General features: G+C 44.0%; 2 protein-coding genes and 1 long non-coding RNA gene across 4 annotated transcripts; all 3 read left to right on the plus strand.

Moving 5' to 3' along the window:
• The first annotated feature begins 20,966 nt into the window (after positions 1-20,966).
• LOC125904641 (uncharacterized) lies at positions 20,967-32,064 on the plus strand. Its single transcript, XR_007451514.1, has 5 exons — positions 20,967-21,137; positions 24,105-24,243; positions 24,564-24,660; positions 26,631-26,705; positions 30,629-32,064. It is a non-coding gene; the product is annotated as an uncharacterized LOC125904641 (long non-coding RNA).
• Positions 32,065-35,474: 3,410 nt separating this feature from the next.
• On the plus strand, positions 35,475-54,796 carry topaz1 (testis and ovary specific TOPAZ 1). 2 transcript variants are annotated; one of them, XM_049602001.1, is made up of 20 exons: positions 35,475-35,992; positions 38,770-40,783; positions 40,887-40,936; positions 42,076-42,176; positions 42,576-42,622; positions 42,714-42,784; positions 44,145-44,203; positions 45,821-45,907; positions 46,172-46,229; positions 46,417-46,568; positions 46,744-46,836; positions 46,933-47,048; positions 48,013-48,076; positions 49,232-49,403; positions 49,519-49,616; positions 49,810-49,975; positions 50,898-51,050; positions 52,098-52,301; positions 52,581-52,767; positions 53,819-54,796. In XM_049602001.1, exons 1-20 carry the CDS (start codon positions 35,635-35,637, stop codon positions 54,015-54,017), a joined length of 4,449 nt encoding a protein of 1,482 aa, XP_049457958.1. In that variant the 5' UTR covers positions 35,475-35,634; the 3' UTR covers positions 54,018-54,796. The 2 variants fall into 2 exon arrangements, with proteins under 2 accessions (XP_049457958.1, XP_049457959.1); XM_049602002.1 differs by lacking the exon at positions 35,475-35,992 and having other exon boundaries at positions 38,779-38,901; positions 39,027-40,783.
• A 7,559-nt stretch (positions 54,797-62,355) lies between these two features.
• Positions 62,356-104,109, plus strand: trim71 (tripartite motif containing 71, E3 ubiquitin protein ligase). The gene is made up of 7 exons (XM_049602017.1): positions 62,356-63,101; positions 85,354-85,521; positions 91,664-91,798; positions 96,590-96,832; positions 97,011-97,508; positions 98,175-98,315; positions 98,538-104,109. The coding sequence occupies exons 1-7, from the start codon at positions 62,367-62,369 to the stop codon at positions 99,108-99,110; spliced, it is 2,493 nt and encodes an 830-aa protein (XP_049457974.1). The 5' UTR covers positions 62,356-62,366; the 3' UTR covers positions 99,111-104,109.
• Positions 104,110-140,240: the final 36,131 nt, after the last annotated feature.

Genomic DNA, 140,240 nt, shown 5'->3' on the forward strand with positions numbered 1-140,240 from the left:
GTCTGACCGGTACCGAGTGTGATGGAGCACAGGTGAGCTGTGTGTCGTCTGGACTCTTTAACTTGTTGTAGTTCGCTCGGAGGATTAAGCCTCACAGCCAGTTTATGCTGACTTTAACTTTAACTTTAACCTGAACTGTAATTTGTGCCTCAGGCTGCGTTAAGAGGCGTTAAGAGGCGTTCAGGCTCTGCGTCAAATCGACATCACTGCGCCAAAGTTACACGGGTGACCTCATGTGGCCTCATCCAACACAGGTAATGTTCTGCTGTATGACAAGTACATAAAAGAGGCTAGTAGAGCTCCTGAGACCTGAAAATAAAAACGATTAATTAAAGATTAAAATATGAGTGTAAACTACACAGGGTTGTGTTGGGCTCGCATGTTAGCATGTCAGCTAGCAGGGGTGTGTCTAGGATTTAAAGACAGGGTGGGGGGCCTCTGCAGGGGGGGCTGGGAGTTTTCTTTTTCTTTTTTTATGTTGGTGTTTTAATGCACTCTGGCAACGTATTTACCCTTAAAAACTGTTTTCTAATTTTATTTTTTATATTTATTTTATTTAATTTTGGATTGTGAAGTTAGAAATATGAACAGATGCTATTAATACTTTTAGGCCACTTATTTATAAAGCACATTTCAGCAACAATGCAATCCAAAGAGCTCTACATGAAACATCTAAAGCATCAACACATTATAAAAGGACATTTAAAAACAATTAAAGAACTAAAGAATAGAAAATTAAAGGTTTAAATTATATTTAAACAGCATAAGATACAAGACCAGTAAAACCATTGCTGGATCACCTGTAAATAACAACACCTCCACATCTCTCCTTTTCTTTTATTGTAAAGAAAGTTTATGAGTGGGCCGGACTGGAACCTTTGGTGGGCCGGATCTGGAGTCTCATTTAGAAACATGGCTCACACACAAAATGAGGCCTGACAGAGCTGCACACCACTGCCTATGCAAAAGTTGTGATCTATAAATACAGTCTTAATGGAGAAACTTTGACCCATGGTTAGGGACATTTTGGAAATGGAGATGGAGGACATTGTAGTCAATGTTGAGTATTTTTTGCGTTTTTAGTATGGATCCAACACATTTATAAAATCTAGCCTGTGACGAAAGAGACTTTGGCTAATCACAGGTCATGTCAGAGAGAGGGAGTGGTTTTTTTGGCTGTTGTACAAATGTGCACGTCCCCTCCGTGAAATTATGATTCAGTGGCGAAGAATCCTGCAGAGAAAATTGCAATTCCAGCATTGACAACAACTGTCTACACTGCAGAGCAACCTGGAAAAGGAAGATGGACTGATCAAAGAGAGTCTGACAATAAACAGAATAAAATGTGTCAGTATCAGCAAAGTGTTTCAGAGAGGGAGAGAAAATGGTGCTAATAGTTTAGCCTTCTGCTAACAGGAGCTAAAGGCTAACAGCTGTGGGTTCAGGTTCACAATTGTGTAGCTAACGTTAGCTAGAGCCTCGAATCACAGTGTGTCCTCTGCCTCACTCCCCGCCGCCACAGACCACCTCGCTGGGAGCAGAGCGGGCAGCAGCTCTGGAGGCAGACCCCCAGTGCAGACCCCAGCTCCAGGGGGCCGGACAGCCCTGACTCCCGACTGGATCAGCAAACATTTTGTTGCTGCCGTCACACAGGCAAGACCAGGTGCTGCTGCTGGCCTCCAGACGGCTGTGACACCCGGCACTGGGAGGTTTTTGTCGCCTGAAGTCAAGCTGCTACAGCTGCAGCCGGAAGGCCAGTCTGAGCTGATGTCCACTCTCCTCCCTGCAGAGCAGTGGCGGGGAGCTAGGCGGAGGATTGTGGGGTGGCTAGCTGCTAATTCTTGTCTCATTAAACAGAGAGAACGGTGCATGCATACGTCCGTGGTTGTCCGGTGGGCGGGGCTTAGGACAGAGAGGAGAGAGCTGCAGGAGGAGGGAGCACTTTCAAAATCTGACATTTTTTATTTTTCCGCCCACCCCAGCTTTAAGGTTTCAGTTACAGCTTCACTCAGCCAATCAGAGGCGACAAATTAAAGTGAACACAGCCTCTCGTTAATGGTAATTAAGTAATTAAGCTGTTTGTGCTGTTAAGGTCACATTCTTCCTTAATGTCTTTGGCATTTACCTGAAAATGTTTAGTTGAACGTCACATGGAGTAAATGCCAATGTTACACACGAGCTAAACATAATTTCTGCACTTAAATTAAACATTATAGCTCGTCTTTAAATATCTGGAAGCACACTGTGTTTTACTCTTTCTTATATTAGTGTTCACTAACAACGGTGACAACGGTTTAGCTTGTGCTGCTGTGAGAAAAGTTAATTAGAATTAAACTCACCATCAGACATTTTGATAACTCTGCCTGGGAGGGCTGCGAAATAAATCTGTGCATGTTGTGTGCAATGACAAACCAAAGGAGATGACTTTGTCTTCCCTCCAACTAATATCTGGGCTAATAATAGACAGGGAAACACAATTGCTGGCACAGAGATTAAACCTTTTCTTATCTGCATACATTTCGTACTATAATTTAAGATAAGGTAAGAGATTAAAGGAGAAGTTAATTTAATTCATTATCCTCAAGGATTTGAGTGGTACAGTGTGATCCTGCTGCTGTGCGAATAGCACTTTTTATATCTCACTTTTTCCCTTTTTTTAACTTTTACTCTCAGTGTGAATCTCATTAAATCTTAAAAGGAGGTTTATCTTATAGATTTACAGAGGTGGTACCCTTGAAAATGTCAGGAGCACCCTTCAAGAGATGATTCTGGCTGCGTTTTAAGACTTATTTGGGTCGTTTGAGGCAGCTGGAACTGGGAATCAGTGAACTCAGGCTTGAAATTACATTTAATAAATGTAAATGTAAACGTAGCCTATGTTTCAAATGTATGAAACATACATTTAACATATTTAATGTGCAAGTTTAACTCAGGTGTTTATTTCTCCTGTTTAATCACTTTACAAACACAGTGACGGGTTGTTAAACAGCCGCTCTCTCATAGATCATATGTGATTTTCTCTCTCACAGGTCAAGGACGATTTGAGGAGAGTCCAACCCGTCCTGGTCCACAAGGTGGCGTACTTGTGTTCTATTAGTATACACACACACACACACACACACACACACACACACACACACACACTCTGTGGCTACTTTGTCCTTCATTCCTCAAACACAATTTTCCTCTCACACCACCCACTCCTGGTGTCTCTCGGACTCTGGGCTGACTGAGTGGTTCCTGAGTGCTTCATTTCCTTGGCTCTCACACATGTACACACTCTTCCTCCCTGTGTGTTACTGTCCGCTCACTCTGCTGAGCACTCAAAATTTCATAAGCCGGTAGACAATGAGGCTGTAGTGAAGCCCATAGAGGAGCAGCGGTAGTATTAAGTCTGTAGCTGTCTGGAGACCAGTAACTGGGTGAAGCTTTTAGCGAGGAGACGGCATGAAGCTGCAGCGTGGAGCCGCCTGCTCACTGGGTCTCACCACTAAATGCTAGTCATGCTAGCTAGAGGTTACACCGTATATCCTCTTCCTCATTTCTTCCTCCTCAGAGGCTGAGAATCAGTAACCCGTGGTCTGGCAGTAAATTGGCTGAACAAAGAGTGTGTTCAGTCTCATCAGTGCGGGGACAATCAGGAGGAGATTTCACTAAACAGGCAAAGCCATCAGGATTCAGTCTAAACTGTCTGATTGTGTAATCTGATTGTTCTCGGAGGTGTGTATAGTGTCGGCTCAGGAAGCACTTTGCTGTAATGGAGGCAGGCATCCTGTGGCCGTCTCGCACCCAGAGGTCTGTAGAAATATGAGACTGAAGCTCAGGGAGTTTACGTGCTCATGATATTCTGTACTTTGCCCTCATTCTGAAAAAGACTATACTCAGCTGTTTAATCAGTTTATGTTCCTGTTTACGATGGGTGGGGGAAGAAATATTGTGATGTTTTGCGTGGCGATATTGTATTGATAAACAGACGTAGATTATCGATCTTTTATTATATACATCAGCAGAGGTCTCAGTCAGCGGCATCTGGCAGGAAGTTCATCAAAACAAAGATGGAGGCACCAGAGAAAGAAATCAGAAATGTGTCGTCGGTGTTTAAATCAAACGTCTGGACTTACTTTGGATTTTTTTTACCACAGAAGGAGGACTTGGCTATGACACGTGTGATTTACAGCTGTGTCATATGAGAATAAAATACTCTGGGAATAACGAACATGAGGGCTCACCTCACAGGCCACCATCCAGAGATAGCGTTAGCTGCTAACAGCCAAGTTAACGCTAAACCCCTTATGCTAAACTAGAACCAAACTCCAAACTAGAGCGGGACATTATCTGACAGAGGACAGGAGACGCTGTCTCATGTCCTCCAAACTAGAGCGGGACATTATCCGACAGAGGACAGGAGACACTGTCTCACGTCCTCCAAACTAGAGCTGGGCATTATCTGACAGAGGACAGGAGACGCTGTCTCACGTCCTTCAAACTAGAGAGGGACATTATCTGACAGAGGACAGGAGACGCTGTCTCACGTCCTCCAAACTAGAGCTGGGCATTATCCAACAGAGGACAGGAGACGCTGTCTCACGTCCTCCAAACTAGAGCTGGGCATTATCCAACAGAGGACAGGAGACACTGTCTCACGTACTCCAAACTAGAGCTGGGCATTATCCAACAGAGGACAGGAGACGCTGTCTCACGTCCTCCAAACTAGAGCTGGGCATTATCCGACAGAGGACAGGAGACACTGTCTCACGTACTCCAAACTAGAGCGGGACATTATCCGACAGAGGACAGGAGACGCTGTCCCACGTCCTCCAAACTAGAGCTGGACATTATCCGACAGAGGACAGGAGACGCTGTCCCACGTCCTCCAAACTAGAGCTGGACATTATTCGACAGAGGACAGGAGACACTGTCTCACGTCCTCCAAACTAGAGCGGGACATTATCCGACAGAGGACAGGAGACGCTGTCCCACGTCCTCCAAACTAGAGCTGGGCATTATCTGACAGAGGACAGGAGACACTGTCTCACGTCCTCCAAACTAGAGCGGGGCATTATTCAACAGAGGACAGGAGACGCTGTCTCACGTACTCCAAACTAGAGCGGGACATTATCCGACAGAGGACAGGAGACGCTGTCCCACGTCCTCCAAACTAGAGCTGGGCATTATCTGACAGAGGACAGGAGACACTGTCTCACGTCCTCCAAACTAGAGCTGGGCATTATTCAACAGAGGACAGGAGACGCTGTCTCACGTACTCCAAACTAGAGCGGGACATTATTCAACAGAGGACAGGAGACGCTGTCCCACGTCCTCCAAACTAGAGCTGGACATTATTCGACAGAGGACAGGAGACACTGTCTCACGTCCTCCAAACTAGAGCGGGACATTATCTGACAGAGGACAGGAGATGCTGTCCCACGTCCTCCAAACTAGAGCTGGACATTATTCGACAGAGGACAGGAGACACTGTCTCACGTCCTCCAAACTAGAGCTGGGCATTATGGACAGGAGACACTGTCTCACGTCCTCCAAACTAGAGCTGGGCATTATGGACAGGAGACGCTGTCTCACGTCCTCCAAACTAGAGCTGGGCATTATCTGACAGAGGACAGGAGACGCTGTCTCACGTCCTCCAAACTAGAGCTGGACATTATTCGACAGAGGACAGGAGACACTGTCTCACGTCCTCCAAACTAGAGCGGGGCATTATTCAACAGAGGACAGGAGACACTGTCTCACGTCCTCCAAACTAGAGCTGGGCATTATGGACAGGAGACACTGTCTCACGTCCTCCAAACTAGAGCTGGGCATTATGGACAGGAGACACTGTCTCACGTCCCTACCTTGTATACATGTCCAAAGATGGCTGTAAATAGTACAGGTGTATCCCACATGATGACACAAGGCACAAGGCCGAACGCTGAACATCCAAACAGAATAAGCTGTTCACATGACCCACATCAAATTAGGAGTGCTGTCATATTTAGAACAACAGTGGAATATCAGGGTGCATGTGAACAGACTCAGTGTCATGCTCTGCAGAAATAGGCTTTTATGCAGTCTTAAAGGGAAAGGTCTGATTTTCTGAAGTGAGGTTGTTTGGGCTACGTATCTATAGTCAGTGTATGTGTCAGGTGTTCAGTATAGAGGTGTGTGATGTGAGACACACTGTCAGTGTATAGTATGAGAGCCAGCCTGAGTTAGACCTCATTAATGTTGCGTGTGCCTGCACACACACACTCTCAGTTTGGTGCTCCAGTTACAGTGAGACAGTTTAAAGCTTCATCATTCTCATTAAGATGTGAAGTTTGGTGACCTCATGTAGTTGTGGCCTCCTGAGACCTGGTAATGGACCTTCTTTACAGCAGACATTTTGACGTGTCATCGTAGGGAAAGCACAGGCGAGATTGATAACATTAACCATGACTCAGGTCCATTAAGTGTGCCAGTAAGCCGCCCCAGTGAGCCAGCATGCACAACACCAGGACCAGTCCTAACGAACGCAGCTATCGTTAATGCTGTTAAATACACCTGTGTTTCCTGCTGTGACAAGACAAAATGTCTGCTGTGAAACAGGTCTGTTCAGATTCATCCTGTGTGAAACGTGACACTGAGGTCTTTACTCCAAACACCACACATGCAGTTGGTTTGAGTCCAGGGGTGCGTTCAGTCTGACAACAGTGTGCACCCTCTTTTGCTACGTCTTCAGGTTGAACAACACGTTTCCTCCAGTGTCGGGCTTTGAGGTCAGTTTCCTCTCGTTAGGTGGGTGTGTCAGAGATGTTACCCAATCACATGTGTATGAATCAAACTGTGGTAGGCCTTGATCTGTAGCTACTTATTGTCTGTACGATTTTGTTTTCATTTTACACTTTCTAATACGACTTTATTGAAAAACGCATACAGCACATATACATCAAGTGCCAAATTTTCAGCTGTTTTTTTAAGTAAATATATAATATAATATATATAAATAAACATCCTAGATTCACATATGGTGATTAAAGAAAAATTTTAAGACAATAAAAAAAATAAGAGAGAGAGAGAGACAGCATATAAATATACAGTAAAAAAATACATAATAAAAGGAAAGAAGCAGATGAAACAAAGGAAAACAGATGAAGGTGAAATGCTAAACCTGGTAAATAATAAATGATAATAAAATAGAAAATAAAAAGAAGAGGCAAGGTAACACTGTCGTATCAACGATAACAGGTCGTTTATGTCCACGATCATCCTCTAAGATCAAAAAGGTCCTTATGATTCATGGAAAACCATGACATGTAAAACTAGATCACTTATTTTGCTGCAATGCTGTGTTCTTAAATTAATCATCTTTTTGTTTTACTAATTTGTTATATTGTTAAGAATATTGTTATCGCAAAAACACCCTGAAATATCTTTACTATATAATGATGAAAACTCTGTGTGTGTGTGTTCCATGTTTTTCTCCTCACTGACTTGGTCAATCCATGTGAAATTTGGCACAGTGGTAGAGGGTCATGGGAGGATGCCAATGAAGCAATATTACATCAGTTGACCAAAGGGGGGCGCTATAGCAACCCATTGAAATGTCAAACCTTGAATGGGCATATCTCATGCTCCGTATGTCGTAGAGACATGAAACTTTGCACAGAGATGCCTCTCCTCATGAGGAACACATTTGCCTCAAGAACCCATAACTTCCGCTTATATAGATTTTCCACCATTTTGAATTGTTTGAAAAACACTTCAAATGGATCTCTTCCTAGGAAGTTTGAGCGATCTGCATGAAACTGGGTGAACATAATCTAGGGAGCAATATCTAAAGTTCCCTCTTGGCAAAAGTTGGAAAACTTCCTAAAACTGAGCTTCTATAAGGCAATGAATATTGCGGAGGGCGTGGCTCATCACATAAAGGTGTAGAACATCTCAAGGGTTTCACCCATCACCACGCAACTTTGTAGGCATATGACCACACATAATCTGAGGGGACCCCTCCATTATTGACCCCATCAAACAAAATGGGGGCGCTAGAGAGCTCATTTCTTATCTAGGCCTAACCGCCATATGGATTTTTACTAAACTTGGTAGATATGTAGAACAGGACGCCTCAAGGTGACTGGAGAAATTTAACTCTAATTGGCAACTGGGTGGCGCTATAACAACAGAAAAATGCTTCAAAATGGCTAAAATGCGACCGATCGCTGTGGCTCCCCCTGTGGACCAATGTTGGTGTTGTTTCTAATGTTTGGTATGACTAAGTCATGGTATGGTATGCTGTACATAATCACAGAAACTGTCAGTGTGTCATTCTGTCAGTCAGTCATTCTGTCTGTCCCACGTTTTTCTACTCACTGACGTGGTCAATCTATGTGAAACTGCACATAGGCATTGAGGACTGGCGTAGGTAGAAGGTGACACAGCTACCAGTGGCTATGGACTAGTCGTGATATTATTTGAGGGCCCACCCCTAGACTGCTCGGTATCAGCCAGTCCGCTAGAGCAGTAAAATAAAGTTAGTATTATGGTACTTATATATTATAATGGAGAGTCTCCTGACGTGTGACGTTGAGACTTTCTACTTGTGATTTCTGACTGTAGTTTGTTTTAATTTCCAGCTGCAACAGAGGCGACTTTTGGTTTTGGATTAATACGTGAGTCAGTCAGTGAGTAAGAGGAGGACAGTGAGGGATCCAGATTGAACACATCACTCTATATTTCCTATCAGTGTGTGTGTGTGTGTGTGTGTGTGTGTGTGTGTGTGTGACCTGGTCTGCAGCATGTCTATTTTCTGCTCACGGCGCACTGTCCTGGGGTCAGCTGCTATTAGGTGTGATTAGCACAAGGTTAATACGGAGCCACTGTAGATGAGTCAGTCAGCTGTGAGCACAAACTGCACTCTGTCATGAGTTTTTGGGGCATGGCCCAGTGCAGTATGGGTAATAAGAGTGACCAAGCTGTTAGCGAAAGATGGAAAGGGGGATGGAGGAGAGGCGGAGGGTCTGTCTGGTTGCTAGGATACATGGCCGGCGCCAACAGCGGATATGATTTATAATGGCCAGTCTCACTGTCTCGCTTTCGCCGCTAGTTTCCTCCTTCCTCTCCTCCCTCTCACTTTTCCACTGACTCTCTCCATCCTCTACCCTCATTTCTACCCTCAGCATCTCTATGGGTCTATTAACTGGCCCTGTCTGACGGATCTGAGTACTTACTGCTGGCATTAGTAAAGGCTATTATTTATATGGGTGTTCCTGATACTCTCTGCTGCATCCATCACCAGCGCACGCTGAGATGAATCCAAACAACTTCAGTTTATTCTGCAATAACGACTCATTTGAATCCATCTCCTCTCTGTCCTGTGGATCGTACATGCAGAGTGTAATTATATAGGTGCAGCAACTTCCGTGCGTGTACGTATGAGCACGCATGTTCACATGATCATGCATGAGCAGCACCCACATGAATGGATGATATTGATCTGCAGAGACTTGATCCACCTCAGGATGTGAAAATCCTCAGGGACAAATACAGTGTGAGGAGGAGGAGGAGGAGGAGGAGGAGGAGGAGGCCGTGTGAGGGAAGGAGATAAAAGAGGAGATAAAGGGTCATATGTAAGATGAAAGGAGGCTGTACGAGGATGTGATGATGGACAGTGTAGGTTTTGATAAAGATGGTTTTTGAAGGCTGAGTTCTGAAATTATAGATTTTTGTGCCGAAAGTGCAGGAAGTGAAAACGGTGAGGATTGGAGTGAGAATTTTCTCTTTGTGTTTGGGTGAAGATTTGTCTCAGACTGTCATGAGACCCTGAAACTTTTTATTAAAGGACAGACAAATAAAGTGGCTTTGTGTTGGTGACACAGGGCGCACTGCAGATCTTACACATGGACAGAGGAGGCTGTTGATTTTAAATCAGAGGCAGACGACATTAACTGACTAACATGTCTCTGAGATTCTGCCTCTTATGCCTCTGCACGGGCGATAGTTGTGGCCGTAGGGGTTATGTTTTCAGACTGTCCATCCATCCCGTTCTCGTGAACACCTTATCTCAAGGCCGTGAGTGAATTTCTCAGGATTTGGCACAAATTCCCTCTTGGACTCATCGATGAATTGATTAGATTTTGGTGGTCAAAGGACAAGGCCAGAGTCCTGCACCAGGTCGTGTAACCTGCAAAAAGCTGTGTAACAGGTAAAAATATGAACATGCTGTATATAAATTCACAGGTACGAGCACATGAATCACACACAGGCACTGAGTGAGAACAAAAATCTATTTTCTATTTTTCAGACTAAACCAAAGTAAAAAGCTGTGCAGTATATGTGTAATATTCTAACATCTAAATCACTATTATCAAGCTGCAGCTCCTTTTATTTTGAAAGTCAGTGACACCAGTGTGACCTTTGACTCAGGATGAAGGATGAAGATGGGTGAAGATGAGGCATCCATGTTTTCACTGCCTGGATGTAACGTGTAATTGCAACTTGACTGATTCGTGCAGGCGTACAACCAGGAAGCTATGATTTAAGTTTTTTTAATTACAAATATTTATTTGCATCGTGTTTTTCTGGAGACTGTGTCTGAGTTGATCCAGTGATCTCACTATGAACAGTTTTTAAAGGAACTACCTTCCACTGAGGAAAAAGTCCCTGAGAAAACTGTGAGATCTGTGGATTAACCAGAGACATCTCAAACCTGAGCAAAACTATTTGCATAGATTGACACCAGAAAATATGTTCTGTGTAAATTTGGGTGAACTGACCCTTTAATACGAGGCCAGTGAGTCCTCTGTATCTGCGAGCCAACATGGTTCATACTGTATGACCTAAACTAGATTTATCGTTGACACACGGAAGTCCTGCTGTCGACACCTACAGAGCAGCTTCTGATTTATAGTTCAGCGATGGATTTCACCTGCTGATGGCGCCGCTGCAGCTCCACACGCATGTATCACACATGATCAGGCTGTAATGTGCTTTAATTATTCTCCCTGCAGTAGTTTATTTCTATTCTTCCATTACCTGTGTGATATATAGAGACAGTGGGCTTCACCTGTGCTGAAGTTTCATCCTGGTGCTTTCTATTCAACATGTCTCATTACTGCTGTTCAGTGCACTTATTTACTAGACTTCATTCGCTGTGACAGGAAGCAGGGGCCACAGTGAGCGGAGTGTTTGCAGTGGGGATGGCTCGGGTAGATGTGTGTTACTGAGAGTCTTTCTCCAGCCTCTCTAAAGGATTGGTGCACATTCACAAGTCTATCTTTAAACAGCACTCACATGCCAACAGGTCACTGTAATCACTCCTCCTGTCCATACCCACTGTGAAGATCCCTACCTAAAGCAATCCCACTCTAAAGGATGGGGGATGATATCCTCAGGCCTGACAGCGTTTAATTACTCAGTCGGGAGAAAAAACACAAACAGGAAATGCTGTGCTAAGAAGTCAGCGTGGACAGAGGAGTGAGGACAGGGACCACAGTGTGGGCATGTCAGTGTTTAGAGGTCTCAGTGAAGCGGGTTACTTGAGCGGTTATGAGACGGATTTATATCAAATCCTTTGCGTTTGATTGGACGACTAAAACGTAGGCAGGCTTAGAGTTTAGCATGATTCACAGCTATCGCGAAATCCACTGCAGAGCGGGCTGTTGGCTCCACACTCACCTCCCTCAGCGTTAGATCAGGAGAGAGATGAATGACTTAAGCCTAGTTCACTTTCAGTCTTCACCAAACTTGGAGACGACACATCGTAAAGGCATGGATATTCTTTATTATCCTGGGTCCAAACACAACACACTTCCCGTGATCCTGTGGACGCCGCCATTGTTGCACTGTTGTCTGCCGGTCGGCTTGTCAGTGTTGTCAGATCTTGGGAAAGAAACAAGCAACCAGGGCTATGGAAACAAGCCCAAAAGAAGCAACTATCATCATGCATTTAAATAACCTATTAGACAGATATATATAGAGGAAGGCGACGTTTAGAAACAAGCCCAAAGTCGCAGTTAATAAGCGGACCTGGCAAACCTGCGGCTTGTCCTCCTCACATTTCTTCCGTCCTCCTGCGTGCTGACGTGGGACGTATCCCGCCTCTCATTGGCTGATGCTCTTTGTCAGTCGTGTCAGACTTCTCCAGTTTTCTAGCATGCCAGATATCCAGTCCCAGTCACAGACGAGGGGGCGACTTGCTCGTAGGCTTGTTCACACATGAGGACTCGTCGTGGCAGACTATCTGCCGACTCACCTCCGACCCAAGGTGGCTCTCAAGATCCTCTGTGACGTCAAAATCGCGGTGAAAATCGCGTTATGTGAACTAGGCTTAAGACGTTCGCCACGTCATTTTAGAAATAAAAAAAAGTTTTCCTCACTGATATTCAAACACACATCTCCATGTCTCTCTGTTAGCTACAACAGCCCACAAACAGTGAAGAGCCTGGTGTCTCAGCGCCTTTAAAAACCTATCCTTCAATATTGTCTTCACTCAACAATCCCACTGACATTATAAACCACACTCAGCCCATGTTGACCAGTTGCAGTTCTTGCTGTCTCCATGTGATATGTAGCCCTAACATATGAACTATGAAGGTGTGAGAAAGAATAGTATCAGTAACATTGTTAACACTGTGCTACATTACAGAGAAATACAAACCGTACTAATGAACCTTCATTAATATAGGCCTATATTTTATCTCCAAGTGCACGTCACACACTGAGCGAGCCGCCTGTTAATGACGCTGTGGGCTAATGGGCATGTAGCTACTTCCATGTTTCACATGATACGTCATGTTTGTAGTCGACCAATGAAGATGAGTTTACATATCACCTTGGGTTCGTCCTTCACCTTCTCAAAATGATCCCACACTTTGGATTTCCTGCCCAACATGTTATTAACTAGCCTGTGGAATAACCGCAGGTACCAGCCCTGGAAATTAGGGGCTGTACACATGCTAAGGTCGAGTGCTGGGTGCTACTCTTTACTCCTTTTTCGTGCCAGCTTTCAAAAGTCTGTCAACTTTTCCGTGTTTATCACACTGAATATTTATAGAAGAAGGGAAAGATATCTGTCGGCTGTGTGAAGCCCCTTTCACACTGCCAGATTTTCAGTGAATGTTGAGCTGTTTTGCCGGCAAGCTGCGAGCGTTTAGACACACAGAGCCGGATTGGCGAGTTGATCCGAGGTGCCCAATTTTCCGCCTCGTAGGGTAGACATATTGGTGGAACCCTTTTAGTTTAAACAGACCGAGGCGCCCTTCTGCAACAGGAGGGGCTGATGATGACTTGTGGGAGGAGCTGTTGATGACGCCGCACGTGCGAGCCACTGGCGGTGGATAAACAGGAAACAGCTGATAGCAGGAATTAGCGAGCAGCTAGTAGCAAGAGGGAAACACAAACCTGACAGACACTGTAAAGATGAGCAACTGGGGAGACAAGGAATTGCGCGCCCTCCTTGTCCTCGCAAACGAAGAGGCCATTAACCGTCAGATGACGGGGACGGTGAAGGACGGGCCGACTTATGAGAGAATCACCGAAGGACTGACCAGCCGCGGCTTCCCTCCCACGTCACTGTTTACATCACACGCTGAGCTACACGTTTTGTTACTTGCTCACGCCCCCCATTGCCCCGAAAAAGGCACATTCTGTATAAACAAAAGTAGGTAGGCGGCATTTTGCTGCACTCCCCGATTTTGTTTTATACTGCCAATGCTGAAAGAAGACTGATTGGGCTTTCCTGCAAATTTGCACAACTCCTGTTTAAAAAGGGTGTGAGTTCCACATTTGTTTTATTTTTAATTTTTTTTTTGCGACTAAGCGACCAATAACATCTTGCTATCTAATGCCCTTTCTGGTCGACTAACATTCGGTCGACTCTGAGGGTGCAGCCCTGATACGCAGTGGCCTGCGGCACAGCTACGGCGGCTACATGCTCCACAGCTATCTAACCTCTTAACACACAGCCTCAGTGTTAATGTGTCATGAGCATCCCGGATGTGTTGTGTTGTTGTACAGAGCTAAAATGTCTCCTGGTCAGCTGAGGCCCCATCAGAGCTCATGGTCTCTCAGACTTCTTAACTTACCCACACTCATTAAATTAGATTATTTGACGAAGCAAGAAGTCTGTTTGTCTCTGAGTTGTGCTTCCATAAGTGATCCAGGAAGGCATTCAAACCAGAGTGTCCATATTTCTCTTTGCCTCTCAGTCGCTCCAGTGTCTTCCAGTAAATGGAGGATAATTTTAGAGCGATAAAGAGCCCAGAGGATATGGAGGGGAGGGAACACACACAGATACACACTCTCACACACACACACACACACACACACACACACACACACACAATAAGATGGTCCCTCATTCCCTGTTGCACCTGCTGACCCCACAGGATCCACTGAGATCGGCTACTGCTGAGTGTGCGGCTTCTACACACACTCAAACACACACACACACACACACACACACACACACACACACACACAGGAATGCGTACGCACTTTGACTAATAGGCCTAATGCTTCCTGAAGAGGGCCCAGCACTGCATTAGCTACGGATGTGGGATTGATTTAGAAACTGAAAGCCTTCTAGTGTGTGTGTGTGTGTGTGTGTGTGTGAGACTATGTTGTGCACTCACTGGTGTGTGTTTTTCCACTCCCCTAACATTATCTGTTTACTCACAAATGATGCACACACACACACACACAGATACATATAAAAAGGTGCAGCCAATTTTAAAGATTAATCTTCAATATATCTTCACATCTGGACATTTTTATTCCCAAAAAGCACGATAATACAGAGCACCATCGCTGCATGTTATTCCTCTCAGGCTGGAAAAGCATTTGCATGAACATTTAGACCGTCATCAGGCACTAAAAACTCATTTTAGCGTTAGCAGTGAGGCTAATTAAGGCAGTTTGACCCATCACACCAATTAAACAGTAGTGAAAGTCTGAAAAACATCAGTCTGTCTAATGCCGGATTAATTCCTGACATCGGTATTAAAAGATTAAATGAAAGAATATAATGGACTAATGAAATAAAGGCTGTTTTGATGAGGCTGTTGTCCATCATCGCTGCTGTAGAGGACACTGACTGAGGCCTCGGCCACACCTTCACGGGTGTATTTGAAAGCGTAGCTTCTTCTCTTAATGTGCTTCGGCCTTTCATCCTCATGCAAACTGATTTTTAGGTCACTGAAAATTGACCTTTAGTAGAACTTTATCCAGGGTGAAGATTCTCACGCATAGACAGGGAAATAAGGTTTGGTATTTGTACTGGTATTAACCAAATGAACCCAGTACCAAGTGGTATCAAAACCTGCATGTGATCCTTTTTATACTGAGGTGGAAAAAAAAAGATTATTTCAGTGCTTTTCAGAATCAGCATCAGAAATACTTAATTGCTCCCAGAAGGGAAATTGTGACTGATTACAGTCGCTCCGATCTACGCAAGAATAAGAATATGAAATAGAAGTATGAAATATAAAGCAATGAAATAAAATAGAAATAAAAATGTGCATTTTGCAACAATGTTGAAAACAAGTACTTTAGATATCAAGAATAAAATATTTATCTTTACTGTACTGAGTCTGTGACTGTGTAAAAATATACACATGCAGTGTAGGGGTGTAACGATCCATCGATCTGGGTCGATATATAGATTCAATGATCAACGATCCAGTGTTCAGGATACACTTTAATTTGAAAGTCTGCGTCACCATCAAGCAGCAGCAGGCACATGGTGAGCAGCCAGGAGAAAGACGATGAGGATAACGTTATTGACTCTAGAATAAATCACACATGCTTTATGTAAACGATGCCGTTACAAGACAAAACACAGCGTAATGTTAGCTACCTGGACCGCCATCTAACTCTAACTTCTCACTACAGCAACATCAGCTGCTCCGTTTTAACAATGTTCGGTCGAAAAAACGTTCACGTAGACTGAAATTAAACCAAACTGACTCAAGCCTCTTTTACACTGCCAGGTTTTCAGTGAATGTTGGGTCGTTTTGCCGGCAAGCTGCGAGCATTTAGACACACAGAGCCGGATTGGCGAGCTGATCCGAGGTGCCCAATTTTCCGCCTCGTAGGGTAGACATATTGGTGGAACCCTTTTAGTTTAAACAGACTGAGGCGTCCTTCCGCTACAGGAGGGGCTGTTGAAGACTTGTGGGAGGAGCTGTTGATGACTTGTGGGAGGGGCTGTTGATGACTTGTGGGAGGAGCTGTTGATGACGCCGCACGTGCGACCCACTGGTGGTGGATAAACAGGAAACAGCTGATAGCAGGAATTAGCGAGCAGCTAGTAGCAAGAGGGAAACACAAACCTGACAGACACTGTAAAGATGAGCAACTGGGGAGACAAGGAATTGTGCGCCCTCCTTGTCCTCGCAAACAAAGAGGCCATTAACCGTCAGATGACGGGGACGGTGAAGAACGGGCCGACTTACGAGAGAATCGCCGAAGGACTGTCCAGCCGCGGCTTCCCTCCCACGTCACTGTTTACGTCACACGCTGAGCTACACGTTTTGTTACTTGCTCACGCCCCCCATTGCCCCGAAAAAGGCACATTCTGTATAAACAAAAGTAGGTAGGCGGCATTTTGCTGCACTCCCCGATTTTGTTTTTATACTGCCAATGCTGAAAAAAGACTGACTGGGCTTTCCTGCTAATTTGCACAGTTCCTGTTTAAAAAGGGCTTCAGAGACTTAAACTAACAGTGAGTAAGAAAAAGTATAAATAATACATGTAATTTGTTGTGTTAAAAGTGGAGAAAAGTCCACTAATCTCTTTGTAATATCGACAAATACCATATTATTGTCCAATGAATGGATATTATATCGCATCGTGATGAAACCAGTGACTTAAACCCCAGTCCACTGTTATATTACACTGTAAAAAATAGTGTTAGCTGGGCTCTCCGTTCTTGAATTGGACGTCTCTTTGACTGGATGGTGAAAACATTCAATCACTGCCAGGTCAGGAAACATGTTAGCATGCTCCTTCCACCACCATCAAACCTCCAAAGGATCCCAACTCCATGTAGGCTGCCACCTCATCCTCGGGCTGCACAGTTTCATGGCTGGAGTCCTCCACGTCGGTGACCAATGTGACCACGGGGTCAAAGGTTACACTGGTGTCACTGACTTTCAAAATAAAAGGAGCTGCAGCTTGATAATAGAGATTTAGATGTTGAGATGTTACACATATACTGCACAGCTTTTTACTTTGGTTTAGTCTGAAAAATAAAATAAATATTCCTGTTCTCAACCGCTGTTCGCCCGCATGGAGTTCATTTTTACCTGTGAATTTATATAGATACATATTTTTACCCGTCAGGTAGCAGGACTCTGTTTTGGTGTTAACTTTCCCTTAAACACATGAAATGGCCAAACTCTTTTTGCTACTGGCCATAAACTCCCTGTGGGTAACACATCACCTCTACCTTTGCTACACTGACCTCTTTACCTTCTGTGGAGAAGCCCCAGGTTGCTACAGTGGAGCCATGATCGCTGGCATTATGGAGCACAATCTTGATCTTGACTATTTCTACAACGGCCCTTTGGCAGCCTCCATAGCTCACTATTTAGCTATGCTGGAGTGACATAATGCAGATGTGCAGTTAGCAGGAAATATTTGCAGAGATGATGATACAGACGATTTGCCTGCTGGCTCTGAATATCTGTGTAAATATAGATATTAAAATAAACATGAAGATAACAAATGAATAAATAGTTGCAGATACATTTTGCAAACTTAAAAATCTTTCTCATATCTCAGCAACTTTCAGAGCTGGTGTTGAGGGTAGGTCCAATTTATTTTACTGCTTTCTTAATATAATACTCACATGCCAGAGTTTCATCACGATTCGATATTTGCTCACAAAATTATTTTTCTTACTCACCGTTGGTTTAAGTCACTGCATCTCCCGACAGAACAGCTCGGTAGAATTTCAGTCTGCATGCATGGACATTGTTGAAACTGAGCAGCTAATGATGCTGTGGTGAGAAGTTAGCGAAATGTGATGTCTGTCTCAGCAGGTACGTCTGTTTTATCTCTCTTTCTCTCGGCTGCCATGTGTCAAATGTCAAAATAAAGGCGCATTTTAAAGATGATATGGATCAATATTTTTGCGTCAATGATAGTGGATCATTGATCATTAAATTGATATATTGATCCATATCGATGGATCGTTACACCCCCGAGCCATAAGTAGTACATTAACAAAGTTCGGATGCTGTTGAACCATCTGACGAGCACTTTGGTCGGAGCATATTGATGCCACAGGAGATGGCGGAAATGCTTTCCCAACTTCAGCTGAAGCTTCTGTGAGTTATTAAATCAAGTGCTCATAATTCCACCATCTTTTGTACATAATTCCCTCTTTGTGTTTCCACAGTCAGTATTTCCCTGCAGTGCAGCGTCAGACAGATACTCCTGGCTTTTTCACGTAGGTATGAATCCTACATTATTACGTGACATTATTGTCTCACTATTAATGTGTCCCCTCTCAGCAGAGAGACAGATTAAAGCAACTCCATCAGCATACATACAACATGTGCTTCAAGGCAGACATGAAAATATCTTTAATATTTCTCTTGAAGAAGACATGATATTGTGCACGTTAAAGCGAGCCACCTCCTGCATGTTGCTGTCAAATGCACGCTGGCAAACATTGGCAAACGCAGATGTCTAACCTTAGCATGGAGCTAAATGGAGAAACAAAGAGGCCGCGGTGCGCGGGGGAGAATATCGTTGGAGAACCAGGTGACTGGCAGTCTGAGGATTGCTGGTAGAAAGAACGAGAACGAGGGCAGAAGAGGAACGGGTTAAAGCGTCGAGAGCGGAGGAGAGGGTGAGGTGGCCTGGGGGGAGGAGAAGAGAAAGAGCAGAGAAACAGAAAAGCAGACGTGGAGGAGGTGGGGAATTGATGAAGCAGAAAGCTGGGTTATTCCTGCTGTGAATCTATGTGTCTTTGGTGTGTGTGTGCATGTGTGTGTGTGTGTGCGTGTGCATGTGTGTGTGTGTGTGTGTGTGTGTGTGTGAGAGAGAGAGTATGAATGGCGGGCTTTGGCAGTAAATGAAACTGTTTATCAGATCGATATGGCCATCATGTCCCAGATGACTGTGGCCTCTACTGAAGAGCAATCATAAATCACAACCAAATATGGAGGACACCGATCCATACCAGCTGCGTGCGCGTTGCTTTATGTGTGCACGCGGGCATGCTGTGCACATGTGCCTCTACGCTTTTTGTGCATTCGTGGTAACTTGTTTGTGTCTGTATATGCAGACATCTGTGTGTGTCTGCGGGAAATCTTCTTCCTCCTGACGCGCTGAGCTGAGATTTGAGATGGAGCAGTCAGAAAATGGAGACACGAGGAGGACGGACCACACCTTAGAGCCATCAGCCTCACGGCCATGTAAAACAGGGATGTTAGACAATACACATTTACACCATCAGCCATGTTGTAAGTGTGACATATCCTCCGTCCTTCTCCACAGGGTTAACAACAGCGCTCTTGTTCTGTGTCTGACGGCCCCCGGTGCTCTCACTCTGAATAATGTAGCCTCCCGATATCAGTGACAAGAGTCTCGAAACCAAAATAGCATCTTGAGCTCCGATAAATATAGAAGGTAATTAAATCGGCAGCAGGAGAGAGACAGAGAAAAGCCAGGGAAAAGGGATGGTCTGTTTTATGTGTGAGGATAAAACTCCCCTCTGCAGCGAACTACAGCACGATGACTGGACAGGAACAGAACGCCGTGTGTCGTGTGGTCTTTTCCCCCCTCACCCCGACATTGATCATATCAGTAATGGATGTTTGTTTGTAATAGTGTTAAGTGAATCCACTGGACGTAGAGGTTGATCTGTGTGTGTTTTAGGGCCTGCCAGAGTGCAGTGAGTCAGCAGTATTTCACTGGTTAGTTCTCAGGAGACTCGGCCGTGTGCGAGCGCTCGCTGCCTCCTGCCTCTCGCCACTCTCTATCGCCCTTTTCGCTGCTCCTTTCCCACCTCGCCTCTTTCCACCTTTTTGTCAAATGTTTGCAGCCACACAGAGAAAGCCACGAAGCAGAGTTTGATCCTGCGCGTGACACCGTGCCAGAGGAGTCAGAGGAGCGGGGTGAAAGGTTGTGGGGGGGTTAGATCAGCTTGTCAGAGCAACCGGCCCCCATCTTGACATGATCTCCTCTGGGAAAGTGTGTGCGCGCATGTGTGTGTGTTTGGTGTGACATGTTGTGACAGAAACTGACTGACAAGCCCCTTTGCAGCCCAACACCAGCCACTGCAGAGAGACTAATGATGACAGCTCGCAGGCCGTACACACTGCTCTCTTTTTCTCTTTCTCACACGCACACACACACATGCACACACACATACACACACACACTCGCCATGTCTTCCCATCTCTCGCTCTCTTTGTCTTGTGTCTCTCCCCTCGGCTACCTCTTCCTCTATCACACGCCCACACAGACAATGGCATCCTGTATATATCGTCTCTCTGGCACAAAGGCGCAAACACACACATTTACATGAACACTCAGGCAAACACACACACTTGCGCACAGACATACACACACACACACATACACACACACTCTTGCCTACAGTCATACTAGTCTGCATGACAAATATTTCTCAAATACACACACAAGGTACACACATTTTTTTCCCTTGCATTGTCTGTCTTTCTCTGAGACACACACGCTCTCTCTCTTTTTCTCACACACACACACACACACACACACACACACACACACACACACACACACACATATGAACGCTGCACTACTCTCTCTGTCTTGGAATTTTACATTTTGATGAAGGAGGAAGCACGTCAACCAATCAGAGCAGCGGGAGCAGGGAGAGACCATCTGGGTGCAGACAGCAGGGTGGTTCGGAGGCGGTTTGAAGGAGTGTTATCAGGGTCGTCCCTACCAGCTCTGCCCCCCGGCGTCCCCTCGTCTGCGGACGGCTGGTGGTACGATCCGCCAGGCTCGATAAGAACCCCTCCTCTCTGTCTCCCCCTCTTCTGTCAGTGCTAGGGTGTAGCTACTGATCCTATACTACAGCAGAGAGAGGGACATCAGGTGTCACAGCTCTGCAACCCCGGCTGAGGCTGCATTACCACGGCAACCGGCTCCAGGGGTGCTGCCAGGTGAGTCTGAGGACACACACATACTCTCACACACACACACACACACACATACACACACACATGCTGTACATGTGGACAATGAGGTGAGTCCATGTTGTGTTCACAGAGATGTGTTGAATTGATGAGATGTACAAACACAGGTGTGCAGCGGCTGATGAGCTCCAGGATGTGAGGATTGTCACTTTGGCATCTTGTAGTTCAGCAGTAGGAACTGTGTAGCCGTGTGTGTGTGTGTGTGAGCGTAGTTGCTGTCAGCGAGTGTGTGTGTGTGTGTGTGTGTGTGTGTGTGTGTATGTTTGTAGCCATGCCAGAATGTACAGTATATGTGTGTGTACATACGCCGTCCCTCCCAGTGTGATGGTGGGAGACAAAGGGTCCCCTCTTGTCTGGCGCGGTAGCAGCGCTCACACCGCCGCTGATGGGTGGGAAAGTTCTCTCCGTCAGCAATCATGTCTGATCGGAAAAAGAAAAGAAGTCAAATAGGGTGCCCCCCCCCCCCCCCCCCCCACACCATTCACCCCCCCACCCCACCCCCACCTTCCCACCCACCCATCGCTGTCGAACACTCCTGACTCACGGTGATAGGAGGACACGGTCACAGCAGATGATCACCCGGTGGGTGGGGGTGGGGGTTGTGATGGGGGTGGGGGTGCGTTCTGAGGACACAGAGGCTGAGAGGAGGAGGGGGGGGGGGGGTTGAAGGCGGTCATGACACTACTGTAATGTGTGATAGACGTACCATAAAGAATGAGGTTAAAACACATGAGGAGGGGTCATCTGCCACTCACATGACTGCCGTGTGCGTGTGTGTGTGTGTGTGTGTGTGTGTGTGTCTGTGTGTGTGTGTGTGTGTGAGGACAGAAAGAATGGGAGCAGGAGCGTAATGTGTCGATGTGCCGGCCATTACTGACCGATAAACCCAGACAAAGGGCGGCGGATCATATGTGCAGTCTCGTGTCATACTCTCAGGGTGTGTGTGTGTGTGTGTGTGTGTGTGTGGGTGGGGAGGTAGGGGGAGGGCTCGTATGTTGAATGGTCACGTATACGCAGGGCGCCTCCGTAAGCATGTGCGTACAGTATGTCTAATCGTCATGTGTGAGCTGGTCCTGAGAGGCGGCAGCCGTCTCCAGAAGATCACATGTGCGCATTGCGCTGCCGTGTTCCTCGCTCCTCTCTCAGTCCCTGACGCCCTTATTCAACCTGTCCCGTCTGACAGCCGCTCGTCATCCCACCCCGGCTCTCCACCGTCATGCAGCACCGGCGGAGCCTCGTTCAGCCTCACAGGGCTGCAGACTGGTCCAGCCCTGTTCCGTGTAACACCACATCATCAATCCCTTCTTTGTGTCAACTACTGTCAGAGACGTGCTCTTATCCTTATGTGGCCTTTGTTCAATCCTGCCCATGTGATTGCAGATCTTTGTGGCGGGGGTGCAGACTAGTGGAGTTTGTAGTATGCAGATTAGCGTTTAAGGACTAGTCAAACCCTTTTTGCTTTAACAAATGCTCTGACAGATAGGTCAACTCTCATTCTGCATTCAAAGAAGACGATATTCTGCATTCAAACAGACCTATTTTCTCAGGACAAAAATATCTGTTATGTAAGACGCGCAGATTTCGTCTTTTCCAGATCATTTTTACGCCATTTATCGGTCAGTGCCGTTTGGGTGAGACAGGATAGTTAGGTTAGAGAAGGGCGGACAGCTGGACTCGAACTCCAGACGTGCAAGTGCACAGGTCGCTCGTTCACCTACAGTGACACGGGGTCGCTCAGTGTGCAATCACCTGGAAAATCAGAATTCAATATTTGACTGAGGCAGCATCCCTCAGTCTTATCATGGCGGCGTGTGACAGGTGTGGGCTGTCGTTATCCTCTATTGTCTGCGTGTTGCATACATCATGGAAGCGGAGTAATCTATATCCTTCGCCTATGGCTTCTCCCAAACTGGATTAGCAGTGACCAAACTGCACAGTCTGTGTGTAAAAACGGTGGCGACGAGAACAAGCTGTACATTTCTCTCTCAGTGCCCCCTCTCCTCCCTCTCTGTCTCCCTCCTCTTCCATTGGATTCCATTTCTCACCCTTCCCATTTCCTCTCCCTCTTCTCTGTGCTCACATGCACACACTCATCCCCTCCTCCATATGTGAGCACTGACAAGCTGTAGGGCGTGCCCCCCCCCTCCTTCCTCGCCACATACGTTACAACGAGCCGTGCAGCGTACATACATCCACGACCATGTGGCGTTCACACATGGCTGCACAGTAACTGACACGCTGGCCGTCATATACGTCCAGGTTTACACTACGGGGCCTCTGCGCTGAGAAGAGACGTGGCAGTCGGATTCTTTTTTACAATTTGGAGGCTGTGAGGTGAGTGTGGTCACACGATGACACACATGGTACTTTGTTGCGTATGTGATGTGTGAACGCTCAGAACTGATGGCGTAAGCAACAATTACCCTAATTGAACATTCCAGAGCAGCCCTGCAAAATGGCTGCCGAGCCGGCACGCTGTCTGTGATGGCCGACAAGAGTGTGTAGGTCTAAGGTGTGTGCGTGTATAGCTGTGTGTACGCCTGTTTGTCTAGGTGTGTGCCTGCGTGTTTGTGCTAACTGTATGTGAGAATAATCCTGCTTTTGCTTTTTTACCGGCTGCTTTGTGTCAGGGGAAGTCTCCGCTCACCGGAGATCTCTGCTAATCCATAATTACCAACCTCAATATACCTCCACTGTCGGAGCCGCTATGTCACACTGCCTCACGGTAACAGCTGATGATTGCGTTTTCCAGAACCTGTAAAAAGATCCAGCCTTGGAAATAAAACTGGGCGCTCCGCATGAGGCAGCGGCGGCGCTGGGAGTCGCCCTTTCAGCTCCACGTCCACCATCTTGAGAACGTCGGCACTTTCACGGACCAGCATTAAGGTGCTGAATGTGTTTTACCAAAGAGCTGACCTTGTTGTTTCTTTACAGCTCTCTGCCTCGCCAGCCCAGCACCCAGCCGGCCACCCAGCCAGCCATCCAGCCATCCAGCCATCCATCCGCCCAGCCAACCAGCCCGCCAGGCCGGCCCTACCCTGCCCAGAACTGTCAACCTGCAGGAGTCATCAGGGTTAGTGCGCCTTTGGCACGCCTCTGTGCCAAAATCATCTGCAAGCATCAGGCAGGAACTTGTAAATTTATAGATCTGCACTTAAACCAAAGGCCAGACAATCAAATAATATACTTAGATTAGAGAAAGAGAGACAAGCCGTCCATAAAACACCGCTCGTGCTCCTGATTTATAACAGTCAATAGGACAAGTCAAGAGACACGCAGGTTTTATTGGAGCACGAAAACTAATGTATCATCGTAATCTTAGAGGAGATATCGAGGGATGGTGATATTGTTTGTTTGATTTATGCTTTTATTTCTTTATGCTTTGACACAAAGAGAGCAGCGACTCCTCCCAAGTCCTCACTTCATTTTTTCCCCCACGTCAGTTCTCTTATGACACGAGTCCAATATAATATCCCAGCAGCTTTCTGAGGTGGGTACCTTCCCTAACACACACACACACACACACACACACATTACTGCACAGAGATAAGCAGCATTCTCTCATTTACATACCCACTATTTCTCCCATTCATATTAGACTACACACACACACACACACACACACACACACACACACAGATTATAAGCATCGCTGGATTAAGTTAAAGCTGTGCCGTTTTGCTAATAATTCAAATACTGCAAGTGCTAGCATTTTCCGCAGTTCATCAGGGAGACGCTGTAAAAAGACAAAGCTGAACTAAATGACTACCAGCGCTCAGGCCTTATCTCAGCTGTGTGGGTGTGCGGCTTGTGTGCTCATGTGGGAGAGAGAAAGAGCGTGTGTGAATGCCAGTCTCGAATGTGACAGCCGAGGGTCGGGCTTACACATTAAAATCTCTCGCCGCCGTTTTTCTGATGCGTTCTCCCAGCAGCAGCAGCAGCAGCAGCGCAGTCACACGGCGGAGAGGAAAGACGACGGTGAGGGAACGCACCGCTGTACGTTCACACGCCACAGACCGTAAAGGGTGTGTCTGTGGATGTGTGCCTATAGGTGTGTGTGTGAGATACCTCTGCTGCTTGCTATTGATTGGGGTGAATAATGCTGTCTTTTTCTCTTTCTCTCTCTGTCAGCCGTTCCTCTATGGATATAATGGAGCCATTTGTTCAATGTCTATAAATACAGCAGGCTCGGGCTGAAAGCGCCGCTAAAGGCAGCGTTTTTACTGTGAAAAATGTAGAAAATAACAACAGTAAAAAGCCCAAATAACCAGCTCTCAAAACATAAAGCAAAGATTGTGCAGACTGTGATCTTAAAATGACGTCCTGTTGGATTTGTGTGTCGTTCTATACACTGACGATTGTTCTGCGTAATCGTCACAAAGCACATTTAGAAGTATTCTATCAGTTGTAGGATCTGATAATTGTCCTGTGAGCTATTAGAGAGCTACAGTAAGCAGAGCAACCAGAGGCCCATTTGCTGTTATTGGGTCCCATTTAAAAGAGCTTCCGGTATTCACCGATATGCTAACGACAATTTGAAAATAAGACCATAAAAAAGATCAAGTTAGAAAGGCCAGGGTAAAGAAATAATCTTGTTTTGTTAACCTATTTAATTGGAAAGATATTGATGTCCGCCTTTGAGCAAAGGGAACATGAGGACAGCAGAGAGAGTGAGTGAGTGTGTGTGTGTGTGTGTGTGTGTGTGTACCTGTGTTTGGCAGAGGGCCTTTTAGACCCGAGCGAAGAGGAAATGGATGCTTGGCAAATGCTCGGCCAGCATCCTTATCGCTGCTGCTCTCCGAGCTGACCACCACAGCTCCTTAATAATGGACACAAAACACAGAGACATTTCTATTTATGCACTCGCTAACACCTCTCAGCCTCCCAGTGTGTTGTTGCTACAGATAATATTAATGCACAAAATAATGTCTCCTAATCCAGGAGGCTGTTCATTCCTGTTAACGCAGTCGTTTATCATCTGATTAAAAAACAGAAAAAGAGGCGATGCAGCGCATTAAAAGGGAAAACTACAGAAACGAGTCCTGTAAGTTTGCGTCTCTGTCTCAGCATGATGTGAGACAGAATGAAGGAGGATTGACACGAGCAGAGGTCTGCTGGTTAATAGCGTGGGTCTAAAACACAGAGACAGGCAGGATGTTCTCCACAGCAAAGCTTTTTGCCTCCCTGGCTTCCATCCCGAGTGCAGACAACAGGCGTCGTCATTTTCCAACTCAATTTACAGACGCATTAGGAGATGCTGAGGCGCGCCCAACTCTCTCAAATGCAATCAGCCTGCCTGTGTGTTTTAAGAGGAAATTGAGGGTGCCGTCTTTATCGACGTCTTTTTGACTTCTCGTCCGCTGCAGACTCCATCTTCTCACTGAGATCATTTCAAAACGTAAACAGCTGCATATGGATTTTTTTCATGACCACCCTTTTACTGATTTGTCTCCCTTTTAGACGACGTGAGAAAAAGACAGAGGATGTTTGTGAGGACCGTCTCAAAAAGATTTAGATAGATTCAGATTTCCTGAGGTAAGTTTCAAATCGATCTGGTGCTGCTGACTTTGTCTTTACGCCTTAAATCTGTCTGTCTGTGTCCACCTGCTTCATGGCCCTCTGCTATATTACAAAATGTTCTGTCTTTAAATGTTTTAATTGATTTAAATTTAATACCCCATATCTCATATTTTCAGCCCATAATGTATTTTTTAATGATGTTTTATTTTAAATCACAGGTCATATTTACCGATGGCGTAATTTGAAACAACTTAATGGCATAATTTGACATGAATTAAAATAATACGCCATTATTTTTAGACAGTGTAAAAAGGGATGATGTCAAATATGTTTTGAAATGATGACAGTGAGTTTAATACACCTTTTTATCAGTCAGAAATCACCTCGCCTCGACAGCTGTTTGTTCTGTATTTTTTAAATTGATCTTCAGTTCCAGGTAGCATTAAAAAGCTCTTTAAATTTTGTGAAACCTGCTGATACCCTGAAAGTGCGCCTCTCCCTCTCTCCTCCTGTAATTGATTTCACACCTTTGAGCCTCACAATAGTTTTCCTGAGTGCACTTAGGGGAGAGATTCAGGACAAAGTCAGCCTGAGAGGTGCGTCCATGTAGATCTCCTCGCGCACACACCAGCTGCCTACAAGCCTGCACCGTTAACGTCCTGTTTGACCCTCAGCTAAACATATGACTAATTGAGAGAGCTTGGGTAAAAACTGAAGAGAGAGGAGCAGGACGCGAGACAAAGGATGGGGGGCTGGGATGCAGAAATGAGAAGAGGAGATGGGAAAGAGCCGGTGGAAAAAAAAAAGAAAAGAGGAGTCAGGGAGATGAAGGAGTTATTAAGAAAAGAAAGACGTTTTTGAAAAGATGGCATTTACTATTATACTCTCCTATCTATAGCTTTCTTTCACTTCCTTCATTCCCTCAAAAATGTCACGGATCATTCATCCTCTTTTTCACCCTTCATTTCTCTCTGTATCACTCCATTTCTTGTACCAGCTGTTCACTCATCTGTTTCACTTTTGATCTCCTTTCAGATTTCTGCATCATATTCCTCCTTTACCTGCTTAACATTTTCTTCTTCCTCCCTCATATCCTTCAAACACTTGTCATTTTTTTCCCAATACATGCTCTCTTTTTTTCAGTCACCCTCTAAAAGAAGCCAGCGGATTGATCTCACACGCACACGCACACGCACGGCTCAAATATTGATTATTCCACCAGCGTGGACACGGAGACACACAAAACATTATTCATATGTGCCGTTAAGTGGCTGCATCGCCTCGACGAGTCTCTTTTTTCTGCCGAGCAGCGGCGTGGATCTATAGTGTTCAGGTGGAGGAGGTCTCTCCAAGCATGTGGACGTTATCTTGAAACGAGGGGCTGGCTGCCATGGCAACCATATGATGAGGCAGGCAGGGCTATTTAAAGGAATTCAGCTGCTGCTCGCGTTCCAGTCAGCTTCACACCGGTCCAGTGAAAGACAAAGAAGTAGATGTGAATGCAGGGAAATATGGATCCTTAAGGTTCCACCCGTTCAATCTGATGCCTGGTGTTAATGCTGGGAACAAATCCCTCAATCACACGCTGAATAAGGGTTAATTATATCACACAAACACACAATGATTGCACATTTTATCTTGTATCCTTCATCATTCGCCATATTCCAAATGTCCTACCCCTGAAATCCATGTTTGTCCGCTGCTCCTCGGTGTGTGTTCCTGTGCCAGCGTGGGTTAAATAAATGCAGCATTTCCACTTAACGACACAGCCGAACATGTGAATGCACCGTCTAACCGTTGCGGTGGGAACACGCTGCACACATTTTAAATCCATTCACATAAAATGAACATGCATTCACACCCTTTCCTGCCAAAATGGATGCACATCGACGATAAACTCTTCCCCTGCAGTGTAATCTATAGACATATAAATACATGCAAATATGAGATGTATAGTGTAGCCAGTGCTTGCTTGTAGAATAGATGATTTTTTTCAAATGGTGATGATGTGCATATGCTTGAATTCTCTGCAGAAGGGGCCTCTGTAACGTAACGTCTCAAATTATTCATAATAAAAAAAGCGTACTTTTCCTCTGGAGAGATATTTCTCAGTGGACAGCAACGCATGGGGAGACAAGTGTGAGAGGAAGAACAACTGCTGTGCACCTACAGTGCCTTGCATGCCAAACAGAGAGAGGCAGAGCAAACAAAGGAAAGCACCATTTCTCTTTCACACATCTCTTATACACATATTTCTCCATCAGACGCACACCTGCAGGAAATTGACATCTATTACCCGTCACCTACTGAGGGAAATGCCGCGTTTTAACTTAAAGTCCCGCGTGTCTCCGTCAACATTTAACTCTGTTAATGATCATTCCTTTTTATTCTGTGCACCAAAGGAAGATTTGTACACAGTGTTTAGGTTATAGAAGTGAGCTTTCCCCAGTCAGCAAATGAAGGCGCATATTAAACATTTATCTCGTGTTTTTACAAGATATTGTCGAGACATTTAGTTTGTGCTGCGAGTCTGACAGGCTTTTGGACTCAAACCACAGCAGTCAGGCTCCGCTGACAGAGAATGAATCAGCTGTTCAGTATTTTGAGCAAAAATGCCAAACAATACTGAGCTTGAGATCCTCAGATACAAAACTTTAATTTGTCTTATTTTCTCAATTTTCTGACACATTTAATTAATAATCAAGAGATCATGTAAGAACAATAGTCGTTAGTTGCAGACATTAACAGACTTCTAGCAGTCGGTCTGTCCCAGAACAAGACTTTAAACTCTTCTTCTATTTTTTCTTTTAGAAATGAGCGTCAGATAAATGTAGTGATGGAAATCGAGAACCAGTTCCACTTGAGAATCGATAGCAAATTGGAATTGAAATTATACGCCTCCGAGCTTATCAATTCCTTTTGTGAAATGCTGGCGTGTCTTTCTGAAAACTGCGCATTGCGAAACAAACCTCAAATGTCCTCGCTGCTGAAAACTTGCAACAAGGAGGAGTCACGGCGGAGAGGAGGAAATGATCCACGTCCTTGTTTTTCATCTCTGTTTATACAATGTAGACTGTGTTAAAAAAAAATCGATAAAGGATTGGACTGATTAGCAAAATCAAGAATGGCATGGGTATCAGTGAAGCCTTATTGATATCCATCCCTACGTTTGACCTTTTTATTTTACTATATTGGAATCGAAACTCAGAATTGGTGAGAATCAATAAGCAGAATCAGGATTAGATTCACAGTCGATAAAATTCATTTCACCTTAAATGAGTGCATGAATTATTATTATTCGACCTCACTGTCCTGGGCTCGCAGGGTTCAAACGTGATTCTTCTCTCCCACAAATAAATACTCCTGATCTCAATGTCCTTTTTCAGCACGCCGATATTCTACAACATTTTAATTTGAAGTGCACAGCTATTGGTGCAAACCGCCGGTGTTCTTTTATCAGTCGGTTGAGCCCAGCGTGCCGTTCCAGCGCCTGTGAGAGCAGTCAGGAAGATTTAAAGTGCTTCATAGAAGCAAAATTATGAGTGACCTCTCTGGTAACACTCCCTCTGCTCTTCACTCTGCTCTTTATCTCATTCTAATCCCAACTCATTTCATATGCTAAGTAAAAGCTTATATCCCTCTTCACTGTACGTACACACAGCCCTCATTGCTGTGGTGTGATTATAAAATTTGCATAGAGGATGTTGTCGGAGCTGTGGAGTGCAGAGACACCAGAGCTGAAGCAGGGGGTTGTGGGTGGTCTAATGCCTGTCAGGTGTGGAGAGGTGGGGCAGAGACTCCCAGAATCCCTCATGTCTGGATTTATGATGAGAACTGGAGGAGAGGAACCCAGAGAAAGTTCCCTCATGTCCTCAGTGTCTCTCTCCTCACCTCCGCCGGTTGCCTCCGAATCTAATTTGCATGTTCTCTTTTCGCAGTTGTCACAGATGTAGCGAAGATTAGGAGGGAGAGGAAGAGGGAGAGCTGACTCCGAGCCCCCCGGGGAGGACGCAATGAGGTGGAACCACTTCTCTGGTTTCCAGTGGAGATGCACAGATCCACCATCAGAGCGCCATCTGCTGGATCGGTGGGGCGGGACAGCTGGTGTTGTGAATCAGGCCGCCGCAATCCAGGGACCGGCTACTTCCCAACACCAGGGTCTCACTCTCACCCCTCACGTCTTCACTGGCGTTCACCTCTCCTGAATCCTGAAGGATACAGCCCGCATATATTTTAGATTAGCACTCTCTTATGGCTGATGTAACAGTGATTGATTACTTATAACACTCGTACTTATCTGTCCAAATCTGTGCAAAGTTGTCCTCTCAATTTATGATCAGAAAAAGCACAGAAAACACCCTAAATAAAATGCCACACCCCATAAAACAAACATAACAAACGATGTTGTCATTTATGATTAAAACAGTCTTTTTCCAAATTAAATAAATGAAATATACATTTCATAAATGTGTCTGTGGCTTAATCCGTTTATTGGCTGGGAATGAAAGCACATGGAAGTTACTGTTCACCTTTGTTTGAAAATGTTGTCATGTTTCATTTGTTGTGTTTGGTGCAAAATGACTGCATATATTTTATTATTAAAGATGGGTTTGAATCACTCCTTCCCAATAATAAATGCTGACTAATGTAATCCAGTGACAGTGGCATCCCACAGGGCTCCGTTGGTGGACCATTTTATTTGATATTGTGGGTCCCCATTATCGGCATGGTGAAATTATTCAAATTGTTCCGAAAATGCATAATAGTAAAAGATTTGGCTTTAATTTACAGTTAATTACAGGCTACTAGTTGCACCACTTTAACAGTAAGTTGCTATATTATTTCTTACAGTAAATTATAGTGGAATGTCAGTTGATCTAACCGTAGTTATGCCTGAATATTACTGTGATTTAGCAGTACGTTCCTGTAAGTTACTGTATTTAACTGTAACTTCACAGTTTATGTACACTGGATTATTGTGATTTGGCAGAAATACAGCATTTCACTGTAAATTCATAGTTAAACTCCATATATTACTGTGATTTAACAGTATAAAATTACTTGCATACATTTCACAGTAAAATTCTGAGTGTGATGAAATATCACAGTAAAAGCCTGTGAGGTGATAATAATGCAATTTATTGTGAAATATTACAGCTACATATTGTAATTTTCTTGAAATGATTTGCAGTGCACTGTCAAATATTTGGCTGTACATTTACAGTAAATTACTAGCTACTAGTTGCATCACTGTCATAGTAAATTGTTGTGAAATGACAGCTGCGTACTGTGATCTCAGCAATGTCCACATGTTACTGTGATTCAGCAGGATGTTCCTTTAAGATTACTGTATTTCACTGTACTCTCACAGGTAAACCCCATATGTTACTGTGATTTAGTACTTCTGTAAGATTACTCTAGTTACCTGCATGAATTTCACAATAAAATTCTGAATACTGTTAAATATCACAGTAATGTATTGTGAAATATTACATTTGCATATTGTGACTTTGTGGAAAGAATTTGTGTAAATTTACAATGTCTACCAAGATGTTAAAAAAAAAGCGCTCTCAAATTTCAGCACAAACTGATGAAAAAAATGTGATTGCATAATTCTGAGCTGACTGTAACACACACACAAACGTGCACATCCACACTGACACACAGCGTACACTCTGTGAGGAACATGTGGGACCGTAGTTGGTAATAATCCTAAACTTTCATTCCTTCATGTGAACACTCACCGTCCTTCCTCCCATATCCTGTGTTTCAGCTCCTGCCTCCACGTACTGGCTTTAGTGTGTGAAATTGAGACGCGCCTGCTGTGCTGATCACATTAACTGTTAGACTGATGCTGCGTCTCTGAGGACGTCTCTGCAGAAATGTTACCTCATATTGAATTTCCTTGTGCAGTGCAGTTATTGGGTCGTCCCTCTGCAGACGCTGTCTTATAGGCTGCAGCTGTACAGCTTATATAAGTTTAGTCTCTGAACACAAAGCAGAAAGCAAAATATATCTGAGTGTTTGTATGTAAAGGCAGAGGATGATCTGAATGTATCACACAGGCTACTGTAAATACTGTGCTGTTTTTAGCCTTCTGCATGAACAGCTGTGTCCTCAGTGTGGCAATGGTAGTGTATGGGACAGGGGTCAGCGACCTCACCTTCCACTACATTTATTTGTCAGTTTTAGTTACTTAACATGTTCTGGTTATTCATACAAAAAGTAATTAATAAATGATGGTGTATTAATGTTCTCCTGAGACCCTGCGTCCTCATGAGGACATCACATTTTCGGTTTACTGCACCTTAGACTTCGTTCCAACTGACTCAAATCTGTTGTCCTCGTTTGTGGACACTTTTTTGTGCCATGTAGAGCACAGTACACTGATATATGTAAAAACAAGATGGCAGCCGTCTCTGCCAAGTCAGGCTGCAGCTGATCCTGACACAAAAGCGGACAAGATCCAGAACCTGATCACATGTAATATTTAACACTTGCTTATTTATGATTAATAATGTTTGTAGTTTGATATGGCAACAAATTTGACCAATTTCAGCCACAATAACACTGACACTGTTAATTGAGATAAGATACAAACACTATAAAAACATGACACAATATAATAAGGAGGCATCAGAAAGAAGCAGAATGTAGTCAAGACAGACTGAATGACTGATTTCACATTATGGACCGATGGAAGTAAAGATAATGCTGATGACTGACTGAACATGGTTTTCATATGTGTGGTCCACTGGGAGCAGTGTTGGTTGTACAGTCTGACAGCAGCAGGAAGGAAGCAGCCAGTCACTGAAGGAGCTGCTCAGTGCTGTCAGAGTGTCCTGCATGGGCTGGACATGTTGTCCATAAGGGATGATAGCCTAACTATCATTCTGCTTTCTCCCACCACCTCCACTGGGTTGAGGGAGCATCTCAGGACAGAGCTGGCCTTCCTTGTCAGTCCATTGAGTTTCTTCCTGTCAGCTGTTGAGATGCTGCTGTACTAGAACACCATTTTGTAGAAGATGGCTGATGCCACCACAGAGTCATAGAAAGTCCTCAGGAGTGTCCCCTGTCCTCGAAAGGACCTGACCTCACCTCCTCGGCAGATTGAGTCTGCTTTGTCCTCTGTTGTACAGTGCATTAGTGTTGTCTGTCCAGTCGAGTTTATTGTTCAGGTACTTGTAAGATTTCACCGTCTCAATGTCCATTCTGTGGATGTTCACCAGTATGGTGAATCCTGTCAGCAGGAAACTGAGGCTACAATTCACACGGGTTTTCTCACCAAAACTGGACAATAGAAGATTGGAAAAACCACATTCAGATGGAAGCATGGATCCATCCTGCCTTGTATCAACGCTTCAGGCTGCTGCTGCTGCTGGTGGTGTAATGGTGTGGGGGAGATTTTCTTAGTACCAACTGAGCATGGTTTAAACACCACAGCCTACCTGAGTATTGTTGCTGAGCGTGTCCATCCCTTTATGACCACAGTGTACCCATCTTCTGATGGCTACTTCCAGCAGGATAACGCACCATGTCACAAAGCTCACATCATCTCAAACATGACAATGAGTTCACTGTACTCCAATGGCCTCCACAGTCACCAGATCTCAGTCCAATAGAGCACCTTTGGGATGTGCTGGAACGGGAGATTCTCATCATGGATCAACTGTGTGATGTCATCATGTCAATATGGACCAACATCTCTGAGGAATGTTTCCAGCTCCTTGTTGAGTCTGTGACACCAAGAATTAAAAAGGGGTCCGACCTGGTACTAGCAAGGTGTACCTAATAAAGTGGCCAGTGAGTGTGTGTGTGTGTGTGTGTGTGTGTGTGTGTGTGTGTGTGTGTGTATATATATATATATATACTTCATTGAACAATCTAGAATTACAACAAGGTCACCATTTTTTCATTGTTAATGGGCATGAAACTATGAAACTGAGTGAATAAAATACATAATACTTATACTTTCAAAACAATTTTTTGACAAAATGTTGACATATACCAGTCTGATAATCCGTCAACATATGTCACTCTAAACTTTAAATAATTCATAATCTGCTTTTTTTAAACTCAAAAATTAGGTATAAATTCATGGAAATTAGATTAATTGACCCTAAAATCCAAAGAGAAGCATAAAACCTGTGGTAATGAGTTGAATGAAGTTGACCTTAAAAAAAAGAAACACATAATTGGATAATAATAAATTAACCAAACCGAGTCAATTTGACCCTGGAGGATAACAGGTGTTATTGGTTAATTAAATTAGGTTTATTGACAATGAAATCCAAAAAGAAGTGTTAAAAAAATTAACCACATAATTGAGTAATAATTAATTCTTTATGCTTTATAAACAGCCACATCAAAACGGGTCAATCTGACCCAAACAGACAACAGGTCTGTCAGATTATTTACTGCCATTAAAACAACTAATTGAAATGGTTTCAAAACCATTTTTGACAAAACTTTGACATATACCAGTCTGTGATAATCCATCACCATGTGTCACTCTAAACTTAACTATAGGTGACATAATTCATATGTCTGCTTGTTTACAAAAGCACACACACATGTACACACAAAAAATGTAACACATAGTTGGATAATTTATTTTGTATAAACAGCCAAATTAAAACAAAAGTTGTGCTGTTCACGGACAGACATTACGGGGATTAAACCATTCTTCCATCTGTTAAAAAATAGCTGGGAAATATTCACTTATTTTAACGCCTTGCGCATGCGCAGAGTGTGGCGCACACCTTGCGTCAACGTGTAGTTTATATATATGAGTAGCAGGGACAGGTGAGCTCGGGCACGGACTAGTTTTGAAGTCGTTGCGCAGATTTAATTGTTATAAGTTTATCAGAAAGCGCTTTAATGGTAACTCGGTTAAGAAATTATTATTGTCTAACTTCATGTCGTCTTTATTTTACCTGTCAGCATGTTACCGTCCTCTAACAGGGTCAAACTTAACCGAGCCGCGTTAAGGGACATTGTTGGGCTAAAGTTGGGGCCGCGGAGACGGAAGCCGCAGTCGGTGAAAAAAAACTCGGCCTCTGTCTCCAGCGGCCATGAACCCGACCATGACCCCGTCCATAGGTCCAAAACAGACCAAGTGGGCCCGGGAAACGGGACCGAAACCACCGCTAACCCCGCTGACAGGGAGCCGGAGGCTGGGAGCGATAGGACCGTGAGACCCGCTGAAGGTCAGCCGGAGACGGGGACAGGTACGGAGAGGACGAAGCGGAGAAGTGGAGGCTGTAGTGTGGAGATGAAACAGCAGGGGCCGATCACTAGAGGCAAGTATCACCAGAACAAACCAAACACCAGGAGCAAGTCCAGGTGGGACCGGCTCAGGAGGCTCCGCAGCCTCAGGCTCAGGTTCACGTGTTGCCTCAGCGCTGCAGACGGCGCGCTGCTTAAAGGGACGGAAGTCCGGTGGAGGGTCGAACCCGTTAAACCCCGGGGCAACATGTCTTATCACATGACGTTAGGTACCGTTAGCGGGGCTGCAAAGAGCCAGACGCAGGTCGGTGCGGGGTCTGGTGTGGGCAGATCTAGGAGGTGTAGCGTTAGTGTTCACGCTGGTGTGTCCGGCGGCAGCGTGGACAGGAGCAGGGAGGGAAAGAGCACAGTGAAGGCCACTGATCCTCAGCCTGCTGCTGCACAGACACCACAACCGGGAACACGGTCGATACTCTCCGGTAAGGTGAACCTGAGCTGTGTTGTTTGGTTGGTTAGGTCACTAACAGTAAGCGTGTTAAGTATCTGACACTGGACTCGAGCTGAAGTGTTTTAATTCAGGGTGTTTCTGGAGGTAAAAGCTGTTAGCTTAATGTTAGCTAAGATGCTAACGGCGCGGCTAAATCCTGTCACTGACCTGGAAGTGTTTTTTTTGTCAGTGGATATGGGAACATTACAGATGGTGTTTATGTTAATTACAATATCAAATGATATTCACTGACCTTAGATGTTTTTACACTGAATAAATATGATGCTAACTTGCAGCTAGCAGCAGTGAGAGAAGCCCAACAGGACACTTGCATGAGCTGCCATGTTCCACTGTCTTCAAACAGTAACTTACCTCCCAATTAACAGTGCCACTGTTACTCTTGCTAAAATTGGTCAAATTTGTTGCCATACCAAACTACAAACATTATTAATCATAAATAAACAAGTTTCAACCTTAATTAAAATGTGGTCAGGTTCTGGACCTTGTCCACTTGTATCAGGATCAGCTGCAGACTGGCTTGGCAGAGATGGCTGCCATCTTGTTTTTACATGGATTAATGTATTGTGGTCTTACTGCCACTAGATGGCACAAAAAAGTGTCCACAAACGAGGACAACAGGTCTGAGATACGTACAATTAAGTATAAGGTCCATTTCATACAAGGCCGCAGGGTCTCAGGAGGTTAAGGCAGATACTTGTGCGGTGGTGTGTCTGTAGCCGTGTTTCCATCAGCCTGTTTAGATGCGCATCTAGAAGTATCGCATCGGAAAATTATGATGGAAACGCCAAAATTCGAATTAAAACCTCCAGATTCGCACAAACTAAAATACGCTCGCTTTAGCCGGGTTTTGGTTGATTAGAAAAAATGTTGATTCGCAAAACAGGGGATGGAAACAGTTATGTTCGAATTAAGTCTGATGTAGCGCACCTCTCTCCATGGTGATATCCACACTCCGGGTCGGGAAGGCGGTAATGCATTTACAAGCTGGTTGCCAACCGCCAGAAAACACAGAAGAAGAAGAATGCGAGACTTGTTTTGTTTCCGGTTCTGTGGAAAACTCGCACGAGTTCATAGTTTTCACCAAAGTCCGTACATTTAATGGAAACACACAGGATTCGTATTTCTTTTAATGCACATTTCCCAATGATTCAAATCACTTTTGGATGGAAACGTAGCTTGTGTCACTCTGCAGTTACACCTCCAAAACACTAGTTGGCAGCTGGGGTTTCTGTGAAATGCTGTAAAGGTTAATGATTGAACACACATTAAACACACAGTAAACATGGCCTAATAGAGACAGTTTCAAACACAAATCAGCTTCACTATAACTCGCAGCATTCACAGACAAACACTTGTCTTTATCTGGACACATTTCCCCCACAAATACAACATGCTAACGTTATTAGTACAAGCCTATGGCATTTTACATTGTATAAATTAGCCTAGCGGCTAGCGAATTTCTCCTCTACTCATATGAAGCCAGGGGCAACAGCAACATTTAACAAAGGTAACGTTACAAAATTCAGCTCCATTACAGCTCACAAGGTTCACTGACAAAACAACTGTCTTATGCTAAACACTTCTTCCAAACAAATATAACATGCTAACGTTATTAGCACAAGCCTATGGCATTTTACATTGTATAAATTAGCCTAGCAGCTAGCAGAGATTTCCTCTGCTCATATGAAGCCAGGATAAATCACACACAAGACTTAAAATGCTATTTTAGTGGAGGCTTTATTGTCTTCACAATTTATTGTTTCTTATCTGTGAAATTAAAGTAGATCAAAGCTTTGTTTCCACTGAGGGAAATGGTTTCAGCTTACAGAGACAGACAGGAGGGCTGCGTCACTGTGACACTGTGGAGTTACATTACTGGGGAGGTGCACGTCAGGCTACAACGTAGGGTACTTCATAGGCTCCATGTTGATGCAGATCACATTGTATGGTGTAATGGTATTAGATATATACTGGTGTTGCCCCATTTAGGACTGGCCAGACCAGTACCCGAAGGTGACACTTTGCGAGGTAGCCCACACATATGATGTTTGTAGTCACAATTGTGGCGATGTGCTTCCAGATGTTGTGCATTGCTTCAAACAGGACATGAGACATGGATGTTGGTTTTATCCTGGTTGTTTAGGCCAACATGAAAGTGAGAAAAGTGCTCATGCAGAGTTCAGTGTGAGAGGAGTGTCTGTAAGTCTCATAGTCTCACTGAACACCAGAGACACCTTAGCGAACGTACAGATGTACAGACATTATTCACTCACACCACATGCGTTTTCCCCAAGAGTTGAACCAGCGAAGGCTCTGCAACCTGTTCTGCTTCTTTCTTACTAGGTGAATGTACGAAAAACGTGGATTGCAGGACTGGTGTGCGGGACATTGAGGAGGATCCCGGGCCAGGATCTCACCCAGTAGGAGCGGAGATTCACAGAGACAAACGAATGAAGCTTGTGGATAGTGTAAAAGGTGGGATTTTGCCATCTGCTCCAGATTTAGAAAGCAATGGTCACAAAGACCCAGCAAAAACTGATGCTAGAGACAATGAGCTAACGTACCTTCGGACGTCTGATGGCACACACTCATGTTCACAGCAAGCGACTGAGGGCAGCAGCTCTTCTGGCTCAGCTGTGACAGAAAACTGTGTCCACAAGGTGCCGTGCGGTGAGATAGACGATCCCACAAAAATGGATGCAGCACAAACATCATCTCAACTGTCCTGCCAGGGTAGCGACGAAGACATGGATGAACCGGAGTCATTCACCTGCCAGAGAGTGAGGGCCTATTTTAGGAAAGATTTTTGTTCTTGTGCACGCACATACATGTCCTGGCCCCGGTCTAACACAGGCTGGAAACAAACAGCAGAGCCTATTGATCCATCAGCTGGAGATAACAGCCACTCTTCGTTAAATCAAAATCAGCCATGTTCATCCAGCAGCCGAGCCAGTGACACGCCCTCAGCTGCACCTACAGACGCCTCCTCAGGCACAGCCCACCAGGTGTCTCATCAAATCGAAGAAAAGCAAGAAGAGGGTGGAGAAAGCATTTTAGCAGAGAGAAATGCAAAAAGATGTGGAGACATGTCGTCATACTCTGTGGAGTTTGCAGCTCCCTTAATGGAGGCTGCAGAATCATTAGCCAGTCGTCCCTCAGATGCAGCTACCCTGTCCAGCCCATGTCAGCGTGGAGGAGAGGCTGGCACCGACACACTCTCGGCCTCATCTTCACCAGCGAATGGACCTGAAACCGACAGCTCTACATCCACCCCTCCCCCCTCAGTACTTGGCCTGGCTGAGTGGGACACTGCCACTACTTTGTCTTTAGTGTCGTCTCCATTCACACATGGTAGCTTGAGCTGCCTCTCAGCCACACCGTCCTCTCTCCTACCTTCATCTGCCAGTGCGTTACCATCATCCTCCTCACCCAGATGTGTGGTCAAAGATACTGGACAAACATTGCTCCACTGTGACGAAACCCAAATGATTTGGTCTCCATCTTCTGCTTCTCCACACAACTCGGACTCCTTTGATTCATGCAACTCCTCCCTTCTCCTCCCCCAAGTTGTACACAAGAATGATGAAGGACGACTCTCAGAAATAGACCCAAGTGAGTTCAGGGTGCCACCGCTGCTCTCTCCTGTCGCCTCACCACAAAGGTGCTCATGGACACACCGCCTGCCCTCAGACAGTTCAGATGAAGAGGAGGGGGAGGAAGACAACGACTACACCAAACACAAAACATTACCTGGATGTGACACGCCACCGATTGTTAATGCTGATAATGTAAACTCCAACGATTATCTTGAGCTTGGTAGTGAAGAATTAGAAAAAGACTCAACAAGTTTTAAAACTACTTTAGGAAAAACTCAGTCTTCTTCAAGCACTGATGAAGATGATGGTAAGGAAGAGGAAAGCCAGGATGAAACTGACTATGAAGATGATGTGGAAGTTCCGTGTGACCCTAAAGTAAAGGCAACTCTAACATCGGGTGCTCTGAAAGAACCCTGCTCTTCTCCTGACAGTGATGAAGATGATGGTGGAGCCTTCAGTGATGAGGGACAGCCACGTTCTACTGGAGCAGAGGGGTCGAGTCCATCTGAAACACAAGGCAGTAAAACGGACTGGTCTGATGCAGATTCAGCTGGTGATATTTTGGATGAGTTCTCAGCTTACAAACAGGATATCCTCCTCGTCGATGTGATCCAGGATGACCCAAACCTGTTTGAAAACATACCCCAGCAAAGTCTGCTGAAACTGGGTCCCACCAGGGCGACAGAAAAAAACAGACCTATCGCAGAGGTGAAAACACTGCTGCCAAGGAAAGACGGAGCGTCACCGGAATTTAAACAGAGGTAAGCTCTTATATTTGACAGCATCTCCTCACAGTCACAGTCACACAGTTACTTACAGTCGTGTCGTCCGTTACAAATGACTGCTGCACTTTTTGTGTTTCAGCCTGTCCACAGTTAAGATTAATTTTCTCTGTGACTGTCCTGATATCACAGGTATGGCCAGCACACCAGACAGAAAACACAAACTGAGCAATGATGAGTCATTTTAAATTATAGAAGTTATAAACACACACACAATATTCCTGATGTTTAAGTCTGCTTGCAAACTAATGTCCATTCATGAATTTCACAACTGATGTATAAAAAAATATTATATATAATATTTTATAATTATAATAATAATTATATCACTATTTACTTCTCTATACACGTGAGCTCAGTGTGTCTTAAGCCTAGTTCACATTACACGATTTTCACCCTGATTTTGCGTCACGGAGACTATCGCAATCTCTTGAGTGTTCATACCTGGCAACGTGTGTTTCTGTCAGCAGGAGTGATCCTGTGGACGCCGCCATTGTTGTTGTTGCTTGCCGGCTTGTCAGTGTTGCCAGATCTTGGGAGAGAAACAAGCAACCAGGGCTATGGAAACAAGCCCAAAAGAAGCGACGGGTATATAGAGAGAAAGGCGACGTTTAGAGAGCAAGCCCAAATAAACAACTCCACTCTAGAAACAAGCCCAAAAACCTGCAACCTGCGACTACCAATATTTGTAAGCAGCTTTACAAAAAACAAGCCCAAAGTTGCGGCTAATAAGCAGACCTGGCAACCCTGCAGCTCGTTCTTTTCGCATTTCTTCCGTGCTCCTGTATGCTGCTACCTCTACCGCTGATGCTTTTTGTCAGTCGTGTCACACTTCTCCAGTTTTCTAGCATGCCAGATATCCAGTCCCAGTCACAGACGAGGGGGCGACTTGCTCGTAGGCTTGTTCACACATGAGGACTCATCGTGGCAGACTATCTGCTGACTCACCTCCGACCCAAGGTGGCTCTCAAGATCCTCTGTGACGTCAAAATCGCTGTGAAAACCGTGTAATGTGAACTAGGCTTAAGAGTCATAAGAATGACTGTTCTGATCACAGGTTTTCCTTCAGCTCAACTGAAGTTGATGACTGTAGAGCTGTGATCTTAATCTAATAACCAAAATGTTTTCAAGAGGAGGACCTGAAGCAGAATCTTGAGTACATCAATTCAGGTTCCTTGACACCAAAAAGGTGGTGAACCACTGGTGCTGAATGTGTTCAGTTTAACCTGAAGATCATCCTGTGATTGTATTATCTTGTGTGTATTTTACAGAGGAGAGCAACAGCAGGCCGTGGAGACCTCAGTGTAGCATCAGCCCTCCCAAAACAGAAAGCAACACGTGGGCTGCCACAGAGACGCAAACCAAATACATGGTAACGTAGTGGGACTGTGTCGTGTAGTGGACAAGGACCACCCAGGACTCTGTTAAGACATTACTGCAAAGCACCAGACATAAACACGGTCTCTCCTACAGAAACAATCTCCCACTGTTAAAGTCCAGAATGAAAACAGAGCATATTGCTCACTAACATTACCAAAAAAATAAATGCAGTCCTCAAAATAAATAAAAAACAAGAGAGGTAGGTACCTACCACAGGTAAATCCACATAGGACTTAAAGGAAGTTCCTGTCCTGCCACAGTTACATCAGGTCGACTGCATCAAGATCAAACATTATGGCTGAAGTAACAGCCTCATGGACACTCGCAGTGTTTAACACATAGTCTTGACCGTTCACTTGATCATGTTAAATTTGTTTGTGTTTTTGAACAGGGCCAGTCTGACGTCAACAACAATCCTGTAGACAAAGTCCTGGAGAGGTAACTGTTTGCACACGTCACATGAAGAAACATCTCTTTGGCCCAGTTTACCCGTCAGCGTCCTGATAATCACTGTGTTTATGTCCTGTAGCTGCAGCCAGCCCATCCCGACTGTAAACTCCCTGCACAGCCACACCCCTCCACTGAAGAGCGCAAGACATGGTGAGGGAACATTTTTACCTGTGTCACATGAAGAGCTGAGTCATAATACTGAGGTCGTTAGCTTTTTAATTCCCACCAAACCCTTTCAGTCCAGCACCTTCAGAACCAGCAGTAAGCCTTCAGACATGGTACCTAGACCCTGGGTGTGTTCAGACAGTCCTCTTAAATGTGGGCGGGGTTGTTGTCACTCACTGCTCCGTCCAGCACTCGCTGTATTTCCTCATCAGCGGTGACACAGATGGAAGTCTGCACCTGGTTTATCGTCCACAGAACGAGGCTGCACGCCCACATTTTCACAACAAAATAGAACAGGCTGCAGTGAGAGTCTCTCTCCATGGGATATTTCAAAATAGCAGCTTTGTGCATTTAGTCCTTCTCAGGCAAGCTCAGGGGTTTAGTGTTGCTGTAGCCCACAGGAAGTGAGGATTAGAATATATGACCTTCACATAATCCGCTCCAAATGAATCTATATTTTTAAAGTCATTACTAAAAGTGTATGTCATATAAAAACTAAAGTGATGGTCAAAGTTGTCACAGTGAAATTTAAGGTGTGCTGATGGATTCACGTCATCAACTCATGCATTGAGTAACATTACAAGTTAACGTTCCACCTTAAAAGTTGCCGGCAGTCGGCCCAGTGAATGAAGTGATTTTTTCTCAGACTCCAGCTGCTGTGAGAGGCAGCAAAACATCCTTTCATTTTATAGTTATGAACTATAGTTATGAACTATAGTTATGAACTATTTTATATAGTTATGAACAGTGGTTACATGAGCCTCAAAACCAGACACAACTCAGCCCTGAGCAGAGTGAGCGTCCTCTACTGACCAATCAGACTGCAGTGTTCACAGCTCCACCTTTTAGTACCAGATCTGTGTGCTAGGTACCCCAACAGAGGGGGGACCAAACATGGGGACGCTAAGGAACGCTTCTGTTGGTACCATCCACAACTTTTACTGTGGAGACAGAAAAAGCATACTGAACTGAACTGAATCGTACTGCTTTGTGCAAACGGTGCTAAATGCACACATGACGGCACACTGTGGAGGCTCAAGCAAGTTGACCATATGCTTTGATTTAGTATTCTCTAACGTACAGTATATGAGTGTTGTCAGATATTCACAGCATTTACACTGGTCAGTAAGTTTGCACATTGTGAATCTGCAGTTGGAGCCTCAGGATGTCTGCAATCCCATAAATATGAAGCCTTAAAAGTTGTTAGATCATAGATTACTCCACTTTTTTTTTTTTTTTTTAATTTAATTACCAACCGAAGCGCTGAGTCCAGTACTGGTCATTGCGGATAAAAATGTGATCTGCTGTGTGTGACTGATGTTTTGCTCCTCTGCTCTCCCCTCAGGGTCGTGGATCACAAACCCAGCAAATACGACAGTTTTGAGGCACCAGAAATCTAACGATGTAAGTGTTGCATTAAATAAAGAACAGCCCCTGTTAGACGTTACAGTTTATCTTATCCCAGGGAATGTTAGCTGTTAGTTCCATCCAACGGCTGCTGGCAGCTAACGTTCACTAGCTCTCCTCCTGCTGATGTCAAAAGTAATTTCCAAATTTGAAACAATACTTAAAGGATAACTTCGGTATTTTTCAACCTGGGCCCTATTTCCCCATGTGTATGTGTGCGTATGATTCATAGGTACAACTTGTTTTAAAATTGGTTCAGTATTGAGGGAGGCGGATGCAGCCGGCAGCCGCGAAACGAGCTAAAACGGTAGATATGGGGGCAAATGAGTCCAGTATAAGTTTGCACAGTAAAAGTGCTTTTTTTCGCCACTGACTGGTTCAGATCGCCAGTGCTATCTCTGTAGATAACATACTAAGCGTTTCCGTTACCCTTCACTTGCTCTGGGCTGTGACTTCATCTCGCGAGAGCTTTGCTTGTTGCCAGAAGAAAACAGAGGAGCCATGCTGAGCGCCGCTCAGAGTGGCGCTGGTTGTGCCGGAGCGCAGTTGAGAGTTTTACTACATCGATTGAAAACAATGGTTCGTGTTTGTGCTTATCCGAATTGCAAGAACAGGATGTCGCGCAACACCCCGTACAGCTTTCAAAGGCTGCCTTTGTCGCACGGCGAGATGCTGAAGTTGTGGCTAGTTGTGCTACAAATGGATGCTAACACTCCTGTCCAGACACTGTGCCTTGCAGACCATCGGGTCTGCAGTGCTCACTTCTCCCAAGATGACTACTGCCAGCCGAAGAAGAGAAGACATCCAATCCCGAAACACCTCTTCTTCAAGAAAACGGCTGCCCCATGAGTAGAGAGAGCCACAGACACAGTGGAGGTAACGTTATATAAACAATGTTCGAAACACTTAGTATGCTATCTACAGAGATAGCACTGGCGATCTGAACCGGTCAGTGGCGAAAAAAAGCACTTTTAATGCGCAAACTTATACAGGACGCATTTGCCCCTGTTACCGTTTTAGCTCGTTTCGCAGCTGCATCCACCTCCCTCAATACTGAACCAATTTTAAACGAGTTGTACCTATGAATCATACACGCACACATACACATGGAGAAATAGGGCCCAGGTTGAAAAATACTGAAGAGAGTGAAAAATTGTGTTAACAGAAACAAATGTGAAAGAAAAGCGAGCGGGGATCTCTGTAACTTAACACCAGGCATAAAAAGCAAATGTAGAAACAACATTATTGCACTTCATTTGCTGTAATGTGTTAATTATAAAAATAATAACATAGTAAATGATTATTGTGCAAAAGGTTTTGAGCACCACAGTTAATTTTGATGTACATTAAAGACTGCAGTCTGGCTGGATGTTGCTCATATGCCTGATATCATCTCTGGTCTTTCTGTTATCAAATTAGAAATCATTTTATGACTTTATTTAGAATTTTTCCAACATAAAAAAAGGATTTAGAACACATTATGTAGCATTGAGTATAAATGAAATTGATCACCGTGTTTCCTGCTGCAGACACAATGTGTTTAATTTTCTGCAGACACAATGTGTTTAATTTTGATTAGAGTAATGTAGCCGCTTCTCTCCTCTGAACCCTCAGTACTGCCGGCAGTACTTCAGTGAGTCCATGTCCTGTGGGTTCAAGATGTGTCGCTTCCAGCACGTGCCTTTGGTGGGGGACGAGAAGGTGAGTGTGTGTGTGTAGTATGTTCTCAGCTTTCCAGCAGCGTGTGGATGTGCCATACCTTCTTCTTGATGGAGTAAAGTCGATTGAGTCGACAGTTGATTTTTGATTTTTATGTCACTAATAAAACTGATGTGTGCAGTTCATCATGCTAAAGCTCTCAGGTGGCTGTTGATCAGAGGCAACATCACCCTCTGCTGCACCTCGACTGCAGTTCCACACTTCATTTCAGAACGGTGGAGTCACTGTACTTTTCCCCTCTTTCAGCTGTGTGTTGAAACTGTGACACGCTTCACCAAAAACCCAGTGTGCCTTCAGAAAGCAGGTGAGTGTTCAACTTATCCTTCAACTGAACCCTGAATGGACGCATTTTTATACAGTATAAATATGTCACTCCTGAGCAAGCGTCTCTGTCCCCTAACCACCCTCTTTAACCTTTCTCTACTTTGCTGCATCATCTGTCTGACTCCACGGGTGTCTTTATATGAGTGACTGTCTCCTTCTGTTTCCAGGAGCCATGTTTACAGGCTACTACCAGAACAACCCACCAGGAGTGTATTTCTCCATGCCGGTGTATCTGTCACTCCTCGGAGCTCTGCTCAAAGCCGGCATGGTGTCTGATGTCTTCTCAGTCCTCAGCGTCAGCTTGGCCCACAAGGTTTTGGTCAGTGTGCTTCTCATCCATCATGCTGCAGTACATGTTGTTGTCCAGTGGAGGGCAGTGCATGTTGTATTTTGCACAGGCAGAAAAGATCTCACTGGTGTTATTTAAATTACTCATCACCGCTATGGGCATAAAAATAGATGTTGACCTTTTTCCTCTCCTGCTGCCCCACTAGCCTGGCCATGAGTTCCTGTTGGCCCTCTTTAATACAGTGAGAGAAAAGGGTCTCATGGGATTTGTACCTGAACTCATGCAGCTCACATTCAAGGTATCTCGGTGCCTACACGCTCAACTCACCGTAGGGCAGTAGGATGTGTGTTTTTCTGTGTATGTGGGAGACCTTATTGTGCATGTATGTTGACAGATGGCCAGTGCAGGTCTGGCGCTGAGCTCGGACTGCCTCGAATATGTGAAAAACACTCCTGAGTTCCAGCGGACACTTCATTCAAACTCAGTCGCTTCAGTGTCTCCTAACCACAAGTAAGAACAACTTCAACTCACAGCGCTCTTTAAAATGTATCATCCACACCTATTTATGACTTATTTCTGAAATGTTGTGGGAAAAAGAGCTTCAGAGCTGTATGAGGACGTCAGAGCGAGTTAAAATCTAAAGTGAACAGATAGGTTTTTAGCTTTCTTTTGAAAATATTTAGTGAGCAGCTTCTCTGATATCTGTAGGTAGTATGTTCATAGCTTTGGGGCGTCACTGACAGCGCTGCATCCGTGATTTTCTTCCAATAACTCAGCAGCAGATGATCGCAGTGTTCTTGGAGGCAAATAGCTAACAAGGGAGTTAGTGATGTAGTTTGGTCCCAGCCCATGTAGGGCTTTGTATACAAGGAGGAGGAGCTTAAAATCAAATGTTAAACGAGCAGCTCAGACTGGCCTGATGTGCTCTCTCCTCTTGGTTCTGATTCATAGCTGAGCTGCAGAGTTTGCAATGAGCTGAAGTCTCTCAGTGGTGTTTTTTGGGAGGCCAGTAAAAAGTGCGTTACAGTTGTTGAGTCGGCTTGAGATAAAGGCGTGAATACATTTATTTGCATCTTTTTCATTTAGAAATGCTAGAGAAATTTAGCCTTGTTTCTGAGGTAGAATACCTTGAGCTCAAAGCAGTGTTGGCAGTGCTCAACATTACATTAAATCGGCCACCAAAATAATCATTAGTATTTCTCCAGGAGCTGATCTTGCTAAGTATCACTGGACATGATGGATTAATCTTGACTGGAGACCTGAACATTGATATCAACAAAACTAATGACTCCTCAGCTGCTGAGTTTATGAATCTACTTGACAGCTTTGAACTGACTCGACATGTAAATGAAGCCACTCATCAGTATGGTAACATTCTAGACAGTGTTTCAGTCTGTGAGTTACTGATCTCTGACCATCACTGTGTGTTTTTGATGCCAAACTAATCACTCTGTTTTTATCTTCTTTAACAAAGGTTATCCAGCAGTGAGCCCTTTGCAGAGTACCTGAATTTTGCCCACTCAATCGTGGAAATAGAGGTTAGTTCTTCTCTGCAGCAGTGGTGGAATGTAACTAAGTACTTTGACTCAAGTGCTGCACTTAAGTACAAATTCAAGATACTTTCAGATTATTTTTATTTTCAGTTTTCTGTGTTAGATGTGATTAATCTAGTATTAATCAGGATTTTGCCTTCCCACAATCAAGTGAACGTGACTGACTTTGATTCAAGATTCGAAAAACTCTGTCTGTCACACGATGATAGAAACATGCGCAAGGTTAGAGGCTCACAGACAGACACCATAAAATATAATTGTGACAGTCTATCTGGCCTTATTTACACTGGATAATGGAATGAAAGAGTTTGTGTAAATTCTATATTTGACCAGAGGTGCTCTGTATTGATCTAAAATTAGGCTCCACTCTGTGTGCATATCAGATGGCGCGCTTCCTAAACTACCAGCAGTCTCCACTAAGCGTGCACCTTGCTGCGGCACCCTGAATGTTTCGACTGCAGAAATGAAAATCATCTGTCATAAACCGTAACCGTCTGCTGTTGGGACGTAGAGAGCAGATCATATGCAAAGAGAGCATGAGACGTGTGCTGCAAAGCGTCACAGTGAACTTGTTAAACCACCTGATGAAACAGTCTGATGAATGCATGAACAACATTGCTAATGATACCGTACTGAAACCGTTAATCTCCATCCTTGTCCAGCGTCAGCTCAGATACTCATTAGAGAAATGCTGCAGTGCATCATGGTACTGTGATCGCTGTTAAAAATATATATATTTAGCAGAGAATTAGCCAGAGGAGATTTGGTGAATTCAGGTGCAGATGAGTCATATTTTAATTTTATTTTGGTGCAGAGATATGTTAGTTAGCGATAACGGAGCACAGTGTGAAAGTAAAAGCAGTGTTGATTTACTTGTGAGCAAAAACTTTTGGCACAATTTTATGTATATTTTGCTTCTAGAAGATTTGCTGTGAGTCAGAGACTGTGCATTTGGAATAAAACGTAGAGATGCATGGTGCACTGAATCAAGGCAGCGTGAAATGGACGAGGTTACATTCTTTGGTGCAGCCTGAGGTGTTAGTACTTTAAGGATCTGAAAACTTCTTCCACCTTTATCAACTTGTCCAGGGCTGATCTGATTGTGTGTTCATTCTCTCCTGTGTTTGTGTCTCCTGTCAGCTGTGTACCAAGCAGGAGGACTGGAGGCGGATGGGTCAGGTCTTCAGGTCCATCTGCAAATCCAACAAACATCCCAACCAAGTGGGGCGAATCAGTGGTCGCATTGCTATAGCTCTCCTGTCTGAGAGCAAGGACAAGCTGTCACTGCCCTTTGCTGCCTTCGCTGAGTCAGGTGGAACCTCAACTGTAGATTCAGAAAAAAAAAGTTGCATTTGTTTTGTGATCATCACTGATTTCCCAGAACATCTCATAATGATTTCTGATGATGTGAATGTTCTGATTTGTAGTGTGTCAGAGTGAAGGTGAGGACAGCCAGATGAGTTTTTTAGGCAGAATCGGAGTCTCTCTGATGCTGAGATACCACAAAACACATCAGTGGGCCAAGGTAAATAAAGCCTCCTCTGTCTCCTGTCATGTGATTTCTGTCACGGCCTGTCAGCCCTCTTGAGTCAGGACTGACTGAAGGGAGCTTATGAAGCCATCATGCCTGTGTTTAAATGAAAATAACCTTTTCTCTTACATTTTAACCAAACAAAAATTTGTTGTGTGTGTGTGTGTGTGTGTGTGTGTGTGTGTAGGGTCGCAGGGTGGTTCAGGTGCTGTCTTGTTCCAAAGTCAACTACTCAACACTGAAGGGTTTGTTTGGGAATGAGGACAAAGCGTCCCGCTGCTACCTGATCACCGTGGCGGCTGAGCTCTTCCTCCTGAGTGGCACCGTGGACGGAGCTCTGAACACACTCCGAGGTAACAGCTCTGACCCAAATAGGTAACCATGATTGGCTTAATGCATCAGAATGTAACTGTGTGTTATCTCAGTGTCTCATGCACCCAGTGTTTATCACACAGACTCAGTCTCACAGCGCAGTAAAGCTGTATTCTGTTAGAGACAAAATAATAACCTCATTCACCAGGGTTAGGGCGCTGACAGACTACACGATGGTCCACGGCCAATCATCACTGGTCGTCTTTCACGATGTGTCTGATGTCATCTGATTACTTTTTTCTTCCTATTTTTATTATTACTACTACTATTTCAGTCTGTGTGTGTGTTCAAGTCTCAGCCGAAATGTTGTAGTAACATAAAAAGTGTCACCAGATGGGCGGAGCTACACTTGAAGTGCCGCATGCAAATTAAGCAAGTCACTGAATCCTCAACAGGAAGTTCCTGCAAATGTTTCACAATAAAAGCCTGTTTAAAAATGAAGGGATTCTCTCAGCTGAAATGATAAGAGGCTTTTAATTTGAAACAGATACAGGAAGTGTTGAGTTTGAAATGATGGCGCAATGCTTAAGTTTAACAGGACAAACGTGAGCAGATTCAAATTAAAGCCAGAGTGATAAATGGTGGTGTGTGTTTGAGATGCAGCTGGTAGCCTCTGCAGCTGTGCTGAGTAAAGGCCCAGACACTATCTGTGAGTTTGATTCCTTTATATCCTCCATTATGAAGACAGAACATTCTTTGCTAGCTTGATGCTAATGGCAGTACTCAGCGGGTTGATAAAGTGCCTCTGCTGTTTCCTTTTTACTCTGTGTGCTAACGTCCCTACAGGAAATATCTAAAAGGCTGGGCTGTTGTTGTCCTGCAGTTTCCACGGCAACAGATCGCTCTGTGTTCCTGCGCCTTGACAAATAGTGATTGCTTTTGTTTTTACAACTGTGAATTCAGAAAACGAGTGGTTCCTGAGTTCGCGCTGGTGGCCGTGTAAGCCTGCTGACCTGGAGAGAAGGACTCAATTGTTGATACGTCTGGCTGAGAAAGCCTCTCACAGAAACAAGATGGAGATCCTCCGTAATCTCCCTGGACTCAAAGAACCAGACGGTGAGAGGAACAAATCTCTTCATTACGTCTGTAATTTTAAGAATCCCTATTTTATCACTTTAAATCAAATATGTTATGATATGCTCAGTGAAATGTACAGCTGCCCCCTGAGAGTCGACCAAACATCAGTCGACCAGAAAGGTCATTAGTCGGCAAGATTTTATTGGTTGCTTAGTCACAGGAAAAGATAAATAAATAAAACAAACATGAAACTCTATCAGGAGCTGCACTTTGTCAAAATAAATCCAGACACAGGAAGTGTCCACGCTCAGCAGTCAGACAGGAGTCAGGTTAATCTCCAGGGCTGGTACCTGCGGTTATTCCACAGGCTAGTTAATAACATGTCGGGCAGGAAATCCAAAGTGTGGGATCATTTTGAGAAGGTGAAGGACGAACCCAAGGTGATATGTAAACTCATCTTCATTGGTCGACTACAAACATGACGTATCATGTGAAACATGGAAGTAGCTACATGCCCATTAGCCCACAGCGTCATTAACAGGCGGCTCGCTCAGTGTGTGACGTGCACTTGGAGATAAAATATAGGCCTATATTAATGAAGGTTCATTAGTAGTAGTCCACTAGGAAAATTCGCAGTCTTCACTGTCTGCAGACGGTGTGTTTGCTTGCTGTGGCATTCTCTGACAACTGCCCTTTTCCTATGATCATAGAAAATGCGGACAAACAAATCTGTGGGTGCAGGTAAAAAAAAAAATGATGCATGTCATTTTAAAAGTGTCATGCACAGGTGCACGGAAGAAAGTATTTTGAGTCCTGTCTGAATGACTCACATCTCGGGGAAATCAACCAGCTTAGTCCTTGATCTGCGGTAATGAGTGTTGCTTCCCTGTGAGCAAATTACGAACATCAAACATTATCAATGAAAAAACAAGCAGCATCAGAGCAGCAGTGTTCTCAGATAGATGTGGTCATTTTGAGGTAAAACTAAATGATGTGTCCGTAAAAATCTTTAAGGCCAGTCGTGACAGTCGGCCCTCTGCAGCGCTCTGTGTGATGTTTTCTAACTGTCTGTTTTGTTGTCCTCAGATCTGGTTGATGTCTCCAGGTATGTTCCTCTGTTAAACGCTCACCTGCAGGACTTTGAGGACAGACAGATTCTTACCGTAGCTTCAGACACGGTGGACTTCATGCTCTCTAAAAAAATAGCAGTTGAACAAAAGTTGCTGCAGATGCTTTTGCAAAAACTGGGCAACCATAACATCTGGCTGCGTGCACGGGAAATCTTCAAACGTAAGTACAACCCTTTGGTTTATTACCTGCTGCACCTGTATTAAAGGGGAACTACACCAGTTTTTGAAATGAATGCATGTTATTTCTCTCAGATCTGAGAGGACGTCGCTCACGTTCAGATATTGATTGAACGTTCCAAGGCCGTGGAAATTATATATTGGAATTATTAATTTAGGCGGTGTTCCCCTTTAATACGGGTCATAAACACAACTTAGGAGAAGCAGAAATATCCAGCAAGTCAAAGACTTTCTAACAGTTGTTTGCACATGTGCTCCTCAGACTCTCTGAGTGAGGGCTATTACCCAGGTGTGTCGGCTCCTCCTGGTTTCATGGCGCTGATCGTCCCCTGGCAGCTGGGGGAGGTGGAGCTGGCTCTCACCTACGAGATGTTCATAACGGTCAACGCCACCGACATTATCCACCGGTCAGACATCAGCACTTCCACTCTCAGCATCACTCTGAAAAGGTAAGGTGTGTGTTTGTGTGTGAGAGCCAGGGTTCATACTGACAGCTATGTTAGATCTTGAGACAAAAATGTTTATTAGTTTAGTCACACTTCAGTCACGATGTTTTCTATATGTTGTTTATCTTCAAACTAACCCAGTGAGGCTGATTCATGGATCATAAATCAGACTCAAGGTGACAGGTTGTATAAGATAATGTGTGTGTCATGTCTCCAGCAGTGTGTGACAGGTTTAAGGGCTGATTTACGAGCACACACTTACTGATCATCATCTGAAAAGCTCAACATGTCTCTATTTATGCTCTCAACAAATAACTAATGTGAGCCAACTAGGATTTGTCCCCAGGTTCATTGTAAACTCTGACTTATCCATGTGACTGTTAAGAAGCAGAAACATAACTTGTTTCTTCATGTGCAACATGTTAGTCTGGAGGTTTAAACTGGTGTCCTCTCACAGAGTTGGTGATTCAAACTAAACTTTCATCTGAGTTCAGACTGTTTACTTACAGCACAGCTACACTCACAGATAACTGAGCCTCCTACCTGCCTGTCAAACACCATCAACCCACAAACCTTCTCCAGTCCGGACTGAGTGGAGTCCTGCGGGGTGAAGCTGTGAAGGCTGCGAGCGGAGCTAGCTGCTAACTGCAACTAACAAACTCCACAAATCCATTCAGCAGCTCCACCATCCACAGTCAGACACACACGGCTGATTATTTACTGCTGAATTACAGCTCACAACTCACACCAACCCAAACATCCTGGTGCAGACTATTTACTGGAGTTTACAAGCCTGTGGCTCATGATATCACGGCTGTCCTCTGCTTTCAATGTGCGACAGGCCACCATGAACATTTTGGTCTTGTCAACAAAAATAAAACAGATTTTGTGTCGTTTTTTATTATCAGAATCTATATTTAGCTCGTTGTCTTGTTTTCTTTGTGGGGGAAAAAAGGTTGTTGGTGAAAACTTCGTCAACAAAGTGAACACGTGAGAACACAGTCTGCGTGATGTGATGTGTGTGTCATGATTGTTCTCCTTCCTCCTTTTCAAGGACTCAAAGCTGTGAGAGCGAGTATCTGACGGCCAGCAGCCGCGTCCTCTCTGCAGCTTGTATCACTCATCCCAAACTCATTGTTCACTACACGGCCGTTGACTTGGCACAGGATCAAGTGTTCACGCTTGACGTTTCCTCTGCTCGATGGTGGCTCCGTCACAATCATCTGTGGGCCAATGAGGTGTGGGCGCACTGAACCAAACAGTCTCTGGTAGGACTTCTCTTTGCTTTCCTTCAAACTGTGTATGTTCAGAGACATCGGCTGACTCTGTTTTCCTCATTTCATTGGTTGTTTTTCGGAACACGTGTGTTTGTGTTGGCTGTGTTTGTAACAATAATGGTCATATTTCAGTTTAGTCTTTGACTGTGAAACATAAAATCATAACCAAAGACTGACGCCAGCATTAGTGTTTCACAAAGATAACTTTGTTTTGTTTTAAAATATATTTAAGGATTTTTGTTTTTAGTTGTTGTTTCCTGAACGGTTCTTGTAGCTAACGTGTCTCTGGTTTATGTCACTCAGTGTCTGTCGGGAACAGAGATGTTACAGGTATCAAATTAAGTTTCTAACAGCAGTGTAAATGTGATGTGAGTGTATATATTTGTGACGTGTTTAGTCTTTGACAGTATGATGCTACTGTGTTGTGTTATTGATTGTCAAACCTCAACTGTTGCTCGTTCCTGAGCGGATTTCTATTTTCTTTGTATGCACCTTTGTACGTTTTATAAAAAACAACAAAAAAAAATTGTTCTCCAGACTCTGTGGTGTTTGTTCACAGACGGGAAAGAAATCCTAAACAAATAATTTCAGTGATAAAAGTTAAAAGGTTGGCAGGTAGGTAGCTGTTTTGGTTTGCATGAGTGTGTTAGCAGCATCGTTCATCAGTCTCATTAGCTTTTATTTTAGTGATTTATTTTTGGTTGAACGAACGTTTTATTATCATAATTGAAACTCAACCGTTTTGTTGATGGAAGTTTGTGTAAAAAGTTTGAAAATAACTAAAATAAAGTTGAGATTCTTTGTGCGGTTGTATTTTTCTTTTCCAATATCATAGATATGCAAATGAACACAGCATAACTGTCAACTTCTGTATCACGGTGTGCCTTGTTGTGTTTTCTTTAGTCCTTTAATTGAAATTACTTTATTTCAATTTATTTTATCTTTACTACATAATGACGAATACTGTGTGTGTGTGTGTGTGTGTGTGTGTGTGTGTGTGTTCCATGTTTTTCTCCTCACTGACTTGGTCAATCCATGTGAAATTTGGCACAGTGGTAGAGGGTCATGGGAGGATGCCAATGAAGCAATATTACATCAATTGGCCAAAGGGGGGCGCTATAGCAACCCATTGAAATGTCAAACTTTGAATGGGCATATCTCATGCCCCGTATGTGGTAGAGACATGAAACTTTGCACAGAGATGCCTCTCCTCATGAGGAACACATTTGCCTCAAGAACCCATAACTTCCGCTTATATAGATTTTCCGCCATTTTGAATTTTTTGAAAAACACTTCAAATGGATCTCTTCCTAGGAAGTTTGAGCGATCTGCATGAAACTGGGTGAACATAATCTAGGGACCAATATCTAAAGTTCCCTCTTGGCAAAAGTTGGAAAACTTCCTAAAACTGAGCTTCTATAAGGCAATGAATATTGCAGAGGGCGTGGCTCATCACATAAAGGTGTAGAACATCTCAAGGGTTTCACCCATCACCACGCAACTTTGTAGGCATATGAGCACACATAATCTGAGGGACCCTCCATTATTGAGCCCATCAAACAAAATGGGGGCGCTAGAGAGCTCATTTCTTATCTAGGCCTAACCGCCATATGGATTTTTACTAAACTTGGTAGATATGTAGAACAGGACGCCTCAAGGTGACTGGAGAAATTTAACTCTAATTGGCAACTGGGTGGCGCTATAACAACAGAAAAATGCTTCAAAATGGCTAAAATGCGACCGATGGCTGTGGCTCCCCCTGTGGACCAATGTTGGTGTTGTTTCTAATGTTTGGTATGACTAAGTCATGGTATGGTATGCTGTACATAATCACGGAAACTGTCAGTGTGTCATTCTGTCAGTCAGTCATTCTGTCTGTCCCACGTTTTTCTACTCACTGACGTGGTCAATCTATGTGAAACTGCACATAGGCATTGAGGACTGGCATAGGTAGAAGGTGACACAGCTACCAGTGGCTATGGACTAGTTATTACTGTATTTATGTTTTGTATATTTAGTATGATTTATTATTTTTAATCAGTGGCTTGAGGAAGCTGAGACGGGGTGGAGTGCATGTATTGTCTCGACACAAAGACTTGACAGTGGACAACTTCAGCATACATATTACCCAGCAGTCATCACAGCATATCATAAAATATCGAAGAAAGAAATGAATCATTTAATCGAGTAGTTTTTGTATTTATAGATTTTATAGAATACATAGAAAAACACAGGTTTGTTTAAGATGGCTGACAGTTTTAAAAAATAAAGTAAAAAAAAATGGCATCATTTTGAAATTAATATTTTTTTTTGTCATTTATCTTTGAACAGGTTTGTTTCCAAGTTTACAATCTGAATAATTTGTAAGGGCCCGCTCTCTCTACAGGCCCCTCCACCCCAGGGGCCCAGTACAAACACACTGCCTGCTCTGTCTTTATTTACACTCCTGCCTCGTATTATTATTTACTCAGTCGGTCCTTCTCTCTCCTGTCTCTTCTTCATCGGCTATAAATAAACACACACACTGAGACAAATACACACGGGTGCCTCATGTAACAACCCCCAGCAGAGCTACAGCAACAAGCGCCGGTTTGCATATTTATAACAGCAAGAGAACTGTTTGATATTTTTTGTTTGTCTCGTTTTTTCCATATTTGTGTTTCCGTCTGCTCCATGTATGTACTGTGTGTCACCACCTTAGTTTTCTTTTGGTGCTCCTTTTGCATGTATAAAAGATCAATGTAAAAGAGAGCCAGACAGGTCCAGCAGAGGTCACTTTGAGCTGCTTTCATCTGCTTTATGGTGTGTATTACTTCAGACACACGTTTGTAGCAGCTTCAGTTTAATCCAACACAACTTGGCCATTTTTATATTTAAAACAAAATTGAAATGATCCTTTGGCTCAGATGCATTTTCTAATTTCATACATATTTAACTCAAATAAAGAGGTTGACACCAGCTGTCTCAGTGTGGGGGTGTTACAGAGCAGCTGAACCAGCAGGGGGCGGCACTGAGCTGTGCTGACCTGAAATGTAAACCGTTATTAACTGAAGATGAATAAGTGATTAAAGAGGTGTTAAAAATGTGGCTGCTGAAAGTAAAATAAAGTAGATCCAGGTCACTGAAGTGAATCTGCAAAGCTCCTTTTAGATGATATTCATATTTTGTCCAGCTGATGGTCACTTTCCAAAATAAGAGTCCACAAAGAGGATTATAATAAAGCCAATCACCCAGATGCTGAACATTGATCTCTGTACCAGGGGCAGCTGGAACTGATTCACAATCACTGGACTGATCTCTCTGAAGTTTCACTGACTTCCTGTTTGACTGTGACCATTAATTTTTTAGCAGTGTATTTGGCTTCAGGCCTGTCCATGAAACACAACAACTGTACAACTGTGAGCTGATCAGAGACAGTGAAGACCTCACAGCTGACCACTTTTTCCACAGATGATAAGACGACTAGAGAAGTGAAGATAACACAAGAAACACTGACTCTATTATTATAAACTGACAGTTTCCCCTTCGCTGCCATCATTCAGTGCTGAAGCAGCGTGCAGCTGTATGTTGGGACACACTGTGGAGACGAATGTCTTCACAGATCTGAACTGGCAGCAGCTACATTACAGTGTGTTAAAAACCAGTCATGAGATGTTTATCTAGAGCTTATAAATACTGAATAGGAGGACGTGAAGCAAAGAGTTTCCCTGCACCATTCAGTCATATGACATGCTGTAAATAACAGAAGTGTGTGTGTGTGTGTGTGTGTGTGTGTGTGTGTGTCAGAGATAATACCAACACAGGACTGTTGTGTGATTTTTCTTGTTGTTCAGAGCAGTGCCGTCTGTGTCGTGCTCCAGGCGTTAGTCTGTGTCATCTGAGGCCCGACAGATCTGTCTTATGAAAGAATTCATTCTTCAGACTTCTAGAACAGAAACAGACTCTGCAGCCAGCGTCAGACGGACTCACCAGTTTCCTGCAGCAGCTGTATGAAGAGCTGCTGTGGGAAACACACTGAGCTATGGATTAATCCTCAGGGAGGAATTTTTTCTCACTTTGACATATCAACATAACGTCTGGCGTATTTTCATCCTCCTCGCTCACTTTGATCACCTCGTGAGGATGCTGTAAATCAGCTCGCCGTCTCATCGCTTGTGACCTGTGTCAAATTAGCTGAGCTGAGTGCCTCCTGTGACCTGAGGTTAATAACCTGACCCCACAGATCTGACTTCCTTCACTACATTTGTCAGCATTGTCCTCTGCATGATGTAAATAACATGACGCAGTGGCGTACAGTACAAAGCACCCCAGACGTCCCTCTCCCCAGCAACACTTCCCAGCTCCTCCTGGAGGACTCCGAGGTGTTCCCAGGCCAGATGAGATATATAATCCCTCCAGTGTGTTCTGGGTCTGCCCCAGGGCCTCCTACCAGTGGGACGTGCCCGAGACACCTCTAACAGGAGGCGCCCAGGAGGATCCTGATCAGATGTTGAACCACCTCAACACAAAGGAGCAGCGGCTCTACTCCGAGCTCCCTCCAGATGTCTGACAACTGTCAACTATAAAGTCTGAGTGTTTGCGCTCATGTAGGAGAGATGGTGGGGCCCTCTGCATGTCTGTGCCCAGGGGCCCAGTGTCTCATTATCCGCCCATGGCCTAATGGAAGTAAATCATTTCTCTGATGCACCACTCAGACAACATGTGGTCCTACGGTGGAGTGAACAGCGGTCTGTGAAGCACAGAGTTGGCTGGTTAGAGTCCTGGGATATGGAGGAGTATTGATCTGCTGCCTGTCTCTACGTTCCTCCATCTGAAACAGAGGTGGGATCAGAAACACGGGAGAGGATGGTGAAACTGGAAGAATCCATCGTAAAACCAGGGCTGGGATCACCTGTTTAACTTCAGAGGGGATTAATATTAATCTCCTCTCTCTGTATTCCCTTTGGTTGGAACCAGTGTTTGTGTATATATGAGTGGCCTCTGAATGAGAGCCTTACAGTGGTCCTAGAGGGAAAAATCAGGGATTCACCAGTCTGTGGGATTCATCCTCTTGGAACCATGAATATCTGGATCAGGTTTTGCTCCAGTCCATCTGGTACATGTTCAGATACTTAACTGTTACCTGCTGGTGGTACTACATGAGTTGTCAATGCATCATGAGAGTCATTAGAATTGATCCCCTGAGTACATACACATGTTTACATCTCCATCAATATTTGAGTGTTGTACATTCCCACTTATCTTTTTTGTGTGCAGCCTACTTAACCAAGATAATCATCTTTATTTGCACTAACTGGAAAACTGATGAAGAGGGATGTTTGTATAGTAAACATGTCTGTTTACATCCTTCCTGTAAATATCCTGAGGCCTTGTTGGTGCCAACACCATCCGGTTTTCCTTATCTCAAGCTGTGGTGTTTAAAGCAGTTTTTAGCCGGGGGCAAATAACCACACTTTAAAATGATATATGTCAAATCTTCATCAACAGCACAGAAAACACAAACAAAGAAGTTAATAAGACAAACAGCATCAGCTGTTTTTCCTTTTTATTATTTATTCAACCTAAACCTCCTGGCTTCTTTTTTTAGTTTACTTTAGTTTATGTATTTGCACATACATGTGTAGAGGAGACGGGAGAATATACATTAAAAGTTAAAACATTGTGCAGGAGAGGTGAGGCGCCAAAACGACTCATGAAGACACCTCCCCTATTAAATATCAACAATCATACATTAAAAGAAAAAGATAAAAGATTGCAGAATTCAACAAAAGTTCCAGACGAAGACATAAAATAAAATTGTTGGAAATGTACAATTTACAATTATAGCTGCTGCGCAGTGATGGGTCGGGTCCGGGCATTTTTAGGCAATTCTGCGCAACAAGCAGAAGAATTGGAAGACATTTAGCAACACAATCTGCCTTTTGCATCAGCTGAGGCTTGAACTCACAACCTCTGAGATTAAGAATCAAGTTCTATCTCACTGAGCTAATTAGTCAGTGACAATTCATGTGTAGCTTCACAAACTGACTAAGCCAGACGTGCAGGTTTAGCAGCCGTCCATGCATGGAAAAGCAGATTTCAAACCACTGTAAAAAATTCAGTACTCGAAGATTCATTTAGCAAGAATTTGCATGTACATGTTTACAGTACTGTTTACAGTCAAACATTTTGATGCACTGTAGGCTCAATTTTTGATAAATCAAAACTCTGAGAAACAGTTTGTGTAGGACAGTCTGAAGATGCTCTGTAGCAAGTTTGGTGTCAATTGAGCACAAATTGTGGGAGGAGATAGGTTTAAGAAGTTTTTGAAAAAAACAGAGTGATGAACTTCATCATTTTTAATAGGTTTAAATGCACAAAAGTTTCTTCAGTATTGGGGCTACAGTTTGATGAAAGTTGTGAAGTTGTAGCACGTATGGTTGATTTGTGATGAATTTTCAAAGTTTTGAACTTTAGACGCTTGCTGTAGCGCCACCATCAGGACTATTGGCTTGAGTTTACAGCTGAGGATATCTGGCATGAGACTGGACCTTTGTGCAAAGTTTGGTGAGTTTTCACCCATGGGAAGAATGATTTCCTCGGAAGAAGAAGAAGAAGAAGAAGAAGAAGAAGAATACCTAGAGACGGTCCTCTGTATTTCAGTTACGGAAAAAGAAGAAATGACCCAAAAAATCAACCAGAATTATTATTATTATTATTATTATTATTATTATTGTTTGCCCCTAGTTTTTTTTTTTTAAATTTTCCTAATTTTCTTAAACTATTTTTTTTTTTGCAATTTATCAGACATTTCTTACCAAGTTGTTCGCTGCCTTTTTTCCCACTAAATTTTTAAAATAATTTTCTAAATCTAATTTATTGTATTTAATCTTATTTAATTTAATTTAATTTAATTTAATTTATTTTTGCAATGTGTGGGACATTTCTTACCAAGTCGCTCACTGCCTTTTCCCCTGTTTTTTAAAAACAATAATTTTCTTAATGTATTTATTGTATTTCAGTTAATTTTATTACAAGTTGTGGGATATTTCCTAAATAATTTTCTTTATTTATTTTATTCTATTCTATTTTATATTTTTGCAGGTTAAGGGACACGTCTTACCAAGTGGCTCGCTGCCTTTTCTGCCATGTGTTTAAAGAAATCGGACCATTAAATATTCTCAGCGTTCAAATGTTTAAATACCTGCGAACATTTATGGGAAAATAAACTTGTCACTAAATGTTCTGACGCCAGAGCACTGTTTGCGCGCGCGTGCACGCCTGACCACACTCCCTTTTTTTTCGGGCACGAGCGTTTGACGCACGCCCCTCTCTCCTCCCTAGGGCGGAAGTGGGTCCATTTTTCCCTCAGTCGGATCAGCGCAGCTCGAGGAGCTGCAGCCGGAGCAGCACGCACGCACGAGAGCGCACACCTTCTGTTTACGTTAAGGTGAATCCACCCGTGGGTCAACAACGGCGACAACACGCGAGGACAGGACGTGACTCGGCTCCACGCGGTGTTCGGACCGAGTTTCTCCCGGTGATAGGGGCCGTGTCTCCGCGCTGCCTGCCGCTGGGACACGGAGCGCATTCCTCCACGCAGGGAGCGGAGCAGCCGCGGGGAGCTGGAGGCGGCCTCTCACCCACTCAGGATCCTCACACACGTCCCGGCGGATGTGTGGGCTCCAGCGGAGACTCTCAGCCACACTATGAGAGTGTTGCTTGGATGAATAATTCACGGTCCCGCGGTCCCAGGCGCGCGCTGCGACTCCAACCAAGCGACCGCTGGCTGCGCCCGACGCCGCCTGAATGGGCCCCGATGGTGGACTAGAGAGCAAAGACACGACGACGACTCGGGCCTAAAGTGGAGAGCAGAGAATAAAGCTCAGCTTAAATTCACTGAGACTGATCCGGGGCCAGTTGAGCAGCGCGGAGCTCTGTAGTCATGTTGCCGAGGCGGTGGGGGAGGAGAGACCGAGCCTCCAGTACTTCGACGCCGATCCAGTGTCGCTCCAGTCTCGGCTTTATTTTATGAGTCACTCTCACATCCCGCTGGTGCTCTGTGGCAGAGTGACGCGGACGCTTCACCCCGAGACGCCTTACACGAGCATTTGTGTTTTTGTTACCTCACAAACAGACCTGGCTCCCTCCGAGTGTCTGCACCAGGTCCCAGTTATATAAGACACCGAGTCGATGAGCACCGTGTTCACTGCTGAGCTGACGTTATTACCTCATGAATCTACCTCAAACACAACTTTATTCTCTACACGTCACAGCGGGCCGATGTGTCCCAGAGTACATACCTCAGTAGTTGTAAAGTGAGCCTGTGTTCCAGTAGCGCTGCAGATGGCTTCGTTTCCAGACTCGGACCTGCAGACCTGCCCGCTCTGCAAGGAGCTGTGCGGCTCCTCTGCTCCTATTTCCTCCAGCTCTTCTACCTCTTCATCTTCCTCACATACCTCGTCCTCCTCCAGCCAGACCACCAGGAGGCTCCACGTCCTGCCGTGCCTGCACGCCTTCTGCAGGCAGTGCCTGGAGGGCCAGCGCAGTCCCGGGGACCCGCTGAAGCTGCGGTGCCCCACCTGCGACCAGAAGGTGTGCATCTCCGAGGCCGGAGTGGACTCCCTGCCTTCCTCCAACTTCCTCTTCAGCAACCTGCTGGACGTGGTGGTGAGCTCCGAGGAGCAGATCCAGAACAAGAACGGCCACCACCACCACCGGGGAGGCCTGGGCGGAGGCTCCTCCGGCTTCCATCACCCCCACACAGGCCTGCTGCACCCCAACTTGGGGGAGCCTCAGTGCAGCTCCTGCGATGAGGAGAACCCCGCCACCTCCCACTGCCTTGACTGCCAGGAGTACCTGTGTGACAACTGTGTGCGGGCGCACCAGAGGGTGCGGCTGACCAAGGACCACTTCATCGAGCGCCTGGGGGAGAACCTCCACCTGGGCCGCATCAACGTCAACAGCAACCCGGGCCAGCCGGGGGTGTCGGTGTCCCTCGCCCAGTCCCTGCAGAACAACTTCGCCCTGCTGTCTCTGTTCCAGGACCACATGAGCTTCTGCCAGCACCACGACAATGAGGTGAGGAGCATGATGACACCGCTGCACCTGTGTGTGTGTGTGTGTGTGTGTGTGTGTGTGTGTGTGTGTGTGTGTGTGTGTGTGTTCAGACATATGAATCACACATGAATGGGGAATGTGTGCATGTCCTGCAGAAACACTCAACATCTCCATCTTATTATCTATTTTTGACAGATTCTGGTGTGTGTTGACACCGTGTAATAACATATTCATCGCATACACACACACACACACACACACACACACACACTCCTACAGTGTAATAGCATTATGTGTGTAGTATAGGAGCAAACTGGGGGCCATATGGCCTCAGGTTCAAAGGGAGCTGAGTGGCTCTTCACCTACTTCCCTGGAGACCAACAGGCACGTGTGCTGAGCTGGATTTGCACACACACACACACACACACACACACACACACACACACATGGACTCTGTGTGCACACACACACACTTATAAGCATAGACACATGCAGAGTCTGGTTAATCTGTACCACACCATCCATTCAGTGCAGAGAGGCCCCTGTAGCAACGGCACACATGTTTCTGTGACTGTTAGAAGTCCTATCCGTGGACATATTATGGAGATCTAGGTTTTCTCTGATAATGGGAAAGACAAGTTGGAACTCGGGGCCCACAGGGCTTTTTTTCGGACCATGTGATCTGGGTAAACTACAAAGGCCTGTAAAACAGGAAACCAGCTTTTCTTGGTTTAGTCATATGGTCAGGAAGAATAACAAATAGCGTTGGTAGGGGGTCCTGGAATGTCATCTCTGCACCACTTCTGGTTTTTGTTGAGGAGCTGCTGCTGCAGAGTAAACGTCTTTCCCACATGAGCATGAATAAGAAATCAATTCTGTTCTAGGTAGATTATTGAAAAGGTCTGTAGGAGTGGGCAGAAATCACCGTATATCCACATGCACTCAAACAGTGATGTACTTTTGCAAAAGTTAACTTTCTCCTGTAAGTGTTAAACAGACTGAGGTAACACATCAATCTCTCTCTGTACAGTAACATGTGCACGCCTTACTGCCTGTCAGACAGTGAAACACTTGAGACGCAGCAGGACGCCTTCATTGTTAACTGAACCTTGAAAAACATGGTGGCACCGCCCACTGCGACTCAGAGACTCATAATGTGTCCAGTGGTGCAACATGGGAAAGTGAAGGGAAGTTTGATGTTGTGAAAATGTCCTCTGGAGACAATTTCTGGTCCACCGTGTGATTGTCCTGAGAAAGTGACGCACATGTTGTTTTCTGCTCCATAAAAGAATTTCAAACCAATTTGTTGTGAGGAAAAATAGCTCTCAACAGCGTCCATAATTTTCATGATATAACTCAGTGGTTTTTAAACTTTAGTGCCCAAGACACATCAAAGGGCGAGCCAAAATCTCAAGGCACACCTGTATTCATATCTGAGCACAACAGCTTCTGTAATGTGTGTTGTCATTCGTATCATGCTGAGACAGTAAAAAGAAAAATAAGACCGGTAGCTTCATGATTCTGTCTGACAGTCTTCTCTCTTATCTTATGGTGGTAGGTCGTCTTCACTGGGGCTTTGTTGTAATTTGCTCTGAACAGTAAAGTGTTCCATCGTCCCAGTCACAACTTTCTCCTTTCAAATGTTATCATCAGTCACACTGGCTGCCAATCAGGACCTTCGATGTGTCACACACTGATAATTCCCATTAGGGTTAGGTTACATTTTTAGCTAGAGTTTGCCTCTTTACTAGGAAACTAGTCCATAGCCATTGGTAGCTGTGTCACCTACCTATGCCAGTCCTCAATGCCTATGTGCAGTTTCACATAGATTGACCACGTCAGTGAGTAGAAAAATGTGGGACAGACAGAATGACTGACTGACAGTTTCCGTGATTATGTACAGCATACCATACCATGACTTAGTCATACCAAACATTAGAAACAACACCAACATTGGTCCACAGGGGGAGCCACAGCGATCGGTCGCATTTTAGCCATTTGGAAGCATTTTTCTGTTGTTATAGCGCCACCCAGTTGCCAATTAGAGTTAAATTTCTCCAGTCACCTTGAGGCGTCCTGTTCTACATATCTACCAAGTTTAGTAAAAATCCATATGGCGGTTAGGCCTAGATAAGAAATGAGCTCTCTAGCGCCCCCATTTTGTTTGATGGGCTCAATAATGGAGGGGTCCCCTCAGATTATGTGTGGTCATATGCCTACAAAGTTGCGTGGTGAAACCCTTGAGATGTTCTACACCTTTATGTGATGAGCCACGCCCTCCGCAATATTCATTGCCTTATAGAAGCTCAGTTTTAGGAAGTTTTCCAACTTTTGCCAAGAGGGAACTTTAGATATTGGTCACTAGATTATGTTCACCCAGTTTCATGCAGATCGCTCAAACTTCCTAGGAAGAGATCCATTTGAAGTGTTTTTCAAAAAATTCAAAATGGTGGAAAATCTATATAAGCGGAAGTTATGGGTTCTTGAGGCAAATGTGTTCCTCATGAGGAGAGGCATCTCTGTGCAAAGTTTCATGTCTCTACCACATACGGGGCATGAGATATGCCCATTCAAAGTTTGACATTTCAATGGGTTGCTATAGCGCCCCCCTTTGGCCAATTGATGTAATATTGCTTCATTGGCATCCTCCCATGACCCTCTACCACTGTGCCAAATTTCACATGGATTGACCAAGTCAGTGAGGAGAAAAACGTGGAACACACACACATATACAGTTTTCTTCATTATATAGTAAGATGCATGTGCACAACACACTGATGCAGTCAGTTAAGTTCATTCGTAACTTGTTGTACAGGCCCAGTTGAATATTGCAGTAATAATGTGTGGTATCTCATTATCATGGTACACCATTTGAGATCCACTGATATGATTTTAATAAGCTGCAGAGACTTGTATAAGAAAAACAGAGTTATATAGTGTTTGTTAAAATGTGCTGAGTGTAAACTGCATCAGTAACGGTAAATAAGTAATTCTGTGTGCGGGTTTCAAAACATTAAAGGGACATTTTGTAGATTTCTTAATAAACTTAATACCTTCCTGCTCAAATTGCACCGTTCTGCAGATTTTAGCTGGTTTCTGGCCCATTGCTCCAACTACAGACACACACACACACACACACACACACACACACACACACACACACACAGAGTCTATAGGGGCGGATGAAGAGAATATTATAATAATGCAAATGTTAATATATGAACTGACGAGCTGTTTGTTTACAGCTTACAGTGAATAAATCCAGTTTAACGGTGCTGTGCTAACAGTTAAATTTAATGGGATTAGTGATGTGTGTCTGTACCTGCAGAGCTCCAGACTGTTTACTCACATTTCGAGGCAACAGAGCAGCAGTGACTTGCAAATAGTTTTAATATATGAACCGGAGAGCTTTTAGTTTGTTTCCTGTTTTTCCAGCTCACAATGAATTAATCATCATGTTTACAGTTGCAGCAGCAGTTTAACTTTGTGCTAACTGCTGATGTCTGACTTCACAGCAGAAACATCAACACTTCGGCCAAGATGAGCTTCAAAATAAAAGCACCAGTGGCTCCACTCTGATTTATTTAATTTTAACAATACTTTATTTAACTTTATGCTAACTGTAGTTAAATACTTAGAGATGTCAAAATATTGTGATATATATTGTGTATCGCGATATAGCCTAAAAATATTGCGCTGTTATTTTTGAGCCATGTTGCCTAGCGCCACTGTGGCTGGCAACCATTTTGTTTGCTGTGTCAAAACGGACAAGCTCGCGATATGTCACCCACCATTGGTCCGGTGTGGTGCAATGCATTCTGGTAGTTGTAGGTAATTTGAGTAAAAGCAAACGCTGCAGCCCCTTTTCCTGTTTTCTCTGATCATGTCGCACCAACTTCAAAAGTATTTGCATCTTCCTACTGCACAAAGAAACTAGTTTGATTTCCTGCCGTGAAATACTTCTTTAAGAGCCTCGTCACATTTCCAATTAACTTTTTGTCTTGACCCCCCCACCCCCACCCCCACCCTCCGTCCACTGCCAGTAAATAGGTGAGCACAGTTTTCCAGTAAGGGCTTCATTTCCCAGTAATGCCTCACAGTGCTTCAGCCCTGGGGGAGGGAATGACACAGGAGAAGGCTGGTCTCTCTCCACCTATGAGCGCTGAGCGAGCACAGTCAATGTCCATCTCCCAGCTCCACATCCATCATGTGTCAGACTCCAGTCTCTCTGTTGCAAAGACCAGTGTCAGCCTGTTCGCACTTTTCAGGATTTTCATATGTGGTGACGATGTGTCAAGTGAACATTCTGTCAATTGTTTATTTTTTGTTCTGTTAAACTCTAGTTTGTGTAGATGTACTCAATGCACAAGTTTCCATTTCCTAGTGTGTGCTCACATGTCGACAATTTCTGTAACTTTCTGAAACCATCTATCCGTCACTCACACCCACTTCAGCTGTGCGGAGGCGAGAAAGAACTTCTCTCTCCAGCTTTCTTTGTTTCATCGGTTACACAACTATTTCTCTCACATTTCACATGAACAAGAGAGTGCAACACTGAGTTTCTTCCAGGAGAGAAAATATGAACCGTTTTATTTAAAGCATAAATTGTGTCTCTGCGTCTCTTCGTGATGGCTGGTTTTTCACTCCGCACTCCAGAGCGAGGCTGTTCAGAACAACTTTGATTTCCGACGCGGTCAGACGACACGTCCTGTGACCCAGTTCTGATTGAATGTACCCCAACTCCTTCGAGCCTGCTGCTTCATTCAGAAAGTGGAGTTAGAGTGCTCCATGAGTGTTGAAAGTGTTAGTTTAAAGTTCATATCGTAACTGTGGTGTGAGCTGTGAGAGAAGTTTCTGCAAAGCTCCAACAGCATATCTCTGTCATCTAGTTCATGGGCATTTCTTCAGTGTTGTTTTCCCTCTCTGAAAAACAGAGTACTGACTTGTTATTTCCTCTCACGCAACACCAGAACATGCATGCATGTCTGCAGTCAGCTTGCCATCAGCTGTGGCCTTTGCTGTGTGTTCAAGTGCAGCTCTTAACAGAAGACACAAGGGTCACTTTGTCTGGGCTTCATCTTTGATGCAGCTGTGGTGTGGTGTTGTCACGATACTGGAATTTCTGTCTTTGGTACAGTGCCTTTAAAAATAGTGATATTAGATGCAATTTTTGATACCAAACTAATTGAGGGCTGACGTTTTGCAGGAAATCATGGTGCCATGTTTGATAGTATTTAATGTTTTGAACAACATGTCACATCCTGTTTTTATCACCTCAAAGAAGCATTGCTAAAATAAGAGATTGAGAAACTGTTGCATGTGCTTTTATACCTTCGTGTGTAATTAGTGTCAGAGTCCTCATGAGACGACTGCACAGTGTTGGTCAGGGAGCAGAGTTTCCTCCAGGAGCTGGGTTGGTCCCCTCTGCAGTGTTATGTGAGCCTGCCAAGGAATTTATCCTCTCCCAGGAGATCAGCGGTGACTGTTCACGCCTAAACAACAGAACGTTTTTGTTAGTGAGGTTATTGTGGAACCGTTCACTCCCTTGGGTCTAAAACATGGACTGTAAAAACAATGGAGGCAGCTACCATGACGTCACCCGTTGTTTTGTGGACTGCCGTTTTGAAGTCTTTGGCGGTCGCTGTCTTGTTTTTTTTGAGCTGAAGTGATGTGTTTGGATGAGAAGGTTGAGCTTTGGAGGAGCAAGAGTTGGATCTGACTCACGAGCCCGTTTCACTGTCTCGTCGTTCTGTATAAAGACCCAGACACACCAAGCTGACGTCGGAGAACTGGCGGCAGCGAGAGCCCCCGCTGTGCCCCTGCGTTGCACTGAGGTGTTCCAGCTTTACGGCCCTGCTATTGATCAGTACATGATGGAGCCATGTTTAACATCATCAGCGACACCTGTGCAGATCCTGCTGTTATGTGTCACAATGTCTGCTGAAAAAGGAAGGGAAAACACGGACGACAATACTTTGACTCAGCGTGTCACAGTAACAGGAAGTAAGAAGTTCATACTAAGACGAGAGGCGGAGCTGTCGCTTCAGCTGCACTTGGTGCCTTCCTCAACGTCATGTAGGTGTTCTTCCTCTGGCATTTAACGGCAGACTTTGTTTTATTCTGAAAAATAAATGTATTTTTGCTCTCATCCACTGCCCGACCGCGTCGACTTCATTTTTACTTGTGCCAGTGAATTTATAGGTGTATATATTTTCACCCGTTACACAGCTTTTCCTGGGTTACCTGTCGGGTACCTGACCTGGTGCAGGACTCCGTTCAGTACAGAATTTTGGCATCGACTTGGTACCACAGTATTGCTTTTCATGACATCAGTAGCTTGGACAGGGAGGGACACGCACCTCATGTTTAACCTCATCAGCTGTAAAGGAGAGACGGAGGTCATGTGTCTTCGTTCTTACCGATGCCGTGGAGTGAATATCACATTTATTTGCTTTGGCTTGAGTTTTCTCTTAGCTCTGTGCTCATGGACACATCGGTAATATTGAGTTATCCCATTGTTCATGAACACTCTGCAACTGAAGATCATTTGGGAGTATAAAGTAGCGGATATTGTAAAAGCTCATTGATTCCCAGATGCTGGAAAGAGAGAGATTGAGAGAGAAATGAAGGTTTCAGTTGGAAGATAAGACTGTGAGGCGGCGAGGGGAGTCGGCCACCCCCTGATAAGAATATAGTGCACACATGAGTGAGTATGTTGGCCTACTTCAGCAGCGTATACACTCATCTGAAGCCCTGGCGGTCAGAGAGGGTCCTACGTAGTGTGTGTGTGTGTGTGTGTGTGTGTGTGAAGTGGAAATGGAAAATTGGATTACATCAAAGGAGTGCCCTCTGCTCGCTGCGATGTCAGCCCTCCAACATACAAATACATACGCAGCTTCATCTGAGACGCTGCTAATGACATGATAATCCTACAAAATGACACTCTGTGCTTTAAACTGTTGTCACCATGACTACACGCCTGGAGGTGCACGTGCGCTAACAGTCTTTAGGGGTAGGGTCGTGGGGGTGGGGGGTTACTGAAGCAGACTGAGAGCGGACAGAAAGTGGTTGCTGGGCAGTGAGCGCCTACAATACATCGTGTTTATAAGGACGAAGTGAAGCTGAACTAATTAGTTTGACAGCCAGTGCTGTTGTTTCTCCTCAGGGACTGGTCGCACAAAACACCTTAAATTTTTTCCTTAAGTGTGACACTTAAGGCTTAATTTCTCCTTAGCTGAGGGACTGACACAGTTGCACAGAATCACTTAAAAGGTATTCTTATTTAAGGAAGAACATTACGGTGTTGAAAGAGATTTTACAGCAGTAAACTTGTGCTTGTGACGCCTGTTATCGTCTCACAGTGTTGTCTTATGTTTAGACAGTGACAAAATTGCAGAGGAATAAGAAGACAAGAAAACCAGACTGGTCAGAGGAAGAAACTATTATACATCTGGAGGAATACAGTCATGGAAAGAACAAACTACAAAGTGATTTTGATCCCCAGAAAACAGAAAACGGCTAATGAAAATGAATTGAGTCAAATCTTAAGTGTAAAATCACAGACATATGCATCGTGTTCTCCTGGTCGCAGTGTTAGTGTTTTTACATTTATCACCATAAACTAGGTCATGTTGCAGTTAAGATGGAATCAGAGATACCTTAAGTTTATTTTCCTACCTTACTGTGGTTGCTAAGGTCTTTTGTGCAACGGTTTCAGGATTCTTTAAGTATAAGACTAAGATGAGGAGAAAACCATAAATACTTAAGTGAACACTTTAAGGAAACGTTAAGGAGAAGACTTAAGGGTGTTTTGTGCATTCAATTTTATTTTGAGGACGCTTTAACTGGGACTTGAAGGAAAATATTTACTCCAGCTGTTTTAAACTGGTTTAAGATTTTCTTAAAATAAAATGCACAGAGCACATATTCCCCTCCAGGTTTCGTTAAAATGTATTTAAGGTTTTCTCCTCATGTTGGTCTTGCACTTAAGGAATTTCTTCAGGTTAGTTAAACCATTGGAAAAAAAAGCCTTTAGGTGTCACATGCTCCAGCACAACAAACAAAAAGTTAAAATGGAAACTAAAGTTTTACTGCTGTCAAATCTCTTTCAATGCATTTTTTCTTTTGAGCCTTAAGTGTTATATTTAAGGGAAAAAATGAAGGTGTTTTGTGCAGCTGGCACCAAAAATGTATCCCTGACCTGTGTAGAGAGCTCATTGGTTCTCATGGTGCTGCGGAGCACCTTAAGTATAAGACCAAGACAAGGATTAAACCACGAGTACTTAAGTGAACATTTTAAGAAAACCTTAAGGAGGAGACTTAAGGGTGTTTTGTGCAACTGTTTTTATTTGACGAAACCTTAGCAGGGACTTTGAGGTTATTCTTAACTTCAGCCTTGTGTCTGTCCAGTGTTGAACTAAGGAAGACAGCGGGACGTCAGATGCAGCGGGAGGTCTCAGAACTTTATTGTAGTGTCTCCCACACTCCCATTATTCTACTTTACTCTGTGAGATTTTACTGCTCCATTATCTGGTTGTGTAGTCGGAGACAATCACTTCAAACATGTGCTGGGTTGGATTTGTGATCAGCAGTTTTACTCCCCCTCTGTGGAGCTGTGTTTGTAAGGAAACCTAACCCAACACTGACGCTGATACAAGGCCAGAGGAATTCCTGTAACTTGAGTTTATACCTCCTGGGTTCTCTTTCCCCTTCTCTCTCCGTCTCTCACACACACACACACACACACACACACACACACACACTCTGGGTATTTCCTCTGCCGACTCCTGCCTTTCTCATCAGCGCTCTCTGTCTGCTCTGTGTCAGAGACAATGGACATTATAGATGCAGAAAGTCTCCTCAACATGATTTAGCAGCTGTTGCTGTTGAGGGCCAAGTGATTACATTTCATCACTCCTGGAAGTATCCGTGTGAGTGTGTGGCTGCAGCGTTTTCCTTTTCTAAGAGCATCTCCCATCTGTATATAGTTATCCTCTGAAGAGGATTTTAGTGTGTGTGTGTGTGTGTGTGTGTTTCCACACGGCCAGCAGAGTTAGATTATATGAAGTTGTACTTCCAGGGTTTTAATGCACAACATGTGCCCAGTAATTAGAGAGCATTCCCTGTTTCCTGTGTGTTGTGAATGTGTTTCATGTAGGCTGAAGGGGAGTGTGTATGCACGTGTGTGTGTCCTGGCTTTGATGTCCATTTGAGGACTTTGGGCCATATAAATTTAATGGATAGAGAGGGAGGCATTTATCACATTCTCTTTGACAACAGGATTTAAAACCCATTCAGAAGCTGGAAGCTGCCACTTCCTTCTCAGTGGCTGGGCACAAATGGGGTTTTAATTGGCCATTATTTGACCTCAGTCAGTGAGATTGTGCTGTTAACACATTTGACGTTAAAGCTCTCAACCCTGTTTGGGGGACATTGCACAGCCTCCAGCCATGTTTCGTCCACTCTAAGAGTTTTTAAATATTAGGCCAAGGCTGTGGTTGTTTGTCAGCAGAAAACATTTAGCACGGTTGCTGTAGTTCGGACGCTGTGTGTCAAAGGAGCCGGTGTGTTTGAACACTGTTGTGTGTTTGATATATCGGCTGCACTGTGAAAATCAATTTGCCTAAAGCTTGTTTGATTTTTACAGTATATCACAGTGAGGCCCTGACAGGCAACATCACTGGGTGGGGAAAAAATCAGGCCCTGTCCAGACCTACGAACAGTGAAGCACCAGAATTCTCATATAACCCATGTAATCATGAAGGCTGTGATCCTCTGACCAAAGCGTGGCCGGATGGAGGAAGGAAGTAGAATAAAGAGGGAAAGTCAGTGTAAGGAGGCAGGTTGGGGTGGATGTGTCAAACACACACAGGACTTTACCCAGGAAACCACATGAACTTTGAGTTATTTGAAGATACGTTGTCACGTGAAGTACATACAATGACGACCGCCAACCATGTGTCTTTTCCTAAATCTAAAGTATACAAGTTTGCATCCTAAACCTAACCTTCAGCTTTACGTAAAGTACGTAAGGTAATGACACCCAGCCAGGTTTCTTTTCCGAAACTCAACCTACGAAACTCTACTCTCGTAAATCCAACCTACGTAGCTTTACTTGCTTAAACCTATCCTGTGCAACTTTACCTAAAGTACATAACGAGACGATGCCCAGCCATGTCTCTTTTCCTAAACCTGTTCTGCGTAACTTACCTTCCTAAACCTAACCTTCGTAACTGTACCCAAAGTACGAAACGTGATGATGATGCCTAGCCGTGTTTCTTCTCCTAGACAACCTACTTAACTTTCCTTTCCCTAACCTAACCTGTGCAGCTTTACCTAACGAACATAACGAGACGATGCCCAGCCATGTTTCTTTTCCTAAACCTAACCTATGTAGCTTTACATTAAGGATGCTTAACTCAACAGTGGGGACCGCCCAATTGTTAGATATCATACGAAGCTTTGTATGAGCATATGTTGAAAAAAAGTAAAGCCACCTTAATTTATTTGAGTGGGACTGATGCATTGACACTGTGGGTGCTGACGCGACCAAGAATTGAAATACAGGAAAAAACCATTTGCATCATTGTCCTGCAAAACACTTGAACAACACTGTGCCATCAGGTTAGGTGTTGAGTTACAATCAAATGTGTGCACACACCTGTTCACGTCTGAATCACCGGGATAGAGGATAAAATGATTGTTGCCTTTCTTCCTCGTAGCTTCAGAACGGCTGTGGTGGTGTCAGACTCATGGATCTGTCACTGGATCCTTAACGTGCTCAGTAAATGTTCAGTTTGGTTGTTTTGGCTGTTCGTTCATTGCTCTCTGTTTTCACTTCAGGAATAAGACTTTATTTGAAGGGTTGTAACTTGGTTTTCTTTGTGTGTATGGGTAGCGCTCCATGTGTGGCCTCTGCTCATGTTGATGTTTTTAGCCAACTTGTGTAACCAGGCCATTTCCTGTAAAGGTCATGCTCTTTAGGCTGCCATGTTGCTATGCCAGCCATCTGCATGTATAAGTGTCCAACAAACGGGTGATGAATATACGAGAGCTTTGAGACAGAGCGCTGCACAAAACATTGAATGTTGGTCATGTGTGGTGCAGATGAAGCATGTTAATGTGCTGTACCTTCAGCATGAAGCATGTGGGCTGTTTGTTATCTCTAATGTCACAGTGACTAAGAATAGCTGGTTTGTGACTGTATACAGGCGCACACTTGTTACGTCTCAGCTGCTCCACGCTCCAGTTATACAGCTTCTTCATTTCATGTCTTGTTTGCTTCAAGCACTGCCCCCCCCCCCCATGTTTCTCCTCTTTCTCTTCTTCAGTCCTCATTGTGTTCAGCTCCTTTTTCTCTGTCCCTTGATTCATATCTCTTCCCATCTCCCCCACCCTTTCACTTCCTTTGCTCTCTTTTTTTTTTTTTACTGCTGAAGTATTAAACACACGACAGTCAGTCACATGCTCGCTGGCTAAGGAGGCCAGCTGACTGTGGTTTGTTTTCCTTCTCCGCTGTCGGGCCATCCAATCAGATCGCTGGCTTACAGCCACCGCCCTCCCTGTCGTATCTGGCAGAGTTTCAAAACATCGGCAGGCATGTCCGTGTGCGTGTTGTGTCCGTGGCAACAAGCCAACAGGGGTTGCCGCCACGAGAGGGCGGGGCAGCGGTGGAGGAGGAAGGAAAATAGCAATGAGAAAAGAGTGATGGAGAGAAGAAGGAGAAAACTACATTTGAGCAAGATGTGGAAGGTGTTTGGAAAAGATTAGAGTAGGTGTCTGTGGTGAGCTCCATAAAGGAGCTTTGTCTGGCAGATGGTGCTCCTGGGATTGCTGGGAATGCTGGGATTGGTTATTCCTCAGATTATCCAGCCTGGACATACCAGACTGGCTTAGGGCCAGTGCTGTCTGTTTGGCCCCTTCATAACAACTAATCTTTCTCTCTTTTCCTAATTCCCAACCTGAACTGGAACAGATGCAGAATGTTGAAGAGACGGATAAAAACTCAGACAAGACAGTTGGTTGTTGAACATTCTCGATCTGCCTAATCTCTTTGTTGTACAAGAAGTGCTCCACAGAGCGATCACTGGTCCCGTCACCTGCTTCTGCCTGATGTGCTGGAACGAGTTACGTGTTCAGATCTCTGAAATGCTCGGCAGTCTTACCTGACATGACTCCACCTGGGATATATGTCTCTTACAGGACTTGAAAGCAAAGTTAAATCTGTCTGATGTTCAGTTTCCTCAAAGGAAAAAAAAAAACAGCATTTGCTGATTTGAAAATTATTGACATTATTTTGTTAACAAGATTTGTTACAGTAAAAAGAGATCCCACATTTTTCATCTTATTCTCAGCGTGAAATATGTTTTGTTACTGAACACATTTTGTGCGCGCAGTTTTTGAATTATTAAAAGCCGTTTTATCGTCTGAAAAAAGTTATAGAGACAGTTCACCCCCAAATCAAAAATAAATATGTTTCCTCTGTCCTATAGAGCTAATTATCAGTCTAGATATTTGGGTGTAAGTTGCCAGGTGTTGGAGATATCGGCCGTAGAGAAGCTCTCAAATATACTAGAACCAGATGGCACTCAGCTAGTGGTGCTCACAGCGCCAAAAAATACATTTGGAAAACTCAACAGCAATGTCTCATGACCTGGTTACTCCACAGAGCTTCTTGTGAGCAGTTTCATGTAGGAGCTGTATTTGTGCCACTGAATTACACTGCACAGAAGGAAGAGTGCATCTACTCATGATGAGAGACTTGTGCGAGATGTAAACATTAATGGCTTCCTCCTCAGCTGAGCTATCATGCTAGCTAGCTCAGTGGCGCTAGGTGAGCTAGCTGTAGATGCACGCTCCCCTCTGGGCGGTGACACGGTTTATATAAGATTACACATAATAAAGTGGTTATAAAGTAGGCTGTTGTAATAAGTGCACTCAGGCTCAGTTAATCTACTATGGATAGACGAGTGATAAAAGATAAAGCTTAACATAAGGAAACAAAGGCTGCAGAGCTTTGGACAGCGTGACGTGTGTGGTTGTGCTGCTGCCAGATGCCTCCTGCTGCTGCTGCCATCATTAGTCATTAGTCATACTTCTACTGTTATTATACACATATGACTATTGTCACACATGTATACTGCCGGATATTCATATATTATTATTAATTATAATATTATTACTTTCATTAATGTTGTTGTAAGCTACTGTCATTACCTGCATCTCTCTCTCTCTGTCTCTCTCTCTCTCTCTCTGTCTCATTGTGTCATGTGGATTACTGTTAATTTATTATGCTGATCTGTTCTGTACGACATCTATTGCACGTCTGTCCGTCCTGGAAGAGGGATCCCTCCTCAGTTGCTCTTCCTGAGGTTTCTACTGTTTTTTCCCATTAAAGGGTTTTTTGGGGAGTTTTTCCTGATCAGCTGTGAGGGTCATAAGGACAGAGGGATGTCGTATGCTGTAAAGCCCTGTGAGGCAAATTGTGATTTGTGATATTGGGCTTTATAAATAAAATTGATTGATTGATTGAGAGCAGTAACTGTACACAAGATTTTACTGTCTCACAGCAGGAATGTTTTTGCCTTCAGTCTCTAAACACGCCGACATCCATCACTGGCTCCCATGCACGTCCCCTCAGTGTGTTTGTTTGAGTTGACACCTCCCGGCAGTCAGAGGCAGGGTACACAGGCCTGCAGCGTAAGGCATTGTAAAAAAACACTTACACGCCCACAGTTAATCCCCTTATCTCTAAAAAAAAAAACAGACTTAAGAAAATGCCGGTACATTTTAAGGATTCAAGCGAATTATCTGAAAATGTGTTTGTAGCTGCAGGTTTCTATTTGAACTTTGAAAAATTTCACTATTAAAAGATGTTTTAAATGGATTTATTGTTTCACTTTTCCTAGAAATTGATTTGTTTTTCTGGGTTGAAAGAATAATTTTGCTTTGCTCAGTTTTTTTTTTTTTTTTTTTTAAACACATCACATCCTACAAAACGGAGCCGCCGCACACAGCTGCTGGGAACAGAGTCAAAACATAGACTCACATCTTTCTTGTTTACTGCAGAATGTGTCGCTGACTGCATGATCCGTAAATACTTAATACTTATACTTATAAAATGGTCCACTGCTGTTTTATGCCTGGACACTGGTGATGGCCTGATTAAAGTGGTGCTTAAAGGACCTCACACACCAGGCTGACAGGTAGTGTTCAATGTTGGGCCGTCAGTGAGCGCATGTTGCCCTAGTCTTTGCGGTGTGTCCTGCCTGTTCGCCCAAATCAAACTTGTTACATAAGGTCAGATGAGCTCTTTAGCAGAGACGTTGGGTGATGGTTTGTGTTGTTGTTGTGTTGCGCACGGTAAATATGCTCCGTTCTTTCAACACTGGGTTGTGTTGTCAGTGTGCTAACTGGCTAACTAGCATCATGGTGGTTCTTCTGGTTACCTTTTGGGATGACGATAATGGACTATCGCCATCTTCTGAGAATTATTTCCTTCCACACAGGCGCACACCGTACATTCAAAGTCCAATTTTTTTGGCCGAGACACAGGCGACATGAGGCGATCCAGTCGGCCTTCGTTGGCGCTGGTTTTCTAATGTCGATCTGGTGTGTCTGGGCTTTAACAGATGAATCACATGAAATCTCAATTTGAGAAAGATCCACACAAAATAACGTTCAGTAAAGCTTTTGCACCTGGCCTTTAGAGATTCACAGTAATGTTCTGTTGTCTTTATCAATTACTTTTATTTTCACGTGATTTTACTTCCTATGAAAGAATCCATTCCTCTCAGGCTGAATATCGAGTTTCAAGTCATGAATCTGAAAGGCAGTGCAAAACATGCGACATGTGAAATACATTCTCTGGCATGTGACAGTCAGGGTATCGAGTAAGATGGAAGCTGTTGAGAGATGGTGTTTGGACGTGACTGCTGCAGACGCTCTGAGCGCCTCACTGTCAATGAAACACGGTGAAGTTCTTTGAGAGAACGTGCTCTCACAGTTCTCAGAGCAGCCCTGGTTTTTCTGGCACCACAGTGTGACATTACATGGCCCGTGTCCCTTCCCCCCACTCGGCTGTGCACGCAGGCAGTGAGTGCTGCACCGAGTGATTTTACTGGCTAGTTGAGCTCGTGCCCTCTCCCCCAGTTCCCAGTACTGAGAAGGGAGGGAGGGAGAAGGAAAGGGGGCCGATCCTCCTGCTGCCTGCCCACTGTGAGAGCATGAGGCCATCATGCTTTCATTCTCATGTTGTTTGCCTCAAGATTTCAGTATTTTGGTAACCGGCTACACTGGAATGTGAATGTGCATCAGTATGTTACCACATAGAAATAAATCCTAATGTTCATGTCCTGTGTGTTTCTGTTACCTTGCAGTTTAAAAGTACTTTCCATCATTTGTTAATGAGTTCAGTGTGGTGTTAAGCAGAGATGAATTACTCAAATTACTGAAGTAACTAATCCATGACTAGTACTTTTCAGTGCTTGGCTTACTGGTGCATAGTCAGTATTAACCTGCTGCTTTATCTGTACTATTATGTTCTTGTTCTAAAAAGTATTTCTGCTTTTACACCCAGCATCCACACCACTGCAGCGTTTGGGAATTCCCAAAATGGAGACTTTTGAAATGCAGTTTTAGTCTGAAAACTCCAGGTTGTGTTTTAGTCTGGACAAGCAGGAACAGAGACTTCTGAAAACAATGACGCAGACACCCACGTTCACTTTCTGAATGTGTCCTTCAGTCACAGCTTGTCAAGTGAAACAGTAAAACTAGGCCGAGATACCTTTTCATGATTTCATTCTTCTTATGTTGACACATCTTTCCCATTGTCCTGACTTCCTCCAGTGATGGATACTGTTCAGTGCAGCTCAGATATGTTGACACATTGACTTTGTAAAGTTTCCCTATCTGTTGTCCGTCACCTTGACCTCCTTATACTCGTGTGTTATTTTCAGTAACAGTTTCACCTTGTCATTTGTACAAACAAAGAAATCTCTGGTTTGACTTTTCACCACCTCCGTAGTATTTTCTGTAGCTAAGTAACCAACTGCAGAGTAGACGATCTGCTTCCTGAGACAAGAGAAGCTAATGGCATGGCTTAAGTTGTCACATTGACATTCAGGGTGTGTTGATTGATTCACAACAGCAACTCATGCATTTGCAACATGCAGGAAAACAGTCCACCTTAAAACTGATGGTAGCTGCCAGTTCGCAGTGGATCAGTGTTGTTCCATGACCTGTGTGTTTGGTGGTAGGTCATTAGCGGTGCAATTTATACTTAGCAAATTAGGGGCAAGGCAGATTGGCACAGGTTTAGGAAAACAGATGACCTCCGCAAATAGTACAAATTCCCAGATTAGACCCCCTTGGCTTGGGGCTTTGCTTTAAATTTGAATCTTTGGCAGCAAAAACAAAACTCTGGCAGGAACAGTCCGTCAGTTCTTCCAGAGGTTTCTCTTTGGTTTACGATGAGACATTTTCAAACACCCCAACATGTGTGAGTGTGTATATTCACAACGGAGGAGCGTAATGGGCAGAGAGGGAGAATGAGAAACATCCGGTGCACTAATGAAATACAATAACTCACTTCCCCCGGCGTGGCCGAGCCCTGCTGCTCAGAGCTTTATAGCTGGTGATGGCATGTTTGCTCCGGCCCCTCCCCAGCAGCCAAAACACTCAGCACACATCAGCTTTACTCTGCACTTTGTATGGATGTGTTTTGTTGTGCATTTTGCACGCACGTCAACATGCGCTCCTCCTCGTAGATTCTGTCAGAGTGCGACGTGTTAATGTGTACTGGACAAAATGTGGAGGGGAGTCACCTCTGCCTGAAAGCTTCCCCTGCAGGCTGCTCTCCGTGGAATTTACAACTTTGTTAGCATGACACCACGCCTGTTTCACCTCTTTTTAACTTGTTTTTCACATGTCTGCATCACATACACGCTGGAAGCTTCTGGTGTGTTCTTGCATGTGCGAGGGTATCCGGCGTGTCCACTGAGGAGCATGGCTGTGAAATTCCTGGCCTGGTCTAGTACCACATGTGTAACGGAGCAGCTGTATTCCTCGCCTGCAAAGAATTCGGCTTGTGTGTCGTGCATTTTTTGCAAATGGCTCACAGCTCGTGAATGAGAGGTTTTCATGCGATACAGATAAAGACAGAGGCAAGCGGAGAGGGAACAGCATCCTTCCATGAAGACCTCTGGGAAGAGCCAGTATCCTGTGTGGGTCAATAATATTGACTGGCATTCCAAGAGGCTGCTGTGTTATGTAATCTACAACCGTGTGTGTGTATGAGGAGTGTGTTTCTCCTCGAGGACTGTGGGGCTGTTGATGGCACATCAGCAACAGATATTTATTTTCATTTATTAAATATATCTGAAGCCTCCTGCAGCTGTGTGTCGTCAGGACTCCAGTGTTGTCAATAATCTGTTGTTTGTTTCCACAGCAACACAAATCCTGACTCTAAAAAGAAATAGTTTTGTAGGTCATATTTATGGTTTTGATATCATATCTGACATATTTTAAGAAACATTTTAGCATGCTTATTTCAGTATCTTTTTTTAACATTTTTATAATATTTTTCAAACCATTTATCAAATTTTGTCGTAGAAATCTCATTCACAATCTCAATCACTTTTTTTTTTTGTGACATTTTCATAATAATTTTCTGACATTTTGTCAACATTTTTTCAGACATTTTCAGAATATTTTCCAGACATTATGACAACATTTTTTCCAGACGTTTTCATAATAATTGTCGGACATTCTATCACCATTTTTTCGTACATTTTCATAATATTTTTTGGACATTTAACAAAGGGGCCAGGACTTAGGATTGATTGATCAGAAAAAAATACGCTTTTATTATGAGTAGAACATGTACGGTGGCAGGGACACAGTCGTGGTTAACATGGATATTTTGTTTTTTAAGACTGAATCAGGCTCCTCTCTCTGAACGAGTAAGTGCATCAGCTTTCTCTCATCATGAGCTGCTTTCTTATCACCACACTGAATTTATAGTCTATTAAACTACTTGTCATGTGACGGTCAATACTGGAACAGCTTCATTTGATGATCTGGGTCCTGTAGATGCTGTGCCTTCATCGCTCACCAGAATCCATCCCAACCTCACACCATCAATCTGCCTGTCCCTGAGCCCCGTGTCCATCATCATCCGTCTCCACCTTCCTCCTGCACTCCAGCCCAGCTGCATTCCTTGCTTTTGTGTGTCCCCGTCCCCTTGGAATTCAGGAGATGTGGACGAGGGGGTGGACTGGGAGAGGAGGGGAGAGCACTGAGTGACGGAGCGGTGCAGAGACTGTAGCAGAGGACAGGGCTCAGCAGAAAAAGCAACAGCGAGAAGAGGACAAGAAGAAAGGGATCGTAGAGGAGCTTGAGGAGGAGGAGGAGGAGGAGGAGGAAGTCAGATAAAGGGGGAGGTGTGTGTGTCTCATTTGATTATGCCGCTCCCCGGGGGAACAGCCATTATTGATGGATTGATTTCAGGCCCCTCCCCCTCCACTCAGGTCTCCTGCTATTGGAGGCCATTAATCTGGTGTCTCTCTGGGATATGATGGCTAGTGCATATTTAATTAGCCTTCCATTACAAACAGTCAGCAACAGACAGCAGGTTTAAAGCAAAGCTTCACTTTTAGCAGCAGAGGTTAAATGACTTTCCTCCTTCTTATCCTGAGGGACTGTTTTTTGTCCATCAGTGCTGATTTTACTTCATTTATCATCTCTGCTGAAACAATAGTGTCTATGAACTCTACGAAAAGTCAGGACAGAAGGTTAATAATTCATCTTTATGATGAAAACTGTACATTTAGCTTCTAAAATTTAAAATGTTTACGCAGAAATCTCAACAGACGACTCTGTTGTGAAGTAGTTACAGTAATGAGTTAAAAGCGTGACCTCTCTTTATGGTCGTCCTCCACAGATGTTTAAGGGTAGTTGAGAATGAGTATTGATTTAGTTTTGGGGCCTTTTGTCCCTCAGCTGCTTCTGCCTCTGTGTTTTGGAGGAGAGAAACTCTCTGGGGTGTCGAGGCCTGTATGAGCCTCCCTGGGTACACATGCATATGGATGACTTGTTTATCATTCATGGTCTTTTCTCATTAATTAGTGTGTGTGTGTGTGTGTGTGTGTGTGTGTGTGTGTAGGGGGGGTGACACTTTGATTAATGTATTCATCCAGCCAGTCTCATTTCACTCAGCCTTTCATGACCCACTACAGTAAAACTCTTCAGCTTTCATAGAGCTGAGTCGTCCTCCATCCAAAGTCCTCTTTACACACAGAGCGCTCTGTAAGGCCGCGACGCCAAAACTCTGTCTCCTCTTCACGCCACTTTTGTGTTTATACACTGAATCAAACAACGCTAACTTAATGGCGTTCCTGTGTGTGAGGTTAGACAGCGTGCTGGCATCTCAGAAGCAACAGAGGCGTGACATGTGACACAAGAGCACCAACCTCGGGTGTGACATGTTACATTTACGTCGGCAGCGCTTTCTAAACAAAAACAATGAAACAACATGTAAATAATGATTATTTAATGTCCCTGTTATATGACGGCTGATCTTAACCTCTGCTCAGAGGGTAAAGGCGGATTCATACTTGGATTTATGCTTAGCCTACACACGTGGCCTACGCCGTTGTGAGCATTTACACGTGTCGTGGTGTGTATGTATATCACTCTGCAGTTACACCTCCAAAACACTAGTCGGCGATGGGGTTTCTGTGAAGTGCTGTTAAGTTTAGTTGATTCAAAACACACATTAAACACACATTAAACATGGCTTAATAGAGACAGTTTCAAACACAAACCAGCTTCACTATAACTCGCAGCATTCACAGACAAACACTTGTCTTTATCTGGACACATTTTCCCCACAAATACAACATGCTAACATTATTAGCACAAGCCTATGGCATTTTACATTGCATAAATTAGCCTAGCAGCTAGCAGAGATTTCCTCTGCTCATATGAAGCCAGGATAAATCACACACAAGACTTAAAATGCTATTTTAGTGGAGGCTTTATTGTCTTCACAATTTATTGCTTCTTATCTGTGAAATTAAAGTAAATCAAAGCTTTGTTTCCACTGAGGGAAATGGTTTCAGCTTACAGAGACAGATGTATAGTTACATTTCTGGGGACGTGCACGTCAGGCTGTTGCATAGGGTATGGTGTTGATTTGATGCAGATGTTTAAATCCTGCTTACGGAGCTTCCAGACCTCAGTCCGCCCAATTTGTGAACATTTTCACAGTTCTTCTTTAAGCTAGCTGCTAACTGCTACTTGCAGCTTTTTAAACCTCCTGGGGATGGAGGATGGATGGGTCTCACACATGTTAAAACGTCACATCTGTCCCGTCCATGGTCCCATTTTGCCTTTTGTCCCCTTTTACACAGAAGGGGATTCAGCACTGTTCCTCCCTCAGCTGCCAGCTTAAAGGCGAGACAGCTCTGCCCCCCTATCCCACAATCATACCTGTTAATATAAGGTCCTGGCACACGAAGCTGACAGTCAGCCGCCGGTCAAAGTTGGGCCCTTGATGTCCGTCTGTGGGTCAGTGCGGTGTGTCGTGCATCTCCTCTACTCATCTACTACAGGCTCGTGCTCGTGACAGCACATGATGTAAACTTTTATGGCGTCCTCCTCGGCTGAGCTGTGTTGGTAGCTAGCTCGGTGGTGCTAGGTGAGCTAGCAGTAGATGCATCCTCCCCTCTGGACGTAATACGGTTAGAGGGTGTAGTTCAGTAGAAAGAAAATAGTTTCTACATGAAACTGCTCACAACGAGGTCTGTGGATTATCTCGAATAAGTGGGTCACGATATCTGGGAAAAGACATTGCTGTTTTTTGAGGATGAGTAGGACTCACCCTTATTACTAACTTCAAAGTGCTTGTTAGCAAGACTCAGCGGGCACCAAGGACAACGTCAAGGTGAAATTATACGTAATTAGGTGATTATAAAGCAGGTCGTTGTAACAAACGCACTCAGGCTCAGTGGATCTACTCTGCATAGATATATGATTAAAAAAAGCTTATCATAAGGAAACTAGAAAAGCACTCGGAGAGCGCAGACCTCCTCCAAGCAGCTCGGATTTCCTGCCATTTTATTATTTTATCCACTTCGCTTCAACCAATCACCACCAAAATTTTATCATCTGTTCCTTGTCATTATCAACCTTTCCTGAAAATTCATCAAAATCCGTTCAGAACATTTTGAGTTATTTTGCAGACAAACAGACAAACAGACCAATGCCGGCGAAACATAACCTCCTTGGCGGAGGTAATAAAGGCTGAACAAGTGCAGTAACTGAAGTGTTTCACACAGGTGTTACTGTTTCTTAAGGTAACCACCTTTATTAAATCTTGTGTCTCAAGATGCTAAACAAACAGCTTCTAGAAACGTCCCTTCAGTGTGTTTGTTTGCGGTGACTCCTTTCAGTTAGACACAGTACACAGGCCTGCAGCATGAAGGATCCTAAATAACACTTTAACGCCCGCACAGTTAATCCCCTTATTTAAAAAGATAAGGCTTAAATTTGAGATTTAGGAACAAGTCTGTACATTTTAAGGATTAAAGCAAATTGCCTGAAATGTGTTTGTACTTTAGGTTACCTTGCACGCTTACTTCTGTGTGGTGATGATTTTGGTCGAAAGAAAATAGTTCCTACATGAAACTGCTCACAACACTGTGCTGAGTTTTTCAAATGTATTTTTCGGCACTTTGACCACCACAAGCCCAGTGCCATCTAGTTCCATTATACTGGAGAGAAGTCAGACGTCTCTACAGCTGATATCTCCAACGACTCAGCATCAGCAGCTCACACTAAATCTATCTAGACTGATATATAGCTCTGCAGTCAAGAAGAAAAATATGTGTTTTTGAATTTGGGATGAACTCTCCCTTAAACACTAAACTGACTCGTCCCATGCACGCTGTTAAAATTAAGGCTTCAAACATGTTTATATGGAACTAAACAAAGTGTTAAAACAAAGTATGTCATTTAACAAAGACATTTAAGTGTGACTCAAAACTTTTGAGTTTCTCCAGTGTCAGTCTGAGAGATAATGACAGTAAAAAATGATCGGTCAGTTGCAGACACATCTCACATCTCAAAGTTTAAAGTAAAGCTTTAATGAGTCCAGTCGGATCTGTGGTCTGTACTCGTTTTCTCGTTTGTTCCACGGCCCTGAGAGCAGGTGCTGATTCAGTTTGTATCATGTGGAACACAGAACTGATCCGTCTGTCTGTCTGTTTTCCAGGTGTTTCTGTTCTTCTGTGAATCCTGCTCGGTGCCTATCTGTAGGGAGTGCAGCGTGGGCCGTCACATCGGCCACACCTTCGTTTATCTACAAGACGCTGTGCAGGACTGCAGGGCCATCACCATCCAGCTGCTGGCAGATGCACAGCAGGGACGTCAGGCTGTGCAGGTGAGACAGGAACACTGACAAACACACTTTCTCACAAAGGAAAACATCCTCAAGGGGTTTTTTGTTTGCTTGTTCGGCCTCTTGGAGCTCGAAGCAAGGCAGCAGTGCTGAGGCAAACATGAAATAAAACAATACTTGTGTTTGTGTTGTGAAATGTGAAAAATGGGATATAATTTATTAAAGGGAAGATGACCAGAGGTTCTTCTAATTGAATCAAGAGGAGATGGTGGTGTATCTCCACAGGATGCAAATAGGTCAACCTGATTTGAGTCTTAACTAAACAAAGCTGAGAGCTCTTCTCATGATTCTTCAAGGTCTGACAATAAGACAGTCCTTATGAAGGTCAAACCACACAAGTCCACGCTCATCCATCTCCCGGAGAGGCTGAGGAGAGCAGCTGTGGCTTTTCCAGCGTCCCTCGGCACAGAGCGGCCGAGAGAAGTGACCAGCGCAGAGCTGCTGGGAAGCCTGAGGTTAGAGGTGTCCAGCTGCTCCTGAGAGGGGGCGGGTCGCACGGGGTGAGGTCTGCCGGGGGCAGGGCCAGAGGTCAGAGGGGAGGAGGAGGAGTGGAGAGGAGGATGGGGGAGGGTAGATGAGGTATTTAAAGGATTTCAGAGAAAGGAAAACTCCCCTCCTCTTTTTAAGAAGTGGATCACTTTGCCCTCCCCCTGTTCACTCACTCACTCACTCACTCACTCACTCACTCACTCATCCACTCACATGCTCCCTCGCCTTTACTCTCACTCACACATAGAGCTTCATGATGTGAGGAAAACACATGATACTGTGCGACAGTAGAAATGTGTCTGTTAGTAGAGATTTCACAGGTTTGACTCTACTGCAGGACTGTCATATATATCGTTACCTTGTTATAAAATTACGTTACATTTATCGTGGTAATTCTTACAGTGAATAAACAGATATTAAAGCGTACTCAGTTCTTGACTCAGACATGCACAGTGCACGTGCTTGTGTATATATTTATAGTCATACTGACTTGGGTCTTAATCAGCTGCAGTGTTTATCATGGACAAACTGAAACCTTCACAGAACATTGGCTCCCTTTTGGTACCTTCACTGCTAATTTCTTCTGTGCTCTGATCACCAAGATCCGAACACCCGTCTGCTCTGAGCTCACCCTCCGCCATTCTCTAACTCTCTTTTTTGACCACAGGCTTCTCAAAGGAGCCACGTTACTCTTTAACACCATCATCATTCTCAGCCCAGTCATATCATTTTCTCTTAAGGTCCTTACACACCAAGCCAGCGGTCGGTCAAAGTCGGGCCGTCGGTGAGCATTTGGATCCAACCGGAGCACCGAGCCCTGGTTTGTTATTCAGGTTAAAGTGGGAAGAAGCAGCGGGTTTATCGGGCAGCTGAGTGAAGTGGAGCCTGCGGAGGAAACACCGGGACCGTCTGGATGTAATAGTCCGTGGAGGTGCTGCGGTGCTCGGCTGCACAGATAGGAAACCCCTCGGCTGACAGGATGTACCACTCTCTCACTCCGCTCTCTCTCACGCAGGCGCAGAACGTACGTGCTACTTGGCCGCTGGATGTAGTCCGTGTAGTGTGTTCAAATGCAACTGACACAGGGCGACGTGAGGCGACGTAGACAACGCTACAGTTGGCTTTCGTCACCGCTAGTTCTTTGATGTCGGTTTGGTGTGTCCGCACCTTTAGACAAAAGGCGTATGCATCTGTCTTTGTGCTCTACTTGCACGAAGAAAGACAGGCAAAGTTTTGGAGACACACTCAGTGCGATTACCTGCACGGTGAAATGGAGCTCCAGTCCCAGCTGGACGAGGACATCTAACTGGCCTACTGTCCTTGTCCCAGTATACAAGCACGGGAGGGGAATCCATTTATTGACCCGAGTATGTGCGACTCCTCTACGATAGGTGGAAATATGCCCCCTTTCAGCTTGTTAGTATTGGACCATTTTCCTGTTGATCTGTTACGTCACAGACCAAACAATCGCCATTTCGTATTTTTCTCCCGTCCATGTATTTTGAGTGACCAACGGACAGCTACTAAACAGAGACGGCAAACTAACTTGACGACATGGCCAAACAGAAGTATGACACTGAATTTATTGAACTGTGGAGGACCTTGAACAAATGACTGAGGAGTAATCTGGACCAACTGGGAACCACTGGTCTATGGGGAAAATATTTCGAGCTGCAGGGGATTTTTCGCTGCAATTGGGCGAGTGTCCACTCGGAACAATTGGCTGCAAGTCTCATTGGCATTGCTGGGGGCATTGGGCTGACACTGCTGTGTTACACGTTACGCCCGTCATGTCTGCATAAAGAAGGGACTGCGTGATGTTTAGCAGTAATTTTTAACATGCTCTCCATGTTTAGCATGTTAGCATGTTGCTAACATTAGCACAAGACACAAAGTACACATATGTTTATGGACAAATTTAAAATGTGATCTGATGTTCAGTGATCACTAAGGTTATTTATACTGAGCTGCACATGAGTGTTTGCTCCAGATGGTCTGTGAGTTATGTGTTGAAAGCACAGCTAAAAGAGAACCAGTGATCGGTCACACACACTTGTGTTGTGTAGTGTGCCTGCAGGGTGGGGCAGTGAAGGTAAAGACTCCTGAAACATGATGCTGGCATGTGCTATCTCTCAGCAGAGCTTGACCTCTGTGTGACTGGGGCGCACTCTGTACCTTAATGGATGGTACTTATGTCACTCTGGGTGTTCTTCGAGTTCCAAGATATCACAACACGAATGTGCTCAGTTAGACGCCAAACACCACGTGTAGGCGTAAAACCAGGCACCACATAACACTCCTACTCTTCATCACTGACGGTCAAATCCTCATCTCCAGTAATGTTTAATGACAATCACCTGCATCTGTGCAGCTGAGTCACACTGCACAGAAACACCGCCTGCCATCTGGCACTGCGTCGTGGTGTTTGGTGTGTGTTTGCCTGTTTTGTCCCAGGTCACCATGGCAGTAAATGCTGACGCCAGATAATATATAAACACACACACACACACACACGCTCCTGTCTCCAGAGGTAGGAAATTTCACCCATTATCTCCCCTGACCTCCGACCCCATGCGTATGACCTTCTGGTTGGCCAGAGCTCCTTCCCTCTGCGCTTTGATTGGTCCGTTTGACCCTCTTTGTGCTCCAAGCTGTGCTCCTCTGGGAATGTGGAGGGGAAGAGAGAAGATGGAGCCACAGAGACTGAGAGGAAGATTATGAGAGCAAGAAGCAGAGCACCAGGGTGTGGAGCAAACGGGGGCGAGGGAGAGCGTGACTCTAAAGAAATGGACAATGTGCTATTTTCTCCACACATTTCTATTTTTCTGTACTTTTATCATCATGGATCATGGCTCATGCATTAAAGTGTGCTGTTACTGATGTATGATTCATGCATGAGGGTGACTCATCAATAATTCACTTGAATAGAAATGCTGGAATGCATGCTACTCTGGCCATCACCACCAAAACATGGTCGTGCAGTAGCATCAACTCCCCCAACTTTGAGTCAAAGATCAGGAAAAACAGACTTTCTCAGTGGCTCTCAGTCTGCACGCCAAATCAGCGTTATTCAGTTCTCTGTGTTGTAGTCAGAGGACCAATGTGTCAACAAGAAAACAAGGAGGCTTTGATTTAATTGTTCATATATTAGTTTACAGGCTAGAGAGAGTTTCAAACACAAGTACACAAATCAGCTTCACTATAACTCGCAGCATTCACAGACAAACACTTGTCTTTATCTGGACACATTTTCCCCACAAATACAACATGCTAACGTTATTAGCACAAGCCTATGGCATTTTACATTGTATAAATTAGCCTAGCAGCTAGCAGAGATTTCCTCTGCTCATATGAAGCCAGGATAAATCACACACAAGACTTAAAATGCTATTTTAGTGGAGGCTTTATTGTCTTCACAATTTATTGTTTCTTATCTGTGAAATTAAAGTAAATCAAAGCTTTGTTTCCACTGAGGGAAATGGTTTCAGCTCACAGAGACAGACAGGAGGTCTGCGGCACTGTGACACTGTGCAGTTACATTTCTGGGGAGGTGCACGTCAGATTGCAGTGTAGGCTTTGCATTGACACAGAGCCTACGCCGTATGTAAAGCATCGATTTGATGCAGAAGTATAAATCCTGCTTTAGGTGGCCCTATTGCATCACTGTAGTGTATGGATTTGATACCCCTCTTAAAAAAGCTGATGTCAGAAGAAATGGAAAAAACAGCTGATAATAGAATGACACATAGAGAAGGTAAATGAGCATTACAGGACTACACAGAGACAACTCTATATTTCACCCTGCCTCCTTCCTCACCATGACACGATAACACTCGTGATTCCTCCAGGATTCGCTCCCTGCTGTTCCCTCTCCGGGGGCGAAAGAGAAAAAGGCCCTACTGCCAGGCTTTGTTCTTGCAGGGGTGCAGTGGGGGGTGGGCGGTATGTGTCTCAAGACAGGGGTTGCAGATCATGACCTGTAGAGGTTTAGGTGACCTTTGATCCCTGCGGCCAATATCACAAAGACGGCCTTATCCCACCTCCCCTGCGTCCCTGTGAGGTCCGGCTCACCCTGTGACCTCCCAGAGAAAACGCCAGAGGAAAAGCCAGATAAAACGCTGCGGGGGAAGGGACGGAGACAAAGAGGGAAATGTGCATTTAGCCCAAATTGTGGGTTGTAAAAGTTACAGCCTTTAAGTTTATGCCTAACAGTGTCAGTGCCTGTGATAAAGGTAATGAAGAAACCTTGTGTCCTCGTGTCACTGCACAGAAACCTGGTTATAATCAGTGTGGTGAGAGGCAGCAGGGAAACAGATTCATGTTCAGTACAGTTACATCTTTGCATGCTACTCTGTGTGTCTGGGTGTTTAAACATTTTTATATAAAAATATCTACACTTTTATTTTAAATACTGTGGTTCAAGGAAACATTATCACGTCATCACAGTTTCTTTTAACATAAAAAACATGCTGAACCACACCTGAATAAAATACAGTCTAAAATTAGACTAACATCCAGATTTAAATGATAAGGATTAAGATAATTAAAAGAAAGATTTAAATAATAAAATATCATCATAATGTTGAGGAGGTTCAGTGCCGCACTGTGAGGGGAAAACTGTTTTAAATGTAGTGTTTTTCATTTTCATGATGCTGACTTTGAATAACAGGGCTGAGTAGGGGTTCAGCCCAACAGGAAGTTGCCTCACTTTGTGTGGTGTGAAGTGACTTCCTATTCCTGACCCATGTTTCCTTTTCCCCTCTAAAGGAGCCGCCTAACGTGAGACAGGCATAGATCACAAACACTGCGCAGGTGTTAAGGCCTTTGCAAACTGAGGCGTTTTTTTCAAATTCATCATTGGGAAAAAAATCGTTCTGCACAGAAAACATGCTCACTGATTCCAATTTATTGATCTGTTCGTTGTGAAAACTCACAGTTCATCACTCTCTGTGTTTCATTTGGCACCACAGCTGCATGAAGGGGCGGAGCTGTCCTCCACACTCTGTGTGCGTCCACATCCTCCTCCTCTTCATCATCATCACCTGAATATGATGAACTATCTGACCTGTTCAACGTGAGCTCTCCAAGTTCTGTCTTGCTCTGTCTCATCCCAGCTGTGTCCCACCACCTCATCTTCTTCACTGATTCTTAGTCAGACGTCTCTAAAGGCTGATGGATGCAAAAAAAAAAAACGCAGAAAAACCTGATCTGAAAATTTTAATAACAGACAAAAGTTTCAGACTTGGTGTGCAAACATGATTGGCAAAATGCGAGGTCGTATTTATTTTTAGACACGCGACAATTCCGGACAAAAAAAACCCAGATTTTTGCCAGGAAGATGTCACACACAGTGTCCTCTCTTTTAATGTTTCCTGCTCCTCTGCATCCTGCAGCTGGGCTCATCTGTATCCCATGTGAGTCATAAAACCCAACAGGAAGTGATGTGTTTTTAGACACTCCTGTCCTTTGTCACACTGCGCTGTGAGCGATAACCGTAGCGTCTTTGCCTCTGTCTCACTGTTTGGTCCGTTATTATTATTATTAAAGTAAAATTCTGTGCTTCAGCTGATTGCCAATATGCTGACAGGATGTTATGGCGCATCATTAAGATCACGTGACTGTTTTGTTTCCCCAGCTGAGCATGGAGAAGGTCCAGGCCATGGCGGAGCAGGTGGAGATCAAAGCCAAGGTGGTGCAGACTGAAGTGAAGGCCCTCGTGCTCAGACACAAGAAAGCGCTGGAGGAGAGAGAGTGTGAACTACTGTGGAAGGTGAGCTGCTGCCCGCATTAACCCTTCATTTACCTCTTCTCCACCAAAAGTAGTGTGTGTGTGCAGGTTTTTAAACACAGGAAAACCTGAGAAAAAATAGGCCATGAACTCACAGCAGATGAGTACGCTTTTTGTGTGTGTTTGGATTTTTTGACCGTGTCAAATTGGACGTCACTGACAGACGGGAAAACAGGTTCGTAAATCAAGAATGCAGCAGTGATGCCAAGGAAATTGTTACAGTGGTTATTTCTGATATACAGGTTTACCACGTTCATGTGGTCATGGAATGTCACAATCAAATTTTCCAGGCCTGGAAATGTCACTGAAGTAGTAGAAATTATTTAAAGTTGTGGGAAAAGTTGTGGAATCTTGTTGTGTGTGCCGAAATTCTTACAGGAACCTTCCACAGATAACCTTCCATGAATCTGAAGATGAGTTTACATATCACCTTGGGTTCGTCCTTCACCTTCTCAAAATGATCCCACACTTTGGATTTCCTGCCCGACATGTTATTAACTAGCCTGTGGAATAACCGCAGGTACCAGCCCTGGAGATTAACCTGACTCCTGTCTGACTGCTGAGCGTGGACACTTCCTGTGTCTGTCCTTTCAAAGTAAAGTCACACATGCTCCAGTCAGATAGGTTTGGATTTGTTTTGACGAGACACGTTTTTTTTTTTCTGCGGCTAAGCGACCAATAGAATCTTGCAGACTAATGACCTTTCTAGTCGACAGACGTTCAAGGAGCAGCCCTAGTGACAATGTTTTGTTTACCATCGTGTGTGTTTCTCCATTTTCTCCCCATGCTTTATTTTTTTTGGAGCCAGCCTCAAGTCGACATTAGAGGAACGGCAGTTTTTGGTACTTCATGTTGGATTCATTATTCAGCTGGATATTGCCGCTTGGTAACGACATGATGAGCTGGTAGACGGTTCAGTTTTGCTGTGTGAGTAAGCTTCCTGTCTTTAAAGAAATGTAGTTAAGAATTTCAAGGAGTACCTGGGGGCATGTAGAGAAGGAAGGTGCTGTGTCTGATTGTCCTTTGGAGCTTGTAGAGCAGGTAGGAGGCTGACTCTCCGCTGCTCTGTTTTTCCTTTTGTTATTGGTGTGTACTGATTCTTTGTGTGGTGGAAGGGTTTATCCCTGTTGAATAGGGCTAAAACAGTTGGTCAGAAAATTAATCTCCAACAATGGATTAGTCATTTAGTCATTTGGACTGTTGATCAAACAAACAGAGTAATTTAAAGATGACACCTTGGACATTTCAGCCTAGTTAAAGTGCTGCTCCGGTGGCGTGTTGCATCAGTATGCTGCTCTGCTCCTCTGCCATCCTCGCCTCAGGTGCAGATAGCTTACAAGTTGAATCATACGAGGAACTGGAAACAACGCAGCTCGTGCTACCTGTACTGTGAGCCGGTATGATGACCACCTGTGCTGACAGGAACACAGAAATTGAATCTGGGAGGTGCCTCAGCACTGCGGCACTGAACCGGAGAGATTCATGGCTGTTAAATGACAGCAGGAGCACTACAATGTGACTCACAGGTTAAACATTTGACTTTAAAGCCCTCAGTGAGTTTGGGTGTGTCTCGTATATGTTATGAAAGTGTAGCACAGGAGCTGAGCCGGACTGTGAGGTTGTAACCTCCTCATATAGGAGCCAGCAGTAAGCCTTCAGACATGGTACCTAGACCCTCGGTGTGTTCAGACAGTCCTCTTAAATGTGGGCGGGGTTGTTGTCACTCACTGCTCCGTCCAGCACTCGCTGTATTTCCTCATCAGCGGTGACACAGATGGAAGTCTGCACCTGGTTTATCGTCCACAGAACGAGGCTGCACGCCCACATTTTCACAACAAAATAGAACAGGCTGCAGTGAGAGTCTCTCTCCATGGGATATTTCAAAATAGCAGCTTTGTGCATTTAGTCCTTCTCAGGCAAGCTCAGGGGTTTAGTGTTGCTGTAGCCCACAGGAAGTGAGGATTAGAATATATGACCTTCACATAATCCGCTCCAAATGAATCTATATTTTTAAAGTCATTACTAAAAGTGTGTGTCATATAAAAACTAAAGTGATGGTCAAAGTTGTCACAGTGAAATTTAAGGTGTGCTGATGGATTCACGTCATCAACTCATGCATTCAGTAACATTACAAGTTAACGTTCCACCTTAAAAGTTGCCGGCAGTCGGCCCAGTGAATGAAGTTATTTTTTCTCAGACTCCAGCTGCTGTGAGAGGCAGCAAAACATCCTTTCATTTTATAGTTACAGTTTACTAATAAAACTCTCCACAGTATGAACAGTGGTTACATGAGCCTCAAAACCAGACACAACTCAGCCCTGAGCAGAGTGAGCGTCCTCTACTGACCAATCAGACTGCAGGGTTTCTAGCTCCACCTTCTAGTACCAGATCTGTGTGCTAGGTACCCCAACAGAGGGGGGACCAAACATGGGGACGCTAAGGAACGCTGCTGTTGGTACCATCCACAACTTTTACTGTGGAGACAGAAAGAAAAGTGAACTGAACTGAACTGTCTGGTGGAAACAGGGCTTCAGTAGTCGTTGGATCAAAGATGGTCCAGGTCTCCTCCTCTCTGACTTTCAGGTTTTCACTCTGTGAAATACAAACCAACTCTGTCAATGGGTGTTTCCAACTGACGAACTAAAACTTGATGTGTGTCCATTAGAAAGCCTAACTGGAGTCTTTGTCCTCAGCGACTATAAAGTGTAACTCTAGTCTCACAGATGCAAATTGCAGCTCCACTTATGCCAAGGATCAACAAAAGACTTCTGTCCTTTGGACTCTTTGTTTCTTTCAGAGTCCCTCTGACCACAGAGGCAGTCAGGCTATTGTGTTATAGTCTTTTTGTTAGGTGACGGTAAGTAAGAGCTCAGTCTGTGCTTCTCAGGTTCTGCCAGCCTCTCTAATGCCTCATTCTCACTGACTGTACCGTAACTTAATCTGGCTTCTAACAGTAACAGAAATGTGTCATGGTTAAGTGACGGTCAGTGCTGAATAAATCACCTCAGTAATAGTGTCGTGCTCTTTTCAGTTCTCTCAGCCTCCGGTCTTGATATCTCTCTGAATAGTAAACTGTGTGTACAGTGTTTCACGTTGTCATCTTGTTGTCTTCTGTTACACTGTTCAGGGAAATAGAAATAAACTTGCAGCAGTCGCTTATAACAGATAAAAAGAAGAAGTTTTCCACCAAAAACACCTCAGATCCATCATGGACAGTACTCTAAGGAGGATTCATGCATGTGTGTCAGCCCACACACAAGGCCTGCGTCGTTGTGAGCGTTTCTACCTGTGCGGTCCATCTTTAAATACATTTTTATAATATCTGACCTGTTAGCTCATGTGCCTTCAGTTAACCTGCACTCTACCGGAGTGGTGAACACTCACACACTGATGCCCAATCAAAATTCCATGCAGGCAGCCAGCTGCATGTCATCCAGTGCTGCTGCTTCTTCTTCCTGAATATCTGACAGACGTGGTGTGGTCAGCACATTGCTGCCACCCTGTGGGCAGACTTGTTAGTAACAGTCGGTGGAGGCACCAGCACACTTGTTAAATCCCACATTCAGTTTTACTTGCAAAGAAAATATCGCAGTATTTCAATATTGTGACAATACTGTAGTGCTTTCATAAAAATATATACACAGTGAGATTTTTAGTAAATAACTAGAAATTACAGGTATGAATGCTGCATGTTGAAAAGCTTTGAATGTTGAGTAAAACCATTAATGTGTGACAGTTAGTGGAGTTCCTCCTGCTTTCAGGCTCACGGTGCCAAATGTGTAATTCAGATTGCTTCCATAGCGACAATGTTGGATTCGCCCAACATGCCTTTTCTTTATTTGCACAATGAATGAATATTACATACATTGAAAAGCATTTCATGTCTCCATCTGCTGGTGGGCCGTCAGGAGAAGAGTATGCATGTATAATATGATGTTAATCCCACCACAGAGGAGACTTGATGATCACTAAAATTAGGTGGGGGAAAGTGGATATATCAATAATGGTTCAGGTTATCAGCCAAATAAGTTGTTATATATCAGCAAACTGGCTAAAAATCCAACATTGTCCAGCCCTAATTTTGACCAAAAATGATATATGTAGAATTAAAACTGTGGGAGTGACAGCGAGTTAAAGCGAAACGTTTAAGAAGCTCTCTACACTGTGAACATTCTGTCCAATACAAACCAATGTAAAAACCTGAGAAGGGCGTTTCTACCGTGCTCCAAACAAGTCTGAATATTTCGTTTGAATGGGATTTCACAGTAGAGCACAACCCAGAATGTACGAAAGATGGGGAACATTTTAAAGTTCGACTGGAGTTTCTATGTGAACGTCTGATTGAGGAAATGTAGGCTTTGGACATGCTTGAATTTGTGTCAGACTTGAACATTCCTCCATCTGAAAGGGGAAAGGAAGTAGCATGACAAAGTGGGCAGAATTTTTCTTTGGTAGAATAATGTGTGGTTGGGAATGCTTCACATTATTCCTACTCAAAAATCAGGAATGCGGATTTAATGACTAAGTGAGTAAAGGCCTGAACAAGGTTGTACATCAACCTTTGAGGGGTTTTTGATACCTAGTTTTGTCGTGTCATTGAATTGGAGTGCTCTAATTTGTATATAGTTCATGTCGTTGTGTCACCATGGGAACAGCGTCTGTGTTTTAGCTGCCAACATTCCTCGTGGTCATTAAATATGTGTTACAACATAAAACATATCACAACATCTGTCATGTGCATTCTGTGCTGTTCAACGTTCCGTCTCCTTTCAGGTGGAGAAGATCCGTCAGGTGAAGGCCAAGTCTCTGTACCTGCAGGTGGAGAAACTGCACCAGAGTCTGACCAAGTTGGACAGCACCATCGCTGCCGTCAGCCAGGTGCTGGATGAAGGCCGCCACCTGGACGTGCTGCTGGCCAGGGAGCGAATGCTCACCCAGATCCATGAGCTCAAGGCTCTGAGGGGCCTGCTGCAGGTGCAGGAGGACGACCGCTTCATGTTCACCCCTCCAGACCAGGTAGGCACTGAGACCCTGGAGGTCAGGGGTCACAAAGCTAAAGTCTGTGTGGGTGTTAACGTCATCAGAGTATTGCTGTGTGTTTACACAGCCTGATTTAATGTTAGTAGTTTTAGGAGAGGTGCTGAACATTGGTGATGGGTTTACAAATCATTAAACACACAATCTGTCCCCACAGGCTCTGTACATCGCCATCCAGTCCATGGGCCTCATCAGCAGCGGAGCCTTCGCCCCAGTCACCAAAGCCCACGGTGAGGGTCTGAAAAGTGCGCTTCGTGGCAAGCCCGCCTCCTTCACTGTGATCGGATATGACCATGATGGCGAGCCACGTCTCTCCGGCGGGGACACGGTGTCTGCAATAGTCATGTCGGTCGCAGACGGCAACCTGTCTGCAGCGGACATAACGGACCACCAGAACGGCTCGTACACCGTCAGCTACCTGCCCAAATGTGAGGGGGAGCACCTGGTGTCGGTGCTGGTGTGTAACCAGCACATCCAGGGCAGCCCCTTCAAGGTGATGGTCAAGTCAGGGCGGAGCTACGGCTCCCTGGGCTCCCAGGTGTCGTCTTTCGGGTGTGAGGGGGAGGGAGACGGTCAGCTGTGTCGACCCTGGGGCATCAGCGTGGACAAGGAGGGATACGTTGTGGTGGCTGATCGCAGCAACAACCGCATACAGGTAAGAGCGCCGTGTCTTAGTCTCTGCAGTCACACCGTCAGGCGTGTGGTGAGCAGGATACTCTACACTTTACTTCTCCTCTTGGACACTTTGACACATCATTGTTAGTAACAGCTCAAGGAAATGATAAAAATGAGGTCATTTAATGTGGAAAGAAAATGTAAAAGATTTTCTGCATTCAGGAGAATGCATCTCCTTTTGTTTCTGTCCTCTAACCTTAGTTTCACTCTCACTACCAAAAGACCACACATGCATAAACTTGAATTACACCCAGAGTGGTTTTATGTCATTAATCATCCACTCACCAGCTCATGCAAACTTCACACTGTTGATTTTGGTGCTGAAATGTTTACAGAGCATAATGTTAAAAGTGCATCAGGCACATTTCCCCCAACGTCCCTCCTGATACACACAAACAGCAGTGACACACACCTCACAAGAGGGGTAGAAGGAATATGTGTCTCGAAAAAAATAAATAAAATAAAATGTCTAATAAAATAAAATAAATAAATTGAAAAAAACTAAATTAAATAAAAATTAAATAAATAAATACATTGGAAAAAAAAACTAAATTAAATTTTAAAAAGAAATAAATGAAATAAAAAATAAAATAAATGATTGAATAAGTAAATGAAATAAAAAAAGTTTTGCTCCTTCACTCTCCAGATATTCAAGCCTTGCGGTGCCTTCCACCATAAGTTTGGCTCTCTGGGTTCTCGGCCTGGTCAGTTTGATCGTCCAGCGGGGGTCGCGTGTGACAGTCAGAGACGAATCATTGTGGCTGATAAGGACAATCACCGTGTGCAGGTATGAAATTCAGCACATTTCTACTCACTACGTTTTGGCATAATTGTTGGAATTCTGTCGTCCAAGTCCAAAAGAAAGTTGCAAGAGCAAAAAGTAAAGCAGCGTGTTAGCTTCTAAAATCCTGTAACCCCACGTACACGTGTAAACACTCAGCTCCTTGTGCTCTCTCTGTGCTGCACATGTAAACACATTGGGCCCTGAGACATTTGCTTTCTCTGACAGGTGTTTACTTTTGAGGGCCAGTTCCTGCTGAAGTTTGGGGAAAAGGGTACAAAGAACGGGCAGTTCAACTATCCCTGGGATGTGGCTGTCAACTCTGAGGGTAAGATCCTGGTCTCCGACACCAGGAACCACCGTGTGCAGCTCTTCGCCCCTGACGGCTCTTTCCTAAACAAGTACGGCTTCGAGGGGGCCCTGTGGAAACACTTTGACTCTCCCAGAGGAGTGGCCTTTAACCACGAAGACCACCTGGTGGTGACCGACTTCAACAACCACAGGCTCCTGGTCATCCGGCCGGACTGCCAGTCGGCCCGCTTCCTGGGCTCCGAGGGCACCGGGAACGGGCAGTTTCTGCGGCCCCAGGGCGTCGCCGTGGACCAGGAGAACCGCATCATCGTGGCCGACTCCCGCAACCACAGAGTCCAGGTGTTCGAGCCCAATGGAAACTTCTTATGCAAATTTGGCACACAGGGGAGCGGCTTTGGACAGATGGATCGCCCCTCCGGTGTGGCTGTGACGCCTGACGGAGTCATTGTGGTTGTTGACTTTGGAAATAATCGCATCCTCAAGTTCTAAAAAAAAAAAAGGAAAAAGTTTATTTTTGCATTCTCTCCCTCTGTTTGGCCTTTTGCAGTTTTCTCGATGAAGGAAATGGAGGTGAGAGAATGAATCAACAGACACAACAGGAGGCGAGCTCAGAGAGGACTGAGAACACGTTGAAGTGAAGGGAAATTAAAACTATAGATTTTTTTATTTACATCGATACCCTCCCAATCAGATCTCTGTGGTGTGTGTGACAAAGGGGACCTCTACAAATTGATAATCAGTAGAAAAAGAGCCATATTTCCCTTCCTCCTCCTCAGCGGCTCTGAGTTCTCTCTGCCAGCTCTCCTTAAGTATCCATCTCAGGGATTTTTTCACTTTTTATCCTCTGCTCCATACCTACCTCATTTAGCTCTTTATGAATGTACTCATAGTCACCGAGCAGAGGTTTTAGTCCGTGAAGTTTTACAAAGAAGAAAAGTCTACCTCTATACTTTGTTATTTAAGAGAGACAAAAAATAGACTGTTCAGTTGATATTTGCACAGGATTAAAGGAATACTTGCTGTGCATTTTGAAATATGAGTTAAAGTGAACCTCCTGAATGTTGTTGCTGAGACAATACTCAGACCGCTGTAGAGGCTGCATGATTTATTCTCATTAGAGGGCTTCGCTTGGGGAGGAAACTAGGGTACAGTAGTGTCCTTTCATGTTTTTAGGTTAGTTAGTTTTTGGCTTACGCATCGACCCTTGTCTCTTTGTGGCTCTGTGGAGTTTGTGTGTCATGAGGAGTGTGCGAAGCGATGCCAAAATAGATAGAATCAGAATTAGCTCAGGTCACCGTAGGACTGGTCGAGATGATCGGTGCCTCGCAGGCTCTCCCTCTAGCTTTACTGACTTATGCTGATTTGATGAATTTATTGATGAGTAAAAAATATAAATTTAAGGGAAATCATCTGCAAAATGATCCCTGAAATAAGTCCTGAATAAGTAACCCTGTAATAAAAGAATCCAAAGTGTTTGATCACCCCCCCCCCCCCCAGCTCATAAGACTGGATGATAAAACAAGACGACCTGTGTCGCTCCTGTCCCGTCGGTTACATGAACAACTAAGATGCAAAGACAAGTATGCAAGGAGAGCAGCGCCTCCTCGGCAGGGAGGAACCCACCAAAGGATTTTGGTGATGAATTTTCAAAGATCTGGATCTATTAGCGATCTTATCGTACAGATTAAATCATTGTATTGAATGACACCTTTTTGATGAGGTATGCTGTGTGACAAAAGCCTCACAAGTTAGACACCTAATTTGGCTGTCCAGAGGATGTTAATGACATCAAATGAAAGGCCTAACATTACAATCCTTTGGCTTTGTGGTTGAAAGCCACGCCCCCTGGCTCCTAGGGCCGGGAATCAAGTCCAACGAGAGGGCACGATCACAAAGCCCTGCCCTATTTATTGACACGTGGAGTTGAGGAGACATCTCCAGAGTGAGCGCTAGTAGACCGATTCCTCTAAAGACGGAGGTCTATAGATCGACCACTGGAGTCTACCAAAGTTAGAATTTCTGCACAATGGCCAACTGTAGATTAAAATATTCCCCTTTAAAAAACTTTTTCTTGAATAATCATTGTTGCTGGGAAGTCTGAAGTTCATAAAAGGCGTGGAGTTGAGTTCATAGCACTGTCGTGTTAGGCTTAGAAGAATAACTGTGCTTGGGTCACAGTTTATTGTGCATGAGGACTTTCACATCCTGCTGCTGTGTGAGGCAGGTCTGAAAGTCGTGTAGAGAACAGAAGATACCCGCACCAAAGAGAACCCCTTTGTCCCCCTCGCATTTATCGCCTCAGCCCAGTTTTCTCATTATTAGACAGCCCCTTGTTTCCCAGTGTAATTACTATAGAAACTAATAGCTACTAACTCTTTGTGGTGAAAGCATTGTGGGGTTCTGAATCCCTTTGCCCTTTGTCCAAATCTGTGTCCCACTGGAAGCACTAGACAATTATGGTTCTGCTAGCCACTTCCTCAGCCTAGCAAAGAATCTTGGGACCTCTGGAAAGATCGACCGGCCGGCCCTCGCCTCTGAGGAGAGGGCCCGTCTGCACATGGTCAGTATTTGCATCGTCATATCTCAGATATCACGTACGGTTTCACTTCCTCTCTCATATACCTCGACTCCTGAATACCTCACTCATAGCTGCTGTGCATTTAAACATTCAGATACCTCAACGTGTTACATATTCTGAATACCTCATAATGACTCTTTTATTTAAGCATACCTCGTCAGATATTTATGCACGACAAATATACCTCATTCTGTGAAGCTTCTTGTGTTACAGTACATGTCCCACAGCTCTAGGACCAAAGATCATGGTACCATCTCGAGTTCGAAGAAAGTTTGTGTTAATGGTCATCGTTCCATCTCGCAGCCCTGAGCAGCTTTTGGTTTGTTGAATCTACTGTAAAAAAAACAAAACAAAAAAATGCCTGGTTAACTTTGCCTTTTCTCACCAAGAAACCAAATATTTCAGATGAAAGCATTGTGCCAAAATGATCTGTGAGAGTTCTGTGCCAAACAGGGTTGGCACTGGGACCACACTGTTGCAGACGACAAATGTCACTGGACCATTATATCATAGATGTTGAATCGGAGCACCTGAGGATAAATCCCCTCTCTGATTGGATGCACTTAACAGGGCTGGGCCCAATTTATCTTTACCTCATAATGATGATGAACACGCAGATTCCACTTGTACTTTGCTACTGTGCACAATAGTTAAAGGGGAAGAGGAGGTGGCCTCTTTTAAAGAGTTAAAGAACTTCACAAATCCGCCTTTTAATGCACAAGAATAACCTCAGTCTAACCAACACGTCAGCGTGGATTTTAAGAAGGCTGATGTTGGTTGTGGAGGACCTTGAGTCTAAACTCACTTTAAACAAACACATCAGATGCCTCATGCATGGCAACAGGCTGGTTTATTATTGAAGTTGAAGTGAAGAGCGATTAGCACATTGACGGCAAGCCAGTTTGATTCCACAGACCTAGCTGCTTGAACTCAACACCTAGTTTCACCAGTACGATTGTCTTTTGCTTTGCAGTATTACTCTGTGAAATGTTCATTCATGTTGCATCCGTTTGGTTTTTTATTTCATTATTAAAATAGCAGAATTCTATCTTTAAGATCATTAGGTCTTCACTCTTAAAGAGGAAAGTGTATTTTAAACCTTTGATTTTGTTTTTCATTTTGTTGCATGCTTTAAAAAGTCCTTGTATTATATTGACGTCTCTCAGATAGGTGTTGATGAACTCAGACGGGGTGGGTAGCTCACTATTGGGATGGTTTTACCAAAATATATACCCAAAGATGTGTATGTGTGCATTAGGATTGCGTTGGATGGGATTAACCTTTTTGACCTTTGCGATTGTATTTCCTGTTCTCAAGAGGCGCTGCAGAGCACAACCTGTTCAGCCAGCCATGCCTCGACTCGTGAGCGATAGCTGAGGCAGTTTTCGGACGAGTACGGCCCTCTGCCATTAGTGTTTCATTTTCCTTTAACTCCCTCTAGTATGCAGAATATGATTATTAGTCATATTACCTTCTGTCCTTTCACACTCTGTGACTTTAGGAAGCTGGAGACACTTCTGCTGAGCGTACGTTTACCTTCCCAACAATGATGAATCCACAAGGCGGCCATTTTGTGTTTGACCTAGTAATGGGAACTCTCTCACTGCCCTGTGAGAAGCAGCTAGGTTTCTCCAGCACAAACTAGCAAGCAGTGCCCTTCCTCGTTTTTGTAAGAATCCAGGAAATGCGGTGACGGCTGCTGAGCACGTGATTGGTTGACTGCACTCCTGTTAGGTGTTTTTTTTTTTCTTCTTTTTTTTAATTGGGCCCCTGTGGTTTTTTTGTCCACTGTTTTATTGCTGGCCTCTCACGGCTTTAAGAGAGAAAAAGCTGCACCAGGTGACGTGTGCAAGGTCGTAGACCTCCTTTAATGATTGTATACTCTAAAGACAGAAAGACAAAAAAAAAGAAAAGGTTGGAAAATTTAGAAAGGAAAAAAATAAAACTCAGGTAGTTCTCAGCAGCCCTGCCCTGCTGGCATCTCATTGAAACGTGTCCCGTAGTGATGATGTAGTGACCTCTCCCCTGTTATGACCTCTCAGTACTAGTCTGATTCTTTTGTGTGCCCATTTACATATTATAAAACAAATTATTTCTAAATCTGAAACAATAAGGCTTTCGATTAGTTTCCCCTGATTAATCTTTGGGTTTTGGTTCTTTCTTTTTATTTTATTTTTTGGCCAATTTTTGTTTTCCTTTACAAAAGTACAAATACTTCACACCACTCGATGCTCATTGGCCCTTTTAGAATGTATTTTGTGAAGAAAAGGGTTAAATGGGGTCTTGTTGATGTTCGCTCGCTCCAAGCAGCTGCTGACAGGAGACACGACACTGAAAACATTTGCTGCCAAAATGTTCCACAGCAGTTCTGCTTCAGGTGTGAGGTGTAATCATGTGGCTGTGGTGGAACGTGCAGCACCGCGTTAACATCGGCGTCCCCAGACTTCAGGGAGATGTTTGGCCCGGGGATTAAGAGCCAGCTCGTCTTGTCCAAACGCTTGTTTGCGTTGTGTCCTGTTCTCCCAGCGGCTGCTTGTGTGCAGAGTGGATATTGTGTTTGTGCGCTGCATCCGTGTTGTGTAAGCAGAAATCCACTGAATGTATCCTCGTAACAGTCCAGGAGGCAGGGCGAGCCAGCGTGGCCAGCTGAGTTTAGATGGTTGCTGCTGGCGCTTCCTCGTCCAGGCGCTTGTGTGTGTGTGTGTTAATCATTCGAACCTTGTGTGTGTTAGTGTGTGTGCGTTGGCCAGCACACCTTCCCTCCCTCTTAACACACACTCGCACATCGTGCTGAGTTTAAGTGCAGATGTCAGGTCTTCAGTCTAAATAAGGCAGAGGAGACTATAATATATTGGCCACCTGCTGCTCGCTCTGTACTCTGTGGACTTTAAACATTTCCTATGCAGTTTTTTTTTTGTTTTGTTTACACTTAAATAAAGTTTTTTTTGACTTCAAAACGTGTGACTCTTTCTTTGCTCTGCACAAATACTAAAAATGATTTATTGTTGTGTCTCACTCAAGAATCTGAATCAGCTTTATTGGCCGAGGGTTCAGGGTTAAGGGGAGGGGGTTAAGGGTTTAGGTCAGGGGAAGGCAAACTGTGGCTTTGAAAAGGAAATGATACGGAAATGAATAACTGTTTTTTTTTTTCCATTTAATTTATTGTTATAGGTCTAAAGTGATTCTTACACTCCTCAGCTATAAAAATGCGTGGCCTCGACACCGATTTTAGCATTTCGTCAACTAAAATGTGCGTCATACGTCTGTGGCCTGGCGCCTCTTTCCTCTGGGAACTGTCCACTGGTTCGACAGCCCATTATTCCGACCATATTAAACTCATTGTTCTGCAGTCCATTCCGAAATCATCACGATGCCCTGTGGTTAAGGTCTGGTTAGGTTTAGGCACAAAAACCACTTGGTTAGGGTCAGGAAAAGATCATGGTGTGGGTTAAAATGAAAAAGAAAGTGACAAACACATAAGCCGTGAGCCTGCTCCGCCTCAAGCCGGTCACGGCGCACCATACGCCCACCGCGAGCCGTCCAGCACCGCAGACAGTCGGACCATTGGGCTGTCGAACCAATGACATGGACCCCTTTCCTCTAAACACATCACTAGCGATGGCCACAGTAGTCTTGGGTCTTCCTAACTAGGCTAACTGTGGATTCTAGAAAGGAAAACATTTTAGGAGAAAATGGAGAATTTAGTAGTGCATGGACAAATTTCTTTGCTTTAATCAGCAACGCTGCAGAGTTAAGTACCAAATTATCAGCCATTATCTACTCACCCATATGCCGAGGGAGGCTCAGGTGAAGTTTTAGAGTCCTCACATCACTTGCAGAGATCCAAGGGGAGAGGAGGTAGCAACACAACTCCACCTAATGGAGGCTGACGGCGCCCCAGATTCAAACGTCCAAAAACACATAACTGACCTATGGCTAAGCCCCGCCCTCAAACGCGATGAGCCAATCACAGTGCGTATAGCCATTCCCATACACTGGGACATTCTCTGCCTGGACGTCCATTGAAATGCATTACAGAAAGTCAGTTTGTTGGGTTTTATGAGCTTTTTCTGAGATTTGAAGTTTAACAATGGTCAAATGGTGTGCATGGGGTACATGCAACTCTGACACAAGGTATCCTGAGAGGCTGGGCGACCAGGTGTATTTTTACACTTTAAACCACATCTCAAGCGAGAAAAGTGTCTCCTTTGGATAAAGTTGTGTGGTAACGTTAGACCACAACATCAACTCAACGTGAATAAGATTAACAATGATGTCTACATCTGTTCTAAGGTAAGTCAACATTGTGTTTGAGGCAACATATTGTCACTTTGCTGGAAAGAAATATAAAGTTATCTTTAACATCTCTAGCTAACGTTAGCTAAAGTTAGCCTAACGTTAGCTCCTAGCTGCGTTGTTCATCATGTCACCTTGTTTGCTGGGAGTTCATTAGCCTATTTTGTTCTAGTTTTGTACTTTGGTGATGGTACATCATTGTTAGCTGTTGTCCAAAGGGCTCTAGTTAAGCTAACGTTAACTTCTGGAGCTTAGCTTCATTAACTTATCTGTAATGGCAGAGATAACAAAGGTTGGCAAACGTTATGCTGAATGATTCAGTGTAAATACTGTAGCACCAAACTAACGGAGAGACACTCTTGGTAAAGATGGTAAAAAGGCCGTTATCCTTTTCTCATATTCTGAGCCAAAAACCTTAACTTCAGTGGCACTTTAACTTGTTGTCTTTGATGGTGACGGCAACCAGATGCGGTTCACAAGCGTACACTGTGACCTGTAAATTTTGGCTTGTAATTTAAGCTTTTCATCGACCTTCTCAACAATAAAATGATGAATATATCCCTCCAATGCGTAGTTTAGGCCCTTTTGGTTACTTCTCAATGACATCTGATCGTTATGTCTCCAAAAATCATCAGTTGCCTCCTGTGAAATGCCGTGTACTGTGACACCTGCCATAGCGCCGGCCACTGAATGTTGATAGTTTGTCCAAGTGAGTGGAGGGGGCGTGGCTTAGCCATAGGTCAATTGAAGCCACAAAATATCTCCAAAAATGTCATTTGAACTCTGTTTTTAGCCTCATTGTAGCCTGTAGCTCTGACTGCCTCTCTGTGCACTGTGACGTTTTTCCAAACAACTTTTTTTGTCGGGGCTTCAGGACACTTGGATCACTACGGACGAGCAGTATGGAGATATTTTGTGGTTTCAATGATGTGTTTTGGACGTTTGAATCTGGGGCGCCGTCAGCCTCCATTAGGTGGAGTTGTGTTGCTACCTCCTCTCCCCTTGGATCTCTGCAAGTGATGTGAGGACTCTAAAACTTCACCTGAGCCTCCCTCGGCATATGGGTGAGTAGATAATGGCTGCATTTACATTTTTGGGTGCACTATCCCTTTAATAAATGCTCATGTAGATATATTAGTTGTGTTGAGAGGCTAAATTCAGCTTAAAAGGCTGTGTCACCTTTATTATGAGGTTAAAATGTGTTTTGCAGCAGACTGGAAATGGATCTCTTGATAGTGAAGGTTGCAGTCCCCTTGGTTAGAGGTTCAGGGTTATGGTTAGGAAGTGTTTGAATACTGCAAATAACTTTCTGCAGTGATATCTCAGTGTGATTATTTCACCCAGAGGGGGCAAAGCTAATCAGTGCCTTTTAGGTTTTTCCCCTGCAGCGTTGGTTTACATGATTGACAGATAATTGCTACAACTGCTCGAGGCAGGAAGACAAACACAACCTGTGTTATATGAGACTGAGGCTCAAACTGGTTCGGACAGTCACTGGTTTCACTGGGGGAAGGAAGAGAGTGCTACCTGTATTATGAGGTGAAGCCACTTAAGCTTCGTTACTGCTGCTTGTAGTAATGTCTTGAAATGATTAACAACAGTCACATAAAGATAAAAAACAATGAGTGGCCAGCTCACTCAGTGTGAAAGTCTGTAGTACAGGCAGGCTGTCTGAAAATGCATCTGAGACACAGACTGTAGTTTATAATCCTTTATTGATTCATGGGGTCTTCATCAGGGTGTAAAGTGCACTGGGAACAGGAGTGCAATTTAAAAAGTTATGTATGGCGTTTAAACCCACTATGAAGAAACACATTGAAAGAAATTTCAAATGAAAATGAGTTAAATATGTACTGTGAGTAATTCACACATGTAGTAACAAGAAAAGAGGCTCCATCCCAAATAAACATAAAGAAAACATAGAATAAGAATGATAATATGCAGGTTTGTCACAGTATATAAAGTGTCAGAAAAACAAACACATCAGCAGCTATAAAGAAAACTCACCCAAAATAATCACATGAACACCTTTAAAACACTCAAATCCATGAGATTTATTAGATTGAAAACAAGCGAACAAGACAACACAAATCCCTCGCTGAGAGGCAGCAGGACCAGCAGTCTCCACACCAGAGCATCTCTGCTCTGAACCACCTCCTCCAGGCCAGGTGTGATACACCTCATTAGGTAATGCAGCACACCTGGGCAGATCTACAGTGGAGGGAAAAGGGACAGCAGCACAGAACATATACACAGCTGTAACACCGTGTATAGATTTGATGACTTGTAAAAGGACCCTGTTTAAGTAACTAGACCGTCATCAGGCAGACAGTTTTGTAACAAAGAGAAGCACTCTGGAGAAGGAGTGGCTGTGAGTCAGTGATCAACCACATTCCCCACGTGTGTTGGGAGGTCATAAATACCAAACATTCATTTATGTGACAGACTACAATACTGAGCAGAGATAAAGAAGTAAAAAGTAAAACATGCTGTGCAGTGACAGCCATAAAGTGTTCACATTCACCCTAAAGTCTCCAAAAGTAGATCAGGAGCCAGAGCCTTCAGCTATCAGGCTCCTCTCCTGTGGAATCATCTTCCTGTTACGGTCCGGGAGGCAGACACCGTCTCCACATTTAAGACTAGACTTAAGACTTTCCTCTTTGATAAAGCTTATAGTTAGGGCTGGCTCAGGCTTGCCCTGTACCAGCCCCTAGTTAGGCTGACTTAGGCCTAGTCTGCCGGAGGACCCCTCTATAATACACCGGGCACCTTCTCTCCTTCTCTCTCTCTCTCTCTCTCTCTCTCTCTCTCTCTCTCTCTCTCTCTCTCTCTCTCTCTCTCTCTCTCTCGTATCCTATTACTGCATCTTGCTAACTCGGCCATTCTGCATGTCACTAACTCGGCTTCTTCTCCGGAGCCTTTGTGCTCCACTGTCTCTCAGATTAACTCATATCACAGCGGTGCCTGGACAGCGTGACGTGTGTGGTTGTGCTGCTGCCGTGGTCCCGCCAGATGCCTCCTGCTGCTGCTGCTGCCATCATTAGTCATTAGTCATACTTCTACTGTTATTATACACATATGATTATTGTCACACATGTATACTGCCAGATATTAATACATACTTTCAACATATTGTACCACAGTAGCCAGAACTATAACTATAATATTATTACTTTCAATAATGTTGTTGTAAGCTACTGTCATTACCGTCTGTCCTGCATCTCTCTCTCTCTCTCTCTCTCTCTCTCTCTCTCTCTCTCTCTCTGTCTCATTGTGTCATGTGGATTACTGTTAATTTATCATGCTGATCTGTTCTGTACGACATCTATTGCACGTCTGTCCGTCCTGGAAGAGGGATCCCTCCTCAGTTGCTCTTCCTGAGGTTTCTAACGTTTTTCCCCCGTTAAAGGGTTTTTTGGGGAGTTTTTCCTGATCAGCTGTGAGGGTCATAAGGACAGAGGGATGTCGTATGCTGTAAAGCCCTGTGAGGCAAATTGTGATTTGTGATATTGGGCTTTATAAATAAAATTGAAAATTGAATTGAATTGACATTAAATATATACTGGTCCATAGCCATTGGTAGCTGTGTCACCTTCTACCTATGCCAGTCCTCAATGCCTATGTGCAGTTTCACATAGATTGACCACGTCAGTGAGTAGAAAAACGTGGGACAGACAGAATGACTGACTGACAGAATGACACACTGACAGTTTCCGTGATTATGTACAGCATACCATACCATGACTTAGTCATACCAAACATTAGAAACAACACCAACATTGGTCCACAGGGGGAGCCACAGCGATCGGTCGCATTTTAGCCATTTTGAAGCGTTTAGTTTAGTTCAGTTTAGTTTATTTGGTTTATCAAGGGACAGTGTGCAATAGCATTAATTATTTACAAGAGATGAGGAGATGGTTGCACCAGATTTAGCAATAACTGCTAATTTCCATCTGTAGTCCCAACATATAATTTACAATATACACAGACCACAATCTAAAAAAAAACAAAGAAACCTAAAATACAGATGAACAGAGGACAGCACAGAGACAATACAGATATACAATTTCCACATTTAAAATAACCAAGTTGTTACAGTGCAGGGAGGAACAACTTAGAAAACACTAAAAGGCAGTCCAAGTAGCAGCTCCTGATATAAAGTGCACGGCAGGAATGTGCATAGATAAAGTGCTGGTGGTGTTGTTGGTTGTTGACAAAGTGCTCGTAGCAGCAAAAATTTTTCTGTTGTTACAGCGAGTTAAATTTCTCCAGTCACCTTGAGGCGTCCTGTTCTACATATCTACCAAGTTTAGTAAAAATCCATATGGCGGTTAGGCCTAGATAAGAACTGAGCTCTCTAGCGCCCCCATTTTGTTTGATGGGCTCAATAATGGAGGGGTCCCCTCAGATTATGTGTGGTCATATGCCTACAAAGTTGCGTGGTGATGGGTGAAACCCTTGAGATGTTCTACACCTTTATGTGATGAGCCACGCCCTCCGCAATATTCATTGCCTTATAGAAGCTCAGTTTTAGGAAGTTTTCCAACTTTTGCCAAGAGGGAACTTTAGATATTGCTCCCTAGATTATGTTCACCCAGTTTCATGCAGATCGCTCAAACTTCCTAGGAAGAGATCCATTTGAAGTGTTTTTCAAAAAATTCAAAATGGTGGAAAATCTATATAAGCGGAAGTTATGGGTTCTTGAGGCAAATGTGTTCCTCATGAGGAGAGGCATCTCTGTGCAAAGTTTCATGTCTCTACGACATACGGGGCATGAGATATGCCCATTCAAAGTTTGACATTTCAATGGGTTGCTATAGCGCCCCCCTTTGGCCAATTGATGTAATATTGCTTCATTGGCATCCTCCCATGACCCTCTACCACTGTGCCAAATTTCACATGGATTGACCAAGTCAGTGAGGAGAAAAACATGGAACACACACACACACACACACACACACACACACACACACAGAGTTTTCGTCATTATATAGTAAGATACTTACGTTCTGCAGGTTAAACTGTGTTCTCAGAAAGATATTTCCAAATCTTGCAGGTTGCATTACTAAATTAATCTGTTGAGATATTTTGACATGGTGTGTCTTGGACAATGTTCCAGCCAGTCATCAGGCAGCTGGCTGACATGGAGGGTAGTTGCCTTGATCAGGCTCACCTGGGCTTCCAGGCTATAAAAGCTGCCACCTCTGTTCACTGTGTCTCTCCCTTCCTTCAGCTGACATCCACTGAGCATCATTGGTTTTGGGTTGCACCTTCAACACCTGCACAGCACACCTGACACACAGCCATGCATGGCTTTCATAACTGACTTTGCTGACCTACACGCTCCATTGATTACTTAAATTAATTTTAATTTAATAAATTCTGCTTGTTTTAAGTGAATCTTTTGTGTGGACTCTCTTCTTGTCACATTCACTGAGACACTTAGTGTCAATGGAAAGTGAAAAAACAGCAAAAACACACTGATTAAAAAAACCTTCATAATAAATATAACAAGGCCCCCAGAATGCCACTGGGCAAAAGCTGCACCTTGAACTCTGTCAGTTTTAGACGTGAACCAGTGTTTTGTTTTTATGTTTCCCTTGAAAATGACAATAATCTGATCTGAATCTGATATAGATACTGTGCACATGGACAAGTGCATCATTGGGCTGTCATCCCCCTCTAGTGGAAATGGAGAAAAAAAAAAAAAAGATTCCTCTTTGCCGCTGTCAGAGAGGTCAGAGGTCAGCTAAAAGACTCCCCTTTATTGGTAAAGTACCTGCACACATACAAGAAACTGGGTTTTGGTTTGTTTTCTTTGCATCGCTCTAAATGTACCGACACACAAACAGACACCACAGCTGAGAACAAAGACAACAAAGCTTTACAAAGCACAGATAGGACTAATGTACACAGGAGAGGAGCGTCTTCGTAGAGAGAAGTAGAAACAGAAACGCTCTTCCTCCTCAGCTGTGACACGTCTTCCTCAGTCAGAGATTTCCATCCCAAACTTCCTGACATTAACCTCACACCAGAAACGGTCAGTTCTCCTGGGTGAAGGTACGACAGCTCTTTGGCAGCTCAATATGAATCTGCCTGCTGCAGCCTCAGGGACCAACAGCTGATATGTATTCATTAGTTAAAACCAATAAAAGCAGTGTGCTATATAACATTGTACAGTAATCAACAATGGACTGCAGCAGTATGATAGAGAACCTGTATATTAAATATGTGTTTATAAGGTATGAATGTATGTAACGTGCAAAATATGACTTCTTTTTGTTTTTACTTGTATTTTTTAATTTATTTCCTAATTTTTTACAAATGCTTTGGCAATAACATGTCACTGTTCACGCCATTAAAGCTATTTAAAATAAAAAATTGATAGCTGGTTGAAAAAACCATGTTCCTCTGATCAGTGGCGTGAGGTAGTTACGAAAGGCCCCAGTGCTTGCTGTTATGACGGGCCCTAATACACGCTATCGTGCACATATCATCTCATCACATGATCAGAGACTTGACACTGGAGAACATCAACATACATATTACCCAGCAGTCATCACTGCATGTCTGTATATCACAAAAAATACCAAAGAAAATTAGTCCAGCAGGAGAAATAGGGTCACATCAGACATCAGTTCAAGATGGCTGCCAAACACAGGACCCTATTTCTCCTGCTAGACTAAAACACTCACAAAACTTTTGACGGAATGGTGACAAGTTGCGTTACCCTTAAATCACCGGCGTGAGCAGCGCCAGAAAATTCCGTTCCCCCCAACAACACCAAAATTACTAAGAAAATACGACTTGTCTTCTTTCTTGGTACATGCCCTGAGGACAGTTGTGTGAGAATATCACAATACAGGACTACTGTGATTTTTATATAATCCTCACTGTTGTCTAGGCTGGTGTATGTATGTGTGTTTCCAACATGACTCACATGTGCAGTGCTCCCATAATGAATGACATAGTAGTCATCAACACAGCGAGAGGCTGGCCAATGATGAGTGACATCCAAACAGCAGCGTTGCCATAGTTTAGTTTAGGGATTTAGCCTCGGGATTCCTTTAGTATGAGACCAAGACAAAGACTTAAGTGAACTTTTTAAGAAAACCTCAAGGAGAAGAAGAATTCAGGGTGTTTTGTGCAACAGATTATATTTTGAGGAAACTTTAACTAGGACTTTGAGGTTGTTTTGTGCAACCAGTCCCTGAGAACTTTTTCCACCTCTGCCAGAGACCAGCTTCCCTCAGAATCATCAGAATCAGACTGGGCTGTAGTTCCCTGCCTCCACAACTTGATGTCAGCAGAGTCTTGCTTCAGATTCCCACTGACAGGAACACTGTGAGCTGGTGTGTCAGTGTATCTGTGGTACAGTGTATCAGTAAAAGGTGTCACACTGTTCGTGAGGAGGACTGGATCAGGACGTCAGCTGTGTGTGGCTGAGATCCATCAGGAGTCAGGTAGCAGTGAGGAGGCCGGAGGCAGTGAGAGAAGTCGCTGTCTGGACGGAGATGAGTCGTGATGAACTGCAGGTTTGCAAAATTACAATGACAAGACACGACACGGCGTCTGTGATCAAACACAACAGCAGGCTGCTGGGACCTCAGACAGCCCCCTGAGCAGTGCGCTGGGGAAGCAGGAGCAGAGAGGCACCTGTATGTGCGAGCCCCCGGCAGATGGCTGGGAGGTCCTGGGCTGGTGTGTGTTTGTGTTGATGTCTGTGTGTTTGTGTGAGTGGCTATACGTGGCTCTCAGAGGAGCCAATTAGCTGTAGCAGACTGAGAAGGCACCACAGAGCACAGAGATCCAGATTGTTTCACTTCGGTGGTGGCACAAACTCGGCTGCTTTGCCAGAGTCATCCGAGAGAATCAGTCACCTTTAGTCATCACAGAGCCGGATTACATGTTCATGGTTTTACTCTTGCGTATTTGTTGTCAATGAGCAGAAGACGTCAGAAGGCCGAGACGCTGTGGAGCCCCAAAATATTCAGTATGATTATTCATTATAATGAACTATAATTTTATTGTTGTTATTTTCACAATAGAGCCTGGTCTAACTCCGAAGTCATCAAAATCTGATGCTTGGGGAGTGATTTGCTGCATCAGAAACTAACGTCCTTTAACATCAGCATGATACGTGGCTGGTTGCTGTTATGGTGTAACAGTACCCGGCGGCGTCAGGGAGAAACGCGGCAAGACAAGGACGAAAGTTAAAGCAGCAAAAGTTCGACTGTGGTGGGCAGGAGGGGTGGTGGATGGGTCCAACAAGCACTGACTTTCACCCGAGAGAGCTGTATTCGTGTCCCGTTAGATTCTAAAGCCAAACCCTGTTCTTTTGTCCTAAACCTAACCCCTCCCCCAGAAAAACGTAAATTTGCAGTGTTGTACCAACGTAGTGCTTTTATTTTGAAAGAGACTGTATCAAACTGTACATTTCCTGTGAAAACAGAAGTGTATTTTGAAAACAGACAATGCATGTAACAGGCTGAAGCTGACACGGCGTCCCAGAACGTCAACAACCAACACACCCAGGGTACCTTGGACGTCATATGTGGACATGAAGAGTCCATGACCAAACGTGGACATGTGACGAGGTCACAGTGAGGATGTGTTGCACAGTAACTTTGGCCTATCATTAAATCATCATAGCAATTTATTAATAAAGGCCTTTGCACACCAAGTCCATATTTGCAGCTTTTTGTTTACTTTCCTCACTTCTGTTTCTTTTCTCGTGCGCTCAGTTGAACTGCCAGTCAGAGTAATTTCATTCCCCAATGGGCTCTGCCATCATCGTCGAAGATTCAACATACTGGATCGCCCAGAAATAAGCTGATGGGGGCAGGAGAGGGTCAACAGTGCAAGATACACAGCACCAACGAGGAAAACAGACGCTCACCAACACTGACCAACTGCTGACCGTCAGCTTGGTGTGTAAGGGCTCTGAGATGTGCCTACATATCGGCATATTGGTAAAAAATTCCAATGTTGGGAATCCCTAATTGAGTTTTAATCATTTCTTACTTCTCATTTGTTCATGTATATATTTTCAACATTCTCTGCAATTTCAAAATTCCTTGTTTAATATGAAACATACAAAGCATCTGAGAATCCTTTTGTTCTCCAAATAAAAATAGTTTTTTTGGGACGCCATCATTAGTCATCATCAGTTGTGTGTTCTGAGCTGCAGACAGCTGAACTCCTGCCTCAGGTGTGTTTGATCGTATCTGTGCACCTTCCTTCCTCTGGACTAAGATTTCCCTCTGAGCAGGTCAGAACGTACGACACAGGATCCTGACGGTACTGAGACAGCCAGGCGTGGGTGGACTTGACCGATCCCTCTCTGCAGAGCAGAGTGAGCAGCTGACGTAGTCTTGACACTGAGGGTGATGATGTAGGGCGTGACGTAGATGAAACTCCAGAAGAACGCGGTCCCCCTGAGGCGCCTTCATATCCAATTCCATCCTGGTCCTGAGGAGAGTCATTCCTCAGAGTTGAGGAGGTGTCAGGAAGGAGGAGAAGAGGAGGAGAGGAGGAGGAGGAGGAGGAGGAGGAGGAGAAGGCAGATGTGTGGCAGCAGCAGAGGAGAGGAAACAGAAAGAGAGACAGACATTGATTTTGTCTTGTATTTCACACTCTTCACAGACTTTTCAAGCGTATTGACTCAAACTCACATCAGAGACATGTTTGCACTCTGTCTCACCACGGAGACGACGAGAGAAGCAGCGTGAGGTAACGAGCCTCTTAAACCCAGAAAAATCATATAGCACAACGTCAATAACAAGATGTGCAAAGTGAAAATACTGAACACAACATTTCTCTTATTGGATGTTGTGAAACAATTCATGCCCTGGAAGTATTTCATTTCATCATCTCCTCTCTTCTTATATCAGCTGGAACTCTGTGTCATACTGTTACTGAATTCCCTTCATTTTTATTTGAGTATTTCAAATAAAGTGTCTGCTTTTTCTGTGTGATAGTATATTTTGTGTCTTATATAAAGGGTTATAACGAAGGATATTCACATCAAATGATGCCAGATAAGTTTTCAGATAACGTATGACATCATAGTGTGATGGATTTATTTACATTTCTTTTTAGGATGCAGCAAGAAAAGGTGCAGATGCTGCTGCATCTCCATGCTGCACGAATCATCATCATCATCATCATCATCATCTGTGTCTTTTGAAGCTCCAGTAAAGACCTGAGTGTCTTCAGAAAAAAGATTTCTTTTACACCCTCCGTGTCGTAGTGTGTGCAGTGTCATGCGATGTGTGTGTAGTGTCAGATAATGTGTGTGTAGTGTCATGTTATTTTTCTGTTGCCTCTTTCACGCTGGTTGTCTGACTGTGATCAGAGCTGCTGACAGAAGCACGCAGACAGATTCAGCTCTGCTAAAGATAAGGTGTTAAAATCATCCTTATGTCGTTTATGCACCGTTGCTGCTGCTGCATGCCAAGACATAACCTTATTTACTGTACGTTCACCATCGTATTCTACATCATATCCACCTCACCCTTTACAACCATGTTCTGTCTGATAGTCTTTTATACAATGATGGTTCCTCTTTTGTATCAGCTGCAGAAAGGAGCACCCACTGTTAGGTAGCCACCTGGTGCTGGACTGCGAGCACTGTTTGAATGTTTAGGGAGGAGGTGTCCATGGAGACTGTGACACAGACGTGACATGAGAATTTTAAAATGAAGGCATAGCTTTAAGATGACGATATATATCAATGTTTTCACTTTGCATTGATAAGATTGGATCATTGAGCACTGAATCAGTTTATAAATCCAAAGTGATGTATCGTTACACTCTCTGCTTTTAAGACTATCTCTTAGTCTCACAGGCCGAGAGATTCACATCCACACTAATACGTTTTCGTTTAAAGATGCAGAACTATTGTTACGTTTAGTCCGAGCATCCACACAACTCCGGTATTTTGGAACACCTAAAACAGAGACTTTTGAAAACACTGCTGACTCCACTTAAGTTTGAAAACTCTGGGGTTGTGTTTTCTGGACAGGTAGAAATGATGACGCAGACACCCATGTTCACTTACCAATCGGCTCTTATTAGTCCCGATGTGTGAAGTCAAAACATTATAGTTAGGTCGACATAGCGTTTGTGATTTCACCCTTCTTGTGTGCATACTTCTTTACCATTGCTGTGGCTTCTTCTGGCGATGGATAATGCTCCCAGGTCTGCTCTAATATGTTGCTGTATTTGCTTTGTAACGACTCCCAACCTGTTTTCTGTTGACCACCTTAAACTCATGTGTCACTTCTTAGCAGTGGTTCCCAACTGGTCCAGCCACAGGGTCCAGACTTTTCCTTGAGCATTAGTTCAAGGTCCACAGTTTAATGAATTGAGCATCATACTTGCGTTTGGTCACGTCACTGGGCTAGTTTGTTGTTTCTGTCATGTAGCTGTCCGTTAGTCACTCACTCTACAGCAGGAAAAGGCATTTAGAAGTAAAAGCTTTGTGCCAGAAATTCACTGTACTTAAAAATAAAGTGTGTTTTCTACAAACTCAGCATGTTTGCGAGTCACTTGTGGTCCATTCAGAATTAACTCTGGACCCACTTTTGGACCCCAATCCACCAGCTGGGAACCACTGACTCTCAGTAACAGTTCCACCTTGTTGTGAGTCCAGCAAAGAAATCTCTGGTCTCACTCTTCTCCACCTTTGTAGTATTTTCTGCAGCTACTTCCTGTTTACATGCATGCCCAGAGAATGTGAACAGTCATATGAAATTCTTTCTTTAGGCGTTTTAAAAGGATAGTGCACCCAAAAATGAAAATTCAGCCATTATCTACTCACGCACACACGTGAGTGCGGTGCCCAGAGAGGCAGTCAGAGCTACAGGCTACAGTGAGGCTAAAAACAGAGTTCAAATGAGGTTTTTCCAAACAACTTTTGATGTCGGGGCTTCAGGACACTTGGATCACTACGGACGAGCAGTATGGAGATATTTTGTGGTTTCAGTGATGTGTTTTTGGACGTTTGAATCTGGGGCGCCGTCAGCCTCCATTAGGTGGAGTTGTGTTGCTACCTCCTCTCCCCTTGGATCTCTGCAAGTGATGTGAGGACTCTAAAACTTCACCTGAGCCTCCCTCGGCATATGGGTGAGTAGATAATGGCTGCATTTACATTTTTGGGTGCACTATCCCTTTAAGTCCCGACACACCAAATTGACTTTAGACTTCATTCAAAAAGGGAAACCAGAAGATCGTCTTGATGCTAATTAGCCAATTTGCACATTAACAACACAATCCAATGTTATGAGAACAGAGCATATTTACTGAGTGCCAGTGAACAAACTGCCCTGAGCTGAACTGCTGATCAGAGCGATGTCTCTGACGCTGATTCAACATGCTGAATCTGCCAAAAAAGCCACCTGGCGCCAAAAGGGGGCCGACGAGGGGCCGTTTAGGGCAACAGACACTCACCAACGGCCCAACATTTACAGGCAGCCAATCGTCAACTCGGTGTATCAGTATGGACGGAGATGATTTCTGAAACGCTGCTAAAACAATTGTGTGTACTGAGATAATTTTTGTTTTAAAATGAAAGCATATTATTGTGAATGTGTCCTTACACACGTCGTCAAACATCCAGAATGCACTTACATAAGCAAGCACACACTTTTATACGCCACTGACAATGAAACTCAACGAAGGCAACTGAGTATCTAAAAAATATGATGCCCACTTTTTTTCCGAGGCAGATTCAGATGACACGCTGAGTCATACTTTTCCTCCAAGAGACAGGAGAGCCGCATGATAGTTTTTAGTTGAACCCCTTTAAGGAAGACAGGACCGATGAGTTTGGATGACTGCGTTGGACATGGCGTTACTTATAGCCATTGCATTACCTGATGTCCTCTGATTACTTTCTCCCACAGGCGAGTGAGATCTTTACCCTCCTCCCTCGTGGCAGTGAGTCATGGCAGCCCCACTATAGCTGCGCCGTCAGGCAGAATGTGATTGAATGTGAATAATGTGAGGAACATAAACCAGTGATGGGATCGTAGACTCACCGCGGCCTTGTAACCTCAGGTTTAGTCTAGGCTGACCACTACTCTCCTTCGTCATCATGCATCAGAGACATTTATTAGGCACACACACACTCGTGCATGCACACACACACCTGACCACGCCATTACAGCAGGCAGTGGAATGATATCCATACAAACAGACAGATGCAAGATGGAGCCATGTAAGAGCTCATTGACCTCTGCTCTGTTCTGGGCGCCGTGTTCGCCGGCACAAATTACCCGTCCATCCATCCCGTGCATCCTCCCAGCAAAATGAGAGCGACTGTGGATCACCGCATCTCCTGCACAGATATAACCCGCTCCTGTCCAGAAATCTGAGTCCTGTCATGCGTGTGAATGCTGACAGAGAGATAAATAGCCACAGAGGAAGTGAAGGAGAGAGACGATGAAGTTCAACAGTAAATTCTAATAAAAGACAGGACGTATGTCTCTGGGGTTTTGCTGCTCTGATGTGTCCTCTCTAGGAATGAATGAACTGGCATCATGAATCAGTCACACACCTTAAATGTCAACATGACGTCTCTGACCACTCTGTTTGTCTTGATTTGCTCTCCTGCCTCACACAGCCTACGCTCCAGTGATGATCAGGGCGTGGGCTTTGTTTCAACATGGGGGCAGGAGGGGATCCTTCGAGCATTTGTATTAGTTTTGTCAGTTTCAGAGCTCTGTATATTTGAAGCATAAGAGAAAAGATCTGGAGAATGGCCCATTTAAATACTGCAGTGGCTAGCTCCTGAAAAATATCTATATTCCTTCACCTCACAGGGATTTGCAGTGACGCCTTACAAGTACAGCACATGAGTTAAAAAAGTATGTGTTTGAAGGAACAGGTACTTTTCATATTCCTTTTTTAAACTGTTCTTCTTCTCTTAACTCGAGTACATTTTTGAGCCAGTAATCTGCTTTTACTTCACTATATTTGCCATTTCTTTATGAGTCAACTCTAAACGTGAGGAGCAACTCTGCTGCAAACCATTTTTAAAAATATGTCTTGAAGATGTTTTTATTCTACAGTAGCCTAGAACAACCTGCTAACGCTACAATGAACTGTGATGAAAATAAAACATACTGGGATGTTATTTTTAGTCGGGCACCTTTCTGGACGGCCCAACTGTAACGTTACAACAAATACTTATGTGAAATCTTGTTTGGTCCCCCTCCTTGAATCACTCATGGATACACACCAAATCTTATCAAATTCCATATTACATCAAATGCTGTTTTGTTTCACTTCAGAAATGTATTTTAATTTAACGTCGCTGCACTGTTAACATTAAAATCTGAGTGTTGTGTGCCCCCATAAAAAAGACACTTTCCAGGCCCTGTTAAAACTCAACTCAGCTTTATTTATGTGGCATCTTTCATACAAACATGTAGCCCAAAGTGCCAGATTAAAAAGACTAGTCCATACCCACTGAGTGCACAGCTGCCCACGTACAGTTTCACATGGTGTGTGTTTGGGATACAGGTCATAGGAAATTACGGATTAAATAGTCAACTGAACCCATTAAGAAGAGCAATGTATTCAGACAGAGTGTTTGTGAATTTGATGGTACGACTGCTTTATTGAAAGTACAGTAGTACCATTGCCAATAGTGGGATAGTTAGTGGGCTAAAACTGTACATTAGTAGTTGAGTTAGCACGTTGAAAGGCAGATAGTTAAAGTGTTTATATGTTGTATTGACTTAAAAGTGGGGCGCACTGGTAGTTCACATGGGAAACATCTACCAAGTTTAGTAAAAATCCATATGGCGGTTAGGCCTAGATAAGAAATGAGCTCTCTAGCGCCCCCATTTTGTTTGATGGGCTCAATAATGGAGGGGTCCCCTCACATTATGTGTGGTCATATGCCTACAAAGTTGCGTGGTGATGGGTGAAACCCTTGAGATGTTCTACACCTTTATGTGATGAGCCACGCCCTCCGCAATATTCATTGCCTTATAGAAGCTCAGTTTTAGGAAGTTTTCCAACTTTTGCCAAGAGGGAACTTTAGATATTGCTCCCTAGATTATGTTCACCCAGTTTCATGCAGATCGCTCAAACTTCCTAGGAAGAGATCCATTTGAAGTGTTTTTCAAACAATTCAAAATGGTGGAAAATCTATATAAGCGGAAGTTATGGGTTCTTGAGGCAAATGTGTTCCTCATGAGGAGAGGCATCTCTGTGCAAAGTTTCATGTCTCTACCACATACGGGGCATGAGATATGCCCATTCAAAGTTTGACATTTCAATGGGTTGCTATAGCGCCCCCCTTTGGCCAATTGATGTAATATTGCTTCATTGGCATCCTCCCATGACCCTCTACCACTGTGCCAAATTTCACATGGATTGACCAAGTCAGTGAGGAGAAAAACATGGAACACACACACACACACACACACAGTTTTCGTCATTATATAGTGAGATAAGCTAGGTCTTTAATTTATGTTCAAATATACCGAGAGAGCGTTAGTCATTCTAATATCCAGGGGCAGTGAAAGCAGGGAAGGAGCTCAGTGATCTGACTGGAACATAAAATGATAGAAACTCTCTGATGTATGAAGGGGCAGGTCATTTAAAGCTTCATAGACAAGTAAAACAACTTCAGAATCAGATCTAAAGACACAGGGAGCCGGTGTACTGACTTAAGCAGTTGCGTTTTGTGATCCATTTTCCTTGTTTCAGTCGACACTGGCTGCAGCGTTCTGGACTAACTGTAGTTTTCTTACTCACTCTTTGGGCAGTCCGGTGAAAAGGGAGTTACAATAGTGCAAACAGCTGGTAATAAAAGTGTGAGTGAGTGTTTGGGCATCTGTCTGGGATAAAGAAGGTTAAAAACGATGCTTGACACTCGCCTAACAACCTTTTTGGGGGAAATGCACAAACTGTGGGTAAACATGAGTTCGCTAGCTAACGTTAGCTATGTTCATTTTCATGTGTAATGTTAATCTTTGATGCTACGATAAGGATGAGGAGCAGAGAGGAGGAGATGGAGAAAGGTCTGGAGACCTGCTCATCAAAAGAAGTGCTGAGGTTTTTTTCACTTTTACTTTAGTCATTTTTTTATGTGAGTAATTGGACTTTGACTTGAGTATAGCTTTTCAGTACTCCACTGTGTTTTAAATTTGAATATTTATTTATTGATTTATTGTTTTTTTGGCATTTGTCTTGCCCCGAGAAAAGCTATCAGTCTCTCCAGAGAGTGCTTTAATTTCACCATGTGTCTGTGTTTTTCATAGTTTAACCAGCCAATTTGTCATCCCCTAACTCCTCTTGTTTGTTACACACACCTCCTGGAAGGCAGTCGAGCATAACTAGGTGTTGTGCTGTCAATATGATAATCTTATTATTTATTCATTCTTCTGTGTGTCTCTCACAAGAGAATCTCAAATGAAAACACCCGGGAGGAGCTGAACTTCTCTGAACATATCAAAAAAACAGATTTCCCATGTTGCTACAGTGTGAAAAGGTTAGCACACACACACACACACACACACACACACACACACACACACACACACACACACACACACACACAGAGGTCATTACATGAACATAAATCAAACACTTGCTGTATATCAGGCATGATTTTCTCTGCCTGCAACTCTCCCATTTTTTCGGTATCTCCATCCTCCTTGTGTTCTTCATCTCCCACTCATTCATAGATTTTTCTGTTTGAACAAAAGGATTTCTTTCGCTCTGACGACAGCAGAAGACCCAGTGGTGAATCGCTTCAAAGCTTGTTTTATGTCGGGGTGCAAATGCCTGACTCTTTATTCTAAAGCTCTGATTGACTTTAGAGAAAAGCACTGGGTATTTGAGGACTGGCACATTTTAGTCAAGTTATTTCTTAGCTCAGGAGATCCCCAACATCAGAGAGCTTCGTCCTCAGGCGACCAGGAATTGACAAAATAAGTCATGGCGATCCATCCACTGGTTGTTGAGATACTTTCAGTCTAAACCAAAGTGGGCAGACAGCAATCGCCACACTACATGCAAACTAAAAACTAAACCAGAAGTTGATGTTTCACACAGTGAGTCTGCACTTTTTGGTACCTCTTTATAATGAGACACGCTTTGTAAAGGTTTAACAATACATAGGAAATCAATAACACTTAGAGATGATACGCCGTCTCATGGTGGTCACTTCCTGTCGACGTTACAGATCAGAAGCACAGAGAGTTGTTGACTAGAGATGATACGCCGTCTCATGGTGGTCACTTCCTGTCAGCGTTACAGATCAGAAGCACAGAGAGTCGTTGACTAGAGATGATGCGCCGTCTCATGGTGGTCACTTCCTGTCAGCGTTACAGATCAGAAGCACAGAGAGTCGTTGACTAGAGACGATACGCCGTCTCATGGCGGTCACTTCCTGTCAGCGTTACAGATCAGAAGCACAGAGAGTTGTTGACTAGAGATGATACGCCGTCTCATGGCGGTCACTTCCTGTCAACGTTACAGATCAGAAGCACAGAGAGTTGTTGACTAGAGATGATGCGCCGTCTCATGGTGGTCACTTCCTGTCAGCGTTACAGATCAGAAGCACAGAGAGTCGTTGACTAGAGATGATACGCCGTCTCATGGCGGTCACTTCCTGTCGACGTTACAGATCAGAAGCACAGAGAGTCGTTGACTAGAGATGATGCGCCGTCTCACGGCGGTCACTTCCTGTCAACGTTACAGATCAGAAGCACAGAGAGTCGTTGACTAGAGATGATGCGCCGTCTCACGGCGGTCACTTCCTGATGGAGCGTTGACAGGAGTCACCTGTTTCAACTCGTCTTGTTGTGAATGTTTGGTCTGAACTTGGTTTAAGAGAAATAGCTGCAAACATCTGGACCAGAATATGTTCATTAATAACTAATTAATCTTTATATTACAGGCTTCATGGATCGTTTTAACCATCCTTCATGTCTGACTAACACATGGAACTGCAACAGTCCTCCAGTCTGCAGCTATAAATGTCAATTAAACAGATTTTAGTTACAAATGATAAAGGCTTCATAAAGGGGGTCTGGTCACAATGAGAACTTTGCTCTCCTTTGAAGCAGCTTTTATTTTCCTCTCTTTGAGAAAATGGAAATGGATCCCTGGTGTGTCCTGAAGGCACGGAGCAGCGGCGTTAATGACTGACAGGGAACACGTGGGGAAGTCTTATTCACAGCGCAGACGAACAGCTGAATGAGCTGGATGATGTGTGCACAACATTTAAAAGTCATCTGATAGTGAGATAAGAGGCTGCAGCCGCGTTGTTGCTCCTGCTGGGGTAATGATTTAGTCAATATCAATTGAGTACAGCAAACACGGTGCTATTGGCATAACAGATCACCGATCGATTAAGTGGCACACCTCCAGTTACTTATTCAGAATCGAAGGATTATTAGGTATTAATTGCTGTACGTCCTCCGTCAGCCCGAGTCATCAGAGGAAATGTTAGCATCAGACATGTCTGTGAACTGATAATACTTTACATTTGCACATTTTATATGTATGAACATTTCTAAAGTGTTATGTATGAGCTGATAGTCAAATGGAGTTGGAGGGAATGGTGGATGGTGTGATAAGCTAGAGGCATTTTAAGCAGCCCAACACTGTTTTTCCAGCTGCTTTTTAAGCACCAAACCTGCCTATTTTGTAGTGGCCCATTGCCCATTGATTTTTTTGCAACCTGTTGCTGTTTTTCCAGCATTTTTTTAGGCACAAAACGTGGGTGTTTTGAAGCAACACGTTACAGCAACCTGTCACTGTTTTGTCAATGTGTTTTTTGGCACAAAAAGGATGTTTTTTTACCAAGTCATCGCTGCTCTTCCTGCTGGGACTGTGTGCCCCAAACCGGCATTTTAAATCCCCCAATTTTTTTTTTCCTGAAGCATTTTTTGTGCTGAAACCTAACCACACATTAACCACAGTGCTGTTTAAACATAAAGTTTTAACTTAACTATCAACTACATTATAACATGCAAATGCTATGTATTCGTAGTTTGCAGAGACATACAATGCCAGCCTTTCTCTGGGGCTTGGGTTGCCTCTCATAGATGGATTTGTGTGGGATAAAACTGATTAAACTCTATTTTACAGCCAGCAACATTACTGTTTTAGTTCAGTCTCACTTCATCCTTGCTTCAAGATGCTGTTGTCACTGTACGCTACCTGCCAGGCACCAAAAAGCAGACAAAAATGAGCAACTAGCAGGCGAACATATTGGAGCATTTAACCAGATATGTAGTGGAGACCAACACAGAGCTGAAAGGAAAGTAAATATTAGACTTACATTTGACAGATGGTCACAAAATTTCAAATCAGTGTTTATGTTGTTTTGTGTCTGCTCAGTGTGTAAATAAGATGCACCTGCTAACACGTTTGCAACATTAACTTCAGCTCAGCGTACGTTCAATCAAGAAGACTTTCTTTGTGCTCATCCTTTCTCTAGTTATCAAATCAAACTTTGCCACGATCTCTCTCAGCCAATCAGGATGCCGCTGCAAAATTTTGAATCTGCTCTCTCCTCTGCTGCTGTCAGCTGTCATTTTAGGCAGAATCTTCCTCCACCCCGTTCACCTCCAGCCATGGTATCCAGAGTCCAGGACGAGCTCAACAAAGGCTCATTCTTCTTCACATCCAGATCTTCAGCTCCTCTCCATCTTCACCACCTTTAACACTCTGGACTCTGGATTCATCACCCTTATCTAAATCATACCATCTCTATGGGGTCTAATCGCCAAAGACTTTCCACATTTTTCATTCTTATCCACACATGTTAATAAATATTCTTTAAATTCTATAATTCTATATCTCCTGATTGAAATATGTTTCCAGCTTGATGCATTGCCTCCAGTTCACCAAATAATCAATTCATCCAGGTTAAAAGAAGCAGCCTAGTTAGAAACCAGGGCAGCACCACAATAAAAATGGATTATGTAAAAAACATATTTTCTTCTTTTTAATATTCTCGTCTCTATTTTCTCCTCTTGCAGAGATAGAAACAAGCCCAGCACGCTAAATGAACACACACTTTTCTAAAACTAAGACATAAACTTTTTAGCTCGGAGATTTTCCCCAGACTTGAAACATCTGTCAGCTGACACCACAATATCTGTGAAGCCTCTTGGCCCATCAAATATTGAAGCGATGCGTATTAAAAATGTACGAGGTTAACAATGCCGTGTTGTTTCTCTGATCCTTCTCCTACCGATCATGTTTAAAGCACCCAGACAAGCATCCGCTCACAGACAGACATCCATCAACATCCAAATGGTTTCCAATAGCTCTGCTGTTCTGGTGCATTTTATGTCCCCAGGAGAACCATGTGTTACTGACACACAGGAAACAGGAAACAAAGGGGATCAAAGCGTGTGTTTTGTTCGTTAAGGTGACGGCAGTACAGTTTCTTACTGAAACTTCTTAGCTCTACATCTTTACATCAGCTGACACTGTGGCCATCTCTCTGTGATTATCAGCTCAACCTGCAGCTATAATTACACACCGCTGATATTATGTATATTTAGACATTACACCTCATTACATGTACCCACCGTACGCTCCAGTCTTTCTGTATTAAATGGGCCCAGTTTATCCCGCAGTTAATCAGCTCTACCTTCACTCCCAGGCTGTGAGTTACAGTGCAGGAGAACGACAGATTGAAAGTCTTATTTCTAATGTTTGGCTCATCTCAGCCATCTTCCCATGTCCCCACCTCTGTCTCTTCCTCTCCCGAGTCCTTCTCCTGTATTCCCTTTTCTCTTTCTCTCCGTCACGAAAGTTGTGAATAAAAACTCTAATGAAGACCAGAGAGACTTCATAATGGCACGTCACCGTTAGGGTCTGCAGGCATACATAAATAAAGACAGAGTGAAAGGGAGAGAGTTTCAGCTAAGAATACACTTCATTATCATGATGATTATTCAACTTAAAAAGTCTTTTTCAGAGCCGTGGATACTTTTGATGTTGGAAAATAACTGAGGGAAGGACCCACATTTCCACTGCAAGATACCACAATGCAGCAAAGTGATAACCTCCCATTATATGTGTGTCACTCCATCACGCCGACCCCCCCGCAGCAGCAGAAACACGACCATATGCTGCTGTGATTTGTCTCAAGGCTGCTCATATTTTGACATGTGGCGATGGTGGATGCGTCCGTCAAACCAAACAGGACAGGGATTGAGAGATTAGAAGCGTTGCTGCTGTCCTCGCTGACAGCGATGAGGACAAGAGATGTGGGAAGACGGGGGAAGTGTAGTACTTTTTTAAAGATCTTGTTACGGAGCAGGATGTGTGTTACTTACATCTACAAACACACACAGTGTTGAATCTTTCCGAGGGCTTTTGCTCTGGCAGTAAAGACACTAATGATCAGTGGCGCCACCCAAACACCAGCATGAGATGCTCCGGGGCAAAAGTTAAAAATTCAAAATGTTGACACTGAAGTTATTCGGAAGCAAAGATTGGGCCTGTGTTTACCCGTAGCTTAATATCAAAGCTTTGTTTGTTACCTAAGCCAAGTACCTCTGGCTCATACTGGAGTCGTACTACAACAGCCTCTTTGATTTTTAGCTTCCTATAGAATAGACTGGGCTGTGTAATTGAAGGCAACCATTCATCCATTGATTTAGGGGTTACAAGTATGAGAAGTGGTGTGGAAACCAGTTTGAACTGTTGGCTCTAACGTCATAATTTGACTGCTCGGGCGTCTGTCCCACAGGACGCACCGGAAGCTGCTAGTCTCGCACTTTCTACTGCTCTTAATTAGAAGATGAGATGCTGATGATGACGTAACCGAGGGGGAGAAATCACTTCTGAGCTTTTTTCCTCCAGTAGAAAATAAAGCAATGCAGCGTTCGTCACAAGATACCGCTGCCACGTGGAAATGATAGCTCTGGAAATGTTGCATTGATTCACACATTGTGCAACAATGAAAACCTTGATAATCTGATATCACCAGTATAAACTTTTCACTTGGAGGATGGATGTATCGATAAGTTCCTGTAAAAGGAAAAGGCCATGGATCACGTTACTTGGTCCTGACCTGATAAATTAAATCAAATTTTACCTCTGTTTTTTGCTCTGTTTTGGTCTCTGCCGACTTATAAGAAGAATATTTGGATTTATTAGTTGCTAAATGTTCGACTATGTTCACCAGCTAGTTGCTAAAGTTGTCTTGCTGGCTTTGTCCTGGTTGCCTAGTCTTGGTCCCGCCAACTGGGTCTTTGTCTCACTAGTTTTGTATTTGTCGCACTAACTTGTTTTCCTCTCACTAGCCTAGTCTTTGTCCTTCTAACTTTGTCTTTGTCTTGCAAACTTTATTTTTGTCTCACTGGCTATGTCTTGGTCCTGCTAACTCAACTGAAAAAGCAAAAAAAATGTTTCCCTCTGACGCTGAAAAAGCAGTCGAAAGCTGAGAGCAATAAATTCAAAAAATAATAAACTAAAGAGATCACAAAGTTTGGTTCAGTCTTTAATAACATCCTCAGAAATTTGTAGCTTTATAGCAAATGTTAATGTCAATGTAATGCATATGTGTCACCATGTTCAGCAGCTCTAACTCCGTCTGTTCTGCTGGTCGAAGGTGAAGGTGGTGTGCAGTTGGTTTAATATAGTTATATCTTCCTGCTGTAGCTGGAGGCAGGTTGAAGAAGTGAGAGTGAACCAAAACTTTAAAGTTGTGGGCCGTATGCTATAAAGCTCTGTAGAGCTGAGGGGAAGGGCAGTGATGTCATACTTCTCTGTTTCTTATGAACAACCAGATCTTTCACCTTACACATGTTGATGGTTCGTTAACATAAAGGTGTTGGAATTGGCATAAATGTGTTTCATATCAACTTCATCCTGATCGTAGATACAAACAAAACTACTCAACTCCTCCACCAGACACAACTCAGGGGAACTGTGCTGTGGTATTTTGGGTAAAGCCACTGATGGGACTGTTTCCAAAGAGTCACAGCAGGTCTTTGATCATTAGTGTGTTGTAGCAGCAGCTCCCTCTGACAAACAGTAAAGCCAAAGAAAAAACAGATCAGAGTGGGATGGAGCGACAAACACTGTGACAGACAGACAGACAGACAGACAGGGAGAGAGATGTTATCGTCCCCTCTTTCTAATTGACAGCCCCTCACACAGACGTCACCACAGATTGAGTTTGGACTTAAGTGCCCCAGTGTCAATGTCCTTCACCTTGTCCAACATGGGCTGATAATGAGACTGTTGAACATTACAGCACAAAGCTTTCACTTCAATAACAAGTGGAGTCATTTTTTTTTCAAATAACACAAAACATTTGAGTTGTTTTCTCATTAGCCCTCCAAAGGTGCTGCATGGATGGACTGAGTTTTCACCGCCCGCTGTGTTAGATTAAGATTCCAGATTGGAAGTGGTTTCAAATACGGGAGTAGGGGATGAAGTGTTGTGGGAATTATTTACACAGCGCCAACCTAGCTTGCACTTCCATAGGTGACGTTCACTGGAAGCAACTGCTATGTCGCTGCAGCTGGGGACCAAAGCGGGGAGCCTGGTCTCACAAAGTCGTCAAATATTGGCGCTTGGGCAGTGACTTGCAGCGTCAGAAACCAATGGAAAAAGACATCCTTTAACGTCGGCATGATACACGGCCGATTACTGTTATAGTTTAATGGTGCCTGGTGGCGTCTGTATGCAGTGGGTGGGAGTGGTGATGGGTGGGTCCAACAAACACTGACTTTCACCTGAGAGAGCGGTGTTTACGTCTCGTAAGATTGTAAAGCCAAGCCCTGTTCTTTTTTCCTCTAGCTAACCACGTGTTTGTTGTTGAAGGTAGAAAAACATCAATTTACAGTGTTTTTTTTTTGTCTTTTGAAAGAGACTGTATCAAACTGTACATTTCCTGTGAAAACAGAAGTGTATTTTGAAAACAGACAATGCATGTAACAGGCTGAAGTTGACACGGCGTCCCAGAACGTCAACAACCAACACACCCAGGGTACCTTGGACGCCATATGTGGACGTGGAAAGTCCATGACCAAACGTGGACATGTGACGAGGTCACAGTGAGGTTGATGATGGAGCGGCAGCAGCCACTTCTAAAACACTTGGGTTTTTGGGAAAGGCTCTAACAGGTAGCAGGTTGTTTGGGCCGCTGTCGTGCAGCAGCTTTACTGGAGGTCCTTTATATGAATCCAGCGACTTATGTTAACATAAAATGGGGAGTTAGAGTCAGTGTTGACACATATTTAATACAGGTTATAGTACGATACAGTTTTCTTTTGGTGTGTTCAGTTTTATACAGAATTATTCCATAAACCATAGAGGATAAGATTATAGCGTGTAGCTGACTGTGTGATAAATTGAATCACGGTCTCTGTGAGTCATTGCACTGCTGCAGTTTGAGGTTCATTAATATGGTATGAGTCAAGTGAATGGTCAAAGCAGAGAGCATGCTGGGAAAACTGAACTGCTGTTTCTGAGATTACTGAGATTCAGAATCAGGAGACCGTTTCATAACAGGAAGTGGAAGCAGTCAGTGACACCAGTGTAACCTTTGACCCCGTGGTCACATTGGTCACCGACGTGGAGGACTCCAGCCATGAAACTGTGCAGCCCGAGGATGAGGTGGCAGCCTACATGGAGTTGGGATCCTTTGGAGGTTTGATGGTGGTGGAAGGAGCATGCTAACATGTTTCCTAACCTGGCAGTGATTGAATGTTTTCACCATCCAGTCAAGGAGACGTCCAATTCAAGAACGGAGAACCAGCTGTTTGCAGAGTCAGAGGTGACGTGTGTAAAGTGATAGTTTTTCTCCAACAAACAATCACAAAAACAAAGATTTACAGGGAAATAAAACAGGAAATGTAACCAGAAAGTGTTCGACTTTTCAAAACAGTTAAAAGTTGATCTTCTGTTGCTCGACCAATCAGTAAATCGACTGATGTTTCAGCTGTACTATTCACAAAAAGAAAAACTCAGCAGTCATGAAAGCACATGTAGTCATATGTTATTACATTAAATCAAAGCAAGTGTCAATAACAATTGAATCAGAGGGTTTAACAGTATTTTCATTTTCAAGTTAACAGCATTTAAGCACATTTGACTGTGTTAACTCTCCCACAGACCTAAAAATCATCTCTTTTGAAAAGCTTTTCTCGCAGTGAAAGAAGCTTCATTAGTGCTTTGAGGAATTTTGTCGCGTACACCCCCCTAACTGCTTGTAGATGGAGCCATCTGGGAGATGGGCGGCTTGGCTCCTCTGAGATCGTCTGTCAAGCTTTAGCGCTGTGGGATTCTCTGTAGATTCAGGTTGCTTCTTCTTCTTCTTCCCTTTTTGTTTTGATTCACCACATGGCTGACTAATGGGATGCCCGTGAAATGGATAATGACTCTGCACAAGAATATATGTATCTCCATTAACAGCCATCCCACATCCACCGAGCATGCAAACACAAATGGAGGCTTTGCAATCATTTGTTACTTTTGACCTTTGGTGAAAGGTTAAAAGGCACAAGCTTAAAATGAAGTCTTTCATTCTATAGCCTTTTACTGGGCTCTAATGCTTTGGCATGTTTCCCAGTATTTGTTACCGGCTGGGTTTGACACTGGTGTTTACAAAGACTCAAAGCTGCTGCATGAAGTTTATATTTTAGCACAGATCCCATTTCAGTTTGACAATAAACAAAATGTGTGTGGAAGTACGGAGCAGCTGATCTCGTGTTGTCAAACTGAACTAATGAGACATTTCCTGGAAAGTGAGAACGCACCACGGTTTAGACAGAGAAAGGAAAACAGTGAGAGCGGGACGAGACAGTCTTAAACACGAATTCGTGAACAGGATCCAGGTGCACAGGAGACAGGAAGAAGAGGTACCATCTGCTTCTCCAGACAAGGCACGCCAAATATGAAATATTCATTATGATTCATAGAAGCACACAAGCTTACCAAGCATACTGTATTTCAGTGGGACCTCAGGCTGTGTACATCCATATGCAATAAGGTGGGAGCTAGATGTACCTGTCCGCATGTGTGTGTGTGTGTGTGAGAGACAGAGAGTGGTAGCCTGTGTGCCCACATAAATGACTATTTGGATTACGATGTGGCCGTGTGACTAATTCTTTCATGTCGGCTCTGATTACAATCGTTCAGACTTGCACCATCTCGACAATATCAGTGTTTCCAGCCAAAGAGAAATGTCCAAATGGAGCATGATTGTTTGTTTAAACCACTCAGAGTCTTCCAGGTTGGTATGACTTGAATGTCTGTAATTTTATAATGATGTTTTAATAATTTTTGAGGACGTTTCCGGGACAGAAATGCGGAATTTGCTACCAATTATAGTTAATAAAAAAAGAAAGAAACAAAGCCGCAGTGCTCAGTTGGTACATTTCTTCATCTTCTAACCGCTTCATCCTCTTGAGGGTCGCGGGTGGGCTGGAGCCTATCCCAGCTACATCGGGTGAGAGGCAGGGTTCACCCTGGACAGGTCGCCAGACTATCGCAGGGCTGACACATAGAGACAAACAACCATTCACACTCACAGACAATTTAGAGTTACCAATTAACCTGCATGTCTTTGGACTGTGGGAGGAAGCCGGAGTGCCCGGAGAGAACCCACGCTGACACAGGGAGAACATGCAAACTCCACACAGAAGGGCTCCCACGCCCGGGATCGAACCGGCAACCCTCTTGCTGTGAGGCGAGAGTGCTAACCACCACACCACCGTGCCACCCTGGTACATTTCTGATTATTTAATTCCAAATCATTGCAAGAGAGATTTTTATTCAATGCACAGCAGGTCAACAGAAAATGAAGCATCTGTCTACAGTTTAATACAGAGAGTAAAGTTTCCAGTAAGAGATGAACAGTGTGCTCTGAGGATGACTGCCTGTAAACTCGACCCACTAAACCCTGATTATCTGAGCACTGTGTTAGACTGAACTGGTCCTGCCAGGAAGCCTGTGAGAAAATTAATAGGATGTTAGCGTCAGTCCGTTTACTGTACGCAGCTCGTGATGCTGAGTGGTGCTGAGAGAAATGATACAGCAGCTCGTTCTCACTCCCAGCTCGCCGCTTTGTCAGGTCGTCAGTTTTGGTGTCATGTACTGATGTACAGAGGCACCTTTTGTAGCGATATGATATGCAGCAGGCAGTGGCTACTTCTGACGTTGCCTTCCCCAATCGAATTTGTCAAATACCACTGCTTTGTCAGGTCGTCAGTTTCGGTTCAAGGTACTGTGGTACAGAGACATTTTTTGTGCCAATATGATACGCACCAGGGAGCAGCTGTTTGTGACACTGCCCCCGACATCTGAATGTGTTAAATATCGTTGCTTTGTCAGTGCATGTCAGCATCAGACATGGTGGGACTGTCCTTATGGCAGTATGATACACACTGGGCTGCAGGCCACAACCAAACTCATCAAGCACCGCCTCTTTGTCAGTTCCTTAAGTTCGGCATTAGGTACAAACGTACAGAGAAATGTTTTGTGGTGTTACGATACCCAAGAAAATCTTTGCAGCAGTATATTACACACCAGGTGACTGCTATTACTAACACTGCTGGCCACAACTGAACTCATGAAATACAACCACTCTGCCAGCGGATGTCAGCGTCAGACACCGACGCGCCAGGATGCTCTTTGTGGTGGTATGATATGCAATGGGCAGCAACTGTTACTGACGCTGCTGGCCACAACTGAATTTGTCAAATACTGCAGCTTTGTCAGTGGATGTCGGTGTTGGACACGGGTGCACTAAGAAACTCTTCGCGGCAGTATGACATGCACCAGGCAGTGGCTATTTATAATTATAATTATCACAGGTGCAATAAAGCAGTGAGTGTGCACACAGTCAGGTTAACTCCAACAAAGCAAATTCATCATAAATAATCAATAACATCAAACATTCACATAATTTCATGGACAAACACCCTTATGGAATGAATACAGTAATGTGTATATAAATACATCATGGTACAGTGCAGTACTGTTTGAATTCTGTACAACTTGAGTTGGAAAATTAATCCTGACAAACGAATATGCAGCAACCAGACATTCTGATGCTGGTCACAGTTTTAATTGAATGTTTAAGGCTTGCTAATGTCTGGGGCAAAACGCCACTTCTATTGCCAACGTACGCACGCATATTTCCATGGCTTCGAGGTCTATAGAGGGACAGTTTGCACATGGCTTACTATTCGCTCATCATAATAGGTTGGGAGAAACTGTTGGAGCCTTGACAACAGCAGCAGAGAAACACATGTGGTCAGTGAGACGGCGGGCAGCTCTGATAGACGCTCCATCTGTTCTGAATGGATCATCACCGAACATTAAAGGTAGTATTTCTCATTATGTAATCACAAACCGTATCACTAACTATCACTTTTTTGTTTCCATCTGTTGTACTAATTGTTCCTGCGTCTCTCAGAACATCACTTGCCACTCAAACCGTGCTCAGCACATCCTTCATCTTTCATGTTCTGTTATTGTGTTTCTGTAGGTGGCATTCTGCCTCGCCAAGATGAACGCCGCCGCTCAGACTGACTGCCCACTTCTTCTATTTATTCCCTTTAAAGCAGCTAAAGGTTCTTGAGAGAGACCAGTCAGACAGCAGGTGTTTGAAACTATAAAGCAAATAGTGTGTGAGGCCTTCATCGAGGTCACAGATTGACTCGCTGCTGTGTGAGATTACTCGCAAAATACTCGTTTATAGATTTAGAATCATCAGGGATTATTAGTTTAAATGAGTATTGATCTAGTCAGCTGTGTTACTGTTAGGATGTGGCAGTTTGCCTGTCTCCCTCCTGTGCCCAGTGTTGTCCCCTTCCCTGTGTCTCTTGTCTGTTTCCTCTGTCTGTGTTTGTTCTCCAGGGCGTGGCTCTCTCGTCCTCCTACCTGAGTTTTCCCTCCACATATCAAGCACACCTGAGATCAATCTGATCAACCTGACTCCTGCTGCTTATAAACCCTGGTTCTTCACTTCAGTCTTCGACAGATCGTCCATTTACCAACACGGTACTCTGTCTGCTCCTCCATCAAGTTCTGTTTCATTTTTCTCTACAATAAATTGTACCAGTCCTTTCAACTCCGTCTCTGAGTTCTGCATTTTGGGTCCTTAAACCAGTGAGTTACAACAGTTCTAGTGTTTCCTCTTCCTGTGTTCCTGTCTGCCTGTGTGCTGGCAGCTTGGGCGTGGTCCCCTCCCTGGTGTCCCAAACTCACCTGCCTGCCATCAGCTCATCAGCATACAGTATTCCTACTCTTCTCACTGCCAGATCAGATCCTTGTTCAACCCACTCACCTGTCAACCAGCTTCACCTGCACACCACACTTCCTTCACTGTCTGCCCACGCCAGATTCCTCTCAATCTCCTCTGCTCCCTCCCACAGACCCCCGGACCTTCAGTCATTCTTATTCCTTTTGGCATTAAATCTTTTTTCATCATCCCCATCTTTTGTCCTGTCTTTAGGTTTCCCATTCGTTTCCATTAAAGGGTCACTCAGTTTACAGTGGGAAAAGTTCTTGACACTGGAAGCAGTGGTCAACAAAATAATCTCAGCACAGGATCCATTCACGTGCTTGTCATTAGCTTCCAATCGTATCACCTGATCTTCTGTCATAAATCAGTTCAGGAAGCACCCAACGGGCAGGTTAAAGTTTTAACATAAAGCAAGCTTTAATGCAGCCAATAGAAAATCAATGTCCAGAGCAAGCAGGTAACTGAAAGTCCAAATGAAAGCAGAACCAAAACTAGAGGAGATTATATGGAGATTGGCTGACAACAAGGGTGTGGTGGGGAACACTAGGGTGGAGCACACGAGACTGATACAGAACAGGAGTGAAGGGAAGACTCTGGGAACAGGGACGGACTAACGAGGCAGGTGTGACAGAAAACAGGCGGCAAAACACACAAAGACAGGAAGTAAAACCAGACATGACACATGAGGAGAGAATCTACAAAATAAAACAGGAAGCAGATCAAACATGAATGAATAACATGAAACAAGAAACACACTGGACGACGGTGTGGAGCTGACTGAGAAGCCCAGGACACTAGAAAGAAATTGAGCATAGCGTTAGGTCAGGCAGGACACGGTGTCAAGCTCAGCTCACGCCCCAGCTGCATCAGCTGATCTCAAGCAGCCCAATCAATTGATGGATCAGCTGACTGATGACAGGAGTCAGCTGAGAGATATGCAACCAATCAGCAGATCTCATTCAGGGTATTCAAACTGCTCTTCTTTGTCACTGATGCTGCTTTGTTCCCCGGGGATCTTTGCTGCTGCTCTCTCCGCCCTAGGCTTTCTGAATAGGCGTGTGGAAATGCAGGAAGGTCTGCTCTCTCTGCCTTAGGCTTTCCATGTAAGCGCGTGGAAGGGCAGAGAGGTGTGCTCTGTCCACCCTAGGCTTTCTGAATAGGCACATGGAAGGGCAGAGAGGCCCCAGAACAGAGCCGCACCACCAAATATAATACTGCAAATGGAAATAACATTTTCTTTGACTGAAGTGGGCCTGACTGAACTTCAGTTTTTGGCACTTTCTGTTGGCCTCATTTTTCATGTTGCTGCTTGATCAACATGTGGTGCATTGTTCCGTCAAACACTCCTGACAGGGAGTCTGAACTTCTACGTCAACAAAAAAACAAACAGTCCTTAAAGGGCTCAGATGGAAATTAGAGCATGTGCATTACCATGTCAGCTGGTTTAGGATGGTGACATAAATGCACCAGCAGCAGCTACCCTGATGATGTCACCAGGGTTATCTCAGTTTAGGCTTGAAGACTACTCTAACTTACTGTTCATCACACCGTCCTCATTACAATCAGCTTCACCTGCTGCAGCATCTCTGAGCTCAGGACTGAATATCTACCAGCCTCTGAAACTGACCCTCGGGCAAAAAGAGGCTTTGCCTGGAGCGAGTCATAATGGATCATATTATCAGACAAACACACTGTGCCTCCAAACTTAAATAGAGTCATTATACAGGAGCCCTGAAGGTTCAAACGGTGATTGCTCTCACCACTGCCCTCCAAAATCTTTTGGATGTGATGGGCTGAATTGGTGCTAGTTAGACGCGCTAATTGATGGTTTCCATGACACGTCTGATCCACCGCGCCAGCACACACCAAAGCTCCCTCTGTTCCACCCTCTCTGGACACAGCATGTCTTCCTGTGGAGTCTGCTCGGACACATTTCTCCTGGCAGCTGCCAAATTCGTGTCACATTGCAGCTCTGAACTCGCACAGAGCCAGTGGCTGCCAAACCCCACTAACGCCTAATGAATTATACATCCTGTGGGAGGGAGAGAAGGAGGCAGAGACAGAGGAGTGTGTGTGTGTGTGTGTGTGTGTGTGTGTGTGTGTGTGTGTGTGTGTGTGTGTGTGTGATCAAAAATTCAGTAAATCTCTTGCTGTCTTAAGCATTCAACAAGTGTTAAGAAATAGACGGCGAGCCGTGGGAGCAGATATAAAGAGAGGAGAGGGAAAAGTAAGATGATATGAGGAGTTCATTTCTTCGCTGACACGAGTGTGAGACACAGAAAGCAACGCGTCAGGATCTGTTGCCCATTGACTGTCTGTCGCTCATTCAAATGAAGTGAAGCTGGCAGAAAAACGCTGTGATACAGAGCAACAGTTATATAACAGAGCCGTCTGCGATCTGCTGTCATCGCACCTTCAGTTTGTTTTCTCTGCTCCAAACCCAACTGTTTCTGTTTGACATTGGTACAAAGCTTTGAGGACAACAGTGACACGCATCAGATGGATGACAGAGACTGTGGATTGGTCAGAATGTTGACCTGGTGTCCTGCTGGGCTGTAGACTCTGGCAGTGAGTGGAAATAGTCACTGTAGCTGGGCATGATGGACTTTGGCTTCGTTTACTGTCTGTAGTTGGCTGAAAATGGCATAATTAACATGTTTGCATAGTCCATAAACAGGGCCATGACGCAGATCACACAGGTTGTAAACAAACCCTAAAGTCAGCCAAACTGTTGGAAGAGAAAAATGCTTTTCTTTGGTTACCATAACTGTGTGTTGTAAACAGCCACCACAGTTTTCAGCCTCATCTGTTCTCTCAGCTCTGACCGAGGGATGCGCTGGTTTATCAGCCAATATTCTCCTTGTATCTGCAAATAAGTTGACATTCACAAATGGCAGTGGCTGGTGTTTTTTTGTTGTCTCACATCAGTTCTGCACTGTCTAAAAAGCATGACTCTAGACTTCTGACCACAAGCTTTAATTAATGAGCAGGTACAAGAAGACAACTGACTTTTTGGCAAACAGGCTCTGAGATCTCAACCCATCGTCCTGTTGACAATGAAACACACTTTGTTGTTTTGGGATGTATGATGCTATCAGTGTGTCCTCATAGAAGAGTTTGGACGTTATCCTACAAAATCGCACTCACAACAGCGGGATTAAGATTATAACTTGTTTTTTAGGCTGACGTCAGTCTTCATGGTGTCATTTTTTAGCAACCATCTTCTAAGGTACTGTTGACTTTTTTTTTCCTTTAAAGGGTTTTTTTGGGGAGGTGTTTTGCACATACTTTACACTTGTACTTTTTTTCCTTATCAGCTGTGACAGCGTAATCTCATCAAATAGTTCATATAAAAAACAGTTTGTATAATATCCTACGAATGAGCACCAGACGAATGACGTTGTGTCCCAAGATATGTAATTAATGTAAGGTTATGGAGGTTAGGTTTAGGCAAGTAAAGATACTGTGCTTAGGGTTAGGAGAAGAAACATGGGGAGGACGTACTTTCAATTGAGTCAAAGTTCACTCAAAGTTCACATGGATCTGAACACGTGACTCCAGGGGAAGATCTGTTTTTTGTGACCCATCCACACCCCCAACCTGCCTCCTTACAAGTGTTGCTTTCTATTTTACTGCCGTCAGCACATTTATCAAGTTGAACGCAGCCTTTCAAAATACGTGGGATCTGTGCGAATTTGGGTGCATTAGTTTTCGTAAGAAATATACGAAAAATTTGTGAGAACATCCCGGTAAGTTTATAGAAGGTGATGACAAGATGTCAGGGGAGACAGAGGCCTTGACTTTCTGCTGCAAAAAGAATAAATGCTCTATCTATTACAGCTAATACATATATACATATATACAAGATTATGGACACAGCAATCTCCCCTGGTCCTTATGTGGAAATACCAGCGTAATTACAGCAAAATACCATGTTGGCAGGTTAGAAAGGCAACTCAAGGTCATGACTTCACTTTCTACAGCTAAAAAATTAATGCTTTAGCTGTTACGTTTCTTATTTTAGATCCAACTAGAAAATGCATTTCCTGCAGAAAATGCATATGAATGCTGACAGCTGAAATGCATTACTGAAAATGCAGACATATGTAAAAAAAAAAAAAAAAAAAATTACCTGAAAGAAGCTCAAATGCATCGACTACACTGCTGAGAAGAAAATGGAAGCTACAATTTAAACGTGCAGAATATGAAGCTGAACTGTTTCACCTAAAGATGCCACAAGCTGAAATACATTGCCTGAAAAGGTGCAAGCTTAACTGTTGGACTGTCAAAGGTTGAATTAACTGAAAAGGCTGAGATAAGAAATGCTGAGTTATTGCTGTAGCAGACGTAGAAGTAGAAGTAGTAGTAATTGTAGTGTAGGGTTAGGTTTAATCAAACAGAATCATGCAAACAACAGACCTCCTGCGGATCAGTTTTTAAGGGGTTAAATGAGCTGTTCATGTTACACACTGGGTGAGAGGCCAGAAACGTTTTAGGCTGAAGCATCTATAACCCCATGTTTTCATGTTCGCATCACACATGTGAATGATAATAGTACACTGATGAAATATGATGTTTGGTTCATTCTGAGCGCAGCCATCAGGCATCATATGTTAGCACTGTCTCGTATTTTTGGGTTGTTTGCATTTTCACATGTAACCACTGTTTCTGTTGAGAAAAACCATCACTGATGTTATTTGGTGGCGTCTGGGTTTAAATAATGTTGTTTTCACCTGGACAAACAAACACAGCAAACACTCCACAACACGCGTGGTGTGAACACGCTGAGCTCGTGATGAACACTCAGTATTATTCCTCTCCTGCAGCACATGAGAGACGATGTCACATGCCATGAATTAAGTGATCATTTCTCCACAGGTCAATATTGGTTATTTTGTTAAGCTTGTGTTTGATATTTACAGCAGCAGAGATCAATAGAGCTTCAGCGAGGCAGGTTTATATCTGGGTAATGGTTTCCCTCGATGAGAGATAATGATTGTTGTTTATCTCCTTTTATTGGCCAGTTTCTTCCTGTATCACAGATAACCAAACACAGTCCATGAACGTCTCGCGTGCCTCCTTGTGTACGCAGATATACAGTACGTGGTCATCAGTGTGAATGACGGTTATGGCTTGTGTTTAATATTTAATGATGATAATGGGTTTGTACTTAACTGCCGTGATGTGAGTTATGGAGCTGCATACGTGTTTCCTCAGAGGATCAGAGGGACGTCATGAGGTGGATAAATAAAAGAGACTCCCTGAATGCTGCACATAAACATAAAAATGATGTATTAAATAAAGTTGTCCCAAATCAAACTGCTGAGACTCAGGCGTGCTTCACACTGCTTTAGATCAGTGAGACATGTTGGTTAGTCATCAACGACTGGTGTCAATACAGGTTGTGTTCTCAGGAGTGTTAGCTCCAACTGTGCACTGTTTTGTTTTTATCTTAAGCTCAAGGCGGCTGTGACTCAGGAGGCAGAGC

Source organism: Epinephelus fuscoguttatus, linkage group LG17 (assembly GCF_011397635.1).
Source record: "Epinephelus fuscoguttatus linkage group LG17, E.fuscoguttatus.final_Chr_v1".
NCBI lineage: Eukaryota > Metazoa > Chordata > Actinopteri > Perciformes > Serranidae > Epinephelus > Epinephelus fuscoguttatus.

What these genes read in the sequence shown, in the direction of transcription:
- topaz1 (XM_049602001.1), top strand. Translation starts at nt 35,635, where the DNA reads ATGTTACCGTCCTCTAACAGGGTCAAACTTAACCGAGCCGCGTTAAGG. An exon ending in GCAGGGGCCGATCACTAGAG is followed by an intron (nt 35,993 to 38,769) that starts GCAAGTATCACC and finishes CTTTCTTACTAG; the next exon opens with GTGAATGTACGAAAAACGTG. An exon ending in AGTGTGCCTTCAGAAAGCAG is followed by an intron (nt 46,230 to 46,416) that starts GTGAGTGTTCAA and finishes TTCTGTTTCCAG; the next exon opens with GAGCCATGTTTACAGGCTAC.
- trim71 (XM_049602017.1), top strand. Translation starts at nt 62,367, where the DNA reads ATGGCTTCGTTTCCAGACTCGGACCTGCAGACCTGCCCGCTCTGCAAG. An exon ending in GCCAGCACCACGACAATGAG is followed by an intron (nt 63,102 to 85,353) that starts GTGAGGAGCATG and finishes TCTGTTTTCCAG; the next exon opens with GTGTTTCTGTTCTTCTGTGA. An exon ending in AGGGACGTCAGGCTGTGCAG is followed by an intron (nt 85,522 to 91,663) that starts GTGAGACAGGAA and finishes TTGTTTCCCCAG; the next exon opens with CTGAGCATGGAGAAGGTCCA.